At 44.8% G+C, this 117,507-nt stretch overlaps 1 protein-coding gene across 3 annotated transcripts; it reads left to right on the forward strand.

The window, feature by feature from the left end:
* Nucleotides 1-21,052: 21,052 nt before the first annotated feature.
* Nucleotides 21,053-107,036, forward strand: KANSL1L (KAT8 regulatory NSL complex subunit 1 like). 3 transcript variants are annotated; one of them, XM_069733431.1, is made up of 16 exons: nt 21,053-21,142; nt 24,497-25,511; nt 59,419-59,554; nt 61,011-61,196; nt 64,348-64,460; nt 66,523-66,718; nt 70,492-70,648; nt 70,732-70,863; nt 75,551-75,652; nt 80,782-80,855; nt 81,341-81,495; nt 91,681-91,729; nt 93,765-93,874; nt 100,741-100,903; nt 104,907-105,119; nt 106,156-107,036. In XM_069733431.1, exons 2-15 carry the CDS (start codon nt 24,532-24,534, stop codon nt 105,060-105,062), a joined length of 2,709 nt encoding a protein of 902 aa, XP_069589532.1. In that variant the 5' UTR covers nt 21,053-21,142; nt 24,497-24,531; the 3' UTR covers nt 105,063-105,119; nt 106,156-107,036. The 3 variants fall into 3 exon arrangements, with proteins under 3 accessions (XP_069589532.1, XP_069589535.1, XP_069589534.1); XM_069733434.1 differs by having other exon boundaries at nt 104,994-105,119; XM_069733433.1 differs by having other exon boundaries at nt 93,768-93,874; nt 106,156-106,291.
* Nucleotides 107,037-117,507: the final 10,471 nt, after the last annotated feature.

Genomic DNA, 117,507 nt, shown 5'->3' on the forward strand with positions numbered 1-117,507 from the left:
TGTGGAACGCTCGCTCTGTCTGCAACAAGCTTTCCTACATCTACAATCTTTTTGTTACTGCCAAACTTTCCTTCCTCGCCATCACCGAAACCTGGCTCACCCCTTCTGACACAGCCTCTCCTGCCGCACTTTCGTATGGTGGCTTCCATCTTTCTCACACACCCTGCCCCAGCAGCAAGCATGGCGGAGGAGTTGGTTTTCTCCTGTCAGATTACTGCTCCTTCACCCCAATCCCACTGCCACCCTCTGTTACCCTCCCTTCCTTTGAGGTGCACTCTGTGCGCATCTATGCCCCCACCAACCTCTGACTGGCTGTCATTTACCGCCCCCCCATGGCTAGCCACCACCTTCTTTAACCACTTCACCACCTGGCTACTTCATTTCCTTTCTGCGGACATCCCCACTATCATCATGGGCGACTTCAACATACCCATTGACACTTCCCTCTCAGCTGCCACTAAACTTCTATCTCTCACTTCCTCCTTCGGCCTCACTCAATGGTCTTCTGCAGCCACTCACAAAGATGGTCACACACTGGACCTCATCTTCACCTGCCTCTGCTCTCTAACCTCTCTAACTCACCTCTTCCTCTTTCTGACCACAATCTACTCACATTCTCTTCCCTCTCCACTCCTTGTCTACAATCCCCACCCCACAAACTTGCACACCCTCACAGAAATCTTAAACACCTTGATCTACATTCACTTTCTGAATCCCTCCTCCCTCTCACAGACATAAGTTCCCTACACAGTACGGATGACGCTGCTGCTCTATATAACACCACAATAGCTGCCGCTTTGGAATCTCTTGCCCTCTCACACATACCAAAGCTCGCAAAATCAACAGACAGCCCTGGCACATCAGCCTGACCAAAGAACTGAGGCGAGCTTCCAGGGCTGCAGAGCGGAGATGGAAAAGATCCCACTCCAATGAGCACTTTATCGCATTCAAACAGTCCCTCACTACTTTCAAGACTACACTCGCCACAGCAAAACAAATCTACTTCTCATCTCTCGTATCCTCCCTGTCTCACCACCCTAAACAGTTATTCAACACCTTCAACTCTCTCCTCCGTCCCCAAGCACTTCCTCCCTCCCCACTCATCTCAGCTGAAGACTTTGCCTCATTTTTCAAGCAGAATATTGAGAACATCAGAGACAGTTTTAGTCGACAACCCCCAGAGCCCTTCCTCCCAAATACCTAGCCCTCCACATCGAAAACCAACTTCTCCACCATTACAGAAGATTGACTCTCCACTCTACTCTCAAGATTGCATCTCACCACCTGTGCACTTGACACGATCCCTTCCCACTTCATCCCAAACCTCGCCACAGTCTTCATCCCAGCTCTAACCCATCTCTTCAACCTATCACTAACAACTGGTGTTTTCCCCTCAAGCTTTCAACATGCCTCCATCACACCTATCCTCAAAAAGCCCTCTCTTGACCCCTTCTCTGTATCTAGCTATCACCCTATATCACTTCTGCCCTATGCCTCAAAACTACTGGAACAACACGTCCATCTTGAACTGTCCTCCCATCTATCTTCCTGCTCCTCTTCGACCGCTTACAATCAGGCTTCCGGTCACACCACTCCACTGAAACTGCCCTAACTAAGGTCACCAATGACCTATTAACCGCCAAGAGCAAGCGACACTACTCTATCCTCTTCCTCCTCGACCTGTCCTCTGCCTTTGACACAGTGGACCATTCCCTATTACTACAGACCCTCTCATCCCTTGGCCACACAGACTTGGCCCTATCCTGGATCTCGTCATACCTAACTGACCGAACATTCAGCGTCTCCCACACCACCTCCTCACCTCGCCCCCTATCTGACGGAGTCCCACAAGGTTCAGTTCTAGGGCTCCTGCTCTTCTCCATTTACACTTTTGGCCTGGGACAGCTCATAGAATCCCACGGTTTTCAGTATCATCTCTATGCTGATGACACATAGATTTACATCTCTGGACCAGATATCACCACCCTACTAACCAGAATCCCTCAATGTCTATCCGCTATTTCATCCTTTTTCTCCGCTAGATTTCTAAAACTTAACATGGACAAAACAGAATTCATTGTCTTTCCCCCATCTCACGCGACCCCCCCAACGAACCTATCCATTACAGTAAACAGCTGCCCACTCTCCCCAGTCCCACAAGCTTGCTGTCTCGGGGTAATCCTTGACACTGATCTCTCCTTCAAACCGCATATCCAAGCCCTTTCCACTTCCTGCCGCCTTCAACTCAAAAATATTTCACGAATCCGTACATTCCAAAACCAAGAATCTGCAAAAACCCTAGTCCATGCACTCATCTCACGCCTTGACTACTGTAACCTCCTGCTCTGTGGCCTCCCCTTTAACACTCTCGCACCCCTCAATCTATTCTAAACTCAGCTGCCCGACTAATCCACCTGTCCCCCCCGCTATTCCCCGGCCTCTCCCCTCTGTCAATCCCTGCACTGGCTCCCCATTACCCAGAGACTCCAGTACAAAAGCCAGCCATGACATGCAAAGCCATCCACAACCTGTCTCCTCCATACATCTGTGACCTTGTCTCCCGGTACTTTCCTGCACGCCACCTCTGATCCTCACAAGATCTCCTTCTCTACTCCCCTCTTATCTCCTCTTCCCACAATCGCATACAAGATTTCTCTCGCGCATCACCCCTACTCTGGAACTCTTTACCACAACATATCAGACTCTCGCCTACCATCGAAACCTTCAAAAAGAACCAGAAGACCTACCTCTTCCAGCAAGCCTACAACCTGCAGTAACCACCGATCGACCAAACCACTGCACCACCAGCTCTAGTCTCACCTACTGTATCCTCACCCATCCCTTGTAGATTGTGAGCCCTCGCGAGCAGGGTCCTCTCTGCTCCTGTACCAGTTGTGACTTGTATTGTTCAAGACTATTGTACCTGTTTTTATTATGTATACCCCTCCTCACATGTAAAGCGCCATGGAATAAATGGCGCTATAATAATAAATAATAATAACTAAATAAATGAATGAAAAACCTGACATGGGTTCCCCCCTATTTTCTTGAACCAACCAGTCAAAACACTCAGCTGTCAGCTACATCAGGGTTGGTTATCAAGAATAGATGGGTCCCCAAGCTGTTTTTTAAATGATTTAAATAAATAATTTAAAAAAACGGCGTGGGCCCCTCCATTTTTGACAACCAGCCTTGCTAAAGCTCACAGCTGGGGGCTGGTATTCTCAGGCTGGTAAAGGGCCCTTGATATAGCCCCCCCCCTGCCAAAAAAAACCAGCAGCCTGCAGCTGCCCAGAAAAGGCGCATCTATTAGATGCGCCAATTCTGACGCCTTGCCCGACTCTTCCTACTTGCCCTGTAGTGGTGGCAAGTGGGGTTAAAATTTGTGGGGTTGATGTCACCTTTGAATTTCAGGTGACATCAAGTCAACAGCTTAGTAATGTCTATAATGTCTATAAGACACCAATCCATTACTAATCCTATAGTTATATATTAAATAAAGGCACAGCCAGAATAAAATCCTATAATTGAAAAAATGACACAGACTTCTTTAATATTCTCAATTAAACCATACTTACGACCTCACGGCTAAACAAGATTAAAATAGATAAATCTCCGGGTCCGGATGGCATACAACCACGAGTACTAAGAGAACTAAGTAATGTAATTGACAAATTATTATTTCTTATATTTAGGGACTCTATAGCGACGGGGTCTGTTCCACAGGACTGGCGCATAGCAAATGTGGCACCAATATTCAAAAAGGGCTCTAAAAGTGAGCCTGCATATTATAGGCCAGTAAGTCTAACCCCTATTGTTGGTAAAATATTTAACCCCTTTCTGACATGTGACGTACTATTCCGTCGAGGTGGGGTGGGCCCGTATGACCACCAACCGGATAGTATGTCATAGCGATCGGCTGCGCTCACGGGGGAAGCGTGGCCGATCGCGGCCGGGTGTCAGCTGACTATCGCAGCTGACATCCAGCACAATGTGCCAGGAGCGGTCACGGACCGCCCCTGGCACATTAACCCCCGACACACCGCGATCAAACATGATCACAGTGTGCCGGCGGTATAGGGAAGCATCGCACAGGGAGGGGGCTCCCTGCGGGCTTCCCTGAGACCCCCGGAGCAACGCGATGTGATCGCGTTGTTGTGAGGGTCTCTTACCTCTCCTCCCTGCAGCAGGCCCGGATCCAAGATGGCTGCGGCATCCAGGTCCTGCAGGGAGGGAGGTGGCTTCACAGCGCCTGCTGAGAGCAGGCACTGTGAAGCCTGGATCTGTGCACCTCAGATCGCCGATCTGACACAGTGCACAGCAAAGTGTCAGATCAGCGATCTTACACTATAACCACTATAACATGATCCCCTCCCCCTCCCCCCCCCGGGGCAATGTTATAGTGTAAAAAAAAATATTCACATGTGTAAAAAAAAATTTAAAAAATTCCCCCCAAAATTCCCCCCCCCCCCAAAAGAAAATATTGTTCCTATAAATAAATTTCTTTATCTAAATCTCCTTTATCTATCTCTCCTTTGCGTCTGGAGGATAGAAGGTTTTTCCACCAACATAGAAGAGGATTCTTTACTGTTAGGGTAGTGAGAATCTGGAATTGCTTGCCTGAGGAGGTGGTGATGGCGAACTCAGTCGAGGGGTTCAAGAGAGGCCTGGATGTCATGTCTTCCTGGAGCAGAACAATATTGTATCATACAATTATTAGGTTCTGTAGAAGGACGTAGATCTGGGGATTTATTATGATGGAATATAGGCTGAACTGGATGGACAAATGTCTTTTTTCGGCCTTACTAACTATGTTACTATGTTACTATGTAAATAAAAAAAACAATGAAAGTACACATATTTAGCATTGCCACGTCCGAAACGACCCCACCTATAAAACTGTCCCGCTAGTTAACCCCTTCAGTGAACGAGGTAGAAAAAAAAAAATGAGGCAAAAAGCAACGCTTTATTATCATACCGCCAAACAAAAAGTGGAATAACACGCGATCAAAAAGACAGAAATAAATAACCATGGTACCGCTGAAAACGTCATCTTGTCCCGCAAAAAAAAGAGCCACCATACAGCATCATCAGTGAAAAAAAAAAAAGTTATAGTCCTCAGAATAAAGCGATGCAAAAATAATTATTTTTTCTATAAAATAGATTTTATCGTATAAAAGCGCCAAAACATAAAAAAAAGATGTAAATGAGGTATCGCTGTAATCGAACTGACCCGAAGAATAAAACTGCTTTATCCATTTTACCAAACGCGGAACGGTATAAACGCCTCCCCCAAAGAAATTCATGAACAGCTGGTTTTTGGTCATTCTGCCTCACAAAAATCGGAATAAAAAGCGATCAAAAATCGTCACGTGCCCGAAAATGTTACCAAGAAAAATGTCAACTCGTCCCGCAAAAAACAAGACCTCACATGACTCTGTGGATCAAAATTTGGAAAAATTATAGCTCTCAAAATGTGGTAACTGTCATGATATGTACTTTTGCCCTGTCCTGTATTTGAATAATATGCCATTTGATGTCTGTAACTGTTCTCTGGTTTCTATTAGCTGTAATTTATGTATTTTCTTGTGCTGGGAGTTCACTGTAACAATATGTCTCCTTCCCCCAATACTTGCAGCCCTAAGCTATAATGTAATTAAGCTTTGTCAATATCACTAGTGAAAGAATAGCCATTCTTCCTCACAGCAGGTGGCTAGTCAAATGTACATACTACATAGACTACGTGGAGCCCACCAGTCTAGAATCTTCTGGTGGACCCAACCATTGAATAGAAGGTGTGATCCCTACCCCCCTTCATGGGCGGATCCCAGGAGCTCAGACAATCCATTCTTATTTTGAGATCAGATGTGAGTTGATCCTTGAAGGAGAAGGAGTGGGGATTCTTAGCTGAGGCAAGACCCCACGCCCATCTGGGACTGCGGAAGCGAACGGGGCGAAACTTGAGCTGAGGACATATCTCGTCGTTCATGGGATTGTTTTGGGATCCCTTGGACTCGTGTGGACTATTGCTTTGTTAGCTGGCACAAGGATTATCGGGAGGTGCCCCGAACCTGTTCCGTTGGACTAATTGTGGACTCAGTAGATCTACCTGCATGTGTTGTTCCAGCGTTCTTGATAATAAATCTGTGGAATCATCCCTTGGCCTGTTGCCCCTTCTTGCTCTGCCATACACCCCGTCACAAACTGGTTGGCAGCAGAGGGATCAGAGCAGACGGAATGGAGGACAATGGCCCAACATCGGGAACCAACACCGCAGAGTACAAGAACTGGACTTTGGGGAGCCTACAATCAAAGGCCCGTGAAGTAGGAGTCCGTTTTAAAGGACTCTCCAAGGAGCAGCTAATTGAGGCTTTGGAAGGAGTTCGCCTGCAAGATGACACTGAGGAATGATCCTCACATCAAATGGAGGAAAGACTGCAGCCGGAAGTAAATACCCCAAAAAGTCAGTGGGTTTTGTGGTACGAGGAGGAGTTGGCATTGCTGGGAGAAGAGGCCACCACAGACGATAAGAGGGAGGCCATAAACAGAGCTCAGGAGAGGGAGAGAGAGGCCATTCACAGAGCCGAGGAGAGGGAGAGGGAGGCCAATCACAGAGCTCAGGAGATGGCATTGCTGGAGAGGAAGATCACTTTGGAAGCAGCTAGAAGCTCCAGACAGACTGTAACCCCAGCACCCACCATGAGGGAACTTCCCAGAGTGTCCCGCAAAGACTTCAAGCCCTTTAATGAGGCTGCAGGCGACATTGAGGGCTTCTTCCAGGACTTTGAGCATCATTGTCGATTAATGGAAGTCCCGGAAAGGGAGCGAGTCCGACATCTGGTGGGGCTCTTAGAGGGTGGAGCTGCCGCAGCCTATAGAGCTATGGACCCTCGGGGGAACTGTGAGTATGCGGAGATTAAACGGACTATTCTAGAACATTATGCTGTTACCCCAGACACTTACAGGACTCAGTTCCGTACTTTAGCCTGTGATGAGGAAGTGTCTTTCAAGATGTATGCCCACAGACTCAAACAAATATGTAATCGCTGGCTGGAGGCAGAGGGGGCCTTAACCTGGGAGACCTTCCTCCAGGTTATCCTAAAAGAGCAGTTTTACTTCAAGTGCCCTTCTGAGATCCGGGAATGGGTGCGTGAGAGGAGACCAGCCACTGTGGAGGAAGCTGCAGCTCTAGCTGATGAGGCTCTCACCATCAAGCCTCAGTGGAGGGTTCTGTTGGAGGATGGAGAGAGGCCTACCAGCTCCACAACAACGGTGGCCCCCTGTTCTTCTGTCCCCATTGTTCCCCGTTCCTCTAAGCCACCACCTCATGCTAATACCCGTGTAAATGTGCCTCCAGTTGCTTCTACTGCGTTTTCTGGAATACGACGAGGAGAGGAAGTAGCAGAGCGCAGGTGTTATGGTTGTGGGCATCCGGGGCATCTGCAGGCCTCATGCCCAGCCAGCCCATGGAGGAGTCGTCCTCAAACCCCTACAGCACCTTCAGGTGGGGGCCGGCCTCCAGGTTCCCTTACCCCTCGCCCAAGAGGACACCTTGGATGGAGTGAGACCCAGCACAGATGCTATCGATGTGGGCAGCCGGGGCATCTGCAAGCCTCCTGCCCAGCTGTTCAAATGAGGATTGATCCTGTACCCAGTCATATTATTAATTATGTACAGCCAAGTGCCATGGAGGACGATGTGTCACCACTACGTGAGGACTGGCCTAGTGCCTCACCCACCCATGTTGCACCACTAGGAGTTTATGGTGTGCGACCTGCAGCTATGATGACTTCTGCTCATCGAGGTAAGCACTTGCAGGAGGTCGTGCTGGATGGACAGAGACTTATTGGATTTTGTGACTCAGGGGCTTTCCTGTTGTGAATTCTGTTGTCGGGCTCCCTCCTGTGGTCATGAATGGTACTTCGGCTGGTTCTATCCATGGACTTCCTCTGGTGGGTGTTTCTGAGTTTCACAGGTGATTAGGTTAATTCGTTAGCTGCTGCTCTATTTAACTCCACTTAGATCTTTGCTCTATGCCACCTGTCAATGTTCCAGTATTGGTCTAGTTCACTCCTGGATCGTTCTTGTGACCTGTCTTCCCATCAGAAGCTAAGTTCCAGCTTGTATTTCTTTGGTTTTCTATTTTTCTGTCCAGCTTGCTATTTAATTTGTTGTCTTGCTTGCTGGAAGCTCTGGGACGCAGAGGGAGCGCCTCCACACCGTGAGTCGGTGCGGAGGGTCTTTTTGCGCCCTCTGCGTGGTCTTTTTGTAGGTTTTTGTGCTGACCGCAAAGTAACCTTTCCTATCCTCGGTCTGTTCAGTAAGTCGGGCCTCACTTTGCTAAATCTATTTCATCTCTGTGTTTGTATTTTCATCTTTACTCACAGTCATTATATGTGGGGGGCTGCCTTTTCCTTTGGGAAATTTCTCTGAGGCAAGGTAGGCTTTATTTTTCTATCTTCAGGGCTAGCTAGTTTCTTAGGCTGTGCCGAGTTGCATAGGGAGCGTTAGGCGCAATCCACGGCTATTTCTAGTGTGTTTGATAGGTTTAGGGATTGCGGTCAGCAGAGTTCCCACGTCCCAGAGCTCGTCCTTATTATCAGTAACTATCAGGTCTTTCCGTGTGCTCTTAACCACCAGGTCCATTATTGTCCTGACCACCAGGTCATAACAGTACAGGTGGCCCAAAGTACTAATGCATCTCAATAGAGGGATAAGAGAAGTTCTGAGACCATTTTTTTTTCTTTGCAGTGTGTTTTGTCTCTATTTTCCCCTTTACCTCTGGGTGGTTCAGGACACTGGTGTAAACATGGACATTCAAGGTCTGTCCTCTTGGATGGATAATCTCACTACAAGGATACAAAACATTCAAGATTTTGTGGTTCAGAATCCGATGTCAGAGCCTAGGATTCCAATTCCTGATTTGTTTTTTGGTGATAGATCTAAGTTCTTGAATTTCAAAAATAATTGTAAATTGTTTCTTGCCTTGAAACCTCGCTCCTCAGGTGACCCTGTTCAACAAGTAAAGATCATTATTTCTTTGTTACGTGGTGACCCTCAAGACTGGGCATTTTCCCTTGCGCCAGGAGATCCGGCATTGCGTGATGTTGATGCGTTTTTCCTGGCGCTTGGTTTGCTTTATGACAAACCTAATTCAGTGGATCAGGCAGAGAAAATCTTGCTGGCTCTGTGTCAGGGTCAGGATGAAGCGGATATATATTGTCAGAAGTTTAGAAAGTGGTCTGTGCTCACTCAGTGGAATGAATGTGCCCTGGCAGCAATCTTCAGAAAGGGTCTCTCTGAAGCCCTTAAGGATGTCATGGTGGGGTTTCCCATGCCTGCTGGTCTGAATGAGTCTATGTCCTTGGCCATTCAGTTCGATCGACGCTTGCGTGAGCGTAAAGCTGTGCACCATTTGGCGGTACTATCTGAGCATGGGCCTGAGCCTATGCAATGTGATAGGACTTTGACCAGAGCTGAACGGCAAGAACACAGACGTCGGAATGGGCTATGTTTTTACTGTGGTGATTCCACTCATGCTATCTCCGATTGTCCTAAGTGCACTAAGCGGTTCGCTAGGTCTGCCACCATTGGTACGGTACAGTCTAAATTTCTATTGTCCATTACTCTGATTTGCTATTTGTCATCCTATTGTGTTATGGCATTTGTGGAGTCAGGCGCTGCCCTGAATTTGATGGACTTGGAGTATGCTAGGCGCTGTGGTTTTTTCTTGGAGCCCTTGCAGTATCCTATTCCATTGAGAGGAATTGATGCTACGCCTTTGGCCAAGAATAAGTCTCAGTATTGGACCCAATTGACCATGTGCATGGCTCCTGCACATCAGGAGGATATGCGCTTTCTGGTGTTGCATAATCTGCATGATGTGGTCGTTTTGGGGTTGCCATGGCTACAGGTTCATAATCCAGTATTGGACTGGAAATCTATGTCTGTGTCCAGCTGGGGTTGCCAGGGGGTACATGGTGATGTTCCATTTTTGTCTATTTCGTCTTCCACTCCTTCTGAAGTTCTAGAGTTTTTGTCGGATTATCGGGATGTATTTGATGAGCCCAAAGCCAGTGCCCTACCTCCTCATAGGGATTGCGATTGTGCAATTAATTTGATTCCTGGTAGTAAGTTTCCTAAAGGGCCGATTGTTCAATTTATCTGTGCCAGAACACGCCACTATGCGGAGTTATATAAAGGAATCCTTGGAGAAAGGCCATATTCGCCCGTCGTCATCACAGTTAGGAGCAGGGGGTTTTTTTGTGGCCAAGAAGGATGGTTCTTTGAGACCTTGTATTGATTACCGCCTTCTTAATAAAATTACAATCAAATTTCAGTATCCTTTGCCGCTGCTGTCTGATTTGTTTGCTCGGATTAAGGGGGCTAGTTGGTTCACCAAGATAGATCTTTGAGGGGCGTATAATCTTGTGCGTATTAAACAAGGCGATGAATGGAAAACTGCATTTAATATGCCCGAGGGCCATTTTGAGTACCTGGTTATGCCATTCGGGGTTTCCAATGCTCCATCAGTATTTCAGTCCTTTATGCATGACATCTTCCGAGAGTACCTGGATAAATTCCTGATTGTGTATTTGGATGATATTTTGGTGTTTTCGGAAGATTGGGAGTCTCATGTGAAGCAGGTCAGAATGGTGTTCCAGGTCCTTCGTGCGAATTCCTTGTTTGTGAAGGGGTCAAAGTGTCTCTTTGGAGTTCAGAAGGTTTCATTTTTGGGGTTCATTTTTTCCCCTTCTACTATCGAGATGGACCCTGTTAAAGTCCAGGCCATTTACGATTGGACTCAGCCAACATCTCTGAAGAGCCTGCAAAAGTTCCTGGGCTTTGCTAATTTTTATCGGCGCTTCATCGCTAATTTTTCTACTGTTGCTAAACCGTTGACTGATTTGACCAAGAAGGGTGCTGATGTGGTCAATTGGTCTTCTGCGGCTGTAGAGGCTTTTCAGGAGTTGAAGCGTCGTTTTTCTTCTGCCCCTGTGTTGTGCCAGCCAGATGTTTCGCTTCCGTTTCAGGTTGAGGTTGATGCTTCTGAGATTGGAGCAGGGGCTGTTTTGTGGCAAAGAAGTTCTGATGGCTCAGTGATGAAGCCATGTGCTTTCTTTTCTAGAAAGTTTTCGCCTGCTGAGCGTAACTATGATGTTGGTAATCGTGAATTGTTGGCCATGAAGTGGGCATTCGAGGAGTGGCGTCATTGGCTGGGAGGAGCCAAGCATCGCGTGGTGTTCTTGACAGATCACAAGAATTTGACTTATCTTGAGTCTGCCAAACGGTTGAATCCGAGACAGGCTCGATGGTCATTATTTTTCTCCCGTTTTGATTTTGTGGTTTCGTACCTTCCGGGCTCTAAGAATGTGAAGGCTGATGCCCTGTCAAGGAGTTTTGTGCCTGACTCTCCGGGTGTTCCTGAGCCGGCGGGTATTCTCAAAGAGGGGGTAATTTTATCTGCCATCTCCCCTGATTTGCGGCGGGTGCTGCAAAAATTTCAGGCTGATAGACCTGACCGTTGCCCAGCGGAGAAACTGTTTGTCCCTGATAGATGGACTAGTAGAGTTATCTCTGAGATTCATTGTTCAGTGTTGGCTGGGCATCCTGGAATCTTTGGTACCAGAGATTTGGTGGCTAGATCCTTCTGGTGGCCGTCTTTGTCGCGGGATATGCGTTCTTTTGTGCAGTCCTGTGGGACTTGTGCTCGGGCTAAGCCCTGCTGTTCTCGTGCCAGTGGGTTGCTTTTGCCCTTGCCGGTCCCGAAGAGGCCCTGGACGCATATTTCTATGGATTTTTATTTCGGATGTCCCCGTCTCTCAAAAGATGTCGGTCATTTGGGTGGTTTGTGATCGCTTTTCTAAGATGGTCCATTTGGTACCTTTGTCTAAATTGCCTTCCTCCTCTGATTTGGTGCCATTATTTTTCCAGCATGTGGTTCGTTTACATGGTATCCCGGAGAACATCGTTTCTGACAGAGGTTCCCAGTTTGTTTCAAGGTTTTGGCGATCCTTTTGTGCTAGGATGGGGATTGATTTGTCTTTTTCCTCGGCTTTCCATCCTCAGACAAATGGCCAAACCGAACGAACTAATCAAAGTTTGGAAACATATCTGAGATGCTTTGTTTCTGCTGATCAGGATGATTGGGTGTCCTTTTTGCCGTTGGCTGAGTTCGCCCTTAATAATCGGGCCAGCTCGGCTACTTTGGTTTCGCCGTTTTTCTGCAATTCTGGTTTCCATCCTCGTTTCTCTTCAGGGCAGGTTGAGTCTTCAGACTGTCCTGGTGTAGATACTGTGGTGGATAGGTTGCAGCAGATTTGGACTCATGTGGTGGACAATTTGACATTGTCCCAGGAGAAGGCTCAACGTTTCGCTAACCGCCGGCGCTGTGTGGGTCCCCGACTTCGTGTTGGGGATTTGGTTTGGTTGTTATCTCGTTATGTTCCTATGAAGGTTTCCTCTCCTAAGTTTAAGCCTCGTTTCATTGGTCCGTATAAGATTTCTGAGGTTATCAATCCTGTGTCATTTCATTTGGCCCTTCCTGCTTCTTTTGCCATCCATAATGTGTTCCATAGGTCGTTATTGCGGAGATACGTGGCGCCTGTGGTTCCATCCGTTGATCCTCCTGCCCCAGTGTTAGTTGAGGGGGAGTTGGAGTATGTGGTGGAAAAGATTTTGGATTCTCGTGTTTCGAGACGGAAACTCCAGTGCCTGGTCAAGTGGAAGGGTTATGGTCAGGAAGATAATTCCTGGGTTTTTGCCTCTGATGTTCATGCTGCCGATCTGGTTCGTGCCTTTCATTTGGCTCATCCTGGTCGGCCTGGGGGCTCTGGTGAGGGTTCGGTGACCCCTCCTCAAGGGGGGGTACTGTTGTGAATTCTGTTGTCGGGCTCCCTCCTGTGGTCATGAATGGTACTTCGGCTGGTTCTGTCCATGGACTTCCTCTGGTGGGTGTTTCTGAGTTTCACAGGTGACTAGGTTAATTCGTTAGCTGCTACTCTATTTAACTCCACTTAGATCTTTGCTCTATGCCACCTGTCAATGTTCCAGTATTGGTCTAGTTCACTCCTGGATCGTTCTTGTGACCTGTCTTCCCATCAGAAGCTAAGTTCCAGCTTGTATTTCTTTGGTTTTCTATTTTTCTGTCCAGCTTGCTATTTAATTTGTTGTCTTGCTTGCTGGAAGCTCTGGGACGCAGAGGGAGCGCCTCCGCACCGTGAGTCGGTGAGGAGGGTCTTTTTGCGCCCTCTGCGTGGTCTTTTTGTAGGTTTTTGTGCTGACCGCAAAGACCTCACTTTGCTAAATCTATTTCATCTCTGTGTTTGTATTTTCATCTTTACTCACAGTCATTATATGTGGGGGGCTGCCTTTTCCTTTGGGGAATTTCTCTGAGGCAAGGTAGGCTTTATTTTTCTATCTTCAGGGCTAGCTAGTTTCTTAGGCTGTGCCGAGTTGCATAGGGAGCGTTAGGCGCAATCCACGGCTATTTCTAGTGTGTTTGATAGGTTTAGGGATTGCGGTCAGCAGAGTTCCCACGTCCCAGAGCTCGTCCTTATTATCAGTAACTATCAGGTCTTTCCGTGTGCTCTTAACCACCAGGTCCATTATTGTCCTGACCACCAGGTCATAACACTTTCCTCACACTGGCTGATCCCCGAGTGGTTCGGCCTGAGGCAATCCATAGAGGACCTGGGATTGTCATTGAACTGGCTGGTGGACAATGGAGGACTATTCCCACAGCCACTGTGGATCTGAACTTTGTTTTTGGGGTCAGGCGATGTGTGGTTGGGGTGATGGGTGGTCTGCCTGCAGATGTTCTCCTGGGCAATGATGTGGGAGAGCTACGATGCCAATTCGTGGCTGCATGAAGCCACATGTAAGTTACGCTCTGCCTGTGTGTACTTAACCAGCGACCTGTAGAGGTCCCTAGTACGTACACAAATTGGGAGGGGAAGGGATTGTCATGATATGTACTTTTGCCCTGTCCTGTATTTGAATAATATGCCATTTGATGTATGTAACTGTTCTCTGGTTTCTATTAGCTGTAATTTATGTATTTTCTTGTGCTGGGAGTTCACTGTAATAATATGTCTCCTTCCCCCAATACTTGCAGCCCTAAGCTATAATGTACTTAAGCTTTGTCAATACCACTTCTGGGAGACCGGAAGATCAGAAATAAAATCCATCGAAATATGCGTCCAGGGCCTCTCAGGGACTGGCAATGGCAAAAGCAACCCACTAGCACGGGAACAATAAGGATTGGCCCGCGCACAAGTCCCACAGGACTGCACAATGGAACGCACATAACGTGACAATGAAGGCCACCAAAAGGACCTACCAACCAAATCTCTGGTACCAAAAATGCCAGGATGACCGGCCAACACGGAACAGTGAACCTCAGAAATCACTCTAAAAGTCCATCTGTCAGGAACACACAGGACAGCAGTCAGGTTTGTCAGCCTGAAATTCCTGAAGAACCCGTCGTAAATCAGGGGAAATGGCAGAAAGGACCCCCCCTCTTTCAGAATACTGACCGGCTCTAAGACCTCAGGAGAATCAGGCAAAAAACTCCTAGAGAGGGCATCAGCCTTAATATTCTTAGAACCCGGAAGATACGAGACCACGAAATCAAAACGGGAAAAAAACAAGGACCATCGAGCCTGTCTAGGATTCAGCCGTTTAGCAGACTCGAGGTAAATCAAATTCTTATGATCGGTCAAGACCACAATACGGTGCTTAGCTCCCTCAAGCCAATGTCGCCACTCCTCAAACGCCCACTTCATAGCCAACAACTCCCAATTGCCGACATCATAATTGCGTTCAGCAGGCGAAAACTTACGGGAAAAGAAGGCACACGGTTTCATTAAGGAACCAACAGGATCCCTCTGAGACAAAACGGCCCATGCCCCAATCTCAGAAGCGTCAACCTCAACCTGAAACGGAAGAGAAACATCTGGTTGGCGCAACAGTGGAGCAGAAGTAAATCGACGTTTAAGCTCCTGAAAGGCAGAGACGGCCGCAGAGGACCAATTCGCCACATCAGCGCCTTTCTTCGTCAAATCGGTCAAGGGTTTAACCACGCAGGAAAAATTAGCAATGAAACGGCGATAAAAATTTACAAAACCCAAAAATTTCTAAAGGCTCTTCACGGATGTGGGCTGAATCCAATCATGAATGGCCTGAACCTTAACCTGATCCATCTCTATAGACGAAGGAGAAAAAATGAAGCCCAAAAAAGAGACTTTCTGCACCCCAAAGAGACACTTAGACCCTTTCACAAACAGGGCGTTGTCACGAAGGATCTGAAATACCATCCTGATCTGTTGCACATGAGACTCCCAATCATCGGAAAAAATCAAAATATCGTCCAAATATACAATCAAGAATTTATCAAGATAAGTCCGGAAGATATCATGCATGAAGGACTGAAAAACAGATGGAGCATTAGAGAGTCCGAATGGCATCACAAGGTATTGAAAATGGCCTTCGGACGTGTTAAACGCAGTTTTCCATTCATCACCCTGCTTAATACGAACAAGATTATATGCCCCTCGGAGGTCAATCTTGGTAAACCAACTAGCTCCCTTAATCGTAGCAAACAAATCGGAAAGCAAAGGTAAAGGGTATTGAAACTTGATCGTGATTTTATTCAAGAGGCGATAATCTATACAGGGTCTCAAGTAACCATCTTTTTTAGCAACAAAAAAGAACCACGCTCCCAACGGTGAAGAAGATGGCCGAATATGCCCTTTCTCCAAAGACTCCTTAATATAGCTCCGCATGGCGGTATGTTCAGGCACAGATAGATTAAAAAGTCGACCCTTAGGAAACTTACAGCCTGGAATCAAGTCAATAGCACAATCGCAGTCCCTGTGCGGTGGAAGAAAACTGGACTTGGGCTCATCGAATACATCCTGAAAATCAGACAAAAACTCTGGAATTTCAGAAGGTGAAGAAGAGGAGATTGACATCAAATGAACATCATTATGAACCCCCTGACAACCCCAACTAGTCACAGACATGGACTTCCAGTCCAACACAGGATTATGTACCTGCAACCACGGAAAACCCAGCACGATAACATCATGCAAGTTATGCAACACCAGAAATCGACAATCTTCCTGATGGGCTGGCGCCATGCTATGGTGCTTATTTCTAGCCAAGGGTGTAGCATCAATGCCCCTTAAAGGAATAGGGTTCTGCAAAGGCTGCAAGGGAAAACCACAACGCTTGGCAAACTCAAAATCCATTAAATTCAAGGCGGCGCCTGAATCCACAAACGCCATGACAGAAAATGATGACAATGAGCAGATCAGGGACACAGATAACAGAAATTTAGGTTGTACAGTACTGATGGTAATTGAACTGGCGATCCTCTTTGTCCGCTTAGGGCAATATCGGTGATATAGGCGTTCCCCTCTCGCCCCGACGCGCGTTTCGCCCTTAGCTTCTTCCGGGGGCCCCCGAGGGGAACGCCGATATCACCCGTTGTAAGGATTTGCAGCCTTTATCCACGAATTTACTACTGCGGTGAGATCTTTTGTACTGTGTAATTAATTGTACTATCTACATTTACCTGTCTGCACTTTATATTAAGTATTCCCCGTAGGGGTGCAATGTATGATTATACAGGTGCAATGACAGGCATCAGGTGGATCTGGATATGTATTATATATTTACCGATTTATTGAATCTTTGATGGATTTTTCAGTTTGCAGTTGGATTGCTATGCATATTCCTCTATAGGGTGTTTTTTCGGCTCCCTGGGTATTTTTTGTAAAATTATGTTCTGTAACTTTTTTAATATTATTAATAAATGGTATTTTAACGATATTCTTATGGTTCTCTTCTTTGGAATCAGAGGTTAATGCCACTGTTTATCCATATTGTTGTTGCATCTTCAAATTGCAACCAGGTGAGTAGAATTCTTACAAGCCATATAACTGCACACGGCAGCCCTGTATAGTATACGGCCACATAACTGCACATGGCAGCCCTTTAGGGTATGTGTCCACGTTTAGGATTGCTTCAGGCTTTGGTCAGGATTTTATGCAGGTAAAATCCTGACCAAAACTGCACCTGAGGTCACTGGCAGGTCACCTGCGGTGTTCTTGCATGTTTTGCTCATTGTAACAACATGCTGTGTTCTGAAAAAACGCGCTGCATGTGCGTTTTTGCGGCTATGCCGCATGCGTTTTTTCCAGCATAGTGGAGACGGGATTTCATTAAATCCCCTCCACTATGCTGTAACATCTGGACGCTGCGTTTTTGATGCTGCGGCTCAACGCAGTGACAAAATGCAGCGTTTCCTAAACGTGGAAACATACCCTGATAGTATACGGCCATATAACTGTACACAGCAGCCTCCATAGTATACGGCCATATAACTGTACACACAGCCCTGTATAGTACACGGCCATATAACTGTACACACAGCCCTGTATAGTATACGGCCATATAACTGTACACACAGCCCTGTATAGTATACGGCCATATAACTGTATACACAGCCTGTATAGTATACGGCCATATAACTGTACACACAGCCCTGTATAGTACACGGCCATATAACTGTACACACAGCCCTGTATAGTATACGGCCATATAACTGTATACACAGCCTGTATAGTATACGGCCATATAACTGTACACACAGCCCTGTATAGTATACGGCCATATAACTGTACACACAGCCTGTATAGTATACGGCCATATAATTGTACACACAGCCTGTATAGTATACGGCCATATAACTGCGCACACAGTCCTGTATAGTATACGGCCATATAACTGTACACACAGCCCTGTATAGTATACGGCTATATAACTGTACACACAGCCCTGTATAGTATACGGCCATATAACTGTACACACAGCCTGTATAGTATACGGCCATATAACTGTACACAGCCCTGTATAGTATACGGCCATATAACTGTACACACAGCCCTGTATAGTATACGGCCATATAACTGTACACACAGCCCTGTATAGTATACGGCCATATAACTGTACACACAGCCCTGTATAGTATACGGCCATATAACTGTACACACAGCCCTGCATAGTATACGGCTATATAACTGTACACACAGCCCTGTATAGTATACGGCCATATAACTGTACACAGCCCTGTATAGTATACGGCCATATAACTGTACACACAGCCCTGTATAGTATACGGCCATATAACTGTACACAGCCTGTATAGTATACGGCCATATAACTGTACACACAGCCCTGTATAGTATACGGCCATATAACTGTACACAGCCCTGTATAGTATACGGCCATATAACTGTACACACAGCCTGTATAGTATACGGCCATATAACTGTACACACAGCCCTGTATAGTATACGGCCATATAACTGTACACATAGCCCTGTATAGTATACGGCCATATAACTGTACACACAGCCTGTATAGTATACGGCCATATAACTGTACACAGCCCTGTATAGTATACGGCCATATAACTGTACACACAGCCCTGTATAGTATACGGCCATATAACTGTACACAGCCTGCATAGTATACGGCCATATAACTGTACACACAGCCCTGTATAGTATACGGCCATATAACTGTACACAGCCCTGTATAGTATACGGCCATATAACTGTACACACAGCCTGTATAGTATACGGCCATATAACTGTACACACAGCCCTGTATAGTATACGGCCATATAACTGTACACATAGCCCTGTATAGTATACGGCCATATAACTGTACACACAGCCTGTATAGTATACGGCCATATAACTGTACACAGCCCTGTATAGTATACGGCCATATAACTGTACACAGCCCTGTATAGTATACGGCCATATAACTGTACACACAGCCTGTATAGTATACGGCCATATAACTGTACACACAGCCTGTATAGTATACGGCCATATAACTGTACACACAGCCTGTATAGTATACGGCCATATAACTGTACACACAGCCCTGTATAGTATACGGCCATATAACTGTACACACAGCCTGTATAGTATACGGCCATATAACTGTACACACAGCCCTGTATAGTATACGGCCATATAACTGTACACAGCCTGTATAGTATACGGCCATATAACTGTACACACAGCCCTGTATAGTATACGGCCATATAACTGTACACACAGCCCTGTATAGTATACGGCCATATAACTGTACACACAGCCCTGTATAGTATACGGCCATATAACTGTACACACAGCCCTGTATAGTATACGGCCATATAACTGTACACACAGCCCTGTATAGTATACGGCCATATAACTGTACACACAGCCCTGTATAGTATACGGCCATATAACTGTACACACAGCCCTGTATAGTATACGGCCATATAACTGTACACAGCCCTGTATAGTATACGGCCATATAACTGTACACACAGCCTGTATAGTATACGGCCATATAACTGTACACACAGCCCTGTATAGTATACGGCCATATAACTGTACACACAGCCCTGTATAGTATACGGCCATATAACTGTACACACAGCCTGTATAGTATACGGCCATATAACTGTACACACAGCCTGTATAGTATACGGCCATATAACTGTACACAGCCTGTATAGTATACGGCCATATAACTGTACACACAGCCCTGTATAGTATACGGCCATATAACTGTACACACAGCCTGTATAGTATACGGCCATATAACTGTACACACAGCCCTGTATAGTATACAGCCATATAACTGTACACAGCCCTGTATAGTATACGGCCATATAACTGTACACACAGCCTGTATAGTATACGGCCATATAACTGTACACACAGCCCTGTATAGTATACGGCCATATAACTGCACACACAGCCCTGTATAGTATACGGCCATATAACTGCACACACAGCCCTGTATAGTATACGGCCATATAACTGTACACACAGCCTGTATAGTATACGGCCATATAACTGTACACACAGCCCTGTATAGTATACGGCCATATAACTGTACACACAGCCTGTATAGTATACGGCCATATAACTGTACACAGCCTGTATAGTATACGGCCATATAACTGCACACACAGCCCTCCATAGTATACGGCCATATAACTGTACACACAGCCCTGTATAGTATACGGCCATATAACTGTACACACAGCCTGTATAGTATACGGCCATATAACTGTACACACAGCCCTGTATAGTATACGGCCATATAACTGTACACACAGCCTGTATAGTATACGGCCATATAACTGTACACACAGCCCTGTATAGTATACGGCCATATAACTGTACACACAGCCTGTATAGTATACGGCCATATAACTGTACACAGTCCTGTATAGTATACGGCCATATAACTGTACACACAGCCCTGTATAGTATACGGCCATATAACTGTACACACAGCCCTGTATAGTATACGGCCATATAACTGTACACACAGCCTGTATAGTATACGGCCATATAACTGTACACAGCCCTGTATAGTATACGGCCATATAACTGTACACACAGCCCTGTATAGTATACGGCCATATAACTGTACACACAGCCTGTATAGTATACGGCCATATAACTGTACACACAGCCCTGTATAGTATACGGCCATATAACTGTACACACAGCCTGTATAGTATACGGCCATATAACTGTACACAGTCCTGTATAGTATACGGCCATATAACTGTACACGGCAGCACACAGCCATGTGGGCAGCAGTCACGTGACACCCGCAGGTCGCAGTCGCCGCGCGGTGTCGGCTCCACGTGTCATTCACAATATTTATTTACATCACTGACTGCTTATTAGTCCTGCGCCCGCCCGCACCAAACCTTCCCACTCTAATCGTAAACCCGCCCACATCACTGCACAGATGGATTAACCAGTTACGTAACCACGCCCATCACAGCTGTTATTGGTCCTTCTAGAGCCTTTGCCGTCTCCTATTGGTTTTCCACTGACATTTTTGCTGTATTGTTTTGCATAACACCTCTCATTGGTCAGACACATTGCTCTTAGTAGTTGATTGGCTGAGTGTCTTGTGTCAGTTTACTAGTATGCCTGGGGCGGCAGTTGGGATCACACTTATGAGTGAAAGAATCCGCTGATAGTGGTAGGCGGTGCCGGTGCGGACTCCGAGTGCAGCCGGGGATCGGGCGGCCACCGAGGAGGTAAGGCAGCGCGACCGGGGGCGCCATACTCCACTTACATACTCTTCTCTCCCGGTAACAGTACGTATGTGGTGTGTGCTCGTTATGTACGATTACCGGGAATTGATTGCGCAGGGGCGTGGCTTCGGATCGTGGTCCGCGATGTGGCGCAGCACGTCATAGCTATTATGGCCGGCGGTCGTGACGTCATACATGCAGCACACTGGTAAAACAACCCATTACAGACTCCGGATCATTGTGTCAGACATGGTGGGCTGCCCCTGCCCCCAGTGACTATGGATGGCAGCGAGGGGAGACCCCACTCACGTGTACAACAGGCCCCTGCTACTGTCTATGGGACTCTTCACATGTCCACATGTTCTTTGCAGAACAATTGTCTGAAAAGAGAAAAAGGCAGACTAAACTATGACAATGTAAGTGGGGAGTGCGGGCAATAAGGTGCGCGGGCAATAAGGTGCGCGGGCAATAAGGTGCGCGGGCATTGGGGAGTGCGGGCAATAAGGAGCGCGGGCAATAAGGTGCGCGGGCATTGGGGAGTGCGGGCAATAAGGAGCACGGGCAATAAGGAGCGCGGGCATTGGGGAGTGCGGGCAATAAGGAGCGTGGGCATTGGGGAGCGTGGGCAATAAGGAGCGCGGGCAATAAGGAGCGCGGGCAATAAGGTGCGCGGGCATTGGGGAGTGCGGGCAATAAGGAGCGCGGGCAATAAGGTGCGCGGGCATTGGGGAGTGCGGGCAATAAGGAGCGCGGGCAATAAGGTGCGCGGGCATTGGGGAGTGCGGGCAATAAGGAGCACGGGCAATAAGGAGCGCGGGCATTGGGGAGTGCGGGCAATAAGGAGCGCGGGCATTGGGGAGCACGAGCAATAAGGAGTGCTGGCATTGGGGAGTGCTGGCATTGGGGAGCGCAGGCACTGGGGAGCGTGGGCAATAAGGAGCGCGGGCATTGGGGAGCACGGGCAATAAGGTGCGCGGGCATTGGGGAGCGTGGGCAATAAGGAGCGCGGGCATTGGGGAGCGCAGGCACTGGGGAGCGTGGGCAATAAGGAGCGCGGGCATTGGGGAGCACGGGCAATAAGGTGCGCGGGCATTGGGGAGCGTGGGCAATAAGGAGCGCGGGCATTGGGGAGCGCAGGCACTGGGGAGCGTGGGCAATAAGGAGCGCGGGCATTGGGAAGCACGAGCAATAAGGAGTGCTGGCATTGGGGAGCGCGGGCATTGGGGAGCGCGGGCACTGGATAATATACAGGGGTAGGAGCAGCAGACCCTTTCCCATTTCATGATGGTGTCTGGAGAGCGGACGGCGTTCTTCAGGTTACACACAGAAGTAAGAAGACAACGGCTGGACGTGAAGCCAAACAGGAGGTGGGTGGCACGGAGACTCCGCCGTGGTTAATCTGCAGACTAATGGCGCTCTAAAGCTGCCCAGCGCCTGCACTGAAAGCTTGACTATGGGTAGGAGATGAACTTTATTCCTCAGGCTTTCAGTCCTAGAGGCCGGCGCGGTTTTCATCACTGCACGGAGCATAGTGAATAGTGGCTATCAGCACTTCCCAGCACTGACTGCCATCTCTGCAGTGCATCAGTACAGAGCCGGCTGTCAGCCAGTGGCGTGGCGCGGTTATAGCCGCTGCTCACTATGTACTGAGCGGTAACTGAAGCCGCACTGGCTGCTGCTCTATGACTGAAAACCAGAGCCCGGAGAGGTGTAAAGTTAATTTCCTCCCGGTAACTGTGCTTTCAGTGCAGCCGCCACAACTTTAGAATGTTATTAACCCCATATCTGCAGATTAATAGCATTTGGGACATGACCTGTCACCAGGTTTGGCCGATATAAGATGAGGCCACTGCCTTTCAGCGCTGATAAACAGCATTCTGTAATGCTGAAGATAAGCCACCGATCCGGGGGGGAGGGGGGGGGGGGGGTTGGAGAGATAAAAACAGGTTTTATTATACTCACTTGGGGGGCGGTCTGGAGCCATGAAGCAATTATGAGGGTGGCGATCATAAGAAGATGGGAGGCACCGGACCTGCAATGCTGTTTATCAGCCCTGAAAGGCGGTGGCCGTATCTCACATCGGCCAATCCTGGTGACAGGTCCCTTTAACATCATGTGCTCACAATGTTTTTTTTTTTCAAGCAGATTCCATTTGTAATTCACCTGAAAATGTGCTTAAAAATGTTAAATGGTATTAAAGGGGTTGTCCAACCTTAAGCAACAACTCTGCAGTTAGTCTATGTGACCGCAGACTTGTGAATGCTTACAGTGTGTGTACTGCGCTCTGTGAGGATTCTCCGGTGCTGGAAGCAGGCAGTCATTTGACATCAATTATGAAACGTACCTACTTCTGGCCACATTCCTACTAGACTGTGTCCTTTATCTCTGAATATACCGGTACTTGCATTAAGTGAGGCCGTGCACTTCTAGTCGGCATGTAAACTGCTTAGGAGGATTCATCCTACTGACATAATGGCTACTTCTTCCATCTGCTTAAAAAAAACAAAGCGGAATACAGACATGATACACAGATGTGTGAGTGGGCTCTAAGTTGAATGCTTGATACCACCAAGCTCGAGTAGTGAAATCATTGAAATCCCCCCCCCCCCAATCTACATTTCCCCCCAAAAGCAGATGATGGGGAAATCAGAAGGTCATACACACTGCTCAACCAGACGGACATCTCAAAACCTGGATCATTTGACTTTAATCATCTGTACAGCCAGCTTATAAATGGCTGATGTCTTCTACCTGTCGACAAGCTTTGAGGGATATTGTAGCCGAACCTCGTTCCTGTCTGTGAAGCTGACACAACCAAGTGTAGCACCATTTGTGGAGGAAAGCAGATGTGTTCTTCCAGTCCTGTAGAACCTCTTCGTGAAGTCATTTGGATCAGCGCCCAGATCTCAGGGGTTGCAGCTGTATGGACTTCATGGACTCCTGTAAGCTGGGCTCATTCATGGGCCATGTCGCTGCAGCCCCTGAAACCAAGACCAAGGTACTGAAGAATGTAAACCTTTGCTCCTTCAGGACCTCTAGTGCAGACGTTATTTATTAATCCTGGAGAATCCCTTTAACAATGATGTTCTGTTTCGTACCTGTGTCTCTCGCCAGTGAAACCGTGACCTTTTTATCAGTTCGGTTGTCACACTTTTGTTACCCCAGTGATTTTTGAAGGAAACATTTCCGTGATGTGTATCTAACCCTGCTGTTAATGATGAACTATGTCTCCATGGGGGTTACGCTGGTAAATTACTGTGTGGGATATTTTTGGATTTGGAACACGGTAATGATGGGAACCAAGCATCTGGTGTGGTTGTAGTGGTATCTTCTCATAAGCTGTTCTTGTTGTTTTAGGAAGACCCTACAGCATATTCCACCTGCATGGAAAGATGACCCCGGCTCTTACAGATACAGTTCCACAAGAACCTGGCGTTCACTTCTCCCCTTCTCTTGGAATGAAGAGCCTCAGTGCAGATATCAATGTATGCGTGGATAATTCCAAGACTACTTCCAAAGCCAGCAGCTCAAGCCTAGCCTGCTGTGACCCTACACTTTGCCTTCAGGAGGACTTCATCGGCTTGCAGCTAGAGGAAGCCCTTTCTTCCACTCATTACCAAACCATCTTTCTGTTGTCCAGTTCTGATATGAATGTGGAGGATAGCAGTAGTTTCCCATTGAAGACAGAGCAAGACACCTACAGGCAAAGGTTACATGCAAAGCATGATACTCTTGGACGGAAAGTTAAGAGAGAACTTTTCCCAGGTACCGTCAGCAAAGTTCTAGCGGATGTAAACAAACTATGGGATATATCTGTGACTGAGGATGAAGGGGTACATAGACTGAGTGGGCGAATAGATGGACAAAGCCTTGCCATCCCTTTTGCTAGTGACTGTACTTTACCTAATTTCAGGTGTATCTCACCTCTGGAAAATAAACTACAAAAGTCATCAGATGATGCAAAGGTATTACAGCTGAGATATCTAAACCGGCAACAGGAACTTCTAAGCCGTGCCCAAAGGTCCAGGAAACGTTTACAGCTGCTCTTGGCCAGATATACGGTGGATCATTGTAGCCAACAAATCAGCGGCTTAGTGAAGCAGAAGATTGGAAAGCTCAACGTACACCATAACTCTGCCACCCACTCATGTACGGGAGTCCAGACTCAGCCAGACGTGGTCGTAGGACTGATCGAAAATGCCTGCGTCAACATCAATGATGAGGCCACTCTGGAGTGTTCCTCTGCTATTAAGAAGTTTTCTGTGCCGGCAGCGAAGGTTTTACATTGTATTCAGCAGGAATTAGACTCCGATGTAACAGAAAGCAGCTCTGATGACGACTGGGAGGAAAAGCCTAAAAATGTTCATGACTGGTAAGTGTATGAAGCTTTAAAGAGGTTCTCCAGATACTTGGGACAGACCATTAATATTAGATCGAATGGGACACTGCTCTCTGCTCCTCCCTCCGATCAACTGTTTGAAGGGACCATGACGTGCAGATAGATGGGGCAAAATTGCAATAGCTAGCACAGCTGCAGTGAAAACTATGGCCTACTGCAGATTAGACCCAAGAAAGAGGCAGCAGTGGTTGCCTAAGTGCCGCAGCGCCTTCAAACAGCTGATCGGTGAGGGCGCCAAGAGCTGGACCACCGCCAATTTAACTTTGAAGGTCTATCCTAATTGTAGACCATTAGTTTTAAACACCTGATAACCCCCTGAAAGTCCTACTATTGTGATAGAAGATACATTCCAGTATAATGTACAGTTCCTCCGGCCCGGAAGTCCCAGAAAAGTACCGTAAGTTGATAGAGCCATGCACACATGATCACCTCTCTGTTCTCAGTGGTCTCATCACCGGGCTGGACCGAGGACAGTGTTATGGAGATCATGGGGTCCTACCTCTGGGATCCACATGGGATCAGATATTTATGGCTATGGATATCAATATTCTGTTGATATACCATATACAGCTAAGAATAGACTGACACTTTAAAAGTGGAACAAGGAAATTAATAGGTTAAAAAAAATGGTGATTTTATTGTAGCCTCCATGACACTCAACTAGAATTTGTTTGGAACTGTTTGCTTTGGAAAATTCTCTCTATGACCAGTGCAAGACTTGCCATTTTCCCTGTCCGTCACCATGGTTATGATTTTTTTTTTTTAGTACAACAGGGTGTTTCTCATCTGACTATTCAACTTTTTATGTGATCCGAGGCTTTTTTAACGCTGTTTTTCATTTGTGATATTACTATTCTTCTGTAAAAATCAGATAAAAACATAAAACTGTCTATTTTTTACTTTTTTTTTATATATCACAAAGTTCCATTAACAAATATGTATTGCTTCTTTCCCTTTGTTAGTCATCTTTATGGATGGAATGTAAGATTCTGGATCATCAGGATTGGACTGTAGTGATAGCTTGTGCTAGTAGTGGCTGCTTTGTTTTTTTTCCTTTGTGTTTATTTAATTTTTGTAAATATTTAATTTGTATTTGTTTATTTTATATATTTATAACAAATACAAAATAAATAGAAAATATTAACAAAAGTTAAATAAACGGAAAGGGAAAACAAAACAGCCACTACTAGTACAAGCTATATAATGTAGAAAAAAATGTGTGTGTGTATATGCACACACGCGCACACACACACACACACACACACACACACACACACACACACACACACACACACACACCCCCCTCTGGCACAAATTAAGAGACCACTGCAAAATGTTCAGTTTGTCTGACTTTTCTCTTTATAGGTATATTTTTGAGTAAAATGTAAATTGTTCTTTTATTCTATAAACTTTTGACAACATGTCTCCAAATTTCCAAGCAATAAATTTAGTATTTTTTTTTTATGACAAAGAAAAATGGTCAAAATAAAAAAAAACAAAACCCAGTGCTTTCAGACCTCAAATAAGGCAAAGAAAACAAGTTCATAATCATTTAGAAACAACAATACTAATGTTTTAACTCGGGAAGAGTTCAGAAATCAATATTTTGTGGAATAACCATGATTTTTAATCACAGCTTTCCTGCGTCTTGGCATGCTTTCCACCAGTCTTTCTGCTCCTGGCACAAAAATGTAAGCAGTTCTTCTTTGTTTGATGGCTTGTGACTGTCCATCATCCTCTTGATTACATTCCAGAGGTTATCAATGGGGTTCAGGTCTGGAGATTGGGCTGCCCATGACTGGGTTTTGATGTGGTGGTCTTTTAATTTTTGCTAGAGCTGTATATGCTGTATTTACATCTTTTTTCACCCATAAAGGGGTTGTCCACTAGTCAGACAACTCCTTCTCAATCCCTATGTTTTCCCCTTGCAAAATAATATTTTATACTGACCGCCGCTTCACTCTCCCCGCCTTCCAATGAATCACAGACTCCCAAGGGAAGTGAGAGAGCAGCTCTCCATAATGTCACACGATCCCCGGGAGAGCCAGTACTGACATTGCTAGAATGGTGCTGACATCGGGGGGGAAGTATAAGTATTATTATTTTGCAAGGGGAAAACATAGTAATTGAGAATGGGTTGTCCAAGTAGTGGACATCCCCTTTAAGGTCAATAGAGACCATGCGTTTTTTTGAATTGCTGATTGCCCTTATAGCTGGGGCTGACATATAAGTGCAGTGATATCGCCTCCTGACTGCACTGTAAAATAGAGGCAGATCACTAGGACTGTAATAGAGAATGTCATCTAAGGAAGGCAGGCACGGTAATAAGCTGTTTCTGTCTTCTCTCTGGAGAGCACGGTTGCTGCCTTAGCAAATTAAAATGGCCTATGCATTTAGAACATTATTAAAGGAGTGAAACATGTTTTTGATGTTTAATACTGAATAGCTTTTTTTTTTCTAGAACTAGAAAAACTATTCTACTTTTTGTTCTCCAGACACAACCCCACATCTATTTCTTGGGCTGTGTTTTCTTCCTTGTCCATCCATGTGAATCAGACCAAAAGGTAAAAGTAATACCAGCCACAGCCCAGAACTTGGTGTGCTAGTAAATATTTTTTTTCACCCCTCCCCCCTTCCCATTCCCCTTCCCATTCCCCTTCCCCTTCCCATTCCCCTTCCCCTTCCCATTCTAGTTTTAAGCTGCAATTGTCCCAAGGATTGGTCTCTATTAAAATAACAATCATTATTACATAAATAATTTAATGTTCAGTTTATAGCTAGTATGTTCTGGCTTTTTCCCAAGTGGAGCCTTGTAACCTATAATTTTTTTTTGTCATAATTATCTGTTTTTTTTTTTCTTTTATAAAGAGACAATTTACCCAAACGCAACTTGCAAAATCCTATGTAGTAACCCTTAAATTTTTATTGTCCATTTCACAAAAGAATAACATTTCCAAAGCGGTGTCCTTTATCCAAGGTCCGATGTAGTTGAGAAATCACTTTCTGCAAAACATTGATCAGTTATGAGGTTTCATCATGCAGGTTATATTGGAACAATGATGTATGTTCGAGACACAGAAAAACTTAGAAAGTGTAAGACAAACCCACAATATGGAAGATGCAGAAGAGCCCTGTGGACAATGAGCCATGAAAAAAAGACGCATTCAAAGAAATATTGGCCCACCTTCTATTAACTTAGGAAACTCTGACCACAACATTTTTGGCACCAACACACACCAGAAAAAAAGTGGGGGGAAAAGGCAGCCAAAAAGTGGTATTTTTGCAAAATTCAATTTTTTTTTTTTATCTCCTATTTTTAACCCCTTCATGACCCAGCCTATTTTGACCTTAAAGACCTTGCCGTTTTTTGCAATTCTGACCAGTGTCCCTTTATGAGGTAATAACTCAGGAACGCTTCAACGGATCCTAGCGGTTCTGAGATTGTTTTTTCGTGACATATTGGGCTTCATGTTAGTGGTAAATTTAGGTCAATAAATTCTGCGTTTATTTGTGATAAAAACGGAAATTTGGCGAAAATTTTGAAAATTTCGCAATTTTCACATTTTGAATTTTTATTCTGTTAAACCAGAGAGATATGTGACACAAAATAGTTAATAAATAACATTTCCCACATGTTTACTTTACATCAGCACAATTTTGGAAACAAAATTTTTTTTTGTTAGGAAGTTATAAGGGTTAAAATTTGACCAGCGATTTGTCATTTTTACAACGAAATTTACAAAACCATTTTTTTTAGGGACCACCTCACATTTGAAGTCAGTTTGAGGGGTCTATATGGCTGAAAATACCCAAAAGTGACACCATTCTAAAAACTGCACCCCTCAAGGTACTCAAAACCACATTCAAGAAGTTTATTAACCCTTCAGGTGCTTCACAGCAGCAGAAGCAACATGGAAGGAAAAAATGAACATTTAACTTTTTAGTCACAAAAATTATCTTTTAGCAACAATTTTTTTATTTTCCCAATGGTAAAAGGAGAAACTGAACCACGAAAGTTGTTGTCCAATTTGTCCTGAGTACGCTGATACCTCATATGTGGGGGTAAACCACTGTTTGGGCGCACGGCAGGGCTTGGAAGGGAAGGAGCGCCATTTGACTTTTTGAATCAAAAATTGGCTCCACTCTTTAGCGGACACCATGTCACGTTTGGAGAGCCCCCGTGTGCCTAAAAATTGGAGCTCCCCCACAAGTGACCCCATTTTGGAAACTAGACGCCCCAAGGAACTTATCTAGATGCATAGTGAGCACTTTGAACCCCCAGGTGCTTCACAAATTAATCCGTAAAAATGAAAAAGTACTTTTTTTTCACAAAAAAATTCTTTTAGCCTCAATTTTTTCATTTTCACATGGGCAACAGAATAAAATGGATCCTAAAATGTGTTGGGCAATTTCTCCTGAGTACACCAATACCTCACATGTGGGGGTAAACCACTGTTTGGGCACATGGTAAGGCTCGGAAGGGAAGGAGCGCCATTTGACTTTTCGAATGAAAAATTATTTCCATCGTTAGCGGACACCATGTCGCGTTTGGAGAGCTCCTGTGTGCCTAAACATTGGCGCTCCCCCACAAGTGACCCCATTTTGGAAACTAGACCCCCCAAGGAACTTATTTAGATGCCTAGTGAGCACTTTAAACCCTCAGGTGCTTCACAAATTGATCTGTAAAAATGAAAAAGTACTTTTTTTTCACAAAAAAATTCTTTTCGCCTCAATTTTTTCATTTTCACATGGGCAGTAGGATAAAATGGATCATAAAATTTGTTGGGCAATTTCTCCCGAGTACGCTGATATCTCATATGTGGGGGTATACCACTGTTTGGGCACTCGGCAGGGCTCGGAAGGGAAGGCGCGCCATTTGACTTTTTGAATGGAAAATTAGCTCCAATTGTTAGCGGACACCATGTCGCGTTTGGAGAGCCCCTGTGTGCCTAAACATTGGAGCTCCCCCACAAGTGACCCCATTTTGGAAACTAGACCCCCCAAGGAACTTATCTAGATGCATATTGAGCACTTTAAACCCCCAGGTGCTTCACAGAAGTTTATAACGCAGAGCCATGAAAATAAAAAATAATTTTTCTTTCCTCAAAAATGATTTTTTAGCCTGGAATTTCCTATTTTGCCAAGGATAATAGGAGAAATTGGACCCCAAATATTGTTGTCCTGTTTGTCCTGAGTACGCAGATACCCAATATGTGGGGGTAAACCACTGTTTGGGCGCACGGCAGGGCTCAGAAGGGATGGCACGCCATTTGGCTTTTTAAATGGAAAATTAGCTCCAATCATTAGCGGACACCATGTCACGTTTGGAGAGCCCCTGTGTGCCTAAACATTGGAGATCCCCCAGAAATGACACCATTTTGGAAACTAGACCCCCAAAGGAACTAATCTAGATGTGTGGTGAGGACTTTGAACCCCCAAGTGCTTCACAGAAGTTTATAACGCAGAGCCATGAAAAAAAAAAAAAAATTATTTTCTCAAAAATGATCTTTTAGCCTGCAATTTTTTATTTTCCCAAGGGTAACAGGAGAAATTTGACCCCAAAAGTTGTTGTCCAGTTTCTCCTGAGTACGCTGATACCCCATATGTGGGGGTAAATCACTGTTTGGGCACATGCCGGGGCTCGGAAGTGAAGTAGTGACGTTTTGAAATGCAGACTTTGATGGAATGCTCTGTGGGCGTCACGTTGCGTTTGCAGAGCCCCTGATGTGGCTTAACAGTAGAAACCCCCCACAAGTGACCCCATTTTGGAAACTAGACCCCCAAAGGAACTTATCTAGATGTGTGGTGAGCACTTTGAACCCCCAAGTGCTTCATAGAAGTTTATAATGCAGAGCCGTGAAAATAATAAATACGTTTTCTTTCCTCAAAAATAATTATTTAGCCCAGAATTTTTTATTTTCCCAAGGGTTACAGGAGAAATTGGACCCCAAAAGTTGTTGTCCAGTTTCTCCTGAGTACGCTGATACCCCATGAGTGGGGGTAAACCACTGTTTGGGCACACGTCGGGGCTCAGAAGGGAAGTAGTGACTTTTGAAATGCAGACTTTGATGGAATGGTCTGCGGGTGTCACGTTGCGTTTGCAGAGCCCCTGGTGTGCCTAAACAGTAGAAACCCCCACAAGTGACCCCATTTTAGAAATTAGACCCCCCAAGGAACTTATCTAGATATGTGGTGAGCACTTTGAACCCCCAAGTGCTTCACAGACGTTTACAACGCAGAGCCGTGAAAATAAAAAATCATTTTTCTTTCCTCAAAAATTATGTTTTAGCAAGCATTTTTTTTGATTCACAAGGGTAACAGGAGAAATTGGACCCCAGTAATTGTTGCGCAGTTTGTCCTGAGTATGCTGGTACCCCATATGTGGGGGTAAACCACTGTTTGGGCACACGTCAGGGCTCGGAAGTGAGGGAGCACCATTTGACTTTTTGAATACGAGATTGGCTGGAATCAATGGTGGCGCCATGTTGCGTTTGGAGACCCCTGATGTGCCTAAACAGTGGTAACCCCTCAATTCTACCTCCAACACTAACCCCAACACACCCCTAACCCTAATCCCAACTGTAGCCATAACCCTAAACACAACCCTAACCGCAACACACCCCTAACCACAACCCTAACCCCAACACACCCCTAACCATAACCACAACCCTAATTCCAACCCTAACCCTAAGGCTATGTGCCCACGTTGCGGATTCGTGTGAGATATTTTCGCACCATTTTTGAAAAATCCGCGGGTAAAAGGCACTGCGTTTTACCTGCGGATTTTCCGCGGATTTCCAGTGTTTTTTGTGCGGATTTCACCTGCGGATTCCTATTGAGGAACAGGTGTAAAACGCTGCGGAATCCGCACAAAGAATTGACATGCTGCGGAAAATACAACGCAGCGTTTCCGCGTGGTATTTTCTGCACCATGGGCACAGCGGATTTGGTTTCCATATGTTTACATGGTACTGTAAACCTGATGGAACACTGCTGCGAATCCGCAGCCAAATCCGCACCGTGTGCACATAGCCTAATTCTAAAGGTATGTGCACACGCTGCGGAAAACGCTGCGGATCCGCAGCAGTTTCCCATGAGTTTACAGTTCAATGTAAACCTACGGGAAACAAAAATCGCTGTGCCCATGCTGCGGAAAAACTGCACGGAAACGCAGCGGTTTACATTCCGCAGCATGTCACTTCTTTGTGCGGATTCCGCAGCGGTTTTACAACTGCTCAAATAGAAAATCGCAGTTGTAAAACCGCAGTGAAATGCGCAGAAAAACCGCGGTAAATCCGCCATAAATCCGCAGCGGTTTAGCACTGCGGATTTATCAAATCCGCAGCGGAAAAATCCGCAGAGGACCAGAATACGTGTGCACATACCGAAACCCTAACCCTAGCCCTAACCCTACCCCTACCCCTAGCCCTAACCCTACCCCTACCCCTAGCCCTAACCCTAACCCTACCCCTAGCCCTAACCCTAACCCTAGCCCTAACCCTAACCCTATTCTAACATTAGTGGAAAAAAAAAAATTTCTTTATTTTTTTATTGTCCCTACCTATGGGGGTGACAAAGGGGGGGGGTCATTTATTATTTTTTTTATTTTGATCACTGAGATATAATCTATCTCTGTGATCAAAATGCACTTTGGAACGAATCTGCCGGCCGGCAGATTCGGCGGGCGCACTGCGCATGCGCCCGCCATTTTGGAAGATGGCGGCGCCCAGGGAGAAGACGGACGGGACCCCGGCTGGATCGGTAAGTATGATGGGGTGGGGGGGACCACGGGGGGGGGATCGGAGCACGGGGGGGGGGGGAATCGGAGTGCGGGAGGGGTGGAACGGAGCACGGGGGGCGTGGAACGGAGCACGGGGGGGCTGGAATGGAGCACGGGGGGGTGGAACGGAGCACCGGGGGGGTGGATCGGAGTGCAGGGGGGGTGATTGGAGCACGGGGGGGTGATTGGAGCACGGGGGGAGCGGACAAGAGCACGGGGGGGAGCGGAGCACTGGACGGAGGGGAGCCGGAGCAGTGTACCGGCCAGATCGGAGGGCTGGGGGGGCGATCGGAGGGGTGGGGTGGGGGCACACTAGTATTTCCAGCCATGGCCGATGATATTTCAGCATCGGCCATGGCTGGATTGTAATATTTCACCCGTTATAATGGGTGAAATATTACAAATTGCTCTGATTGGCAGTTTCACTTTCAACAGCCAATCAGAGCGATCGTAGCCACGAGGGGGTGAAGCCACCCCCCCTGGGCTAAACTACCACTCCCCCTGTCCCTGCAGATCGGGTGAAATGGGAGTTAACCCTTTCACCCGATCTGCAGGGACGCGATCTTTCCATGACGCCGCATAGGCGTCATGGGTCGGAATGGCACCGACTTTCATGACGCCTACGTGGCGTCAAAGGTCGGGAAGGGGTTAATGGGTGTCTGCAACCAAAATATACAGTAGAAATCTGTTCTGATTGTGTGGGTTTTTACTATATACCGGTACATGTTTCAAGCAGTGATTTTTCTTTTTTTCTAATATATTGTTCTTTTTTTAGTGAAATGTAGGGACTCCACACTTAAAAATAGAATTGTGTTTTTTTAGGGTCCCCATAGAAGCCTATAAGGAAACAAATGCACCAACAATGCAGAGTTCTGCAGTGTCTTAGGCCGGCGTCACACTTGCGAGTTTTACGGACGTAAGAGCGCAGAAACTACGTCCGTAAAACTCGCAAAAAATACGGCACAATTATTCTCTATGCCCCTGCTCCTATCTGCCGTATTTTACTGATCAGTATTATACGGCTTTCTACGGCCGTAGAAAATCGCAGCATGCTGCATTTGTCACCGTATTGCGCAAATAAAACGTCAATGAAAGTCTATGGAAGCCCCAAAAATACGGATTACACACGGACCAGCAGTGTGACTTGCGAGAAATACGCATCGGTGTTAGCGAGAAAAGCCGGTAATTCAGTGCGGTGTACAGTAAAATCACACTGACAGCTTACAGTAGAATAGGTAGAATAAATGTGTACACATAGAATAGGTATATATATATATATATATATATATATATATATATATATATATATATATATATATATATATATATATATATATATATAGAAAAAAAAAACCAACCAGCACTCCCAATGTGAACACATGCAAGCTGCAAGCTGTATCATATAGATATAAAGAAACACAGCAGCACATGTATATGAATCTAGGCCATGTGAAAACACAGACAAATATTCGATATGAATCATACTACTCAAAAATATTTTTTCATAAAAAAATTTTTCAAAAATTTTTTTTCATAAAACTTACAGTTATAGATAAAATGAAGATTCTTAGCGCATAAATTGGCCAATTCATGTGTGCCCATCAACCGCGGCAAGGTGATCTCCCTCTGATGGGTCCTACTCTACTGTACATGCCACTCTTGGACCACCAGCCTACAACTTAGGACAAACATGTCACTCTGGGCTAAACCTACAATTTATGGGCAAGTAGAGATGATTACCGCCACCTGCAAGGTCAATGGGAGGAGTGCAAGATCAGGATGGATGCAGCCACATCCATACACTAAACAAAGAAATTTTTGAGTAGTATGATTCATATCGAATATTTGTCTGTGTTTTCACATGGCCTAGATTCATATACATGTGCTGCTGTGTTTCTTTATATCTATATGATACAGCTTGCAGCTTGCATGTGTTCACATTGGGAGTGCTGGTTGGTTTTTTTTTTTCTTTGTTTAGTGTATGGATGTGGCTGCATCCATCCTGATCTTGCACTCCTCCCATTGACCTTGCAGGTGGCGGTAATCATCTCTACTTGCCCATAAATTGTAGGTTTAGCCCAGAGTGACATGTTTGTCCTAAGTTGTAGGCTGGTGGCCCAAGAGTGGCATGTACAGTAGAGTAGGACCCATCAGAGGGAGATCACCTTGCCGCGGTTGATGGGCACACATGAATTGGCCAATTTATGCGCTAAGAATCTTCATTTTATCTATAACTGTAAGTTTTATGAAAAAAATTTTTTATGAAAAAATATTTTTGAGTAGTATGATTCATATCGAATATTTGTCTGTGTTTTCACATGGCCTAGATTCATATACATGTACTGCTGTGTTTCTTTATATATATATATATATATATATATATATATATATAATGTTAGTGAGACACATATATGTATATATATTAATATTTCTTCCAGCGCTAGACAGCTTTAAAGCCGGTAATTCAATTACCGGCTTTTGCTTTCTCCTTCCTAAAACCCGACATGATATGAGACCTAGTTAGATACAGTAAACCATCTCATATCACCATTTTTTTTGCATATTCCACACTACTAATGTTAGTAGTGTGTATATGCAAAATTTGGCCGTTCTAGCTAGTAAAATAAGGGGTTAAATGGCAGAAAAAATTGGCGTGGGCTCCCGCACAATTTTCTCCGCCAGAGTAGTAAAGCCAGTGACTGAGGGCAGATATTAATAGCCTGGAGAGGGTCCATGGTTATTGCCCCCCCCCCCCCCTGGCTAAAAACATCTGCCCCCAACCACCCCAGAAAATGCACATCTGGAAGATGCGCCTATTCTGGCACTTGGCCACTCTCTTCCCATTCCTGTGTAGCGGTGGGATATGGGGTAATGAAGGGTTAATGCCACCTTGCTATTGTAAGGTGACATTAAGCCAAATTAATAATGGAGAGGCGTCAATTCTGACACCTATCCATTATTAATCCAATACTAGTAAAGGGTTAAAAAAAAACACACACACATTATTAAAAATTAATTTATTGAAAAAATCACAAAGGCTGTTGTATTAATTTATTCTACTCTCAATCCACTCACTGAAGACCCTCGATCTGTAAATAAAAAAAAATAATAAACCAACAATATACATACCGTATATACTCGAGTATAAGCCGACCCGAGTATAAGCCGACCCCCCTAATTTTGCCACAAAAAACTGGGAAAACTTATTGACTCGAGTATAAGCCTAGGGTGGAAATGCAGCAACTACCGGTGAATTTCAAAAATAAAAATAGATCATTATTTCCCCATAGCTGTGCCATATAGTGCTCTACACCATTCATATTTCCCCATAGCTGTGCCCCATATAGTGCTCTGCACCGTTCACTGTGCCCCCTAGCTGTGCCATATACAGTGCTCTGCACCGTTCACTGTGCCCCATAGCTGTGCCATATACAGTGCTCTGCACCGTTCATTGTGCCCCCTAGCTGTGCCATATACGGTGCTCTGCACCGTTCACTGTGCCGCCTAGCTGTGCCTTATACGGTGCTCTGCACCGTTCACTGTGCCCCCTAGCTGTGCCTTATACGGTGCTCTGCACCGTTCATTGTGCCCCCTAGCTGTGCCTTATACGGTGCTCTGCACCGTTCACTGTGCCCCCTAGCTGTGCCTTATACGGTGCTCTGCACCGTTCACTGTGCCCCCTAGCTGTGCCTTATACGGTGCTCTGCACCGTTCACTGTGCCCCATAGATGCTCCACATTAATCTGTGCTGCCGCTGCTACTGCTGCAATAAAAAAAAAAACACACATACTCACCTCCCTTGATTGCAGCTCCCAGCGTCTCGTTCCGGCGCCTCCATCTTCCCGGCGTCTCTGCTCTGACTGATGAGGCAGAGGGCGCCGCGCACACTATATGCGTCATCGCGCCCTCTGCCTGATCAGTCAGAGAGCGCAGACGCCGGGAAGATGGAGGCGCCGGCCGGGAAGATGGATCGGCGCCCGGCGGCTGGAACGAGGACAGGTGAATATGCTATACTCACCTAGTCCTGGCGATCCTCGCGCTGTCCCTCTGCCTGGTCTTCGGCGCTGCAGCTTCTTTCTCTATCAGCGGTCACCGGCACCGCTGATTAGAGAAATGAATAAGCGGCTCCGCCCCTATGGGAGGTGGAGCCGCTTATTCATTTCTGTAATGAGCGGTCCCACGTGACCGCTGAAGAGAGGAAGAAGCTGCAGCGCCGAAGCCCGTGGGACGGCAGGGACAGTGCGAGGATCGCTGGGACTAGGTAAGTATACCTCAGCGCCCTCAGCCCCTCACCTGCCGACCCCACCGCTACCGTGACTCGAGTATAAGCCGAGGGGGGCACTTTCAGCCCTAAAATTTGGGCTGAAAATCTCAGCTTATACTCGAGTATATACGGTACCTTCCAAGGATCTGGCACGTCCAACGATGTAGAACCATCTGAAGGGGTTAAAATCTTTTGCAGACACGAGCTCCGCTAATGCAGGATGCTCATTTCTGCAAAACCCCGGCGAATGAAGCTAAATATAGGTCAATGACCTATATTTAGCTTCATTTGCGGTGAGGCGCCCTCTGCTGGCTGTTCCTAGATCGTGGGAACTTTCCTAGAAAGCTCCCTTGCTCGAGTTCATATGAGGACAACCAGCAGAGGGCGCCCTCTTATGATCTTGAGCCCTTGAGAAAGCTAACAGATCGCTGGAGCGAAACGCGCGTCGGGGGTCTCGCCTAACCTCATCCATCTCTCTACCTGGGTAAGAGGAACTATTGGAGACTATCCGCACTGTGCTCTTTACGCTATGGGAATGTATAGTACTGGCAGTTTGGTAGGTCTCTTATAGTGTGCCCTGGACTTTGGATCGCTGACAGGATAGTACTACTCAGCTTTACTTTGGCTGCTATCCCAGACCTCATATGTACTTTTGTGAGGTGTATGGCTCACATTGATCCATTGTCCATATAGGCACATGGTTGTTCCTCTGTATTATTAGTATATCACATTACTCCTAGGATAGGGTGGGTTATAGGGATGGTTTTTAGTGTCCTTATTTTATTTCATATGTGTATTTGTATGTGTGTTTTTCAGTATCTTAATAAAATTTTGTACTTTTTAATCTTGTAATCTGTAAACTCCTTTGTTCTCCTGTATGAGACACTACTAACATTAGTAGTGTGGAATATGCAAAAAAAATGGGTATATGAGATGGTTTACTGTATGTAAACCAGGTCTCATATCATGTCGGGTTTTAGGAAGGAGATAGCAAAAGCCGGCAATTGAATTACCGGCTTTCTGCTATCTCGCGCTGTATGAAGTAATAATATATATACATATATGTGTCTCCCTGACATGAGAGAGAGAGAGACCCTGCCTACGGAGGAGCTACGGACCACTATTTTGGGGACTTTTCAGCATATTACGGCCGTAATATACGGACCGTATTGTTTTACGCTGTGTATGACACCGGCCTTAAAGTGCACAGTGGGTGTGAGTTTTCATGAAATCTCATCCTCACATCAAAAACAATTGATAATTGCAGCAGATTTTTCCACACAAAAATGCAGCCAGAAAAAAATGAGAGCATAGGCTAAGGCTACTTTCACACTAGCATTAACTGCAATCCGTCACAATGCGTCGTTTTGCAGAAAAAACGCATCCTGCAAAAATGCTTGCAGGATGCGTTTTTTCCCCCATAGACTTGTATTGACGACGCATTGCGACGGATTGCCACACATCGCATCCGTCGTGCGACGGATGCGTCGTGCTTTGGCGGACTGTCAGGAGCAAAAAACGCTACATGTAACGTTTTTTGCTCCTGACGGACCGCTTTTTCCGACCGCGCATGCGCGGCCGGAACTCCGCCCCCACCTCCCCGCACCTCACAATGGGGCAGCGGATGCGCCAGAGAAATGCATCCGCTGCCTCCGTTGTGCAGTGCGTTAAACGCTAGCGTCGGAATCTCTGCCCGACGCATTGCAACGGGGAGGTTCCGACTCTAGTGTGAAAGTAGCCTAAGGGATTAAAGAGAAATGGAGAATACGGCATACAGAAAGGATGATGAATGATGACATGAGTTCCTGTACTGATCCTCCAAAACAATGTATGATAGTGCACAAATATAAATTCAAACACAAACAAAAGCAGAAGGACAAATAAGTGCACGTAAATCTAAAAAATAGAAACCTTTATTGCTAAAAAGTCTAAGTGACACTAAAATATACAGCGGCTTACAAAAGTATTCGTTCCCCCCTGGCGTTTTTTACCTCCCAACCAGGAATTTCACGTCTGTTCATGGAAAGAACATGCCTACAATTGTGAACATTTTGGTTTTGTTTTATTGTCAAGTAAACAACAAATAGGACGAAATAACTGAAAACTTCAGTGTGCATAGCTATTCATCACCCTAAAGTCAGTACTTTGTAGAGCATCCTTTTGAGGCAATAACAGCTGCAAGTCGCTGTGGATAAGTCTCTATGCGCTTTCTACATCTTGCCACTGGGATATTTTCCCATTCCTCAAGGCAAAACTGTTCCAGCTCCTTCAAGTTAGATGGTTTCCTCTGTGAATAGGAATCTTCAAGTCTGACCACAGATTCTCCATTGGATTAAGGTCTGGGCTTTGAGTAAGCCACTCCAAAACATTTACACGTTTCCCCTTAAAGGGCACCTGCCACCAGTTTTGTCACGTAGCAATTAAAATGGAACTCTCGCTCCTGCGCAGACATATCGCGGCTCTCCAGTCCTCTTCTGCAATTTCCAGCAGCAGAGAGCACAGCAATGGTGGCAGAAATATTCCAGTACAAGAGCCGTAAATACGTGTGCCGGCGCACGTGCGCATCTGTTTTTCTGCTTTGACTGCAGTATGACAAAGCACAGTGCGCATGCGAGAGACACAATATGTCTGCGCATGCGTGAGATTTTGCACGGCGATGTGGATGACACGCAGGAGGCGTCATCCACGTCAATTAAAGGAAGACGGCGAACAGTTCGGGGGAGGAGTGAAGAGGCCTGAAGCCACGCCCACTGAACCGAACCGATTACCATACTGTGCTGAAGTAATCTGCTTATCAAATAGAATCTGTCAGCAGTTTTTTTTTATGTAATCCGAGAGCAGCATGAAATAGGGGCAAAAACCCTGATTCCAACTATGTATCTTTGTCGGCCCCATTGAGAATGAGTGGAGTGGAGGTGCACAGACTAGAGGATAGCTTCCAACCTGGGCATAAACCTTTTAAATTAGAAAAAGTCAAAAAGGGAATCCATTTTGAATTAGCCAATGTGTCTAAAAGGGAATAAGGTCTATGTCTATCTGTAAGAATGAGAATACATCGCTAATTCTGCTGCCTAGAAATCTAAAGCACAGTTGTGCATGCAGCCTAAGGCCGGAGTCACACACAACATATAAAAATACGGTCCGTTTCTTACGGACCAAATACGCAGAAATGTTCCCTGAACAGTGATCCGTATGTCATCCGTAGGCAGGGTGTGGCTGCGTATTTTGCGCATGTAAACCTCCATATGGCATCCGTACTGCATTTTTTTTGTTGCAACCTTGCAAAATGGAGATAGAATGGATTCATGGGCTCAAATATTCGTGAAAACATATATAAAGTCTATAATCAGTGAGAGTTTATGGCACAAGGGGGCGCGGCTTCTATGACAGCACCGCAAGTCAATGAAGCTGCATTCCATTCATTCCCCAGTTTTTACAGCTAGGGCGGTGCGGCTGCATTAGCAGGTTCCTGGCTATAAATATATCTAACCCCTTAAGATGGACTTACACCGTGGAACATGACTGTACGGCGGACAGGTATGGAATATTGTTGCTTTTTTTATTTTCCTTTTTTTCAGAAGACGAGGGTCATCAGTTGGATTGAGCGTACAATAGATATATTAAAGCACCATGTGTTTATTATTTCATTAAAATACTTTATTCATAATGTGTGTGTGTGAGGGACAAGGGAGAATCCATTTTAGATTTTAAGTCCCCGTCCACTCCTGAAATGTGCCCTCACCCTTGGGATTTCCCAGGAGCTTTGTTTTCTTTTAATTAAACGAGCTAGGACAAGCTCTTTTGAAGTTGTTAACACAAGGGTGCGAACTCTTGTGCAGCTGTGGAAACCAGAACCTCTTGGTCTGACCAAGCACATGGGAAAGCAAGGCTAGGAGGTATTGAATATGGGAAATGACTATAATAACATAATGAAATATGTCTAAGATGAACCAAGCACATATTCCGAATCGGCGTCCCTTTTCCCACGTGCACATATTAGATAGCCACCTGTAGCACTCTGAATCATGGCGTTATAACGCATAGCTAGCAATAATTACATATGGTAGTCATATTTAATTTCTATGCGCAGATAAAATCCAGCAGAATCCAGGGGCGGTACAACCACCCCATTCAGAGCTTCGGGCGCCAAGATATGGGCCAGACACGGTTCTAGGCAGAAAATAATATTCTCAGACATGGGTGGAGAGAGGCTGCACCACCAAGGGGGTGGGAGCAGATGTGTGAGGTAGCAGCCTAGGAGATATAAGGCAGCCCCTCATTTTGGTCAGTGTTTTTCTGATGGCCGGAGGTTACGTTTTCTGACACAGCCCGGAAAGCCTGTAACTAAGATTTAGACCTGTGATCCATCAGCGCCTCCCTGTGGTCACATGCTACATAACACAGTAATTGCAACCTATCCATACCCTATCCTTGTACTACACTCCTGACTGTAAATATTTGCTCTTGTATGTATAGCTGTATTTTCTAGTGCGCCTCTTCCGCGATTAAATATAAAATTAATCTTGGGCTGCTCTTTTATCTCGATCCACGTCCGCACTCTCCGTTGGTTATATCATATGCTACCCCAGGGTTGGTTCCTGACCCGATCTAATCCTGCTGTTGGACGGGGCTTATTTTAAATGAGGAACTGGTGGCGGAATACCGTATTGTTTTAGTGAGGAACTCTGGCAGTGATGGCCGGGAGGTTTAGATATTTATCCCCAGCCTGAACTGGTGATATACCGTATATACTCGAGTATAAGCCGAGATTTTCAGCCCAAATTTTTGGGCTGAAAGTGCCCCTCTCGGCTTATACTCGAGTCACGGTCTGTGGCAGGGTCGGCGGGTGAGGGGGAGAGGGCGCTGAGGCATACTTACCTAGTCCCGGCGCTCCTGACGCTCCCCCTGCCGTCCCACGGTCTTCGGGTGCTGAAGCTCTTCCCCTCTTCAGCGGTCACGTGGGACCGCTCATTAGAGAAATGAATATGGACTCCACTCCCATAGGGGTGGAGCCACATATTCATTCCTCTGAGCGGTGCCAGTGACCGCTGACAGGAAGAGCTGCGGCACCCGGAGACAGTGTGACAGGCAGGGGCAGCGTCAGGAACGCCGGGACTAGGTGAGTATTTTATATTCACCTGTCCGCATTCCACACGCCGGGTGTCGCTCTATCTTCCCGGCACCGCTCTGTCTTCCCGGCGTCTCTGCGCTCTGACTGTGCAGGTCAGAGGGCGCGATGACGCATATAGTGTGCGCGCCGCCCTCTGCCTGATCAGTCAGTGTGGAGAGACGCCGGGACGAGACGCTGGAACGAGACGCCGGGAGCTGCAATCAAGAGAGGTGAGTATGGCTTTTTTTTTTTATTATTATTACAGCAGCAGCAGCAATGGCAGAGCTTTATAAGGAGCATATATGGGGCAAGAATGAACGGTGCACAGCTTTATAAGGAGCATATATGGGGCAAGAATGAACGGTGCACAGCTTTATAAGGAGCATATATGGGGCAAGAATGAACGGTGCAGAGCACTATATGGCACAGCTATGGGGCAATAATGAACGGTGCAGAGCTGTTGTGAATTCCGCTCTTGGGCTCCCTCCGGTGGTTTTAAGTGGTATGGCTGCTCCTCGGATTTAGCAGTCTGCAGCTGCTTCCACTGATTGTCTTTCTGCTCGGCTATTTATGCCTGGCTCTTCCCTTCAGCCAGTGCCACTTGTCAATGGTTCCTGGTTGGATTCACATCTCTCTTGGATTTCCCTGATATCCTGACCAGTTCAGCAAAGATAAGTCCTTGCATGCTCTTTTCTGTCCACATGTTGTGGACTTATTCGTTCTGTGCATTCTATGTTTTGTCCAGCTTGTCAGTATGGATTAATTCTGTTAAGCTGGAAGCTCTGGGAAGCAGATTTACCCTCCACACCTTTAGTCAGGTGTGGAGATTTTTGTAGTTTTTAATACTGACCGCACAGTATTCTATCCTGTCCTATCTATCTAGCTAGACTGGCCTCCTGTGCTACATCCTGGTTTCATTCTGTGTATGTTTTTTCCCTCTCCACTCACAGCCATTACTTGTGGGGGGCTATCTATCCTTTGGGGATTTTTTCTGAGGCAAGATAGTTTTCCTGTTTCTATCTTTAGGGGTAGTTAGTTCTCAGGCTGTGACGAGGTGCCTAGGGAGTGATAGGAGCATCCCACGGCTACTTCTAGTGTTGTGTTGAGCTTAGGGACTGCGGTCAGTACAGGTACCACCTCCTTCAGAGCTCGTCCCATGTTGCCCCTAAACCACCAGATCATAACAAGAGCACTATATGGCACAGCTATGGGGCAAGAATGAACGGTGCAGAGCACTATATGGCACAGCTATGGGGCAATAATGAACGGTGCAGAGCACTATATGGCACAGCTATGGGGCAATAATGAACAGTGCAGAGCACTATATGGCACACCTTTCTATGGTACATCTATGGGGCAATAATGAATGGTGCAGAGCACTATATGGCACAGCTATGGGGCCATAATGAACGGTATGGAGCATCTATTTTTATTTTTGAAATTCACCGGTAGCTGCTGCATTTTCCACCCTAGGCTTATACTCGAGTCAATAAGTTTTCCCAGTTTTTTGTGGCAAAATTAGGGGGGTCGGCTTATACTCGGGTCGGCTTATACTCGAGTATATACGGTATATTCCCCCTCATTGGGAGCACCTCACTAACTCGTACCTACAAGGGAAGCCTTTCCGGCGACTATTTGCCCTAGGTGCAGTTCCCTGACTGACCTGAGGCAAGTGTGGCGCCAGAGAGCCGATCCCTGCTGGGCGCTTCTCTCCCCTCCCCCGAGGTGAGCGAAGTCAATGCCCCCTTCCCCTGTGAGATCCCTGAAAGTGTGTGTGTGTGTGTGTGTGTATTTTTAACCCTTTACTACTATTGGATTAATAATGGATACATGTCTTATTGACACCTCTCCATTATTAACCAGGCTTAATGTCACCTTACAATAGCAAGGTGACATTAACCCCTTATTACTCCATATGCCACAGCTACTCGGCAGTGGGAAGAGAGTGGCTAAGTGACAGAATAGGCGCATCTTACAGATGTGCCTTTTCTGGGGTGGCTGGGGGCAGATGATTTATTCATGTGGGGCCAATGACCATGGTCCCTCTCTAGGCTATTAATATCTGCCCTCAGTCACTGGCTTTACCACTCTGGCGGGGAAAATTGCGTGGGAGCCCACGCCAGTTTTTTACGTGATTTAACCCTTTATTTTAACACCTAGAGCTCCCAAATTTTGCACACACACACACTACTAACATTATTAGTGAGGAATATGTACAAATATAATGGATATGAAATGGTTTACTGTATATAAACCATGTCTCATATCCTGTCGAGTTTGGTAAGGAGATAGCAAAAATTCCTACGCAGCTTTGCCATAAAGTGAGACCAATGAACTCCGGTAACCTCTTCAGTGATGCACTGCAGGAGCCATTGTCTTCTGTCAGTGTGTCACTGGAGGCCCTATAGAGCAGTGACATCACCTGATGTCACTATTCTATAGGGGAGATCGTCGTGGGACACTCGTTATTAATTGGACTATGGCAGAAAGGGAGTATACGGTTGTTTATTATTTTTAATTTTTTTTGCAGGCGATCAAGTATGGCAAGTGTGGTGAAATTAAGAATATTAAAATACTTTTTTCTGGCTGTCTTTTTTTTTTTTAACCCTTTACTACTCTTGGATTAATAACGGATACGTGTCTTATTGACGCCTCTCCATTATTAACCGGGCTTAATGTCACCTTACAATAATAAGGTGACGTTAACCACTTATTACCCCATATCCCACAGTCACTCGGGAGTGGGAAGAGAGGGGCTAAGTGCCGAAATTGGCGCATCTTCTGGGGGGGCTGGTATTTGTAGCCGGGGGGGCAAATATCCATGGCCCCTCTCTAGGCTATTAATACTAGCCCGCAGCTGTCTGCGTAATTTTTCTGGCTATAAAATATGTTGGAGGCTCCTGGGAGTGGAGTCATCCTGGAAGCACCTGGAGACCGTAGACCTGGACGGTCGGTGTTGGAGGCTCCTGGGAGTGGAGTCATAATGGAAGCACCTGGAGACCGTAGACCTGGACGGTCGTTGTTGGAGGCTCCTGGGAGTGGAGTCATCCTGGAAGCACCTGGAGACCGTAGACCTGGACGGTCGTTGTTGGAGGCTCCTGGGAGTGGAGTCATCCTGGAAGCACCTGGAGACCGTAGACCTGGACGGTCGGTGTTGGAGGCTCCTGGGAGTGGAGTCGTCCTGGAAGCACCTGGAGACCGTAGACCTGGACGGTCGGTGTTGGAGGCTCCTGGGAGTGGAGTCGTCCTGGAAGCACCTGGAGACCGTAGACCTGGACGGTCTGTGTTGAGGACCTGGGACTGACGTGAAGTCAGTGTGAGGAGTGGAACTCCTGAGAGGTAACCCCGGACAAGGGGATTGTAATATACAGCAGGGAAGCCTATCTGCTACATGAACTGTCTGATGTCCTTTAATGTTTCGTGGCTGTATTGCAATGGACTTTACCCTGTCTGGTTTATGCGGAGTTTAATAAACCAGACTCATGTGAGGTACCGTGCCTGAGTGCTTGAATCTTGTGCCAAGCGAGTGTCCCCAACACACTCAGGTAGCTTAATCTTACAATATATATATACAGTGTGTTCCAAATTATTATGCAAATTGGATATAAGTGTCAGAACGACTTAATTGTTTTGTTTTTCAAATAAACTCGTGGATGGTATTGTGTCTCAGGGCTCAATGGATCACTGAAATCAATCTTAAACACGTGATAATTAGTTTTCTATGTGATTCTAATTAAAAGAAAACTACTTAAAAATGATGTTCCACATTATTAAGCAGGCCACAGGTTTCAAGCAATATGGCAAATAAAAAGTATCTCTCTGCTGCTGAAAGGCATTAAATAGTGCAATGCCTTGGACAAGGTATGAAAACATTTGATATTTCACGAAAACTTAAGGGTGATCATCATACTGTGAAGAGATTTGTGACTGAAACTGAGCACAGACATGTTCATGCAGATAAAGGCATAATGAGGAAGGTTTCTGCCAGACAAATTCATTGGATTAAGAGAACAACTGCAAAAATACCATTACAAAGCAGCAAACAGTTATTTGAAGCTGCTGGTACCTCTGGAGTCCCTCGAACCTCAAGGTGTAGGATCCTTCAAAGGCTTGCTTTGGTGCATAAACCTACTGTTCGGCCACTCCTAAACAGTGTTCACAAGCAGAAACGGTTGCAGTGAGCCCAGACACACATGAAGACTAATTTTCAAACAGTCTTGTTTACTGATGAGTGTCGAGCAACTCTGGATGGTCCAAATGGATGGAGCAGTGGATGGTTGATGGCCACTATGTCCCAACAAGGCTGCAACATCAGCAAGGAGGTGGAGGGGTCATGTTTTGGGCTGGAATCCTGGAGAAACAGCTGGTAGGGCCCTTTAAGTTTCCTGAAGGTGTGAAAATGACCTCTGCAAAGTAAATAGAGTTTCTGACTGACAACTTTCTTCCATGGTCTAAAAAGCAGAACCGTGCCTTCAGGAGCAAAATCATCTTCATGCATGACAATGCATCATCTCATGCTGCAAAGAATACCTCTGAGACAGTAATTGGCTGCTATGGGCATAAGGGTATGTGCACACGTCCGGATTTTTAGCGTTTTTTTTTTTTGGCGGAATTTCGCCATAAAAACGCTATAAATCCGCTAAAAAAACGCTAACATTATGCATCCTATCTTTTAGAATGCATTCCGCATTTTTTGTGCATATGTTAGCGTTTTTTTTCCGCAAAAAAAACGCATTCCGCAAAAAGAATGGACATGCTCATTCTTTTTGCGGATTTTTTGCGGTTTTCATAGCAAAAATGACATTCTGGAAAAAAAAAACGCAAAAAATCCGTGCAAAAAAGCGCAAATTCCGTGAGAAATCCACGCGGAAAAAAACGCGGATTTCTGGCAGAATTCTCAGGTTTTTGTCAGGAAAAAAACCTGACGTGTGCACATAGCCTAAAAGGAGAAACTCATGGTGTGGCCACCATCTTCCCCTGACCTCAACCCTATAGAGAACCTTTGGAGTATCATCAAGCAAAAGATCTATGAGGGTGGGAGGCAGTTCACACCAAAACAGCAGCTCTGGGAGGCGATTCTGACTTCATGCAAAGAAATACAAGCAGAAACTCTCCAAAAACTCACAAGTTCAATGGAGGCAAGAATTGTGAAGGTGATATCAAAGAAGGGTCCTATGTTAACATGTAACTTGGCTTGTTAGGATGTTTTGGAGTTAAATAGCTTTTTTGTTCAGTGAATGTGGCCTCCCAATGCTGAAAATTCCACAAATGAGCATTTTCAGTTCTTTAACCCCTTCACCTCCAGAGCTTTTTTTCTTTTTCGTTTTTCGCTCCCCTCCTTCCCAGAGCCATAACTTTTTTTTATTTTTCTGTCAATAAGGCCATCTAAGGGCTTATTTTTTGCGGGACGAGATGTACTTTTGAACGATACCATTGGTTTTACCATGCCGTGTAACAGAAAATGGGAAAAAAATTCCAAGTGCGATGAAATTGCAAAAAAAGTGCAATCTCACACTTGTTTTTTGTTTGGATTTTTTGCTAGGTTCACCAAATGCTAAAATTAACCTGCCATTATGATTCTCCAGGTCATTACGAGTTCATAGACACCAAACATGTCTAGGTTCTTTTTTAGCTAAGTGGTAAAAAAAAATTCCAAAGTTTGCTAAAAACAACAACAAAAAAATTGCGCCATTTTCCGATACCCGTAGCATCTCCAATTTTCGTGATCTGGGGTCGGGTGAGGGCTTATTTTTTGCGTGCCGAGCTGGCGTTTTTAATGATACCATTTTGGTGCAGATACGTTCTTTTGATCACCCATTATTGCATTTTAATGCAATGTCGCGGCGACCAAAAAACGTAATTTGGGCGTTTTGAATTTTTTTCTCGCTACGCCATTTAGCGATAAGGTTAATCCTTTGTTTTTATTGATAGATCGGGTGATTCTGAACGCGGCAATACCAAATATGTGTAGGTTTGATTTTTTTTTTATTGTTTTATTTTGATTGGGGCGAAAGGGGGGTGATTTGAACTTTTATATATTTTTTATTTTTTTATATTTTTAAACACTTTTTTTTAATTTTGGCATGCTTCAATAGCCTCCATGTTTTTTTTGGTGGTATAACTATCTGATTTAAAGGTATAAAAATTAAAATTTTGAAAAAAATTGCTAAATTTTAGTTACTTTCATAAATATACGAAAATCATATTTGTTTTGAAACCAGATTAGGACCCAAGCCACATCTCCAGGCTATGTAACCAAAAAGGAGAGGGTAGGAGTGCTGCATTAAATTACATGGCCTCCTCATTCACCCATAGGAGGCTAGAAGCATGCACTACACGATCGGCTCTGCTACATGGAGGTGAAGCACAGATCACCTCTATGTAGCAGAAATGTAGGTGTGCTTTGAACGCCGACCACAGGGTGGCGCTCAAAGCAATCGGCCATCAACAACCATAGAGGTCTCAAGGAGACCTCTGGTTGTTATAGCAATGCACCAATGACCCCCGATCATGTGACGGGGTCAGCGGTGCGAGCACCTCCGGGCCGGGAGCGGTAGTTAAATGCCGCTGTCAGCGTTTGACGACGGCATTTAACTAGTTAATGGGCGCGGGCGGATCGCGATTCTGCTCGCGCTCATTGCGCGCACATGTCAGCTGTACAAAAAATTGACATAGGTTCCCCCCTATAAAATCTAACCAGCAGAGGCTAGGCAGACAGCTGCGGGCTGATATTAATGGCCTAGGAAGGGGCCATGGACATTGGCTCCTCCCAGACTACAAGCATTCGCTCTCTGCCGCCCCAGAAAAGGTGCATCTATAAGATGCGCCAAATCTGGTGCTTAGCCTCACTCTTCCCACTTGCCCTGTAGCGGTGGCAAGTGGGGTTCATATTTGTGGGTTTGATGTGACCTTTGTATTGTCAGGTGACATCAAGCCCACAGATTAGTAATGGTGAGGCGTCCATAAGACACCTATCCATTACTAACCCCATAGTGATAAGTTATATTGTATAAAAACACAGACACCCAGAATAGTCCTTTTTTTTGTTCAATAATGATACAGACTTTTTTAATAATCTTACTTAAACCATACTTACCGAATGCCTAATCCACCGAAGCCAATGTCTCCTGCAACAAAAATAAAATAAACCACAATATTCCTCACCTGTCTGCAGAGAAGATAATGTATAATGTCCCACGACGATCCTGATACTGATGTGACTGCTCTCAAATATCACTGACAGGAGGTTCTCCCATGGCGTATCACTGAGCTGCCGTGAGAGAGTTCACCGGAGTTCATCAGCTGATCAGCTCCTGTGATCTCCCTTACGTCACTACTGCTGAGTGGGAACGCAGCTGACATTGGACAGCATGATCCCGCAGCACTCTGACCGACGGTCAGAAGACAGCATGGGAAACATCATAGGAAGACGGTAAAACGCAAAACAAAAACTCAGTAAATCCACAGCAAATCCGCAAACATTTTTATACCTGCGTTTTTGCTGCGGATTTGACTGACTCAATTGAAGTCAATGTGTGCAGAAATGCAAAAAGAATTGACATGCTGCAGAAAAAAAAGCACTGCAAATACTCACGGAAATTTACTGATTATGTTCACAACGCTGCAGGATTGTCATTGAATAAGCATGCATAAGGATTCCATAGCATTTTTGGCCCATCAAAAACGCACTGTGTGCACATAGCTTAATAATGCCATGTTTACAAGCCTCACCACCTGCTCACTTCCCCTTGGCGTCATTTAATCCTGCTGATGGAGCAGTCGAGAACAAGCGGCCAGCACTGATTTTCCTTCTGGATATACTGTTAGTCTAAGGGAAACCTTCACTCCTGAATTTCTTGTTAAGCGATCATCAGGATAGACTTTGACAGAACGTCTTTCTTTCCTGAGATACTGTTTCCCACTTTAGCACGCGGTGGTGTGAATCTTCCAGTATGACTCCATGTGTTGCTTCTGCGGGACTCGCCCACTACTAGGTGGCCTGCTCCGCGTGTAATTATCGGGTGGCAAGTTGCTGCCTGCATGTAGTCACAGGTTATTAAACAAAGTTCACTAAGCAAACCAAAATCTAAAAGCAAACAACCTCCTGCGTTCCTGAGCCGCCTGAAAGGCCTGGTGTTCAGATACTATGTCCTACAAGTAATGTGGGCCACTGTGAAGGAGGCCTTGAATCCTGTAATTAATGTGTTAACCCTTGGCAGCAAATTTTAGACATTTAGTTAATAAATAAAAATAGGCTACAAGTGCAGAGACATTAAGTCTGGAGAAAGTCTGTAGAGTTTACCCAAGGCTCGTACAGCACCTTCATGTGATGCTCACCCAGTATGATGTACCATATAGTGTTCAATTAATGCTATCCTATATGGTCATTTGTGGGAAACACAGGTGTTTGCTGCTTTGTAGCGCTGGCGTCTGGGGTTCAATTCCCTCCAAGGACAACATCTGCATGGACTTTGCATCTTTGTTGCTCTAAGTATGCTAGTGCACCACGGACGGTAGTGGCAGATATGGTGGCCTGTATGATCGGACAACTCTGAATGTTCTTGTGTGTAGTGGTAGGCCGACAGCTATGTCGCCTGCCTGTCTCATACTCTTGCATGCTCACCTCTGATGAGTGTGCATGTGTTTTCGGTGGGGATAGTTGAGTGAACCGGTGACCAGAAAAATGCCCACATGGAAAGAGGCCCACATGAAAAATTGCCCACACGGAAAATCACCCACACAGAAAATTGCTGTGATTCAGCGCGGATACATGTAGACCTTAAAGGTACCTTCACACTGAACAACTTAACAACGATAGCGATCCGTGACGTTGCAGCATCCTGGATAGCGATATCGTTGTGTTTGACACGCAGCAACGATCTGGATCCTGCTGTGACATCGCTGGTCGGAGCTAGAAGGCCAGCACCTTATTTCGTCGATCACCCGCTGACATCGCTGAATCGGCGTGTGTGACGCCAATCCAGCGATGTCTTCATTTGTAACCAGGGTAAACATGCGCTTAGTAACTTGATATTTACCATGGTTACCATTGTAAATGTAAAAAAAAAAAAAAAAACATACTTACATTCCGGTGTCTGTCGCGTCCCCCGGTGTCAGCTTCCCTGCACTGTGTCAGCGCTGGCCGGCTGTAAAGCAGAGCACAGCGGTGACGTCACCGCTCTGCTTTACGGCCGGCGCTTACACAGTGCAGGGAAGCTGACGCCGGGGGACGCGACAGACACCGGAATGTAAGTATGTAGTGTGTTTTTTTTTTTTTTTTTAAATTTTACAATGGTAACCAGGGTAAACATCGGGTTACTAAGCGCGGCCCTGCGCTTAGTAACCCGATGTTTACCCTGGTTACCCGGGGACTTCGGCATCGTTGGTCGCTGGAGAGCTGTCTGTGTGACAGCTCTCCAGCGACCACACAACGACGAAACAGCGATGCTGCAGCGATCGGCATCGTTGTCTATATCGCTGCAGCGTCGCTTAAAGTGACGGTACCTTTAGAGTGATTTAACTGGCCTCTGAGGTCACATTAAATGTGCTTAGTAGTGCCTTTATTCCCAGCAGCGGGGTGGCTGAGTAAACTGCTATGCCATGGAAACGTGGAGACGTCTCTCTGAGCTCGGATAATGTAGCTCGCCAATTCAGGGGCTTTATTATCTTCTTCAGGACGATTAAAGGGAACCTGTCACCCCGTTTTTTGAGATTGAGCTATAAATACTGTTAAATAGGGCCTGCGCTGTGTGTTCCTATAGTGTATGTAGTGTACCCCGATTCCCCATGTATGCTGAGAAATAACTTACCAAAGTCGCCGTTTTCGCCTGTCAATCAGGCTGGTCAGGTCGGGAGGGCGTGGTGACATCGCTGGTTCTTCCTCAGCTTTACGTTGGTGGCGTAGTGGTGAACAAGCAGCGCGCGATCTCCGCTGTCGTCCCTTTCGTCGATGGGGGCGGCCATCTTCCTGGGGCCGCGCGTGCGCAGATCGAGTGCTCTGCTGCACGGGGCTTCAGGAAAATGGCCGCGGGATGCCGCGCGTGCGCATTAGAGATCGCGGCGGCCATTTTCCCAAAGCCGAGATGCAAACTCGGCTTTGGGAAAATGGCCGCCGCGATCTCTAATGCGCACGCGCGGCATCCCGCGGCCATTTTCCTGAAGCCCCGTGCAGCAGAGCACTCGATCTGCGCACGCGCGGCCCCAGGAAGATGGCCGCCCCCACCGACGAAAGGGACGACAGCGCAGATCGCGCGCTGCTTGTTCACCACTACGCCACTACGCCACCAACGTAAAGCTGAGGAAGAACCAGCGATGTCACCACGCCCTCCCGACCTGACCAGCCTGATTGACAGGCGAAAACGGCGACTTTGGTAAGTTATTTCTCAGCATACATGGGGAATCGGGGTACACTACATACACTATAGGAACACACAGCGCAGGCCCTATTTAACAGTATTTATAGCTCAATCTCAAAAAACGGGGTGACAGGTTCCCTTTAATAGTTTTCACAACCCAAGATTTTGATAATACTTTTTTTTCCTCAGTTCTACAAAAGTCACATTATCTGGTAAGCATAACCACCAGGTCAACGTGACTGACCGTCAGCTTATTAACGCACTATTGAATAGCCTCGGTTAGATATTGTAGAAACTTTCATTGGTTGCTATAATCCACTTCACCAATATATTTTAGACCTGGGCATTTTTTGTGGGTATCAACAGCAGGATTAAAGGAGTTTTCCAGTCAATACGATGTATTCATAAAAGGGCTCTGAACAGTTAAAAAAAATATATAATAATAATGCTCACACTTAGTGACCCTGTAAAAACCATTCTGATGCCCACCTGATCTCCACTGGTCTGTGCTTTCTCATCTTAACTTGGACAATGATGACCTGCCTCAACCAGCAATTAGCTGTGTGGCCAAACATCCCTGATACAGCTCTGGCAAAAATTAAGAGACCACCACATCAAAACCCTGTCATGGGTAGCCCAATCTCCAGACCTGAACCCCACTGAAAACCTCTGGAATGTAATCAAGAGGATGATGGATAGTCACAAGCCATCAAGCAAAGACGAACTTCTTAAATCTTTGCGCCAGAAGCAGTGTGAAAGACTGGTGGAAAGCATGCCAAGACGCATGAAAGCTGTGATTAAAAATCATGGTTATTCCACAAAATATTGATTTCTAAACTCTTCCTGAGTTAAAACATTAGTATTGTTGTTTCTGATTATGAACTTGTTTTCTTTGCGTTTTTTGAGGTCTGAAAGCACTGTTTTTTTTTTGTTTTTTTTTTTAATTTTGACCATTTCTCCTTTTTAGAAAAAAAATAAAAAATTTATTTCTTGGAAATTCAGAGACATGTTGTCAGTAGTTTATAGAATAAAAGAACAATTTATACTTTACTCAAATATACCTATAAAGAGAAAAATCAGACAAACTGGACATTTTGCAGTGGTCTCTTAATTTTTTGCCAGAGCTGTATATTGAGGACAGGGCCATGAAGCAAAGAACGGAAACTGGGTGTCATGGGCTTACCTTATAAGGGCCCCTTTCCACTTGTGAGAAAAACGGACGAGTGCAATCCGATAAAAAATCGGATTGCACTCGGACCAATGTTAATCAATAGGTGACATTCCATTAGCGATTTTTTTTTTTTCCCAGCCGAAATCGGACTGAGAAAAATCTGTGTCGGCTGAGAAAAAAATCGCAGCATGCTGCGTATTGCTGAGATTCTCGGACGAGACTCGCCAATGCAAGTCAATGGGTGCGTGAAAAAAAACGCACAGCACTCGCACCATGCGAGTGCTGTCCGATTTTTATGCACCCGTGTCCTTAGAAAAGCCGGCAATTCAGCGCAGAGTACAGTAAAATCACACTGACATGTTAGATTAGAGTAGATATATACACATAGAATAGGTATATATACATATATATATATGTCAGGGAGACACATATATATATATATATATATATATATATATATATATATATATATATATATATTTATATATGTATATATATATATATATATATATATATATATATATATATTTATATTTAATGCAGCGTGAGAGAGCTTTAAAGCTGGTAATTCAATTACCGGCTTTTGCTTTCTCCTTCCTAAAACCCGACATGATACGAGACCTGGTTTACATACAGTAAACCATCTCATATCACCATTTTTTTTGCATATTCCACACTACTAATGTCAGTAGTGTGTCTATGCAAAATTTGGCCGTTCTAGCTATTATATTTAAGGGTTAAATGGCGGAAAAAATTGGCGTGGGCTCCCGCGCAATTTTCTCCGCCAGAGTAGTAAAGCCAGTGACTGAGGGCAACACTACTCCTGCCTGCAAAACCCCAGGGAATGAAGGTAAAGTAGGTCAATGACCTATATTTAGCTTCATTTGCGGTGAGGCGCCCTCTGCTGGCTGTTCATAGATCGTGGGAGCTTTCCTTGAAAGCTCCCAGGCTTTCTAGGAAAGTTCCCACGATCTATGAACAACCAGCAGAGGGCGCCTCACCGCAAATGCAGGTAAATATAGGTCATTAACCTACTTTACCTTCATTCCCTGGGGTTTTGCAGGCAGGAGTAGTGTTGCATTAGCAGAACTCCTGGCTGCAAAATGTTTTAACCCCTTCAGAAGGATTTACATCATTGGACTTTACAGATCCTCGGAAGGTAAGTATATTGTTGGTTTATTATGTTTTTTTATTTACAGATCGAGGGTCTTCAGTGATTGGATTGGGCGTTAAATAAAATATTACAACAACCTTTGTTTTTATTTCATTAAAATACTTTTTAATAATGTGTGTGTGTTTTTTTAAACCCTTTCATTCAATTGGATTAATAATGGATAGGTGTCATAATTGACGCCTCTCCATTATTAATTAGGCTTAATGTCACCTTACAATAGCAAGGTGGCATTAACCCTTCATTACCCCATATCCCACCGCTACACAGGAATGGGAAGAGAGTGGCCAAGTGCCAGAATAGGCGCATCTTCCAGATGTGCCTTTTCTGGGGTGGCTGGGTGCAGGTATTTTTAGCCAGGGGGGGGGGGCCAATAACCGTGGACCCTCTCCAGGCTATTAATATCTGCCCTCAGTCACTGGCTTTACTACTCTGGCGGAGAAAATTGCGCGGGAGCCCACGCCAATTTTTTCCGCCATTTAACCCTTAAATATAATAGCTAGAACGGCCAAATTTTGCATATACACACTACTGACATTAGTAGTGTGGAATATGCAAAAAAAATGGTGATATGAGATGGTTTACTGTATGTAAACCAGGTCTCGTATCATGTCGGGTTTTAGGAAGGAGAAAGCAAAAGCCGGTAATTGAATTACCAGCTTTAAAGCTGTCTCGCGCTGCATTAAATATAAATATATATATATAGGTGTCTCCCTGACATATATATATGTATATATACCTATTCTATGTGTATATATCTACTCTAATCTAACCTGTCAGTGTGATTTTACTGTACTCTGCGCTGAATTACCGGCTTTTCAAAGGAGACCCGTGCGTAAAAATCGGACAGCAATACGGATGTCATACGGATGTTGCGATAAAAAAATCGCATGACACTCGCATGGCACTCGCAGACGTTACATCAGTTTTTTCGGTCCGTAAATCGGACCGTTTTTTTCTCACACTAGTGGAAAGGGGCCCTAAGATGAATTTGCTAAGCTGTTTGCTAGGGTGAGCAGCATGGATGGAGGCACTGTTGCAGAGCTGAATAGGCAGAATAGCTCGTGTATGAGCAGAGATGAAAGTGCTAGATGCAGCAGATGCGAGTGTGCAGACAGCACTTTAATGACATGTAGTTGAGTGTTCGTACTGCACCTTGACTCAGCAGAGACTAATAGTAGCACTCAGGAATAGCATAGCTACCGTAAGTTGATAATCGGGTACCTTGTGTAGCAGAGCTGGTTGTGCAGATACCTATAAAGAACAGAATAACTGGGTAGACAGCGAACAATAAGCGTCAGGCGCAGTCCGGCCGCGAATTGGCTTGGAATTTGAACCACGCTTCGCTAATTGGTCGCGCCCGGCCGAATCCTGTGTATAAATTGCATTATTCTGAAAACTTCATAAATAAACGACATACATATTCTAGAATACCCGATGCGTTAGAATCGGGCCACCATCTAGTGTATATGTATGTATATATATATATATATATATATATATATATATACCCTTAATCTTTTACTTTGATGTACCCTTTCAACGATGTCTTTGCTGTGTTGTAAGCTGGTTATGAATCATGACTTTTGCTGTAAAGAACAATAAGGAAAATGTCTGGAAAATCCTTCTAGAACAGGTATACTTTATGTGTGGTCAACCATAATCACTGTAAATGGTGGCGGCTGTGTAGTGACTACTATTTAGCAGGAATGTAAAGGTGATTGGCTAATTCTGAACACAACCACATCCCTAATTATAAGAGGGTGTTCACACTTATACAAGCATATTTTCTTAGTTTTGTTATTTTTATTTTCTCCCTCAAAATTGTTTGTTTCTCAGTAGAATTGTACAGATCATGGGTTACATTAAAGGTGGAAAAAAAATAAAAAATATTTTTCTTGGTATGACGTTTTTACATCACAAAAACCTGGCTTTTTAATATGGGACTGCAGATTTTGTATCTCCACTGTGTGCGTATATATGAGGTTGTTCAATACATCATGTTCTGTCAGTGTTGAAGAGCTCAGCTTTTCTGTGCATGTCGTGGTATTTCTGCACATGCAACAGATACAGTAGAAGTTCAGTCTGAAGAAAGCACTGGAAGTGACAGGATGGCAAGTGCAGTACAGTTTGGCTCTACAAAGAAAGTGAGGCATTTGGAGCTTCATTTCATGATTAAATGCCTTACAAAGGAAGAAAAAAAAGCCTAAAAAAATCCATGAAAGAACGATTGCTTTATATGATGATGCACCTTCTTACTACCAGGTAAAGTTTTAACAAAGCAGTTTAAATGGAGTAGGGAATCGGCTGAAGATGACCCCTGTTCAGGGCGACCTGTCGAAGCATCTAAAGAGGAAATGGGCGATATAAGGTGGAGGCCATGATTTTGGAAGATTGCAAAGTTAGTGTTGTAGCTCATGAATTATCTTTTCAGTTAGCATGATTTCCAGTATCATTCATGATGTTTTGATGACAGCAAAGGTCCGTTCCCGATGGGTGCCACAAGTGTTGACGACTGAGCAAAAACATGTTGACGACAATGCTTAGAGAAAATCCAAGAGACTTCTATTCTCGAATTAATACATGTGATGAAACATGGATCCACCACTATGGTCCTGAGACCAAACAAGTCCATGCACTAGAAGCACAAGGTCTCGCCTTTGGCAAATACATTTTTGTATCCAGCAGTCAGCTGGAAAGATCATGACAATAGTGTTTTTGGATCCAGGAGACGTTTTACCACTAGAATTCATGCCACACAAGACAACAATTACATATGTCACAAATCACGAGCTGCTATTGGGGAACGCAACATCATGGAGATTAACCATCCACCCTAGAGACCAGACCGGACTCTTAATGATTAGCTTTTGTTTTGGAACCTGAAGAAATTTCTGCAAGTTCAACAATTTCCTGATGATAATGCAATCAAAGAAGTAGTAACTAGATTCTTGAAAAAGCAAGAAGTCTTCTATTCTGAGGGCATCCGATCACTGAAGGCAAAGCAGAATAAGGCTATGTGCACACGTTGCGGATTTCCTGTGGATCCACAGCGTTTTTTTCCACGCAGAAACGCTGCAGATCCGAAAGTGATTTACAGTACAATGTAAATCAATAAGGAAAAAAATGCTGTGCTAATGGTGTGGAAAATTCCGCGCGGAAAAGCTGCGGGTTAAAAGAAGGAGCATGTCACTTCTCTTGTGCGGATCTGCAGCGTTTTTGTACCCGTTCCATTATAGAAATCCGCAGGGGTAAAAAATGCAGTAAATCCGCATAAAAAACACATCAAATCCGCACCTGCGTTTTCTGCCAGATTCTGAGATGCAGAATCCGCACAAAAAATTCCAGAGGCAAATCTGCAACGTGTGCTCATAGCCTTAGTGTGTGGAACGTAAGATGTTTTAGACTATGTGCACACGTTGCAGATTTGGGTGCAGAATTTTCTGCACAAAATCTGCATCTCCTGGCAGAAAATGTAGGTGCAGATTTGATGTGTGTTTTTTTTTTTTTTTTTTTTTTTTCATGCGGATTTTGTGCGGATTTCATGCGTTTTTTTACCCCTGCGGATTTCTATAATGGAATGGGTGCAGAAACACTGCAGATCTGCACAGAAGAATTGACATGCTCCTTCTTTCAATCCGCTGCGTTTTCCATGCAGATTTTTTCCGCATTATTAGCATAGCATTTTTTTCCCTATTGATTTACATTGTAGTGTGAAACACTTTGCGGATTATGCAGCGTTTCTGCGTGGAAAAAAAACGCTGCGGATCCGCAGTAAATCAGCAACGTGTGCACATAGCCTTACACTGGAAAGTAGTGAGCTCAATTTTCTCAGAAAATTGTTTTCATATTCAGATAGATAAATTATTGAACACCCCTTGTATATATGAATGTTTTTTTCTTACACCATGCTTGGCCTATTTTTGAAGAATTTGTTAGTCTTAAGTAATAAGATACAGGATATAGATAAAACAGTGTTAAGAAATAATATTTTATATCAGTTATCAAGTGGATTATTTTTCTACACAGTCCTGCAGAATGGAACTGGCTTTCGGGGAGAGCAGATGTTGGCAGCCGGTGGACCTGGCTTCAGGCTCAGATTGCAGAACTAGAATGCAAAATTCATCAACTGGCTGATCTACATAGTCAACTACGAGACAAGAAGGTACCCAGTCTTTACTACTGAAGACAAGTGTGTCTTACCCTATGGAAATGTCAGTGAATCCTCTTAATATATTGCAGTCATCATATTATATTGCACTGTGCATTTACAATTGCTCATTTTGCCTTTCTACCCAACTAATACTTCTCTTTTCTGTTAGGTTTATGACCTTTTGTGATTTAAAAACTGATTAGCTGAATTCTTCTAAGCTCTATGTAGAAACCAGAAGTCTCTTTTCCCAGCATGAGTCATCGTTAGAACTACAATTCTACATCACTGTAAAGTCCCTGGCAGCTGGAGGAGTGGACTTTACAGGGACTTTACAGTGTCATTAAATCAGTGATTGATAGCGGGATTTAACACACGCCGACCAGACGCGCGTCATTCATCCCCCCCCCCCCCCCATATCCCTGTCACATGGGTTCCGATGGGTAGTTATGACAACAGGGGGTCTGCTGATGACTCATGGCCACCGTTCATAGGAGATCGTGATTTCTGCTATTTTAAAAATAGAAAAGTTTAAATTGCCCCTTCTTGTACCTCGATGAAAACAAAACCAATAAAAAATACGCATATTTGGAATCGCTGCTTTCAGGAATGTTCACTGTATAAAAATATGAAATAAATTAATCAGATCAGTAAACTGCATAATGAGAAAAAAAATCAAAACTTCAGAATTATGTTTTTATTGCCGCCACAATATTGCAATAAGAGGCGATCAAAACAGCGCTTTTACCCCAAAATGGTATCAATAAAAACGTCAGCTCAGGGCGCAAAAAATGAGCCATTACACAGCCCAATATTCTGAAAAATGAAGACGTTACGGCTCTCAAAAACAAAATAGTGACAAAAGCAAAATGTTTTATTCATGCAAATTTCCGAAATTTTTTTCCACCACTTAAATAAGAGAAAAAGTTATACGTGTTTGGTATCTCGTATGGACCTGGGGAATCATACTGCCAGGTCAGTTTTACCATATAGTGAACATGGTAAATAAAAACAAAAAATATAAAAGAAATTGTGGAATTGAACTTTTATTGTAATTTCACTGCAGTTGGAATCTATTTTTCCTGTACACTATATAGTAAAATCAATGGTGTCACCGAAAATTACAACTCGACGCGCATTAAAAAAAAGCCCTCCAATGGCCATATTGACTGAAAAATAAAAAAGTTATGGCTCTTGGAAGAAGGGCAGGAAAAAACGAAAACTGAAATTGTCTCGGGGATGAAGGTCAGATTTTGTGACTTTCACTCCTTATTAATCTGGTTCTCTTCTTCTTCTCAGATGGGTTCCTTAATTTGCGGTGTGAAATGCTGGGCCTGTGTGTAATTATGTTACACGCTAAATTCTAGTTTATCACTCCACCTCCAAACATGCCTCTGTCCGTGGGTGGCCTCTTTAGGAACAATAAATGTTACCATTGCTTATCCGGACAGGTTTTATTTCTGTCTCCCAGGGAACTCTGGTGTTTCAGGAATGTGAAAATTGCGTTCTCGGGGAAGACTCCCATCTGCCAGGGACTTCTCTACGGCCTTCAGAGAGGCTGGCAACACCCCCAGAGGCAAAAAATCCACCTCCAGCAACGGATTTAGAAATGTCTCCAAGCAGCCCGACCTTGCTCCTGAGAAACATAGAGAAACAGGTAATAAAGTCCAGAAACTGTGGTGCTTCATTGTGCCGCATAATTATAAACCAGAGATCCGTGAAGTTATTTCATCTCGCTGGCAGAGAAAACGCCATTAACTGGATGAGAAATCTGTAATCTGGATTTCCAATTAACTTCATGAAGTTACTGCACCTTCTCAGGAGGCGTCCCTGATTGTGCCTCCTGAATTTTGTGACCTGACCACATTCACAGTACTGTTAATTGCTGTAAATGATCTGTACAGAAAACCGTGCCTCACTGATCGCTAGCCAAAAACTGATGGAATCACTCTCAGCCCCTGAAATGTCATCTCATTAGCTAGTGACTTAAAGTGAACCTGTCCCCTGATTTTATTTGTTATTTTCCTACACCTAATGATATTATTTACTGCTTTTTTTTTTTTCAAACGCAAATTTTTTTTTGGTAAAGTTGCCTTGTAAATAAATAAAATGACACCTTGACATCTGCAATCCAATATCTAATTCCAGGGAAATTCACTTTTTTCTTATATGTAAATGAGCTATTCAAGACTATGGTTAGGACACGAATCTGCATCCAGAGTTTAGTTTTAATAAAAGGAGGTGTTACCGGTGTGAGACATATAACTAACACAGAAAAGCAAAACTGAACTTTGTCTCATTACAACCACATTTGCTGCAGTTCTCACAGCTGTGCTGTATTGCAACAATATTGCAGCACTGGCTACCTGTGAGATGGAAGCTGAAGCTGAGAAGAACCGGCAGATGTGTCAGGTGTAATTATACACCATTATTTCAAATAAAAAAGGGGGTCGTTTCCAGTGTGATGGCCGCTCTCTGCTCTCCTGATCTCGCTGCAAAGCTGTGCGTGATTATACCTGACACATCTGCAGGTTCCTCTCAGCTTCCAGCTCACAGGCAGACAGGGCTGTAATACAGCAGAGCTGTGCGTGATTATACCTGACACATCTGCAGGTTCCTCTCAGCTTGCAGCTCACAGGCAGACAGGGCTGTAATACAGCAGAGCTGTGCGTGATTATACCTGACACATCTGCAGGTTCCTCTCAGCTTCCAGCTCACAGACAGACAGGGCTGTAATACAGCAGAGCTGTGCGTGATTATACCTGACACATCTGCAGGTTCCTCTCTGCTTCCAGCTCACATGCAGACAGGGCTGTAATACAGCAGAGCTGTGCGTGATTATACCTGACACATCTGCAGGTTCCTCTCTGCTTCCAGCTCACAGGCAGACAGGGCTGTAATACAGCAGAGCTGTGAGAGCTGCAGCAAATGTTTGTAAGGAGACAAAGTTCAGTCATACTCTTCTGTGTTAGTTACATGTCTCACACTGGTAATGTTCCCTTTTCATTTACAATAATCTCTGGATTTTCAGAGCAGATCTACGTCTGTCCCATAGTCCTGAATATTGCATATAAGAAAATCATGGATTTCTCTGGAATACATCAGATCGCAGATATCAAGGTATCATTTTATTCAGCTTCCTATGAAGTACAAGCCCATGTAAACAGCTTAGAAGGGTTGATTCTACTGACGGATTCCATTCAATGGGAGCTTTGCTAGCGGCTATATGCTGCCCAATCCACAAGCAGCATGTATCAGACACGGGCTGTTTATCTTCACCAGGTATGTTTGACTCTGAAGTGTTGCGCCATTTCATAGAAAACCAGACTTTTAAAGCCACCGTCCCTGTCCGCTGTTACAGTATGGCTTTTTCTGAAACACCCTAGCGTTTCCAAGTCAAACATACCTGGCTGAAATATAGCCAGTGTCTGATGCACACTGCTCAACATGTAGCTGCTGTCAGGTTTCCTTTAATGTCCAAACTGGACAGGTCTTTATAGGGCTCAGCGACATACAAGGACATGTTTATCCATTGTTTTACAGACTGCATATAGAATTCAAAATGTACCTCCAGATTTTGAAATCTTCCGTTATATCATGGTGAATAGCACTTCAGAGCGGATATCTTTCAGTACTTCTTCAACCTTCTTCAATATTGTGCTCCCAGCAAGTTCAGTCTTTGTATAAGATCCTTTACACGTGTAAATGTAACTATCCCACTGATATATGGGAGTAAACTATTTGACTGTCTTCAGTGGCAATCAGAAGAAGTATGAATACAGCTCTATTCCATAATGCGGGCTCCAAGAGAGTTAGTATCGGTACAGGAAATGTAGTGCATGTTTCCAAATTAAGTTCACATTTAAAGGGTTATATTTTTGTGTATGGGACTAATAAGTTACAGGCAGGGAGTTGCTAACTACCGGTCTGTTCTGCCTTGCGCCAGTGTCTACCGGCTCGGAGCAGTCACGGACAGCTCCTGCCAGGGATTCCGTTTATTTCCTTTGACTTCACGTTGGCAGAGTAGCGTCTTCTGCTCTCCTCTGTTGATGGGTGCCAGTATCACGCTGATTGACAGCTGGCTCCCAGCTACCTAACTGCGGGGAGCTAGCTATCAATTAGCATGACTTCTGCAGTGATGCCCCATCAACTGAGCAGACCAGAAGTGCAGGCGCTGTTCTGCTGACCAGGACTGTGAAGTCAGTAAGCCAAAGTTCCAACAGTTGGAACTTTGGCTTACTGACTTCACAGTCCTGGTCAGCAGAACAGCGCCTGTCTGTGCTGTTCCTGACCTAAGGATCTGGGCTTTTAGTGGAGACAAATCTGTGCTGCACTTTATGTACATGATCCGTAGTAGGCAGTGCTGTGGAGTCAGTCGTGAGGTCAGGGAAATTGAGGAGTTGGAATCCAACTCCTCAATTTCCCTGACCTCACGACTCTGACTCCACAGCACTGCCTACTACGGATCATGTACATAAAGTGCAGCACAGATTTATCTCCACTAAAAGCCCAGATCCTTAGGTCAGGAACAGCACAGACATTTGTAGGACATTTATAGCAGTCTGCGTCGGTCCACTTTATTCTGACTCTGTGTGCACCTACCCTCAATCAGTAAACGCTGCTGGCTGGACACAGTGTTAGACGTGTCAGCATGACGTGAGTCATGAAATAACCAGTATGTCTGCAAAACGTAAGTGGTACCTTAGAAGAAGGTACCTTGGATGTTGTTCATTGCAGGGACATAGGAGGCATATTATGTGGGGCTCATGTTATCACTCTGTATTCATAGATGTTGTCTTGTTTTTCAGAGCGCTCAACTGACTCAAATGGTCAGCAGTCTGATTAACGCCATCCCTGTTAGTCTGCCTCCTACTAGCCCTGATAAGCCCTATGGAAAGATGGCTGCAATAGGTCCTCATGGGTAAGGCTTGGTGATTGCGCAGAACATCAGTACACCTTCTACTAGGGAAAAAGCCAACATACAGTGGGGCAAAAAAGTATTTAGTCAGTCAGCAAAAGTGCAAGTTCCACCACTTAAAAAGATGAGAGGCGTCTGTAATTTACATCATAGGTAGACCTCAACTATGGGAGACAAACTGAGAAAAAAAAATCCAGAAAATCACATTGTCTGTTTTTTTTAACATTTTATTTGCATATTATGGTGGAAAATAAGTATTTGGTCAGAAACAAAATTTCATCTCAATACTTTGTAATATATCCTTTGTTGGCAATGACAGAGGTCAAACGTTTTCTGTAAGTCTTCACAAGGTTGCCACACACTGTTGTTGGTATGTTGGCCCATTCCTCCATGCAGATCTCCTCTAGAGCAGTGATGTTTTTGGTTTTTCGCTTGGCAACACAGACTTTCAACTCCCTCCAAAGGTTTTCTATTGGGTTGAGATCTGGAGACTGGCTAGGCCACTCCAGGACCTTGAAATGCTTCTTACGAAGCCACTCCTTCGTTGCCCTGGCGGTGTGGTTTGAACCATTGTCATGTTGAAAGACCCAGCCACGTTTCATCTTCAATGCCCTTGCTGATGGAAGGAGGTTTGCACTCAAAATCTCACGATACATGGCCCCATTCATTCTTTCATGTACCCGGATCAGTCGTCCTGGCCCCTTTGCAGAGAAACAGCCCCAAAGCATGATGTTTCCACCACCATGCTTTACAGTAGGTATGGTGTTTGATGGATGCAACTCAGTATTCTTTTTCCTCCAAACACGACAAGTTGTGTTCCTACCAAACAGTTCCAGTTTGGTTTCATCAGACCATAGGACATTCTCCCAAAACTCCTCTGGATCATCCAAATGCTCTCTAGCAAACTTCAGACGGGCCCGGACATGTACTGGCTTAAGCAGTGGGACACGTCTGGCACTGCAGGATCTGAGTCCATGGTGGCGTAGTGTGTTACTTATGGTAGGCCTTGTTACATTGGTCCCAGCTCTCTGCAGTTCATTCACTAGGTCCACCCGCGTGGTTCTGGGATGTTTGCTCACCGTTCTTGTGATCATTCTGATCCCACGGGGTGGGATGTTGCGTGGAGCCCCAGATCGAGGGAGATTATCAGTGGTCTTGTATGTCTTCCATTTTCTAATTATTGCTCCCACTGTTGATTTCTTCACTCCAAGCTGGTTGGCTATTGCAGATTCAGTCTTCCCAGCCTGGTGCAGGGCTACAATTTTGTTTCTGGTGTCCTTTGACAGCTCTTTGGTCTTCACCATAGTGGAGTTTGGAGTCAGACTGTTTGAGGGTGTGCACAGGTGTCTTTTTATACTGATAACAAGTTTAAACAGGTGCCATTACTACAGGTAATGAGTGGAGGAAAGAGGAGACTCTTAAAGAAGAAGTTACAGGTCTGTGAGAGCCAGAAATCTTGATTGTTTGTTTCTGACCAAATACTTATTTTCCACCATAATATGCAAATAAAATGTTAAAAAAACAGACAATGTGATTTTCTGGATTTTTTTTTCTCAGTTTGTCTCCCATAGTTGAGGTCTACCTATGATGTAAATTACAGACGCCTCTCATCTTTTTAAGTGGTGGAACTTGCACTATTGCTGACTGACTAAATACTTTTTTGCCCCACTGTACATAGACAGTAGTGATGAGTGGACGTGCTCGGATAAGGTGTTATCTGAGCATGCTCGGGTGCTAACCAAGTGTCTTCTGCGTGCTCGAATAATATGTTTTAGTCGTTGCGGCTGCATGTCTCGCAGGTGTTTGCCTGCATGTGTTGTGGCTGTCGAACAGCCGTTAGACATGCAGATTCCGGGACTTGAACATATTTTTCGAGCATGCGGAAGACACTGATAGCACCCGAGCATGCTCAGATAACACCTTATCCCAGCACGTCCGCTCATCACTACTGTCTATGTGTTCGCTCATCACTAATAGACAGCAATTAAACGTCACTCTCCAGGGGCAGTAGACTTTGGGAACAGTCTTGTTTTTAGTTATGATTCAAGGATTTTCTTTCTTTTAGAGCATCAAAGCTGCGGAAGGCAGGAGTGAGCCCCAGGAATAGATTCTGCAAGCAGCAGCTAGTAAGAAAAAGGAAGCGGATTCGCATGAAGGCCTCCTCCACCATTAGGAGCAGCTCAGCCCGAACCAGACCTCTGCTGTTATTTCACAAGCGGAACCTGTACAGATTGTTTCCAGGCTGTGCGCCTTTCCATTCGGTTTGTGTCCAGCCATGTCTTCCAGGAATGCATTCCCTGTGCCAGCAGTCTTACCACTCTTTACAAGCCAACGTAAATGTTATGGGCACAGTTCCTAAAAGGATTCCTTGTGTTAGAGAATCCAGCTAAAATCTGATTGATTCTCCTTCCCATATTTTGTACTTATTAGAGGGAAGATCTACTTTATCAAATTATTATGAGGTGTATTGCTATCTATATATCTAAAAATGAGTGTATGTGTGTTTCAGCCACGCCCATTCCACATAGCCCACCCAATCACTAAGCATGTGCGTATCAGCCACGCCCACTAACCGTAGCCCCACCCAATCACTAAGCATCTTTCACCAGAGCTGTTTAAAAGAAGCTGAGCTGTGATTGGTTGCTATGAGCAACAGTTTTCCCACTCCACAACACCTCAGCAGACACTGACCGGGTGGGAGAAATCTAGCAACCCCGGGAACATAAGCTCCAGCCATTGTCTGCCCCCCAGACATGACAGAAATGAATCCCTCCTCCTCTATTACTGCCGCGCTCTATTGTTACCGGCGTAGAAAATCGCATCATCAGCGGCCGCACACAGAGCCGCACAGTCAGGTTACATAACAGCACATCTCCAGGAACTCCCTGCTCAGTGCCACCCAGCACGGGACTATGGGATGTAGGATGTGTGATGGGTATATGGACACTGGACTATAGGATGTAGGATGTGTATATGGGCACTGGACTATAGGATGGAGGATGGGTATATGGGCACTGGACTATAGGATGGAGGATGGGTATATGGGCACTGGACTATGAGATGGAGGATGGGTATATGGGCACTGGACTATGAGATGGAGGATGGGTATATGGGCACTGGACTATGGGATGGAGGATGGGTATATGGCCACTGGACTATAGGATGTAGGATGGGTATATGGGCACTGGACTATGAGATGGAGGATGGGTATATGGCCACTGGACTATAGGATGGAGGATGGGTATATGGGCACTGGACTATAGGATGGAGGATGGGTATATGGGCACTGGACTATAGGATGGAGGATGGGTATATGGGCACTGGACTATGAGATGGAGGATGGGTATATGGGCACTGGACTATGGGATGGAGGATGGGTATATGGCCACTGGACTATAGGATGTAGGATGTGTATATGGGCACTGGACTATAGGATGGAGGATGGGTATATGGGCACTGGACTATGAGATGGAGGATGGGTATATGGGCACTGGACTATGGGATGGAGGATGGGTATATGGCCACTGGACTATAGGATGGAGGATGGGTATATGGGCACTGGACTATGAGATGGAGGATGGGTATATGGCCACTGGACTATAGGATGGAGGATGGGTATATGGCCACTGGACTATAGGATGGAGGATGGGTATATGGCCACTGGACTATAGGATGGAGGATGGGTATATGGACACTGGACTATAGGATGGAGGATGGGTATATGGCCACTGGACTATGGGATGGAGGATGGGTATATGGGCACTGGACTATGAGATGGAGGATGGGTATATGGGCACTGGACTATAGGATGGAGGATGGGTATATGGGCACTGGACTATGAGATGGAGGATGGGTATATGGGCACTGGACTATGGGATGGAGGATGGGTATATGGCCACTGGACTATAGGATGGAGGATGGGTATATGGGCACTGGACTATGAGATGGAGGATGGGTATATGGCCACTGGACTATAGGATGGAGGATGGGTATATGGGCACTGGACTATAGGATGGAGGATGGGTATATGGGCACTGGACTATGGGATGGAGGATGTGTATGATGGGTATATGGGCAGGGGACTATGGGATGGAGGATGTGTGATGGGTTTATGAGCAGGGGACTATAGGATGGAGGATGTGTATGATGGGTATATGGGCAGGGGACTATGGGATGGAGGATGTGTGATGGGTTTATGAGCAGGGGACTATAGGATGGAGGATGTGTGATGGGTATATGGGCAGGGGACTATGGGATGAGGTATGTGTATGATGGGTATATGGGCAGGGGACTATAGGATGGAGGATGTGTATGATGGCTATATGGGCAGGGGACTATAGGATGGAGGATGTGTATGATGGCTATATGGGCAGGGGACTATAGGATGGAGGATGTGTATGATGGCTATATGGGCAGGGGACTATGGGATGAGGTATGTGTATGATGGGTATATAGGCAGGGGACCATGGGATGGAGGATGTGTGATGGCTATATGGGCACTGGACTATGGGATGGAAGATAATCATTATAATTTGTTATACCGTATTTTTTGGATTATAAGATGCACTTTTGTTCCCCTAAATTTTTGGGGAAAGTGGGGGTGCGTCTTACAGTCCGAATCTGTGTGCTGTGCTGTAGAGAGGGGGGGGGGGGGGAGAGGGGGGCTGCTCTAGAGTGGTGTCAGGGGGCTGGAGTGGGCTGACTGCAGATACAGCGGGATTTCACGTGCTCCCGCTCATTAGCCACATGTAATACTCACTGCACCCGCTGTCCATCACCTCGGTGCTGAAGCCGCGCTAAGTTGGTTGACAGGGGAGCGGCACTTATCGCATGTACCTGCACTCCCCACCCCCTTCCCATCATGAATATGCTCCCCCGGTCACTCTATATGCCCCCCTGCTGTCACGCACATGATTAAGTAACAAACACTTAACTCACCTGATGATGATGGCTCTGTGCTCCCAGCTGCCCCGTGGCACCATCATCAGGTGAGTTAAGTGTTTGTTACTTAATCATGTGCGTGCCAGCAGGGGGGCATATAGAGAGAGGGGGCCATGTGCGTACCAGCAGGGGGTCATATCCAGGATGGGATGGGGGGGGGCTATGTGCCAGCAGCACAGGGGGGGCAATGTACCAGCACAAGGGGGCTGTGTGCCAGCACAATGGCTAATGTACAAGCACAGAGGGACAGTGTGCCAGCAGCATAGGGGGGCCATGTGCCAGGATGGGGGTTATATAGATATCAGGATGAGGGACATATATATGATTTGTAAGACGGACAATGGCATTATAAAACAGACCCCCACTTAAAATAAAAAAATATTTTTTTCTATTTTTCTTCACCAAATTTGGGGGTGCGTCTTTTATAATCAGGTGCGTCTTATTAAAGGGAACCTGTCACCCCCAAAATCGAAGGTGAGCTAAGCCCACCAGCATCAGGGGCTTATCTACAGCATTCTGTAATGCTGTAGCTAAGCCCCTGATGTATCCTGAAAGATGAGAAAAAGAGGTTAGATTATACTCACCTGGGGGTGATGCTGTAGATAAGCCCCTGATGCTGGTGGGCTTAGCTCACCTTCGATTTTGGGGGTGACAGGTTCCCTTTAAGCGAACAATACGGTAACTAACCACACTTGGTTACTATGCCCGGGCAACGCTGGGCTCTTCAGCTAGTGAATATATAAAGGAGCGCTCCATATATCCGGGTTCCCTCTGCAGCTTATTGTGTAAGCACTATAGCTCGCCGAATAGGCAGGGACCCGATCAAATTCGCTTATCTCTAGTCACAACAAGTAATGATTTGACTTAGATTTCTCTTTTGATCATTCACTTTGCATTATATCAATTGGTAAAAATTAACTATTAACACTTTTATTTTTTATTGCATTCTCCTTTTCCACTCCTGCCGAAAACTTGGACTGTACTGTACATTATGATGCCTACTAGGATGTCTTTTAATAACAATAATAATTATGATTTCGCTTCTTCGGTCCTGTGTTTTCTGTCATTCACACGGCTTCTATTATTACTGCAGGCTCATAAACCAGTATATGGAATTAATAAGTCATGGCAACCCGTAAACTACAGCTCCATCGGGCTCCGTTGTGACGAGACTCAGAAACCTGTGCTGGTAAAACGAGATGTGTGTGAGAGAGATCCATCCTTCCACCCCGTCTTGTCCCTACCTTCTGGTAACCCTCAATACTGACTACATCTCCAGTGCCATGTGCATTGTTCATTCTCGCCAGCCTGACATTATTGATTTGTCATCTAGACGTTCTGTTGCGTCTGCACCTTGAGGGTTTGCTGAAACGAAACAGTGATATTAAAGATCCATTGAAAAGCAGATTGTTCTATCCTCACGATGACGATGAAGATGATGATGACAATGAACATCTTCCTCATGGTATGCCTATAGACTCGAGTCTACACTTGGAATGTTTGTACATACTATATATTCTACACATTAAAATTATTCTTTGTTCTTTTTGTTTTTTTTCTATTCTAAAAGGGTACAAAATTAGGGGATTGTGTGTTATGTGTAGGTGTGTGTGTGTGTATATTTATAAAGCTCTGGCAAAAATTAAGAGACCACCACATCAAAACCCTGTCATTGGCAGCCCAATCTCCAGACCTGAACCCCATTGAAAACCTCTGGAATGTAATCAAGAGGATGATGGATAATCACAAGTCATCAAACAAAGAAGAACTGCTTATATTTTTGCGCCAGAAGCAGTGTGAAAGACTGGTGGAAAGCATGCCAAGACGCATGAAAGCTGTGATTAAAGATCATGGTTATTCCACAAAATATTGATCTCTGAACTCTTCCTGAGTTAAAAATTACTATTGTTGTTTCTAAATGATTATGCACTTGTTTTCTTTACATTATTTGAGGTCTGAAAGCGCTAGTTTTTTATTTTTTTTTATTTTGACCCTTTCTCCTTTTCAGAAAAAAAAATGTATTGCTTGGACATTCGGAGACATGTTGTCAGAAGTTTATAGAATAAAAGAACAATTTACATTTTACTCAAAAATATACCTATAAAGAGAAAAGTCAGACAAACTGAACATTTTGCAATGGTCTCTTTAATTTTTGCCAGAGCTGTATATAAGTAATGTACATGTCACATATTTTCTGAGTAAATATATTTCTAAAGGTGCCATTGGCATGAAATTTTCACCAGGTGTCGGTAACAACCCAGCCAATCCACACAGGCAAAGAAATCAATACATTAAGTTATGTGTAATAATGAGAAATGACACAAGGAAAAGTATTGAACACATGAAGAAAGAGAGTTGCCAAAAAAATGGAAAGTCCTGACACCAGGTTAAATCTATCAGAAATTAGAAAGCAATCTTGCCTCTTAGTAAGTAATGCACTCAACCTCAATAACCTGTATGCATGCTCACGACTGTATGCACGCTCAACGCGCAAGACTCCATTGCTGAACAGAAAGCATGTTCAATCGCATTTACAGTTTGCTCAACAACATTTAGACAAGTTCTAATAGACCAAAAAGGTAATAGGCCCTCCAGGGAGCAGGGATCGCTTGGGTGCCCCCTAGCTTTACGGATAGCCCCGAGATATCTGAGCTGTGAAATATACATTGCAATAGTCATCCTCTGCTCTCTCATATGCCTATAAAGCCCATGAGTGACAAGGCAAACCCAAAGTAAAGTCATACTAGAGAATAACATTCCTGGCGTACATTTCGTGTATGGCTTCTTCCGAGGGATAAGACACATTTCTTTATTTTTGTATAAGTCCTTGGTAAAGCTTGCTTCTGTTTTAACATCTCCTTGTAATCAGGTTTGTTAAATTTTGTTTTATATGTACTGAATAATTCTTATTCATTTTTTTTTTTATAAATGGCTGTTCTACTAGTTTTCTGTTTAGGTTAAATAACATTTAGACAAGCTTGTGGAATACTGGGAGAATATAGTCTGGTCAGATGAGCCCAAAATTGAACTCTTTGGATACCATAATACACACCATGTTTGGAGGTTAAAAAACACTGCATATCACCCCAAAAACATCATACCAGCAGTGAAGTTTGGAGGTGGGAACATCACGGCATGGGACTGTTTTTCAGCATAAGGCACTGGCAAACGTCTTATAATTGAAGGAGCAATGAATGGAGAAATATCCGGAGACAATGATCCCAAACACACAGCCAGAGAAACTCTCAATTGGTTTCAGAGAGAGAAAATAAAGCTGCTAGAATGGCTCCACCAATCGCGTGACCTGAATCCAATAGAACATTTATAGAAGGAACCAAAAGTCAGAGTTCATAGAAGGAGCCCACGAAACCTTCAGGATGTGAAGATTGTTTGCGTGGAAGAATGGGCCAAAATTGCACCTGAGCAATGCATGTGACTAGTTTCTCCATACAAGCTGTCATCGCCAACAAAGGCTTTTGTACAAAGTATCACATTTCAGTAAGCGTGTTCAATACTTTTTCCCTGTGTCATAGTAACATAGTAACATAGTAACATAGTTAGTAAGGCCGAAAAAAGACATTTGTCCATCCAGTTCAGCCTATATTCCATCACAATAAATACCCAGATCTACGTCCTTCTACAGAACCTAATAATTGTATGATACAATATTGTTCTGCTCCAGGAAGACATCCAGGCCTCTCTTGAACCCCTCGACTGAGTTCGCCATCACCACCTCCTCAGGCAAGCAATTCCAGATTCTCACTGCCCTAACAGTAAAGAATCCTCTTCTATGTTGGTGGAAAAACCTTCTCTCCTCCAGACGCAAAGAATGCCCCCTTGTGCCCGTCACCTTCCTTGGTATAAACAGATCCTCAGCGAGATATTTGTATTGTCCCCTTATATACTTATACATGGTTATTAGATCGCCCCTCAGTCGTCTTTTTTCTAGACTAAATAATCCTAATTTCGCTAATCTATCTGGGTATTGTAGTTCTCCCATCCCCTTTATTAATTTTGTTGCCCTCCTTTGTACTCTCTCTAGTTCCATTATATCCTTCCTGAGCACCGGTGCCCAAAACTGGACACAGTACTCCATTTCTCATTATTACACATTGCTTAAATTATAGACATCTGTGGTTTGATTTCTTTGCCCTCGTGTATTGGATGGGTTGGTACCAACATCTGATGAGAATTTCTTGTCCAACAGCACCTCTAAAAATGTAAATTCGTAAAGAAAATTTGTGACGTGTTCAATACTTATTTCAGCCTTATTATTAAGTTCATTCCATTGATGAACACAAGTTACGGTATATATATTTATAATGTGTGTTCATCAGTATAATGAACTCAATAGTCACACAGTATCGTACCGATTTGCAGATAGTCAGGAATGTTATCCTTTACGTTCATGTGTATTCAGATGCTTTGAAATTCTGTATTAGAAAAGCCGAGCTGTAATCCATGTAAAGATATAATAAGAAACTCCTAAGCCATTTTTTCTCTACCTAGAAACGTAGTAGTAAAGGGTGAAGCTTTTTAACCCTCTTCGCACATTCTGACATCCCGTCACAGTGAAGGCTGTGGGTGTATGGTCAGTCTCAGGAGCTGAGCCTGCACCTTACCCAGCATCTGCCTGTAACCGCAGCAATATGAACTTACCTCATTCACTGCGGTTTATATATTTAAGTGCCTCTGTCAATCACTGACAGTGACCTTTAAATAGCATGATCACCGATACGCCTGTTCACCACCTACAATAGCTTACGACGCAATTGTGGGATGCTGATTGGTTACTCTGGCAGCCGAGGCCATAGTGAAGACCCTTCTTTGCTGCCCGAAGCTTCACAGTAAGAGGTAAATTTAACTATTTAAGAAATGGAGCAAAAAAAAAACCCAAAGTTTAAAGCTCCCCCTTTTTCTCTATTTTATAATAAAGAAACAAAAAATAAATATAATTATAATCGCCACGTGTGAAAACGTCCAATCCATAAAAATATTTAAAGTTATTTAAACCATAAGTTGAATGCCAAAAGGATCCCACCTGATTGTGGTAGTTCATTTGCTACACTTCCACAAAAATGTGTGGTAAAAAGAGATCAACGATGTACCCCAAAATGGTATTAATAAAAATGTCAGGTGGAAAGATAAAGTTATGGGTGTTGTGTTTTTTTTTTACCACTAAATTGCACTAAAAGCTCATGAATTCTGCACTTGACTGTATCAATAAAGCTTTGTCAAATCCAAAAACCAGGAAGTATCAAAAACAAAGCAACTTTATTTAAAGCATGACGTATCAACAAGAGACAAAAAAAACACAGCGTCATAAACATGATAAAAGGCATGTAAAAAACCCCACAGCTAATAATAGAGGCAGAAAAAATTGCAACATCAAAAACTCACCAAATACTCCTCGTAGAAACGTAGCTTTATTCACCCAGAATGAAGCCAGAGCTAGAGTTATTACATTACTAGGATACAACTGTAGCTTTGAGAACCAATTCTCTGCCACTGAAAAATGTATGTATATAAAGCGATCTAACGGGAAGGAACATCGGCAGGAATTCCTTAAGATTACTCCACAGAACTGGACAAAAATGTGATTCTTATCCGTTGCGTCCCAAAGCTGCAGAAAAATCTCCCCACAGTGTTCTCCCATTGGTTGTCTTCCTTCTGTGTAACTTGCTGCCCCTGTTTGATGTGAGGAGTAATCTACCACTAACGGCAGAGACCCAGAGATGGATTACAGGAAGCGGGGTGGGGTCTTTGTCTCCCTGCTTCTGCTATCCTATCAAACCGCATACAGGCATAAAAGTGAGGAGGGCTTACAAGTCAGGGCTGGTAAGCCATGAGTGATGCATCCTGGGAACTGTGTGAGAGAAATTCCTGCACCTATAGTGCTGGCAGAATGCTGATCAAGAGGACTGCCGAGACAAAAAGATTTGATGGAAAGATAGAGAGCACAAGACTTTGTGCACCAAAAGTAGTTTGGGCTTGGTGTGGGTAATGAGGGCTACAAGAACAGGCATTTCTAAAGGTTTTGTAGTGAAGGATGGGTGTACCGTAATGTGAGCACTTCAGTCTTTATGTTCGATCAGATCATTGTACTGAATGTTATGTGTGATTCACTAATTTTTGTCTGGGTTGTTATCTAGTACCTGCCAAATGGAGGAAGAGGTGTATATTGAGCCCTGGGCCACAAATAGTACTTGAAACGCCTGATCGAGAAGTGAGACTTGGAAACGTGGCCGAAAGCGGTAAAACCCAACACTGAAAACATTTGTACTCAAAAAGCAAAATGATCATTTTCACTGTATAACAATGTCTTATGTTGTGCTACTTGCTATATTTGTATGTGTTTTGCCCCAGGAGGGGATTTGGCTGGGACCCATCTCTCCCAGGGGGAAATTAAGATGACATATTTGTAGTGAGTCACTGGTATAAATGTTCAGGTGTTATACCTGGCGGAAATCACAGCTCAAAATCTTTAAAGTGAGTTTGGCGGTAAAAATGTGTTCTGAGCTAATCGGAATGTGACACTGAGGAGAATCGTGGCGTTATTGTCCAGACGTGATCTACTTACCCAGAAAGTATCTTTTATCGGACATGCTGCTTTGTGCACTGTGGACAGTCCTGATGCACTGTGGGCGGTCCAATGCACTGTGGGCGGTCCAATGTACTGTGGGCAGTCTGATGCACTGTGGGCGCTCTGACGCACTGTGGGTGGTCCTATGCACTGTGGGTGGTCCGATGCACTGTGGGCGGTACAATGTACTGTGGTCAGTACAATGCACTGTGGGCGGTCCAATGCACTGTGGTCAGTACAATGCACTGTGGACAGTCTGATACAAGGTGGGCGGTCTGATGCACTGTGGGCAGTACAATGCATTGTGGGCGGTCTGATGCACTGTGGGCAGTCCGATGCACTGTGGGCGGTACAATGTACTGTGGTCAGTACAATGCACTGTGGGCGGTCCAATGCACTGTGGGCGGTACAATGCACTGTGGACAGTCCGATACACTGTGGGCAGTCTGATGCACTGTGGGCAGTACAATGCACTGTGGGCGGTCCGATGCACTGTGGGCAGTACAATGCACTGTGGGCGGTCCGATGCACTGTGGGCAGTACAATGCACTATGGGCAGTCAATGCACTATTGGCAGTATAATGTACTGTGGGCGGTCCGATGCACTGTGGGCAGTACAATGTACTGTGGGTGGTCCGATGCACTTTTGGCAGTACAATGTACTGTTGGCAGTACAATGCACTGTGGGCAGTCCAATGCACTGTTGGCGGTCCAATGCACTGTGGGCGGTCCGATGCACTGTGGGCGGTCCGATGCACTGTGGGCGGTCCGATGCACTGTGGGTGGTCCGATGCACTGTGGGCGGTCCGATGCACTGTGGGCGGTGCGATGCACTGTTGGCAGGACAACGCACTGTGGGTGGTCCGATGCACTGTGGGCAGTACAATGCACTGTGGGCGGTGCGATGCACTGTGGGTGGTCTGATGCACTGTGGGTGGTCTGATGCACTGTGGGCGGTCTGATGCACTGTGGGCAGTACAATGCACTGTGGGCGGTACAATGCACTGTTGGCAGTACAACGCACTGTGGGAGGTCCGATGCACTGTGGGCAGTGCGATGCACTGTGGGCAGTACAATGCACTGTGGGCGGTCCGATGCACTGTGGGCAGTGCGATGCACTGTGGGCAGTACAATGCACTGTGGGCGGTCCGATGCACTGTGGGCGGTCCGATGCACTGTGGGCAGTGCGATGCACTGTGGGCAGTACAATGCACTGTGGGCGGTCCGATGCACTGTGGGCGGTCCGATGCACTGTGGGCGGTCCGATGCACTGTGGGCAGTACGATGCACTGTGGGCAGTACTATGCACTGTGGGCAGTACAATGCACTGTGGGTGGTCCGATGCACTGTGGGCAGTACAATGCACTGTCGGCGGTCCGATGCACTTTCCCTCTCGTTCTACTCGAATTTTCTTTGGCCTATATTATCTAGTATTTAGCACCCAGTCTTCTATCTTGACATATTTTTGACTAGAGTCCTATATACTCGATACATAGCATTATATATAATAAATATATAATAATAAATAATAATAATAATATATCCTATCCAACACATATATTGGAAGGAGAGTTATTTAATTTGCCTCTAGTTGTGCATGCCAGGCACAACACTGATGCAGTAAAGGACGGCGGTCCTGGAGAGCTGAACTTTTGTTAATGACCAAATACTTATTTTCCACCATAATTTGCCAAATAAATCTTGCCAAATCAGACAAGGTGATTTTCTGGATGTGTTCTCATTTTGACTCTCATAGTTGTGGTCTACCTATGATGTCAATTACAGGCCTCTCTCATCTTTTTAAGTGGGAGAACGTGCACAATTGGTGGCTGACTAAATACTTTTTTTTCCCACTGTACTTGCCATCTCCAAGAAGGAAAAGTCATGGAACTATGGAAATCACAGGACGGATATTCATGTTAAAGAGAATCTGTCAGCAGGTGTTAGCTATGCAATCTGAAGACAGCATGCTGTAGGGGTTAAACACAGATTTCAGCTATACCCATCTGATCAAGCTCCTGGTTTTGTTTGCTTGTGATGATTGCTTTAGCACCAGGAGCATATCATTACTATCACTAGCTGGTCTCCTGCCCCTTAATCTGACCCTCCCCCCCCTCCTGTGATGAGCACTTCATTGTCTATGGACATTGTCTATACAGAGTCTGGTGTGGGCGTGGTCAGCTGTGGTGTGGGCGGGGTTAGCTTCCTCAGCTCTGCTGCATTGCTAAATCTAAAAACTCTGATTAAAGGGACTCTGTCACCTGAATTTGGCGGGACTGGTTTTAGGTCATATGGGCGGAGTTTTCGGGTGTTTGATTCACCCTTTCCTTACCCGCTGGCTGCATGCTGGCTGCAATATTGGATTGAAGTTCATTCTCTGTCCTCCATAGTACACGCCTGCGCAAAGCAATCTTGCCTTGTGCAGGCGTGTACTATAGAGGACAGAGAATGAACTTCAATCCAATATTGCAGCCAGCATGCAGCCAGCGGGTAAGGAAAGGGTGAATCAAACACCCGAAAACTCCGCCCATATGACCCAAAACCAGTCCCGCCAAATTCAGGTGACAGGTTCCCTTTAAGCACTGCTGCACTCAGTAATCTAAGCGATACATTGTTGGATTCAGCTTCTCTTTGACTACATTAGGCTGCTCTCCGATGAAGTAGAAAAAACCTGCTGACAGATTCTCTTTAATGATTTGCAAATGTGAAAAAAATGTAAACAATTTTCAAAACGTCTTGATTTATTTAGTATCAAATATGATCGCCACGTACAGAAATCCCCGCACTTACAACTCTTGACTGCTATCAGTGAGTTAATTAATGGTTGTCTGAGGAATATTCTGCCACCCTGAATGCACTTGGGCACACAAATCATCAAGATCCGCTGCTGGCAGCTCCCTTTGTAATTGTACACCAATGACATCCCAGATGTGCTTGATGGAAGACAAATCTGGAGCACTTACAGGCTTTTTTTGTTTCTTCACACATTTAACTATGATGTGATCTGCAGTCATAAATCATCTGAGAGGAGCTCAGAAATAGACAAATAAATGAGTTAGAAATGCTATGTCGGACCATCATGACTGACAGACTCTCAGTTAACTCTTACTGCAGACAGCAATAGTAAGTGCAACATAAAAAAAGTCACCAAAAACGGACAACCCCTTTACTCTAATCTGCTGTAATAACTGTATGGGTGCCCTGCATCAATAGAAATTGTGGTTTGCCTTTAAAATATGTCTATCAGCTGTGTGAGAAAGGGGAAAAGAAAGGAAAAAATACTTATTGTATTGTATTTTTTTTTTTACGCCTCCACTTTGTATGGCGTGGTAACCTCCATGTGAGACTTGGTACACACTGAATTTTGTTAGCAGCTTTTCCCCATAGAATTTAGTTAAATGCAGAAAATCCACTGGTAAAAAAAAAAACATAATTCATGCGTCTTTTTATCAATAAAGTTTTGTCAAAGCCAAATATCGGGAAGTATCAAAAACAAAACAGCTTTATTTAAAACATGACATATCGACAAGAGACAAAAACAGCAGGGTCAGAAATGCAGAAAAATAGAGCGCAAGAAATGTAAATTAGCTAATAGAAAATCTGCAACATGAAAAACTTGTCAATACTCCCCATGGGAACGCTAAAAGGCTTGTTTTGTGATAGCCGTTCAGCTTCAGAACCCTTCGAATTTGCTGGGTAACGTGGAGGAGTCCGTACATTAACCCTGCAGGTGACTTTGTAGAAGAAATGTAGTTGTATGCATAATGATTGGCGGTCTGTAATTCTTACACAAGCTCCGTCCTGGGGGATGCATGGTGCTGTTATGTACTGGCCTTAAAGGGTGTATCCAAGACTTTACAAATAAAAACAAAAAATGTATCTAAGCACTAACAGGCAGGTACTTGCAACTTACCTGCCTGTTGTGCCCGGCGCTGTACTTCCCCCGTCCCGAAAGGTCACAGACCGCTCCTGCCGGGGATTCAGCTGCCTCTGCTGATGCGATGAGGTCAGTATGATTGACAGCCGGCTCCCCAGTTAGGCAGCGGGGATCCGGCTATCAATCAGAATGATATCAGAAGGTCCCGCACCCTTGACAGAGCAGACCAGAAACGAAGCCTCTGCTCTGTAGATGTGACATCAGCAGAGGTAGCTGAATCCCCGGCAGGAGCGGTCTATGGCCGCTCTGTGCCGGGGGAGAACGGCGACGGTCACAACAGGCAGGTTAGTTGCAATTACCTGCCTGTTAGTGCTTAGGTACATTTTGTGTTTTTTATAAAGTCCCGGGTGCCCCCTTTAATAGTTGGCACAAAGGACCCCACCTCTGTGATGTACATATCCCCTGATGTAACATACCAACACTAGATATATTTCTATTGCGGACATGACACCCATTATTACACCTGCAGATCGCAACCTCAAAATTCAGCACTGCATGTCTACTTTTGGGGACTTAAAGGGGTTGATCAGGTTTTTCACAAGAGTCTGCAGTCACTTGTGAATCCTCACATCATGCACTGTGAGAATTCTCCGGTGCCGGCGGAGAGACCGAGCGGACATATTCTGACTAGACGTGTGCGGACTCTTTCCATACAAGTGTAGCCGTAAAGCTGATGGGCAACACATGTGTGTAAAAAGGACGCGCTGCTGAGGGTATTCCAGCTGTATGGGGGGAACAGTCGGCCATATATAAGTGTAATGAGCGCTAACCAGCCAGCGGTGTCGTCAGTCTTACTTGTCTTTGACACCTTCACAAAAGATCAAGTACCATGTAAATGTAATTGATTCTCCTTATAATTTCAGAGGTGCACCTTCGCCATGCTGCCCCAGCTGATGATCTCTATGTCACCCCCATTTCTCAGAAAACTTCTTTTCAGGTATTTTAACACATCGACATTTAGGTTGACTTTTTTTAAGATGTAGAAAACGTGTGGCGTGAGATTTATCAACTTAAAAAGATAATTATACCCGGTAATGTGATATATTTGTAGGTGTACTGCCACCCTTTGGTTGTGATGTGAATTGCAGCCTATCAAAGATTTTGCTTAAATGTCAGAAAGATATATATCTTGGTACCGTGTTTGCCAGTAGATAGAAAAATATTTAGAATTGAGAGTCCTCAGTGGTTGTTACCTTTATAAAGGTTACCATCTTTTCAGTTAGCCATTAAAAGGTATCAACCGCTCAGGACTCTCAATTCTAAATATTTTGCTTGAATGTCACAATATTGCATTGACCGTTTTGTTTTTGCTTTTTTTTTGTTCTTTGTGACAATCAAAAAAAAAAAACTGGACTGTTTCATATATTGAAAGTAAAATGTAGTAACCGCTTTTTTTTCTCTCTTCCTTTATTTATGATTAAGTTACAATCACGGGACCCCAGTATTGTGCTAAATGCAGCCAGACGAAGAGTGAGGAGTGAAAGCTCATATGACATTGACAACATTGTTATTCCTATGAACCTGGTGGCACCATCTAAATTAGAAAAATTACAGTACAAGGAAATCCTCACCCCAAGGTATTTCGGCATATAGCAAACTGCTTTGATCAAATTCTTAGCTTGTATGCAACTGAATTTGATATCATCACTGGTATCAGCAGAGCTAAGAAACTCTGTAATGCAGGGGTGTCAAACTGCATTCCTCGAGGGCTGCAAACAGGTCATGTTTTCAGGATTTCCTTGTACTGCACAGGTGATAATTTAATCACCAACTCATTATTTGTGTAGGTGATTAAATTATCACCTGTGCAGTACAAGGAAATCCTGAAAACATGACCTGTTTGCAGCCCTCGAGGAATGCAGTTTGACACCCCTGCTGTAATGTATCTTATCAGAGAAGTACTTCTTTCTCCACTTATCAGCCACTTCTCTTCCCATCTCGCCACCTGAACTGATCATTCACTATGTAGAAAAAAAATGCCATCACTACTTCACCCAACGGACTTAATGGGTCTGTGAAAAAAACAAATAATACGCAGATGCCATCCATACGTCATCCAAGTGCTATCATTTTTTCACTGAGTAGTTGATCACAGAAGCTTTGAAAATGTTTTTTTTTTTCCCTTGACCATGACAGCACCGTACCGAGAGAGCGTATCTGCCACCAGGAGCAGGAAACCCACTAAATTAACCCCTTCCCGACCTTTGACGCATACGCTGCGTCATGAAAGTCGGTGCCATTCCGACCCATGACGCAGCATATGCGTCATGGTTTGATCGCGTTCCTGCGGGTCGGGTGACCGGGGTCAATGAAATGTCACCCGACCCGCAGGTACGTGAGGACCTCTAGTTGACCCCAGGGGGGGTGGCTTTGCCCCCCCGTGGCCACGATCGCTCCTGTGCCCCCTGTTTCACCCCCCTCCAGCTCTGATTGGAGAAAGCGTCCATGTGACGCTTTCACTCCAATCAGCGGTGGAGGGGCAGAGTGAAACATGTCTGACATCACTCTCCAGCTTCATCCCTTCTGTGGAAGCTGGAGAGTGAGGTCCCTGCGTGCCGTACCCGCCGCCGCCACTGCCAGATCGCTGCCGCCCGCTGCCAGATCGCCGCCGTCCGCTGCCAGATCGCCGCCGCTGCCTGATCGCCCGCTGCTGCCGCCTTCCGGTACTCCCCCCTCTGCCTCCCTCTCCCCCCACCATCCGATCCCCCCCCCCCCGCCGTCCGTTAACCCCTGCACTCCCTCCCACGCCCCAGAAATCAGCCCCCTGCCCAGGCTCCTACATCTCCCCTACCCCCTCCTTCCCCCCCTCCCGCTCCTGACAGCCACCATCTGATCCCCCCCCCCCCCCCCGTGATCACCCACCCCAGTGATCACTCTGATCACCCCCTGCCCCCCTGATCACCTCCCCCCCCCCCCCCCTGCTGCTGCTGGCTCCTGCATTACCTCAGGCCCCTTCGCTTGACTGCTCCCCCGTGCCCCACTGATCGCCGCCTGTCTGCCTTCCCGTCCACTGATCGCCGCCTGTCCGCCTTCTGGTACTCCCCCCTCTGCCTCCCGCTCCCCCAACCGTCCGATCCCCCCCCCTGCCATCCGTTAACCCCTCCACTCCCTCCCACACCCCAGAAATCAGCCCCCTGCCCAGTGATCACCCTTCCTTGCTGCAGGCTCCTACATCTCCCCTGCCCCCTCCTTCGCCCGCTCCTGACATCCACCTTCTGCCCCCCGTGATCACCCGCCCCAGTGATCACTCTGATCACCCCCTGCCCCCCTGATCACCCCCCCACTGCTGCTGCCGCCTCCTGCATCTCCTCAGGCCCCTTCGCCTGACAGCTCCCCCGTGCCCCGCTGATCGTCGCCTGTCCTCCTTCCGGTCTGCTGATCGCCGCCTGTCCGCCTTCCGGTACTCCCCCTCTCTGCCTCCCGCTCCCCCCGCCGTCCGATCCCCCCTCCCGACCGCCACTCCCTCCCACGCCCCGGAAATCACCCCCTGCCCAGTGATCACCCTTCCTTGCTGCAGGCTCCTACATCTCCCCTGCCCCCACATTTCCTCCGCACCTGACAGCCACCTCCTGCCCCCCCCCGGTGATCACCCGCCCCAGTGATCACCCTGATCAGCCACCCCCCTCCGCGCTGCTGCTGCGGGCTCCTGCGTCTCCTCAGGCCCCTTCGCCTGACAGCTCCCCCGCGCCCCACTTATCGCTCCCGCGCCCTGCTGATCGCTCCCGCGCCCTGCTGATTGCTCCCGCGTGATCGCTCCCGCGCCCTGCTGATCGCTCCCGCGCCCTGTTGATCGCTCCCGCGTGATCGCTCCCGCACCCTGCTGATCGCTCCCGCGCCCTGCTGATCGCTCCCGCGTGATCGCTCCTGTGCCCTGCTGATCGCTCCCGCGTGATCGCTCCCGCGCCCTGCTGATCGCTCCCGCGTGATCGCTCCCGCGCCCTGCTGATCGCTCCCGCGCCCTGCTGATCGCTCCCGCGTGATCGCTCCCGTGCCCTGCTGATCGCTCCCACGTGATCGCTCCCGCGCCCTGCTGATCGCTCCCGCGCCCTGCTGATCGCTCCCGCGTGATCGCTCCCGCGCCCTGCTGATCGCTCCCGCGTGATCGCTCCCGCGCCCTGCTGATCGCTCCCGCGTGATCGCTCCCGCGCCCTGCTGATCGCTCCCGCGCCCTGCTGATCGCTCCCGCGCCCTGCTGATCGCTCCCGTGCCCTGCTGATCGCTCCCCTTACTGCTGCTGCCGGCTCCTGCATCTCCTCAGCCCCCCATGCCTGAAAGCCCCCTCCTGCAGTAAAGTTTCACGAAACACTCACACATACACACACGCACACTAATAAAGCTTAGTTTTTTTACACGCACGCACACACAATGTCCCGCTCGTCCCAGTCACAAAGGCTGTACTCGGCAGAGGAGGCATATTCTTTTATTGCCTCCGAAGCTGATAGTGAAGGAGAGGACCCTACCTTTCTCTATTCCTCCCACTCTTCCTCCTCCAGTGACATGGACTCGCCACCACCACGAAGTCGCAGGACGAGAAATCGTCCGCAGCCCAGGGAAGAAGAGTCGGAGGCCGGGGGAGAAGACCCACAACCAAGTGTGAGTAACCCCCAACCTAGTGCTAGTCACTCCCAACCTAGCACTAGTACCCCCACCTGGACCCCCGTCCCTGAAAATTTTGCTCCACGGATTCCTGATTTCATTCCCCAATCAGGAATCCAATTTGAGACTGCCAACCTCAGGGAAATAGACTTTTTCAAAGTCTATTTCTCGGAGTCAATCGTCAGTCTCATGGTGGAGCAAACAAACTTATATGCCCTGCAATTTTTTGCCCAAAACCCAGTTTCATCATTTTCTGCTTGGAGTCCCGTTGACTCTGCAGAAATGTTGAAATATTGGGGACTGGTCCTTCACATGGGAATTGTGAAGAAACCAGAACTTCGCCAATACTGGAGTACTGATATTTTATATCAAACTCCAATATATGGCATGGTTATGATTCGCAAGCGTTTTGAGGCGATTCATAAATTTCTCCACTTTAGGGACAACACGGACATCCTTCCCCGCGATGACCCGAATTTTGATAGACTGTTCAAAATTCGGCCGGTCATCGAACACTTCAGCAACAAGTTTGCTGAAGTGTACATTCCCCAAAGGGAAATTTGTGTGGATGAATCCCTCATCCACTTCAAAGGGAGGCTTCAGTTCCGTCAGTACCTGCCCAGCAAGAGGGCGAGGTACGGGATTAAGCTCTATAAGATCTGCGAGAGTACCTCAGGGTACACTCTCAGCTTTAGAGTTTATCAAGGAAAGGACACCAGGATCCAGCCCCCAGAATGTCCACCTGCTCTGGGGGTGAGTGGGAAAATAGTGTGGGATTTGGTCCACCCACTGCTTGATAAAGGTTACCATCTGTACGTTGATAACTTTTATACAAGCATCCCACTCTTTCAATCCCTCTCTGCCAGAGCTACCGTTGCTTGCGGTACCGTGCGCAGAAACCAGACGGGTCTCCCTTTGTCACTAATTGAGCAGGTTCTCCCAAAGGGTGAGAGCCGGGCCCAACACACCAACCTGACGTACACTACACCACATCCTGATGTACACGACGTACACTACACACCAACCTGATGTACACTACTCCACACTCGCCAACCTAACCCTACGTCAGGTTGGTGTGTGTGTTGTAGTGTGTCAGGTTGGTGTGTGGTGTGGTGTACATCAGGTTGGTGTGTGTGGTGCAGTATACACCACACACACCAACCTGACGTACACTACAACACACACACCAACCTGATGTACACTATGTATGTCAAAAAGTCAAATGGCGCTCCTTCCCTTCTGAGCTCTGCCGTGCGCCCAAACAGTGGTTTACCCCCACATATGAGGTATCGGTGTACTCAGGAGAAATTGCTCAACACATTTTAGGATCCACTTTATCCTGTTGCCCATGTGAAAATGAAAAGAATTGAGGCTAAAAGAAAATTTTTGTGAAAAAAAGTACTTTTTCATTTTTACGGATCAATTTGTGAAGCACCTGGGGGTACAAAATGCTCACTATGCATCTAGATAAGTTCCTTGGGGCGTCTAGTTTCCAAAATGGGGTCACTTGTGGGGGTGCTCCAATGTTTAGGCACACAGAGGCTCTCCAGACGCGACATGGTGTCCACTAAAGATTGGAGCTAATTTTGTCATTCAAAAAGTCAAATGGCGCTCCTTCCCTTCCGAGCCCTGCCATGCGCCCAAACAGTGGTTCCCCCCCATAGGTATCGGCGTACTCAGGACAAATTGGACAACAAGTTTTGTGGTCCAGTTTCTCCTTTTACCCTTGGGAAAATAAAAAAATTGTTGCTAAAAGATCATTTTTGTGACTAAAAAGTGAAATGTTCATTTTTTCCTTCTATGTTGCTTCTGCTGCTGTGAAACACCTGAAGGGTTAATAAACTTCTTGAATGTGGTTTTGAGCACCTTGAGGGGTGCAGTTATTAGAATGGTGTCAATTTTGGGTATATTCAGCCATATAGACCCCTCAAACTGACTTCAAATGTGAGGTGGTCCCTAAAAAAAATGGTTTTGTAAATTTTGTTGTAAAAATGAGAAATTGCTGATCAACTTTTAACCCTTATAACTTCCTAGCAAAAAAAAAATTTGTTTCCAGAATTGTGCTGATGTAAAGTAGACATGTGGGAAATGTTATTTATTAACTATTTTGTGTCACATATCTCTCTGGTTTATCAGAATAAAAATTCAAAATTTGAAAATTGCGAAATTTTCAAAATTTTCGCCAAATTTCCAATTTTTTCACACATAAACGCAAAAATTATCGACCTAAATTTACCACTAACATGAAGCCCAATATGTCACGAGAAAACAATCTCAGAATCGCTAGGATCTGTTGAAGCGTTCCCGAGTTATTACCTCATAAAGGGACACTGGTCAGAATTGCAAAAAATGGCAAGGTCTTTAAAGGGAACCTGTCACCCCGTTTTTTGAGATTGAGCTATAAATACTGTTAAATAGGGCCTGCGCTGTGTGTTCCTATAGTGTATGTAGTGTACCCCGATTCCCCATGTATGCTGAGAAATAACTTACCAGGTCGCCGTTTTCGCCTGTCAATCAGGCTGGTCAGGTCGGGAGGGCGTGGTGACATCGGTGGTTCTTCCTCAGCTTTACGTTGGTGGCGTAGTGGTGAACAAGCAGCGCGCGATCTGCGCTGTAATCCCTTGCATCGGTGGGGGCGGCCATCTTCCTGGGGCCGCGCGTGCGCAGATCGAGTGCTCTGCTGCACGGGGCTTCAGGAAAATGGCCGCGGGATGCCGCGCGTGCGCATTAGAGATCGCGGCGGCCATTTTCCCAAAGCCGAGTTTGCATCTCGGCTTTGGGAAAATGGCCGCCGCGATCTCTAATGCGCACGCGCGGCATCCCGCGGCCATTTTCCTGAAGCCCCGTGCAGCAGAGCACTCGATCTGCGCACGCGCGGCCCCAGGAAGATGGCCGCCCCCACCGATGCAAGGGATTACAGCGCAGATCGCGCGCTGCTTGTTCACCACTACGCCACCAACGTAAAGCTGAGGAAGAACCACCGATGTCACCACGCCCTCCCGACCTGACCAGCCTGATTGACAGGCGAAAACGGCGACTTTGGTAAGTTATTTCTCAGCATACATGGGGAATCGGGGTACACTACATACACTATAGGAACACACAGCGCAGGCCCTATTTAACAGTATTTATAGCTCAATCTCAAAAAACGGGGTGACAGGTTCCCTTTAAGCTCAAAATAGGCTGGGTCATGAAGGGGTTAAAAGGGCGGTACCTCACCGTACTCCTCAGTGTGGCTTCCTGTTCCTGGAAGAGGAGACCTTAGACTCCGCGGGGTGTAGAGGACATACCTGGGGAGATCCTGGCGGCCAGCAGGTCGTTCCATAGACTTTGGGCTGTTGTCCTCCCTACTACTGCTCTGACTTTTTTGCCCAGTGTGGTACATAACATTTCATATATGGTAGGTGATATATATCTCCAAAAGGGATGAATGGCAGACCATTCGGAAATATGAGGACCAAGAAGAAAAAGCCGAACATGTGGTCCTAGAGAAAAGATAAAATACCTTTATTGGGACAAGAAAATGGTAAGTGGTAACACTACGACAACAGGGTGCCCACACAATTAATAAAACGGTAACTTATTACACAATAAAAAAAGGAAAAAACCAGAGAACACCAGGTAAGGCTACTTTCACACTAGCGTTAACTGCAAACCGTCACAAAAACGTCTTTTTGCCAAAAAAACGGATGCGTCAAAAAAGTGCAAAATGTATGCAACGCATACAGCATTTCGACGGATCCGTCTATTTGGGGATGTCTGGCCAATTAGCTAAAAAAATCCTGTTTCTGAGCATGCTCAGTAGAAAAAAACATATTGCAGCGCTGCATTGCGTCGTACGACGTGTCTCGACGCATCCGTCGCTCATAGACTTTCATTGTAGCCAAAGACGCATGCCGATGGATGCGCCGAGACACGTTTTTTTGTCGGAGCCAAAAAACGTTGCAATCTACGTTTTTCCAGACGACGTGTCGCCTAATTTCGACGCATCCGTCGAAAGACGTATACCGACGTATGCAAATCCATCGCAATGCGTCGCCTAAGGCTACTTTCACACTAGCGTTAACTGCAATACGTTAAAATGCGTCGTTTTGCAGAAAAAACGCATCCAGCAAAATATTTTGCTGGATGCGTTTTTTCCCCATAGACTTGTATTGGCGACGCATTGCGACGGATTTGCATACGTCGGTATACGTCTTTCGACGGATGCGTCGAAATTAGGCAACACGTCATCTGGAAAAACGTAGATTGCAACGTTTTTTGGCTCCGACAAAAAAACGTGTCTCGGCGCATCCATCGGCATGCGTCTTTGGCTACAATGAAAGTCTATGAGCGACGGATGCGTCGAGACACGTCGTACGACGCAATGCAGCGCTGCAATACGTTTTTTTCTACTGAGCATGCTCAGAAACAGGATTTTTTTAGCTAATTGGCCAGACATCCCCAAATAGACGGATCCGTCGAAATGCTGTATGCGTTGCATACATTTTGCACTTTTTTGACGCATCCGTTTTTTCGGCAAAAAGACGTTTTTGTGACGGTTTGCAGTTAACGCTAGTGTGAAAGTAGCCTTAGAGATATACCATAAATATGTGAATCAAGTGGAATATTATATTATGCCATTACATAAATGCCACATGAAAACTAAACAAACTGTATCTTATGGTATCCCGCAAAAAATATGTAGTTTAATGTAAAGCCAGAGGGAGGAGGCCAAGGCCGCTAGCCAGGAGCAGCAAAGGTAAATATATAGGTGGTGATCCAAAAAGTAGGTGGTCCTGGAGAGGGGTGTCTGGGCACAAAGCCTGAGGACTGTAAAAGGGAAGAAGTGCTGGAAAGGTGGATCACAGCATGATGGTGGGAAGAAAGAGGAGATTATCTGGTGGGTGGTAGGAAGATAGAGCGGTACACACCCCGACCCGTGTTTTGGACTTTCATCCAGTAGAAGACGCGGGAAAATTATTATTTGATACTCTGCCAATTTTGCAAGTTTTCCCACCTACAAAGAATGGAGAGGTCTGTAATTTTTATCGTAGGTACACTTCAACTGTGAGAAACAGAATCTAAAAATAATGACCTTGGGGTCATTATTTGATAGAAATTGCTGATCATCCATGGATACATAGGTTCATTAAAGCTTCTTTTTCTTATAGACCAGTAAGTGCTCCCAAGGTGGCTCCCTGGGACCTAAATATAGTTTTCAATGCCCTTACCAAAACTTTGCTTGAACCGATTTCATCTGTTTGTACTAAGGTGCTCACTCTTAAAACAATACTTTTAGTAGCTCTAAATTTGGCTAGAGTGGTTAGTGAGGTGCCGGCTATTTCAATTAATCCACTCTTCACAACTATCCTAGAGTAGAGTAATTTTAAGACCTGACCCGGCTTTTATTCCAAAAGTGGTCCCCAGATTTCATAGAGTTTGGAAAATAATCCTCTCGTCCTTCCGTAACAGTCCAAAATCCCAGGGTGAACTAGTCTTTCATTCTGTAGCTGTCAGAAGATGTTTCCTTAAATATCTGGAGCTAGCAAGTTAATGGTGGAGGTGTACAGCCATGTTTATTTTGTTGCAAGGCCCAAATAAGGGTAGGAGAGGCACTGAATCCACCATTGCTAGATGGGTTAAGATGGCCATAACCTTAGCCTGCTATGCCTCGGGTCAGTGTTCTCCTCAAGATAAGGCTCATTCTTCTAGGGACGTGACTTCTTCATGGGCAGAAAGAGCGAATGCTTCCATTGATCAAATCTGCAAGGTGGCAGTATAGTCTTCCCCCTCCACCTTCTTTATGCCCTACAGGTTGGTTCTGGGGCTCTCTGATCTTTCCTTTGGAAGAAAAGGTTCTTTCAGCTGTGGTCCCTCCCTAGAGATTTCTTCTATTTTAGTATTTTGGGACGTGCTGTCATGCTGAAGGGAAAAGATAATTGCTTATTGGTAATTAGATTTTCTCGAACCATGACAGCACCATGCTATTTCCCTCCCTTTCAATTTTTGATGGTGGAATATTTTCCCTATCTTTTTCACTGGGTATTATAATTCTACTGTTCACACTCTCTCGGAACGGTATCATCTTTTCATTTGAGAAAGCAGGATAATACATCTGTGCTCAAAAAGTTTACACTCCCTGACAGAATTTTTGCTTTTTTGGCCTTTTTTTCAGAGAATATGAATGATAACACCAAAACTTTTTCTCCACTCACGGTCAGTGGTTGGGTGAAGCCATTTATTGTCAAACTACTGTGTTTTCTTTTTATAAATCATAATGACAACACAAAACATTCAAATGATCCTGATCAAAAGTTTACATACCCTGGTGATTTTGGCCTGATAACATGCACAGAAGTTGATACAAATGGGTTTGAATGGCTACTAAAGGTAACATCCTCACCTGTGACCTGTTTGCTTATAATCAGTGTGTGTGCATAAAAGCTGAGTGAGTTTCTGGATTCCAGACAGACTCTTGCATCTTTCATCCAGCCACTGACGTTTCTGGATTGTGAGTCATGGGGAAAGCAAAAGAATTGTCAACGGATCTACAGCATACATACCACACACTGTCAGAATTCAGCAGTATTCAGTCACATAGAGTGACTGCAGACTTTTTGTGTCAAGCCTGGACAACCCCTTTAATGCACCCCCTTCCCCCCTATACATCCCCCATTGTGTCTCCACAGTGCTATACTACTATTTAAAGAAAAAAAATCTCAGTTATCCCCGCTTCCATGCTGAACTACTCATACCATTTCCTCCTTTTACTGGCTGGCTCCCTGCCCCGCACTTGCTCTACAGCCATGAGCCTCCCTATATTATGTATGATTATATATATATATATATATATATATATATATATATATATATATATATATATATATTTGCACAGTGTAATATGCATGGGACGTAATGTATCTGTCTCTATATTGCGTGTATCATGTATAAGGTGTAATCTTTATTTATACATAAACACTAGGCATGACACATAAAGATTACACATGATACATTAAAAATAATACACCGTACACATCATATATAGTGCATTATGTTCACCTGTTATTGATCTACTCCTGCCCTGACATTGAATTAATCTGCAGTGGAGCTGCATACATGAATAGTACATTTATATATTTATATATATATTGCTACTACTTATGATTGTTTCGATTTACTTTCAGTTGGAAAGAAGTTGCACTTGAACCATTGAAGTCTCCTCCGTGTGAAGAGGTTAGATTGTTTTATATATAATGTACTGTTTTTGTTTTTATATTTTTTTTAGCCAAACACATCTCACAGTTATTCCTCCAATATTGACTTATCGAGCACCGGGAAGACTGGTGTGCACGTGTCACCTCTTGCTTATACTCTATGTATGCGCAGTTGCTTGCTGGGAATAATCCATATTACTGGTGATATTAGCACTAAAAATCTATATTCTAGTTTGAGAAAATTCCTATAATCTGGCGGCTGGTAGTCCCCATTCATTGTCCACTACATGTTTCTAGAACTGACCATTCAGAATTGATAAAATCAATGTCTGTTCTAGTTTAAAGGTCCTAAACTACAAGTCTGCAGTCACACTGTGTGACTGCAGACTTGTGAATCTTCACTTTGCGTGCTGTGAGGATCCTCCGACGCCTGGAGAGGAGGGGGCATGAGTACACGTATGTAATTTACATGCATGTGTTAGGCTATATGCCCTCAGCCAAATTAGAGCCATATTGATAGCCTCCATAGTATGGCACCATTAGCCTATTATTTGCCCATAAAATGTGTTATGAAGGTCTCATAAAAGTACTATAGTATGAAACATTGAATGCCATTGCAGTCTGTCACTAAGAGATTAACCTTTCCGGACTACACCATTCCAGCAATGCCCCCTCCCCCTATGATAAGCTCCTCACTGACTATGGACTTGGATTCAGCTTCTTTTTGCCTACATTACACTGGTCTCCGATGATGTAGCAAAAACCTGCTGACAGATTTCCTTTAAAGGGACACTGTCACCTGAATTTGGAGGGAACAATCTTTAGCCATAGGGGCGGTGTTTTCGGGTGTTTGAGTCACCCTTTCCTTACCCGCTGGCTGCATGCTGGCTGCAATATTGGATTGAAGTTCATTCTCTGTCCTCCGTAGTACATGCCTGCACAGGGCAATCTTGCCTTGCGCAGGCATGTACTATGGAGGACAGAGAATGAACTTCAATCCCATATTGCAGCCAGCATGCAGCCAGCGGGTAAGGAAAGGGTGAATCAAACACCCGAAAACCCCGCACCTATGGCTAAAGATTGTTCCCTCCAAATTCAGGTGACAGTGTCCCTTTAAGACCTTCAGAATTTTAATGCAGCTGTTGTATGCATATATTCTCAGAAACTAAAATGTAATCCAAAAAGAGAACTATAGGGACATCTGTACAATTTGGCCCTAATAAGGCTGTCTGAAAAAGACCCCAAAAATTCCATGTTGACTCATTAAAACCATATGCAAGTGCTAACAAAGGTTAAGGGGAATCTGTTACCTCATTTTTCATTCTGTAATGCTGTAGATAAGCCCCCGATGTAACCTGAAAGATAAGAAAAACAAGTTAGATTATGCTCACCCAGGGGCGGTCCCGGTTCGGTCCAGTCGATGGGCGTCACAGGTCCGGTGCCTCCCATCTGCGTGCGATGACGTCCTCTTCCTTACTTCTGTCACGGCTCCGGCGCAGGCGTACTTTATCTGCCCTGTTGAGGGCAGAGCAAAGTACTGCCGTGCGCAGGCGCTGGCCTCTCTGACCTCTCCCGGCGCCTGCGCCCCGTCCCATCCTCTCTGCCCTCAACAGGGCAGACAAAGTACACTGGAGCTGGAGCCGCAGCGTGAAGACAAGAAGAGGACTTCATGGTAAGAAGATAGGAGGCATCGGACCTGCGACGCCCATCAGACCGGAACCGAACCGGACCGCCCCTGGGTGAGTATAATCTCAGCATTACAGAATGCTGTAGACAAGCCCCTAATGGCGGTGGCTGCAGCTTATATGCGAAAAATGAGGTGACAGATTCCCTTTAAGGAAAACATGACACTTGGCTTTAGAACTGCCTAAATGTAAAGTCCTATGAAGTAAGGGTATTTTATTTAAATCCTCTGAAAACAGAAAAATTCAGTTCTGATTTCACACACAGTATTTTTTGGGGGAGGAAAGAAATGCAGTAAATCCCCAAGTCTAGTAGTTGTGTTTTCATTATTTTTTTCACCACATTCATAACTATTTTATTAACATTTTTAGCAGGAGGATCTGGCAGACGAGGCTTTTTTAATACGACATCAGAAATATGAGCAGATAGAAAAGGTTCGCTGGTCGTTTTGGGAACAGCGCAAATGTCCGAAAAGAAGCAGGTTAGTTGTCTGTACCAACTGTTGAAAACATCCTAGTTTTTTTTAGATTACATATTCTTCGTTATGGATTGTATAAATGGGGTTGTACGTTAGAAAGCTTCAATGCCACAGCGCCTCACCTGTCCGTAGGTTGTGTCTGGTATTGCAGCTTGGCTCAATTAAAGTGAGTGAGGCTGAGCTGCAAATACTACAAACTGCCTTCACAGAAGTCGCGCTTTTTTTTTTTTTTATAAATTCTCACACTATTACAGCTGCTACTACTGTTACCACTACGCCGGGTGATCAAAATCAAAGCAAATATATATTCCCGTATTGTGCCTACAGTTGGCTGAGGTAGTTAAAGCGTTCATGGCCACATCCCTTGGTCTGGAGCAGAAAAGAATTTAGTGTTTTCAACCTTGGTTGTCTAAAGCTGCAGAAGAGTTAATGACGGTATCCTTGGTATTCTCTAGATGTGGAAGAGTGAAGGTACCTTCACACTGAGCAACTTAACAACGATATCGCTAGCGATCCGTGACGTTGCAGCATCCTGGATAGCGATATCGTTGTGTTTGACACGCAGCAGCGATCAGGATCCTGCTGTGACATCGCTGGTCGGAGCTAGAAGGCCAGCACCTTATTTCGTCGCTGGATCACCCGCTGTCATCGCTGGATCGGAGTGTGTGACGCCGATCCAGCGATGTGTTCACTTGTAACCAGGGTAAACATCGGGTTACTAAGCGCAGGGCCGCGCTTAGTAACCCAATATTTACCCTGGTTACCATTGTAAATGTAAAAAAAAAAAAAACACTACATACTCACATTCCGATGTCTGTCACGTCCCTCGCCGTCAGCTTCCCGCACTGACTGTGAGCGCCGGCCATAAAGCGGAGCACAGCGGTGACGTCAGACTGTTCCCCGTGCCATCCTCTCTCTCGTCAGACTGCTCCCCGTGCCATCCTCTCTCTCGCCAGACTTCTCCCCGTACCATTCTCTCTCTCGCCAGACTGCTCCCCGTGCCATCCACTCTCTTGCCAGATTGCTCACCGTACCATCCTCTCTCTCGCCAGACTGCTCCCCGTGCCATCCTCTCTCGCCAGACTGCTCCCCGTACCATCCTCTCCATCCTCTCTCTCGCCAGACTGCTCCCCGTGCTATCCTCTCTCCACAGACTGCTCCCCGTGCCATCCTCTTTCGCCAGACTGCTCCCCGTGCCATCCACTCTCTCGACAGACTGCTCCCCGTGCCATCCTCTCTCGCAAGACTGCTCCCCGTGCCATCCTCTCTCTCTCGCAAGACTGCTCCCCGTGCCATCCTCTCTCTCGCAAGACTGCTCCCCGTGCCATCCTCTCTCTCGACAGGCTGCTCCCCGTGCCATCCTCTCTCTCGACAGACTGCTCCCCGTGCCATCCTCTCTTGACAGACTGCTCCCCATGCCACCTCCATGCAATTATAGAAAGAACTGTACGTCTGCTCTATCTGTGATTGATAGATCATTAAGTCTCTAAGAAAAACGTCTGAGCCTGCAAGGAAGTGGACTTCCTCTAAGCAAGGTTATTGTTAAGGCAAATTTAAAAAATTGGAGTCCGGCTCAACAGGACTGGATTTTCCTTTTCTTTTTATTTTTCAAAAGAAAATATGGTGCATACAAAATAAAAATTTACGTGGTCAACATGACTCAGTCGACGCCTTTCATGAGTCATGAGTAAGACTGTATAGTCCAATTTTTTCTATTTTCCTTGATGTGATGCCAGGGCGAGGCCGGTGTCTGAGCACCAGGTGGATGAGCATGGAGCAACTGGGTGAGCTGGAATCAAGTTTCTATGATTATTTTTTAGGCGTATGGCTGCTGAAATGAAAGCCATCAGTGGGCCATCATGTAGCTACATAACATAATCCCTACATAGATTGACTAGTAGCCACACCAATATGCACCCTAGACACCTATATTTCTGAAATTAGCATATCCCCATATTTTAATATTCCTGTAATAACAGACTAATTAAGGATAACTATGCTAATAATCATTATATTTAATATAAACATGAAGAATTAGTATGGCTAGATGCATAATCCTGAAGATGGCCGTATTACTAGCCCTACCTTCTAAGTACGACTCTGCTTGAAGAGATATATCAGCAGGCGGGCGGTCGTCCCTAATCGGAGAAAAACACCCAGCATTGGGGTTCAGGGACGTCGGCTGCTAGACCGCGTTTGAATGGATGACGCCAATGAGCCTCCTTCTGAGCTATATGTGGTGATTGGCTGGAGTGAGTGATACCTGGCGAGCCTCCATACCGTGATTGGACAATGAGGGGAGTTTTTTCCATTTTGGGGAGGGTTTGGAAAAGAAGGAGATGGGATCTCCTTAGCTATAAAGATATGCTAGTTTGGCCACCAGAAGCGGTCAGCAGCCATGATGACCATACATTATCACAATGACATTATCTAATCGATTCTAATCATTTACTATACACACTGTTAGCCCATGACTCACGGCAGTAATAAATTAATTGATGAAACACGTAGGGCTTTATCTCCAGCTCAGTGATTGTTAGGAAAGGGGCAACAGGCTCTCTAACTAGGCGTTGTATGAATCATTACAGGCAGCCGTAATAATGTTCTGTGGATATAGAAAGTAATCCACTGCTCAACACATTTTCATGAATTCTTGTAAATGCATTGAAGTTACTTACTTTTCTATGACCATAAAGAGACAGAATATTATCATATCGCTAAATTATGAACTCTAGTATTTAAAATAGGAGACATGGGGCAATTGAATTAATGAACTACACAATTCATGGTTACAAGGTGAAATTTGCAAAAACCTTTCACACATTTATTGGGAATATTTATGACAAACTATCAATGGACCAAAGTTCATAATAAATAACTACATTTATTGTAATTTCAAGTTGGGCACTTTATCTTGGCTGCCATGTGTATTGTAGCTCTGGAGCGTCTCTCTTGATTGTCCAGCACTAGTGTCCTAACCAGGGCTGTGGAGTCAGTAAGCCAAACCACCGACTCCTCAATTTCCCTGACTTCTGACTCCACAGCCCTGGTCACTACTAAGCAGGTACATAAAGTGCAGCACAGACTCCTCTCCACTAAAAGCCGAGATCCCTAGATCAGGAACAGAACAGACATTTATAGGACATTTCATAACTTTCACAAATTCTTATGAAAACTCATAACTTTCACAAATTCTTATGAAAACTTGTACAGCACATCCTGCACTGAACTACTGAGCCCAATTTATTATATAGTTTAGGAGTCGGAGTCAGTCCATTTTATAGTTACTCTGACTCCACCAAAATAGGCACCGACTCCACAATTTCTACTACACAGCCTGCTCCTAACATTGCAGGGCTCCATTTCCCTTGATACCTTTTCTCAATGGGAGTAAAGTCCTGATGGAATCTCTCACTGTGTTTTTCACTGACGGCTCCAAAGTTCTCTAGGAAGAAGTTGAGATGCGAGTGGAGAAAGTGAATCTTCAGAGACGTGTACCTCAAGCTTATAGTAGCACATGAGCATCTCCTCCACCAGCTCTTTGTAATTGGACGCACGTCTGTTTCCCAAAAATCCTGAACAAACACTCTTAAAAACCCTGCTGTACTGTTCGGCCAAAAATGACCATTTTCGAACTTTGATTTTTAAAAAAAAATTAATTATGCGGTTCTGAAACTTGTGGTTACTTCTATTTTCCTAATTTGAGGGGTTCTTTCTAAGGGTCCTTTTTTTTTTCTTTTTTGGTTTAGTTTTTGTGCTACAATTTTTTTTTACACTTGTACTGTACCCGGTCACAAGTGACGTCACCTCTGTGCTCTGCTTTACGGCCGGCCGGCCGGCGCTGACACAGTGCAGGGAAGCTGAGGCCGGGGGACAGACACCGGAATGTAAGTATGTACTGTTTGTTTTTTTTAACTTTTACAATGGTAACCAGGGTAAACATCGGGTTGCTAAGCGTGGCCCTGCACTTAGTAACCCGATATTTACCCTGTAACCAGTGCACACATCGCTGGATCGGCGTCACACATGCCGATTTAACGATGTCAGCGGGTGATCAGCGACCAAAAAAAAGGTCCTGATCATTCCCAGCGACCAGCGATCTCCCAGCAGGGGCCTGATCGTTGGTCGCTGTCACGTATAACGATTTCGTTAACGATATCGTTGCTACGTCATAAAAAGCAACGATATCGTTAACGAAATCATTATGTGTGAAGGTACCTTAAAGGTACCGTTACACTAAACGATTTACCAACGATCATGACCAGCGATACGACCTGGCCGTGATAGTTGGTAAGTCGTTGTGTGGTCGCTGGGGAGCTGTCACACAGACAGCTCTCTCCAGCGACGAACGATCCGGGGAACAACTTCGGCATCGTTGAAACTGTCTTCAACGATGCCGAAGTCCCTGGGTAACCAGGGTAAACATCGGGTTACTAAGTGCAGGGCCGCGCTTAGTAACCAGATATTTACCCTGGTTACCATTGTAAAAGTAAAAAAAAAAAACAGTACATACTCACATTCTGATGTCTGTCACGTCCCCCGGTGTCAGCTTCCCTGCACTGTGTAAACGCCAGCAGTAAAGCAGAGCGGTGACGTCACCGCTGTGCTCTGCTTTACGGCTGGCCGGCGCTGACACAGTCAGTGCGGGAAGCTGACGCCGGGGGACGTGACAGACATCGGAATGTGAGTATGTACTGTTTTGTTTTTTTGTTTTTTAGCTTTTACAATGGTAACCAGGGTAAATATCGGATTACTAAGCGTGGCCCTGCACTTAGTAACCCGATATTTACCCTGGTTACCAGTGAACACATCGCTGGATCGGCGTCACACACGTCGATTCAGCGATGACAGCGGGTGATCAGCGACCAAAAAAAGGTCCTGATCATTCCCAGCGACCAACGATCTCCCAGCAGGGGCCTGATCGTTGGTCGCTGTCACGCATAACGATTTTGTTAACGATATCGTTGCTATGTCACAAAAAGCATCAATATCGTTAACGAAATCGTTGTGTGAAGGTACCTTTAGCATTGCCAAAGCATATGGTAGACATATGGGGGTGGGGGAGGGAGGCATATAGAGGTCCAGGATATCCCCTATCCTCTAAAAGGAGTCTGATATGTTTCCAGGGTGGGGTGTAGGAGTCCATGACATATCAGGCTCAGTATCTCAATTATTTTTATATTGCTTATGCATTTTTATTTTTTTTTTTATTATTTTTACTATTTTTTTCAAAATGTTTGCATGCAGTTAAATTTTATACTATAGTTAATTTTAGTTATAGTTAGTTATAGTTGTTATAGTAGCAGGAGTAGTTGTTTTAGTTAGTTAGTTAAGCTCAAATTTGTAATTTCTGTGCAGAATTCACTAAGCCCTTGTAACCTTTATAAACACAAAATAAATAAAAAAAATTGAGTTTTTTACATATTTTTTTTATAATGACCAACCATGTTCACATTCAGTATAATAATGCAACAGGTATTCAAAAAAAATTTTTTAAGTAGCTAAAACAGCGTTTTAATAGGTCCGGTCAAAAATGACCGGAGCAGTACAAGTGTATAGTGGAAACGAACAAACGAGCAGGGTTAAAACTGTTCAACGTTGCCTTCTCAACAGCCTGAAGTAGGTCATCGAACTGAATGTCCTTGCAAAGCTCCCTAATCTGTGGGCCAACAAAGATACCCTCTTGCAACTTTCAATTGCCAATCTAATATGAAAAAAAGTCTTTGCTTCCATACATTTACTGCATTACAATTCTCCACGATCGACACTTGTAAAAAAAAAACTAGAGCTGATCATCAATTTTAAATAATTTTCATTTTTATATTATCAAACACATCCATAAATAAATAATTATTTTCAGGGGTAAAGAGAGGATCCATTGCACAAAATGAATTTAAAAATATTTTTTTTAATTAAATCATGTTAAAATAATGTTAAAAATTCCAACAGTTAGAACAATAGTGGCTTACTGCGTCCTGTATGGAGCCTTCATATTGGGGCAAAATTTGAATATTACACTGTCTTGGCTAAACCTATCAATAGATTTTATACCTCAAAGCTGTTAATCATAAATGCATTTTTACTTAGAGCCTAATATAAAGTGCGTAGTTCATAAGGCTAAAGTGCTTTAGGCATTTAAGAGAGTGTAAAGTTTTAGGTAAATCAAGCCATAAAAAGTAAACATACTTACAAAGTGCCCAGTGCTTTTAGGTATACAGCTCTGCCAAAATTAAGAGATCACTGCAAAATGTTCAGTTTGTCTGATTTTTCTCTTTATAGGTATATTTTTGAGTAAAATGTAAATTGTTCTTTTATTCTATAAACTACTGACAACATGTCTCCGAATTTCCAAGCAATAAATTATGGGTTTTTTTTTCTGAAAAGGAGAAATGGTCAAAATTAAAAAACAAAACAGTGCTTTCAGACCACAAATAATGCAAAGAAAACAAGTTCATAATCATTTAGAAGCAACAATGCTAATGTTTTAACTCGGGAAGAGTTCAGAAATCAATATTTTGTGGAATAACCATGATCTTTAATCACAGCTTTCATGCTTCTTGGCATGCTTTCCACCGGTCTTTCACACGGCTTCTGGCACAAAAATGTAAGCAGTTCTTCTTTGTTTGATGGCTTGTGACTGTCCATCATCCTCTTGATTACATTCCAGAGGTTTTCCATGGGGTTCAGGTCTGGAGATTGGGCTGCCCATGTCAGGGTTTTGATGTGGTGGTCTCTTAATTTTTGCCAGAGCTGTAGATGCAGTAAGCCACCACCCCTAATGACGCTGTTTCGCCAGATGCTTTTTCAGTGTCTGCAGTCTCCTTTTTGATAACAAAATATATAATAAAATGTGTTTTTGTATTTTTCAGATCTTCAAGCCACAGCTCAGGGCAGTGCCCTGGAAATGTGTTTTCGTGCACTAAAGAAAACTATAGTCCAAATTCCATGTCCCCTGTCTCTTGGGACACACCACCCCTTAATGGTTGGGCTTCACAAAACTTTCAATTTACAGACGATTTTCAGCAAGTGAAGGTAAAGAGTTAAATCTCCTCATGTTATGGACTTAGTGAGCTGGCTGTATCTATAGAAATAACCCAAGTACCAAAATGGCAGCCATGGTGGCTTTCAGTAATCCCCTAGCTACCTTGGTAATCCATCAGCGCTCCTGCAGTCGGTCCATTTGAATGAATGTCTCTATCAGTGCTTGACAGCGGCATGTAAATGGTTAGACAGCCACAATCAGACCTAGCTGTGGTCGGTGCTGTTACAAGCAGATGCCGGCCGTGTAGCACAGCTAATATCTGATGCTGAGCTCACTCCACACATGCGCACCCCATCATGGCTGTCCAGTTGTGCCAAGGGGTTAAATCATTCTTCTCTCTGTTTTCCTGTAACATGTAAATCATGTTAAAGTGGTGGTTCAGCAGGCTTGATTTTAATCTCCTCCTACCCACCCCAGCATGCATGGTTACTGACAGCCAATATCAAAATATAAAATGAACCCGTATGGTGAACGGCATAAAGAGAAAAGAAAAATCAAAATGCAAAAAAAAAATGTTTTTCTGTGCCACACCAGACCTAAAATAAATACATTAAATAGTTATTTAAAAAATTGCCCAATCCTGAAGGGGATAATGGGTTTCTCTAATGGAAGTGCTCAACACCGAAATCTCTAATGGGATTCAGCTCTATTACAGGAAATCCCACCCTATATTAATTTCATGGAAACACTAAATGTTGCATTTCATCATATTGAGACATTCATGCTTATTCGGCTGACTGTCATGTCTGACCAAGTGTCTATGTTCATTCCAGTACTTAAGAGGCAAATAAGCTACTAACCTGGTGTGAAGGATGGGGGGATATTGACCACTTACAATCCTCCTCAAAAGGTGCAGCTGTAACCGAACACCTGGCTCAGCAGAGAGCCCAGCTTCTCTGTTTCACAGAACGAATTCACATCCCCACCAACCAGATAGTACAGGAAAACCCCCTATGGATCAAAAAAAATGCAGTCTGTCTGCTTTGTTCAGGCAGCTTGCATTTTTTAAGGAAAATATGTACTTAACTTATGTCCTAGCCACATACCGGTTACATTTTCTAATCTCTGGAATGGGCCAAACACCTTAGAGTCTCGATCCGTTCTAGCACCCTAGGGAGTGGAGATACAGAGAATGGCTAGTAGGAACCAAATAGCAAAGATGTGTTTAGTCTCAACGTGTAGCTGGGGCCTGGCCGAATCTGATTTTGCCAAAACCGCCTCCCTAGGATCATTTATTAAGGAATTATGACTTCTCTTAGGTTTCGGAGTTTTTTGCTGCTGGAGGCAAGGGGACGGGATTTCGGTTCAATCCAGAAGGGAGTGACCCAAAGGGGACAAAGACTAGTGTAAGGCCATGTGGTCTGTCTGTCTGTTATGCTTACGGTTCACTTCGAAGGTGAGGTCCACATTGAGTAACGTGCTATGAAGGACCTATCACCCAGCTGGCAGCCCATGCCTCCTGCTGCAAAGCACACACATGTTCAAACATCAACCCTGTAATTGACATGAATCATCCGCTTATATCTTTTGTCCTACCACTACTTGTATTTGCACATCTGACCATGTATATATATAACCACTGTGTGTATAGCGATTAAATATATAATGTAACTCTGGGCTGCATGTTTGTCTCGATCCACGAAACCGCACATCTGTTTATTGGCTTAACTTTCCATGCTACCGGGGCTGGCTTCTGGCTCAATATAATACCATTATTGGACCGGGCTTATATCTAAAGAGGAACTGATGGCAGTCCTACCGGGCTGACCAGGTGCTATTTTCACTGGTGCTAGTGAAAGGGGCCTCTAAGCCTGAGTGTGGTGCCACATCATTGACCTCGTAGGCCACATTCTCTCACTCCCTGTTCCTCCCAGGGCCCATGTGGACAGCGGGTGTCTGTATAAAACTGTATCTAGCTGACATTGCGTGTCCCAAGTGGGTGCGGAACGTGGGTAGACCGCATTATATGATCCTTCTGATGTAATAGTGACATCAGGCGAGGTGAGGGTTTATCACATCTGTTAATGACTTATTGAAATAACATTTTATTAAAATCCAATTCATAAAACTGATCAAATATTTAAGATGAACTCTCGACTCCCACTGATCCCTGCTTCTTTCCACCAGCATTTCTCTTTAATATTTTTCTTTCACATTTTCTTAATCAAATGTTTGTACTTTATCTTGATTCATGATTACTCTGTTTGACTTTAATAGTTTTTTATTGAAATTTTTAAATAAAACTTATATAAGATTATACAAACATGGCTGCTTTCTTCCAAAAACTGGCCCACATTTGTCCATTAGTAATGTCTGAAACGCTGAGCCCCATGTAAGTCAATTGCAGCACCGCACATATCCTGTGGACAGATGTTTTAGTAACAAAGGATCATGAATGATGAGGTCCAGAGTCCAATCTTTTTGTCCTGGCAGAATTAAGACACTAACTCCTGCTCGGCCAACACGATCTTATATGTATCTGTCCAAAGAGGTTTATTTAATAATAAAGATATGAGAATTTCTTTAACAATCCATGTCAGAATGGCTGTATTATTTTTATTGAAAGTTTAAACTCTGTCTCCAGCCAACTAGATCTGATTAACAGCTCCTCAGTGTCCCTTCTCCCTGCTGAGATCTTGCAGCGCTCAGTATAAGCCGCAGCTGTAAGGTTCTGTGGGAGGAGACTGAATGTATTTTGACTCTTGAGTTGTATCATTCTGCAGCTGTTGGTCCTGTTCATGTCCAGAATGATTCTGAAAATCAGTATTAGGATTATAAAGTGTTAGGAGTCGAGTTTCTTCTGCTGCACAGGGGGAATCTCGATCCGTGTCTGCTGCGGTCTCCCATTCTGCATCGGCCGCAGTGGGGTCTTCTCGGCGGAGACGTCGCTCCCAGCGTCTTGCTGAGGCTGATTCTGTGCAAAGGGTTTCTACTGCCTCTTCTGGCTCTCCTATTGTACCCTGCACTGATCTGCGGCGAGCAGGCTTTTCTGGGACTAAGTCCTAATTTACACACACTGAGCATGCCCAGGGCAAGATCTCTCAGTGGAGGTCTAGGGTCACATGCTCAGGTACTGCAGCGACTCCCATTGGTCCTTCTCACGGAAGGTCCTGCAGGTACTAGGACTAAGTTCTGCTTTGCACACTGAGCATGCCCAGGGCAGGATCTCTCAGTGGAGATCTAGGGTCACATGCTCAGGTACTGCCCAATTCCATTGGTCCTTCTTTCACAGGTCCTAAACGTGCTGCAGCTATTTAAGGCTCGCATGGCCGCACGGCCATGCGCTAGTATCAATTCCAATATGTGCTTTGCGCCAGTGTGGTTATGTATGTTTGTGTTCAGGGACCCAGCTGAAAAGCCCCTAGAATACCGGCACCTCCGGTGAGGAGATTGTGTGAACGTGATTCAGGGACCTGGCTGAAATAAGCCCCTAGAATACCGGCACCTCCGGTGAGGAGATTGCGTGTTTGCATAACCACTGACTGCTATCAGTTCGGCAGTAAGCTTGTGTTCCTGTGAGGCTAACAGGGCGCAGTGCTTTCCTCTCGCGGTTGCTCTGTGAAGCTAACAGAGTTGGTATATACCGCCATATAGTGCCGCCATTATTTAGCAGCAGGTTCTTTCCTGCACGGTGGATCCCGGGTTGCGAACGCACCAATTCCACTTAATAAATTATATATTTGGTGCGTTCCGCCAATCCTAATATAAAGTAAGCACACCAACGTCACCAGGTCTGAGAGATCTGATTTATTAACATATGTAGTTTGTATTGTGAAATCTGGTGACTGACTGGTTCACCCCAATGTCCAACTGCATAAGTTCTCTATTGTCATTTCTCTGCCACTGAAGAACGTGAAAACGTATTAGTTGCTTATGAAGAGTTTAAACAACATCAACCAGTTTTATTGCTGTGGTTTTATTCCGTTTTCCTTTAGTTGTCCCTGGTTTGTGAACTGTCTTACTTTACGTCTGTGTAATGTTTCTCTCTACCAGGCTGAACACTGGGAGCGTAGAATATTTCCTCTAACAGAAGAAGCTGCTGTGACTTTAAAACACTTGTCTTCTCCCCTTGCAACACAGTGGACCCCAACTCATGAGGATAAAGTAGTGGAACCCCTTCATTCCAGCTGTGACAAGGAGAATAGGTGACGGAGTGTTCTCCATTTACACTCGCCTGCTGGCCTGGCGCTATGAGAGGTGAAAAAGGTGCATATGAAATTGTTATATACAGACGATCTGACAACTAAATGATGTATGAACTGTGAGAGGTCAACTTTTAATCGGGCAGGAGGGGACAACTTGCTTTTCTCCCTCATCACCATTCTGGAAATATTTAAAGGCAAAGTGTCACTTTTTTTTTTTTTTTTTACATATGGAAGGAGTAGCTTATCTGTGTGGGCACTTGTCCCACCATAAGATACTTTTTCTTTTTGTAGAGATGTGATGTGACAGTTCTGAGAAATCTAGTGTAGAAGCCACATGCAAAGCAGGCTGGTAGTGCAGTGGGAGTGTCAGTGCACGTGACTGGCTTTTTCTAGATGCACTGACACGCCCCCAGTCCACTTCCGCCTGATTTACATATGGCTTCTAAACTAGATTTATCATGACTACCACATTGCATATCTACAAAAAAAAGTATTTTCATTGGGGGACAAGTGCCTTCACAGCTATACTGCTACCATGCTTCAATATGTAAAAACTTGACAACTGTTTCACTTTTTAAGGCATGTGTGTAATCGTATAAATGTTATAGAGGAGGTCCTCCATGTAAATATTTGTTTGACTGTACTCCCTGATAAGGCGGCATGTCAGAAATGAAGGTGCCAGATCTTTTTCCCAATATCTGCTGTTGGGGAAGACTTGGAAACCTTATACATGAGAGAGTTGTCCAACCCCACGGAAATCATCACACCTCGCTCTAATATTTCTGGGCTCACTGAGCTGCAGTGCGCCCACCTTACTTGATTGTAAGGGTACATTGCCTGGATGTATCCGGCTTCTACCAGCAATAGTAATCACTCAGAGTTCATAGGGCAAATTAGGAAATCTGAGCAAACAAATACACACCTACTACTCCAACGGCTGCATCTACAAGGTTCAAGGGTTAGTGAAGAGCATAAATATTAGCAGAGGCCGATGGCCATGATGGTGCTCTCCGTTATGGGTGCAGTAAAATGCAAAATCCTAAAAATTAGAACATGAACAGCTGAAACTTTCTACCCTTTGTTTTTGTCTTTAAAAGGTGCAGCTGAGGATGCCGAAATACTACAGATCTTTTGGCCGGTCAGCAGTACAATGGCCACCATGCATCCTATAGGGTTATTTGGCGTTGGCTTCATGCAGTCAGAAGATAAATCTAGCTCTCGCTCAATGTTATTGCGCTGTATGATGCCAGAAGTCCAATTGTGACAGAAGGAAGTGGTACCAGACTGTTGGGTGCAATACCCATCACCGGATGGGCGGCTCAATCCCATGAGGCGGGTCAACCAAAAAACAGCATATTACATACAGTTCTTGAGGAAATGAGGGAGAATTTAGTAAGCGTTATTGCACTAATTTCTGCAAGGCCTTTGATAGACTTTTCTTGAAGGTTTTTTTTAATATTAGATATTTTTCACTTCTCTGCAGCACAGGTGATAAATCCCTGATGACTGGCTGATTACTAGATGGGGGGTCTTGTCCCTTATTTCTACTCCAATCAGAGGAGTTTGAATGGAGCATCAATACATGTAGAGCGCGGCTCATTTCAACACTTATGAGGCCGGAACCCCCATCAGTCAGATGTCCCGTGGATAAGTAATAAGTGTAAATTGTAAGAGAACCCTCTGTTTTACTTGGTTTGCTGCATTTTTCGCACTTATGTTACTTGACTTTTTAGGCAAATCGGCCACTGTCCAAGAGTGGTGAGAACAATGTAGGCTAAGGTTACGCCAGCTTCTGTTTAGCTCCTGCGCCTTTTCTTGGCAAATGTTAGACGTTTTTGTTAGGTTTGTATTTGCATCTTCTATAAAATGACATCTTAGGGGAGACAACAGCTCCTTTCCAGCTTGTCCATTTTGCAGACCATGATCTACGGTTCAGACTCTTGTGCTGCATTTTTTTTATTTGTAATAAAGTTATTACAATAAATCGTTGTCTGACCAATTTAATGACGACCCGTGTACTTGGTAACGTGTAGCACAAAGATGCTGAAATGTACTCCTTTCGATAACTAGTTGTCTCAACAAGTCAGCCCCAACTATGTTGTCGTGTTCCCCAAAAGGTTCGTGAAAGAAGCTCTGGCAACCAATAATCCGCAAACAGGAGCCACCGGGTATCTGTCATTGGTAGCGACAGATTACTGCGGTCAGCTTTCTACACAATGGCAAACCTCCAACAACAAGCCAGAAGTATCCAGCACACTGCAAATGAGATTTTCTGATGACTAAATTCCCTATTGGAATTTTTCAGCCTTCCGGGCTCCGTGATAGGAAACCTGTAAGTTAGCAAAACAGTATAGTCTATATAATTGCAACTTCTTACAGTATCCCTAGGAGTCCTGCACCCAACAATGTCATTTTTTTGCACATTACATTGATCATTGAGCAATACTGGGAAATGGAATTGGGAAGAGGAGCATCAGGAAGTGGTATGGTGGCTACACTTCTTTTTTTTAAATCAAAAGGATCTTAACAGCAAATAAAACATGTATTTACTTGCAGCCGTAGTAATTCATGTCCAGAAAAGTTTCTCAGGCGCTTCATTGGGGGATAAAGGAAACCATGGGGTATGCTGCTGACTCTTAGAAATACATTCTTATAAGGGTTGTGCACTACTAGGACAGCCCCTTCTCATTCCCCATGTTTGCCTTCATTAATATAAAAACGCTTGGAATTTTTATTCCTATAGCACAACAGATTCAGCAGTACTTTACATTAGAGGGAACTTGTAAAGACAATATAGAGTAAACCCACAATTCAACAGATACCAAGAGGAGGAATTTATGAGGAAGTAGGGGGAACACAAAAGGTAAATGGTAAAAAGTATGTACTTGCGCTTAATGGTATAATACATTTGATAAATAATAAGGGTGTTATTTACCTGTTCCAAGTGCTTTTATGTTGAGGTTGGTCAAATCTGAAGATATGTAGGATCAGGTGTTTAGTGAAGGCAACACCTTGATTGATTTAGGTTGAGGTAGATCAAATCTGAGGTTGTGTAGGCACAACAAAGGTAGGGAGAAAAAAATAATGTATAATCAGAACAATACTGGGTTCAGATAATATCCGAATTGCAATCATGCCCAGTTTTTTAAGACCATCCTTCAGTGAATAAAACGTCCAGTGAAAATAAAGAAAATCCCTTAAAAAAGTATTTTGAAGAACTGCTAGATGAGTCCCTTAAAACCTCCCGGTGCTCTCTAAGGTACACTCATATGGGGGATTATATCGGTGGCAAAACACTCTCTGAGTACCTGGGATAGGCGTAATGGCATAAACTGGAAGTTGACCGTAAGTGCCAGACGATAGTAATAGAGCAAAATTACTTAGCTTGATAATTGCGGTAGCTGTGTTTGCTTGCCTGCTTCCAGGTGGCTTGTATTAGCGCTGTCCCGGCCAGTGACGGACGCTCGCGCTGCCTGCATTTGGAGATCCTTGTGCGGTAATCGGTAGGACCTTCGTGCAGTTCGGGTCACGTGATCGGTAGTCACGTGGTGCCCCAGAGATAACTACGGATGTATCCATTTCAAAGATATACTTAGTTTCTTCACGGGACATTTGTTTTTAAAGTCTCCATTGCGCCAATCCTTTTGGACCACTTTAATACCCGTTACTTTCATTCCCTGTGTGGATCCCCCATGATGAGCTAAAAAATGCTTAGATAGAGGATGTTCATCATATTTATTTTGTATGTTACCTAGATGCTCATTAATCCTTTTGCTTAGGGGGCGTTTAGTATGTCCCACATACTGCTTTCCACATGGACACTCTAACATTAATGACCCCCTGTATCGTACATGTTATGAACTCTGTGATGTGCATCTCTGTGCCGTTTTGTGCTAGCACAAATTTTAGTTTGGTTAGGTGTAATGATTTGGACATCTTACATTTTTGGCATGGGAAGAAACCTTGTAATACTTGTTTGAACGGTCCTTTAGTGTTACTTGGTGGATTGGGGTTCCGCACTGTGGGGGCGATTATTAAACCCAAATTACGCACTCTCTTAAACACAAAACTCAGATACTTAGATAGTTTATCCCCAATTGTTTTATCTTCCTTTAGAAGATCCCAATGTTTATTAACAATTTTTTTTCAACAATTGGGTATTTGAATTATACTGCGTTATAATTGGTACTAGATGGTGGCCAGATTCTAACGCATCGGGTATTCTAGAATATGTATGAGGTTTATTTATGAAGTTTTCAGAATGCAATTTATACACAGGATTCGGCCAGCTGGCTGCGACCAATTAGAGAAGCGTGGTTCAAATTCCGTGCCAATTTGCGGACGGACTGCACCTGTCGCTGATTGTTCGTGGCCGGGCGTGACCAATCAGTGAAGTCAGGGCCGGCTCCAGGTTTTTGAGGGCCCCAGGCAAAGAAAGTCTCGTCTCGGTGGGCCCCCTCTTTAACACATACCACGATTCATGATGCACAGATACAGCAGAGAAATATAGCACAGCCAAGTAGCATATAACACAGCCCACGTAGTATATAACACAGCCCACGTAGTATATAGCACAGCCCACATAGTATATAACACAGCCACATAGTATATAGCACAGCTACGTAGTATATAGCACAGCCACGTAGTATATAGCAGACACGTATGTTGCCCAGCCATTTCAAAGTAGCCACCTTTTGCTTTGATGACTGCTTTGCACACTCTTAGCATTCTCTTGATGAGCTTCAAGAGGTAGTCACCGGGAATGGTTTTCACCTCACAGGTGTGCCCTGTCAGATTTAATAAGTGGGATTTCTTGCCTTATAAATGGGGTCGGGACCATCAGTTGTGTTGTGCAGAAGTCTGGTGGATACACAGCTGATAGTCCTACTGAATAGACTGTTAGAATTTGCCATCCCGCTCAGGTCACCCCCACTTTCCACACTTATAGAAACATACAGGCCATTAACACCCAGGAACTTATGAAGAACTTGCAGTCCTCATTGGCCCCAATCGCCTCCATCTCATGTCCTGATTCTGCTCTGAAGCATTACAATGAAACCCTGCAAAGTGCCCTGGATGAAGCTGCTCCTCCTATACATAAAACAACTCGGCACAGACGGCAACAACCGTGGCACACGCTGCAAACACGTTTCCTGCAGCGGTGCTCCAGGTGCGCAGAACGTCTGTGGAGAAAATCTAATCTACCCGAAGATTTCATCCATTATAAGTTCATGCTAAAGACATACAATTCTGCCCTTCACCTCTCCAAACAAACCTACTTCAACACCCTCATCACCTCCCTGTCCAATAACCCTAAACGTCTCTTTGACACGTTCCAGTCCCTACTCAACCCAAGAGCGCAGGCCCCAACCACGGATCTCCGTGCTGACAATCTGGCCAATTACTTCAAAGAAAAAATTGACCATATTCGACAGGAAATCATCTCCCAATCTCTTCATACCATGCACTGTCCTCCCTCCCCCACTGCATCTAGTTCACTCTCTGACTTTGAACCAGTTACAGAAGAAGAAGTAAGCAGGCTCCTTGCATCTTCTCGCCCGACCACTTGCACCAGTGACCCCATTCCGTCACATTTCCTCCAGTCCCTTTCCCCGGCTGTCACCTCTCACCTAACAAAAATATTCAACCTTTCCCTCACTTCCGGTATTTTTCCCTCCTCATTTAAGCATGCCATCATACATCCATTACTTAAAAAACCATCCCTCGACCAAAACTGTGCCGCTAATTATAGACCTGTCTCTAATCTTCCCTTCATCTCTAAACTCCTCGAACGCCTGGTCCACTCCCGTCTTACCCGCTATCTCTCAGATAACTCTCTTCTCGACCCTCTTCAATCTGGTTTCCGCTCTTTACACTCTACTGAAACTGCCCTCACTAAAGTCTCTAATGACCTACTAACAGCTAAATCTAATGGTCACTACTCCATGCTAATTCTCTTGGATCTCTCTGCAGCATTTGATACTGTGGATCATCAGCTCCTCCTCACTATGCTCCGCTCCATCGGCCTCAAGGACACCGTTCTCTCCTGGTTCTCCTCCTATCTCTCTGACCGATCCTTCACTGTATGTTTCGCTGGTTCCTCCTCCTCTCACCTTCCCCTTACTGTTGGGGTTCCTCAAGGATCAGTCCTAGGCCCCCTCCTCTTCTCTTTGTATACTGCCCCTATTGGACAAACAATCAGTAGATTTGGCTTCCAGTACCATCTCTATGCTGACGACACCCAACTATACACTTCTTCTCCTGATCTCACGCCTGCCTTATTAGAAAACACCAGTGATTGTCTTACCGCTGTCTCTAGCATCATGTCCTCCCTCTTTCTGAAACTAAACCTGTCAAAAACTGAACTCCTCGTGTTTTCTCCCTCTACTAACCTACCTTTGCCTGACATTGCCATCTCCGTTTGCGGTTCCACCATTACTCCAAAGCAACATGCCCGCTGCCTTGGGGTCATCCTTGATTCTGACCTTTCATTCACCCCCCACATCCGATCACTGGCTCGCTCTTCTTACCTGCATCTCAAAAACATTTCTAGAATTCGCCCTTTTCTTACTTTCGACTCTGCAAAAACTCTTACTGTTTCACTTATTCATTCTCGTCTGGACTATTGTAACTCTCTACTAATCGGCCTCCCTCTTACCAAACTCTCCCCGCTCCAATCTGTCCTGAATGCTGCTGCCAGGATCATATTCCTCACCAACCGTTACACCGATGCCTCTACCTTGTGCCAGTCATTACACTGGTTACCCATCCACTCAAGAATCCAGTACAAAACTACTACCCTCATCCACAAAGCACTCCATGGCTCAGCACCACCCTACATCTCCTCCCTGGTATCAGTCTACCACCCTACCCGTGCCCTCCGCTCCGCTAATGACCTCAGGTTAGCATCCTCAATAATCAGAACCTCCCACTCCCGTCTCCAAGACTTTACACGTGCTGCGCCGATTCTTTGGAATGCACTACCTAGGATAATACGATTAATCCCCAATCCCCACAGTTTTAAGCGTGCCCTAAAAACTCATTTGTTCAGACTGGCCTACCGCCTCAATGCATTAACCTAACGATCCCTGTGTGGCCTATATTAAAAAAAAAAAAAAAAAATAATTAACTGGTTCATGCAGCTTTACATGAACACCCAAGCCTTACACTATGGCTGGTCCGAATAACTATAGCAATTGTTACCATCCACCTCTCGTGTCTCCCCTTTTCCTCATAGTTTGTAAGCTTACGAGCAGGGCCCTCACTCCTCTTGGTATCTGTTTTGAACTGTATTTCTGTTATGCTGTAATGTCTATTGTATGTACAAGTCCCCTCTATAATTTGTAAAGCGCTGCGGAATATGTTGGCGCTATATAAATAAAAATTATTATTATTATTATTATTATTATTATTTTTCAACTGAACAATGATCCCAAACACACCTCCAGGCTGTGTAAGGCCTAATTGACCAAGAAGGAGAGTGATGGGGTGCTACGCCAGATGACCTGGCCTCCACAGTCACCAGATCTGAACCCAATCGAGATGGTTTGGGAGGAGCTGGACCGCAGAGTGAAGGCAAAAGGGCCAACAAGTGCTAAGCATCTCTGGGAACTCCTTCAAGATTGTTGGAACACCATTCCTGGTGGCTACCTCTAGAAGCTCATCAAGAGAATGCCAAGAGTGTGCAAAGCAGTCATCAAAGCAAAAGGTGGCTTCTTTGAAGAACTTAGAATATAAGACAATTTCAGTTGTTTCACACTTTTTTGTTAAGTATATAATTCCACATGTGTTAATTCATAGTTTTGATGCCTTCAGTGTGAATGTACAATTTTCATAGTCCTGAAAATATAGAAAAATCTTTAAATGAGGTGTGTCCAAACTTTTCGTCTGTACTGTATATATATGTCAGTGAGATATATATATATATATATTTCATACAGCGCTAGATAGCAGAAAAGCCGGTAATTCATTTGTCGGCTTTTGCTAAGTCATTACCGAACCCAACAGGATATGAAACATGGTTTAAACCATTGCATATCCGTTATATATTTATATATCCCTCCCTAATAATGTTAGTAGTGTGTGTGTTTTTTTTTTTGGACAGGTACTTGACAGGGTGCTGAATATTACCTGGGTTGGTGTCCTTGTTATCACATCTTTTAACATTTTGTCTATTTATGTTTGACTTTGCTAATTAAGATTTGTTACAATTTTAACCAAAAACTCCTATGTTTCTCCTTTATTAGTGTGTGTGTGTGTGTGTGTGTGTGTAAAATGTTGGATTGGAGCTGTAGGTGCTAAATTGAAAGATTAATTCATGGAAAAAATTGGTGTGGGCTCCCGCGCAATTTTCTCTGCCAGAGAGGGAAAGCCAGTGACTGAGGGCAGATATTACTAGCCATGGTTATTGGCCCCCTACCTGGCTAAAAACATCTGCCCCCAGCCACCCCAGAAAAGGCACATCTGTAAGATGCGCCTAATCTGGCACTTAGCCTCTCACTTTCCACTGCCCTGTAGCATTGGGAAAATGCCAGCTGATTTTCCCACGCTGAAAAGTTCATTTGATTTCCTTCCGCCAGGGGGCTCAGCTTCGGTGATGTCACCGAAGCTCCGTTCCCTGCATTTCATTGATTACCCAGTCATTTACAGCCGGGAGCGGCCGCATTAGCAGCGCTCCCGGTTGTAAAATATGGATTACTGTGTGAGACTTGACTGTACGGCGGACAGGTATGGGATATTGTTGGTTTTCTAATTTGGATTTTTTTTTACAGAACCAAGGCTTCGCTTGGATTGAGCATGCAATAAAGATGTTAAAACCTGTTTGTTTCATTCTTTCATGAAAATACTTTATTCTTAACCCCTTCATGACCCAGCCTATTTTGACCTTAAAGACCTTGCCGTTTTTTGCAATTCTGACCAGTGTCCCTTTATGAGGTAATAACTCAGGAACGCTTCAACGGATCCTAGCGGTTCTGAGATTGTTTTTTCGTGACATATTGGGCTTCATGTTAGTGGTAAATTTAGGTCAATAAATTCTGCGTTTATTTGTGATAAAAACGGAAATTTGGCGAAAATTTTGAAAATTTCGCAATTTTCACATTTTGAATTTTTATTCTGTTAAACCAGAGAGATATGTGACACAAAATAGTTAATAAATAACATTTCCCACATGTTTACTTTACATCAGCACAATTTTGGAAACAAAATTTTTTTTTCGTTAGGAAGTTATAAGGGTTAAAATTTGACCAGCGATTTGTCATTTTTACAACGAAATTTACAAAACCATTTTTTTTAGGGACCACCTCACATTTGAAGTCAGCTTGAGGGGTCTATATGGCTGAAAATACCCAAAAGTGACACCATTCTAAAAACTGCACCCCTCAAGGTACTCAAAACCACATTCAAGAAGTTTATTAACCCTTCAGGTGCTTCACAGCAGCAGAAGCAACATGGAAGGAAAAAATGAACATTTAACTTTTTAGTCACAAAAATTATCTTTTAGCAACAATTTTTTTATTTTCCCAATGGTAAAAGGAGAAACTGAACCACGAAAGTTGTCCAATTTGTCCTGAGTACGCTGATACCTCATATGTGGGGGTAAACCACTGTTTGGGCGCACGGCAGGGCTTGGAAGGGAAGGAGTGCCATTTGACTTTTTGAATCAAAAATTGGCTCCACTCTTTAGCGGACACCATGTCACGTTTGGAGAGCAACCGTGTGCCTAAAAATTGGAGCTCCCCCACAAGTGACCCCATTTTGGAAACTAGACGCCCCAAGGAACTTATCTAGATGCATAGTGAGCACTTTGAACCCCCAGGTGCTTCACAAATTGATCCGTAAAAATGAAAAAGTACTTTTTTTTCACAAAAAAATTCTTTTAGCCTCAATTTTTTCATTTTCACATGGGCAACAGGATAAAATGGATCCTAAAATGTGTTGGGCAATTTCTCCTGAGTACACCAATACCTCACATGTGGGGGTAAACCACTGTTTGGGCACATGGTAAGGCTCGGAAGGGAAGGAGCGCCATTTGACTTTTTGAATGAAAAATTATTTCCATCAATAGCGGACACCATGTCGCGTTTGGATAGCTCCTGTGTGCCTAAACATTGGCGCTCCCCCACAAGTGACCCCATTTTGGAAACTAGACCCCCCCAAGGAACTTATTTAGATGCCTAGTGAGCACTTTCAACCCTCAGGTGCTTCACAAATTGATCTGTAAAAATGAAAAAGTACTTTTTTTTCACAAAAAAATTCTTTTCGCCTCAATTTTTTCATTTTCACATGGGCAGTAGGATAAAATGGATCATAAAATTTGTTGGGCAATTTCTCCCGAGTACGCCGATACCTCATATGTGGGGGTAAACCACTGTTTGGGCACTCGGCAGGGCTCGGAAGGGAAGGCGCGCCATTTGACTTTTTGAATGGAAAATTAGCTCCAATTGTTAGCGGACACCATGTCGCGTTTGGAGAGCCCCTGTGTGCCTAAACATTGGAGCTCCCCCACAAGTGACCCCATTTTGGAAACTAGACCCCCCAAGGAACTTATCTAGATGCATATTGAGCACTTTAAACCCCCAGGTGCTTCACAGAAGTTTATAACGCAGAGCCATGAAAATAAAAAATAATTTTTCTTTCCTCAAAAATGATTTTTTAGCCTGGAATTTCCTATTTTGCCAAGGATAATAGGAGAAATTGGATCCCAAATATTGTTGTCCAGTTTGTCCTGAGTACGCTGATACCCCATATGTGGGGGTAAACCACTGTTTGGGCGCACGGCAGGGCTCGGAAGGGATGGCACGCCATTTGGCTTTTTAAATGGAAAATTAGCTCCAATCATTAGCGGACACCATGTCACGTTTGGAGAGCCCTTGTGTGCCTAAACATCGGAGATCCCCCAGAAATGACCCCATTTTGGAAACTAGACCCCCAAAGGAACTAATCTAGATGTGTGGTGAGGACTTTGAACCCCCAAGTGCTTCACAGAAGTTTATAACGCAGAGCCATGAAAATAAAAAATTTTTTTTCTCAAAAATGATCTTTTAGCCTGCAATTTTTTATTCCCAAGGGTAACAGGAGAAATTGGACCCCATAAGTTGTTGTCCAGTTTCTCCTGAGTACGCTGATACCCCATATGTGGGGGTAAACCACTGTTTGGGCACACGTTGGGGCTCGGAAGTGAAGTAGTGACGTTTTGAAATGCAGACTTTGATGGAATGCTCTGCGGGCGTTACGTTGCGTTTGCAGAGCCCCTGATGTGCCTAAACAGTAGAAACCCCCCACAAGTGACCCCATTTTGGAAACTAGACCCCGAAAGGAACTTATCTAGATGTGTGGTGAGCACTTTGAACCCCCAAGTGCTTCATAGAAGTTTATAATGCAGAGCCGTGAAAATAATAAATACGTTTTCTTTCCTCAAAAATAATTATTTAGCCCAGAATTTTTTATTTTCCCAAGGGTTACAGGAGAAATTGGACCCCAAAAGTTGTTGTCCAGTTTCTCCTGAGTAAGCTGATACCCCATGTGTGGGGGTAAACCACTGTTTGGGCACACGTCGGGGCTCAGAAAGGAAGTAGTGACTTTTGAAATGCAGACTTTGATGGAATGGTCTGCGGGCGTCACATTGCGTTTGCAGAGCCCCTGGTGTGCCTAAACAGTAGAAACCCCCCACAAGTGACCACATTTTAGAAACTAGACCCCCCCAAGGAACTTATCTAGATATGTGGTGAGCACTTTGAACCCCCAAGTGCTTCACAGACGTTTACAACGCAGAGCCGTGAAAATAAAAAATCATTTTTCTTTCCTCAAAAATGATGTTTTAGCAAGCATTTTTTTAGATTCACAAGGGTAACAGGAGAAATTGGACCCCAGTAATTGTTGCGCAGTTTATCCTGAGTACACTGATACCCCATATGTGGGGGTAAACCACTGTTTGGGCACACGTCAGGGCTCGGAAGTGAGGGAGCACCATTTGACTTTTTGAATACGAGATTGGCTGGAATCAATGGTGGCGCCATGTTGCGTTTGGAGACCCCCGATGTGTCTAAACAGTGGAAACATCTCAATTCTACCTCCAACACTAACCCCAACACACCCCTAACCCTAATCCCAACTGTAGCCATAACCCTAATCACAACCCTAACCACAACCCTAATTCCAACCCTAACCCTAAGGCTATGTGCCCACGTTGCGGATTCGTGAGATATTTCCGCACCATTTTTGAAAAATCCGCGGGTAAAAGGCACTGCGTTTTACCAGCGGATTTTCCGCGGATTTCCAGTGTTTTTTGTGCGGATTTCATCTGCGGATTCCTATTGAGGAACAGGTGTAAAACGCCGCGGAATCCGCACAAAGAATTGACATGCTGCGGAAAATACAACGCAGCGTTTCCGCGCGGTATTTTCTGCACCATGGGCACAGCGGATTTGGTTTTTCATATGTTTACATGG

Source organism: Ranitomeya imitator, chromosome 7, assembly GCF_032444005.1.
Source record: "Ranitomeya imitator isolate aRanImi1 chromosome 7, aRanImi1.pri, whole genome shotgun sequence".
Classification (NCBI taxonomy): domain Eukaryota; kingdom Metazoa; phylum Chordata; class Amphibia; order Anura; family Dendrobatidae; genus Ranitomeya; species Ranitomeya imitator.

Coding starts and splice junctions, on each gene's coding strand:
- KANSL1L (XM_069733431.1), top strand. CDS start 24,532: ATGACCCCGGCTCTTACAGATACAGTTCCACAAGAACCTGGCGTTCAC. Junction 64,461..66,522: donor GCTGCAATAGGTCCTCATGG/GTAAGGCTTGGT, acceptor TCTTTCTTTTAG/AGCATCAAAGCTGCGGAAGG. Junction 66,719..70,491: donor GCTGTGCGCCTTTCCATTCG/GTTTGTGTCCAG, acceptor TTATTACTGCAG/GCTCATAAACCAGTATATGG.